Genomic DNA, 144,179 nt, shown 5'->3' with positions numbered 1-144,179 from the left:
AAGATGAATGCCAGCTAACAGAAACAATATTGTTGGTGTGTAACAGATGAACAACTACTGAGGAAATAGGAAGGTGCAATGGTGCAGCAAGTAGAGCTGCAGCCTGCCCCACAGCTCGAGTGACCTGGGCTCAATCCTGATCTTCAGTGCTGTCTGTGTGGAGTTTGCATGTTCTCCCTGTGACCACTGGGTTTTCCCCCAGCTGCTCCAATTTCCTCCCATATCCTGAAGATGTGCAGGTTACTAGGTCAATTGGGCATTGTAAATTACCTTTAGTGTGTAGGTGAGTGGTAGAATCTGTGGAGAGTCAATTGGAATGTGTGGAGAATAAAATAGGATTAGTATTTGTGGGTGCTTGATGGCCAGTGCAATGGGCCGAAGGTCCTGTTTCCATACTGTATGACTCTATAACTCTCCATGAGGATAACTAAGTAGTTACCATTGCCACAAGTTTGAGGTGAATATCCATTTATTGTACCCTGATATTACCCTCCTCTCATCACAGCTCTGCTGTGAGGGGTGGTTGTCTTCTCTGACACCATTTTAAGTATTTTATGAACAGTGTCCAGCAATGTACAGCAGCATCCAACAATGTGCAGCAATGTACAATGTACAATTTTACATGGATAGGAGGGGTTCAGAGGGATATGTGCCAAATGGGACTAGTCTGGTGGGCAGCATGGTCAGCATGGATGAATTGGGCCGAAGGGCCTGTTTCCATGCTTTATTACATTATGACTCTATGTACAGGCTGTTTGCTTCCTCTAACTGCACAGTCATTCCAATTGTAGATTGTAATGTAGTGAAAATCAACGATGATCTGATTTGCTTTGGAGGAGTTTAAAGTCTCAAATGCTGACAACAATCAGAACCTGGGAAGTAAATTTGACTTGATGGTTCCAAGGAGCAGATCAGAGAAGAGATGGGACACATTTTAGAGACATTGAAGTAAGCTGATTCATCAAAAGGGCTTTGAAATCCTGAGGACCTGTGCAATCAATACCCAATGTCTTTCCCAAGATCAGGGTAGTGAAAGATATGCCCAACAGCAGAAGTTATAATTTTAGTTCACATTTTCCATTTAGTGTTGAATACAAACAGAATGCAACAGAATGCAATAGAATATTATGTTGAATGGAATGGTGTGATGGACTTCCCTGTTCCAGCCAAAAGGCAGACAGCCCCCTAACATACAAACCTCCACTTGACACAATAAATCTGCTTTTGAGCCACTCTGATCATGAGTCCTTTCAGACGATTACATTCTCAATTCAAAGGTGTGAAGTAGCATCTCTGCAACACTTTATTAGGATGAATCGCATCAGTTGATTGAATAAATTGTCTAAATATGTTCAGCTCCCTACTTCAGATCATGCACTTTATTATACAACTTCTCAATGTTATGGTTTATGGTTCTGGATTTAAATCAAGATTTAACACTGGAAATGACCACATAAATATTTAGAATGGAAATCCAGTATGTAAACATTTTTTTCCAAAAATATTTCTTCTCCTTTGTATCAACATAGTAGATCAAAGTGTATCTAACACCAACTTGATCATCTTCCATCAGCAGTCGATGTTTCTCCCTTTGTGGATCTTGAGGACATTCTTCTACCTGATTGACTTGCGGTCATAGGTGTCCTTCTGCACTTTTCTATGAGGAATGCTTGGCAGCACATGGTCCATCTGAGAAGAAAGTTCCACAGCACCAAGGCCAGGTTCATGCTTCGTAACCGGGAGACAGCACCTGATTGCATTTGGTGTTTGTATAGCCAAGGTCTACACACAGTTTGATACAGCCACATGCAAAGGTGGCTATCAGAAAGAATCTGAATTGATTCTATCTGTTCATCATCCCCTCCCCATCTGATTCCACCTATCACGTACCAGCCTCTGTCCCACCCCTAGCTCAGACTACGATATAAAGGCCTTCCCTAGGTAACAAATGGATTCTGGTTTTTACATATGTCCGCAAGTCGATTTTGTCCATTAGTTGGAAAATACACAAAAATCACTCGATATGGTAACAATGTCTCCACAATATTGTAATGAATGGCATCAAAAGCACATAAGATGGACAAGAAAAAGCAATTACCTAAAGTGGAGAGAGGAAATAGTTCTGCCATTGATAGGAAGAAATGTATGCACAAACATCAGACTTTTGAAGTTAATCATATAATGGGAGCTCATTTTTAAGTAGGGTTGTCCATAAGTCGAGTGTTCATAATCAGGAATGGCCTGGACCATCAAGCTTTCCTGTTCCCTCTCAATCCTGATGCAGGGTTTCACCCAAAACATGTTTTGCCTCCACAGATGCTGTTTGACCCATTGAGTTCTTTCAGCATTCTGTTTTTAGTTAAGAAAGAAGGCCATGTTCAGTGTATTTCCCCCCTTTCTTTGGAGACGTGTACATCATGGCCCTGTGGATACTACCTGTTCTGGATCTCCAGATAAAATGGAAGATGGCTTGGCTGATGGTCATTGTGCAGGATTGGAGTCACTTCTGCATCATGTAAAGCAACACTGAGAGCGCCTTGCAGGTTCTTCCCTGCAACTGAGAGGAAGCACTGCTCCCACATTCCCAGGATCTCTTTCACCTCGGCTATACATTCCACTCAGTTCTTGCTGCACACACTAGCTATTCACTTTATAGCAAAGTAATTTCTGGTTCTATCCAGTGTGTGGTATTGTCTCTTTCCAATCCACCATTTTAGAAATACCTTCAAGGCAGATGGACAACGCCATTTCCTTTTACAATGTGAGATTAAATTAAAATAAGGTCTGACTGTAGGCAGTATGATGGACATTCTACAGTAATTCTAAATGTACTACATAAGCAAAGTGGCTGATTATCTCTTAGGTTGCCTAATGTAAATTTTAAAGCTGATTTTTGATAATGTACACAAGATGTTTACAGGTTTATATACTCAGCAGAAGCAAAAATCCCCTCTGGAAAGTCTTCTTGTTTACATAACATCTATAAATATTCATAAATATTCATACTTGTTGTTTAAACTATGTTTAAAATTCTTGAAAATGCCATTTCACTTAAACCTTCCACCATTACTATATGAAAATGTTATAAACCAGGACATGATACAAATGGATAACTGTGTTCATTTTTAGTATCTAAATTATTTGTCAAACAACACAAAATTGACAGATGTAATAAACTCAAAGGCAGGGCAGAAGATAGTAAAGTCTGAAAGCATGTACCACTAGGTTTAGGAAAGCTTTTATCCCACTGTTATAAGACAATTGAGCGGTCCTCTAGTATGACAAGATGGACTCTTGACCCCACAATCTACCTTGTTTATGGCCTTTCTCCTTATTGTCTGCCTGCACTGCACTTTCTCTGTCACTGTAACAGCTTATTCTGCACTCTGTTATTGTTTTCCCTTGTGCTATCTCAATACACTGTTGTAATGAAATGATCTGTATGGACAGCATGCAAAAGAAAGTTTTTCGCTGTACTCCAGTACATGTGACAATAATAAACCAATTTACCAATTCACCAATGTATGGCTTACATGTCATAAACTACCTTTAGGACTCACATATCCTTCATGCTATACGCACGGATAGCATCGATATAGTAATCCAAAACAAATGAACTATTATCTTGTAAAATATTCCATTCCTTATATAACAGCTGTAAATACCAACAATCTTCAAGATAGTCTCTGCATTAAAGACAGAGCACTGATGAAAATAATGCACTCTTGGATATTATCCACTAATACCCAATTGTGGCCTTCAAATATGATGGAAGGAACCTCCCAATAGGTGGAAGATCAATCCAACTTCTACCACAACAATTTGAGCAGTGTCAGCTTGTCTAAGAGATTACATTATGGGATCAAAGAAAATGGTTTGGGCCTCTTGCAGGAGCCATGGGTTGGGATGAAGGATCAGGCATGTCACTCAACTAGTCCAGTTAAACAAAAAAAATTCCCTGACACTTTTAGAAATTATAGCACAGAATAACTCTGTCAAAAAGAGGTGGCACAAAAATAATGCCCCAAATGGACTCCTTCCATGACGTATCATTCTATGATGTTCTCTCAGCCCATATTGAATGAGGTGTTTTACCAAGGCTTGATCCACTCACTTGTGTGGATACAAGTGAACCCACAGACAGACATCAAGGTGCAATGGAGCATTCTCCAGTGTCCACACTAATAGTGAAAGCAAAGAAATGGGCAAAGGTTGCACCCCCAATCACAATAATCACTACATTAGGGCGCATGAATGTTTGCATGCATGTGTATAATATGGTTGCTTAATATGTCCCTTGAAGGTGGTCAGATCTAAATTCCTGCACATGTTCTGAGTATTTCTCAAACAACACCACTAAAATCAGATTGCATCAGTCCAGATGAAGGGTCCCAACCCTAAATGTCAACTGTCCATTTCCCCCCACAGATGCTGCCTGACCTGCTGAGTTCCTCCAGCATTTTGTTTGTTGTTCCAGATTCCAGTATCTGCAGTCTCTTGTGTCTCTGTTTTACATCATCGTTGTCACATCAACATTTGGGGGAGCTTGCTGGTAGATTTCTTTACCATAGAACAACACAGCACAACACAGGCCCTTCGGCCCACCATGTTGTGCCAACGTTCAAACCACTCCTAAGACTCTCTAACCCTTTCCTCCCACATATCCCGCTATCTTAAATTCCTCCATATATTTATCTAACAATCTCTTGAACTTGCCCAACATATCAGCCTCCACCACCACCCCAGGCAACGTATTCCATGCACCAACCACTCTCTGGGTGAAAAACCTCCCTCTGACGTACCACCTCACACTTCTCCAGATTGAACTCCATCTGCCACTTGTCAGCCCAGCTCTGCATCCTATCAATATCTCTCTGTAAGCTTCAACAACCCTCCACACTATCCACAGCACTACCGATCTTTGTGTCCTCTGCAAACTTGCTAACCCACCCTTCCACCCCCTCAGCCAAGTCATTAATAAATATCACAAAAAGCAAAGGTCCCAGAACCGAACTCTGTGGGACACCACTAGTCACAGCCCTCCAATCCGAATGCACTCCCTCCACCACAACCCTCTGCTTTCTACAGGCAAGCCAATTCTGAATCCACACGGCCAAGCCTCCCTGGATCCCTTGCCCTCTGACCTTCTGAAGAAGCCTACCATGCGGAACCTTGTCAAACGCCTTACTAAAATCCATGTAGACCACATCTACTGCACTACCCTCATCAATCTTCCTGGTCACCTCCTCAAAGAACCCTAACAGGTTTGTGAGGCATGATCTTCCCTTCACAAATCCATGCTGGCTGTCCCTAATCAGTTCATGATTCTCTAAATGATCATAGATCCTAGCTCTTAGAATCCTTTCTAGCAGCTTACCCACCACAGACGTAAGGCTCACTAGTCTGTAATTCCCTGGACTATCCCTACTACTTTTTTTGAATAAGGGGACAACATTCGCCACCCTCCAATCCTCCGGTACCATCCCCGTGGACAACGAGGACTCAAAGATCCTAACCAACGGTTCAGCAATCTCCTCCCTCGCCTCACGAAGCAGCCTGGGGAATATTCCGTCAGGCCCTGGGGACTTATCTGTCCTAATATTTTCTAACAGCTCCAACACATCCTCTCTCTTGATATCTACATACTCTAGAACATTACCCTTACCAACACTGTCCTCAGCATCATCAAGACCCTTCTTCTTGGTGAATACTGAAGAGAAGTATTCATTGAGAACCTCACCCACTTCCACAGCTTCCAGGCACAGCTTCCCACCTTTGTCTTTAATCGGACATACCTTTACTCTAGCCATCATTCTGCTCTTCATGTATGAGTAAAAAGCCTTGGGATTCTCCTTAACCCTACTCGCCAAAGCCTTTTCATGTCCCCTTCTCGCTTTCCTCAGCCCCTTTTTAAATTCCCTCCTTACTACTCTATATTCCTCATGAGCCCTATCTGATCCTTGCTGCTTACACCTTATGTATGCTGCCTTCTTCTTCCTGACTAGTTGTTCCACCTCTCTCGTCACCCATGGTTCCTTCACCCTGCCATTCCTTCTCTGCCTCACCAGGACAAATTTATCCCTAACATCCTGCAAGAGATCCCTGAACATTGACCACATCTCTATAGTACATTTCCCTTCAAAAATGTCATCCCAATTTACACCCTCAAGTTCTCGCCTTATAGCCTCATAATTCGCCTTTCCCCAATTAAATATCTTTCCATCCTCTTTGCTCCTATCCCTGTCCATGACAATTCTAAAGTTTTATGGAGCAGTGGTCACTGTCCCCCAGATGCTCACCCACCGATAGATCTGTCACCTGACTCGGTTCATTACCTAAAACTAGATCTAATATGGCATTTCCTCTAGTTGGCCTGTCAACATACTGTGACAGGAATCCATCCTGGACACACCTAACAAACTCCGCCCCATCTAAACCTTTGGCACTAAGCAGGTGCCAATCAATATTTGGAAAGTTGGAGTTTCCCACTATAATAACCCTGTTATTTTTGCATCTTTCCAAAATCTGCCTCCCAATCTGCTCCTCAGTATCCCTACTGCTACCGGGGGGCCTATAGAATACTCCCAGTAGAGTAACTGCTCTTTTCTTGTTCCTAACTTCCACCCATATTGACTCTAGAGGGGATCCTTCTATATTATCCACCCTTTCTGCAGCTGTAATAGTGTTCCTGACCAGTATCGCCACCCCTCCTCCTCTTCTCCCCCCCTCCCTATCCCTTTTAAAACACTGAAAACCAGGAATATTCAATAGCCATTCCTGCCCTGAAGTCAGCCATGTCTCTGTGATAGCCACAATATCGTAGTCCCATGTAACTTATCCAAGCTCTCAGTTCATCTCCCTTATTCCTGATGCTTCTTGCATTTAAGCAAATGCACTTTAGCCCATCCACCTTACTACTTTTATAGCCTGTACTCTACCTCCCATTCCTCAAAGCCTCTCTACCTGTTAGATCTGACTTTTCCCCATCCCCTTCTTCCTCTGACCTACTCCTCCGGTTCTCATCACCCTCACAAACTAGTTTGAACCCTCCTGAACCACCCTAGCAAACCTTGCTGCAAGGATATTGGCCCCCCCCCTCAGGTTCAGGTGTAACCCGTCCTCTCTGTACAGGTCGCACCTTCCCCTGAAGAGATCCCAATGATCCAAAAACCTAAAACCTTCCCTCCTGCACCAACTTCTCAGCCACACATTTATTTGCCATCTCCTCCCATTCCTACCTTCACTATCGCGTGGCACTGGCAGCAATCCCGAGATTGCTGAGGTATAACTTCAGAACCTCACCATGAATGGTAACATAAGCTCAGTCTGAATTCAACCCAACTGTGACTTGTCCAAACCCAATCTGAACCCAACCTTACAATAGTCAGTCTGAACCCAGCATGAGTCCAAGGACTTAGAAATGTTTTCATATCTGATCCAACTGGACCTGAACCCTACTCATATCATCATAGCCCATTGAGATCAGGTACCCAGGCTCTAACTAAAGTGCTGAGCCTTCACATATTTGTTTGTAAAGTGCTAGCCTGGCCAAGCCTCAGGATTTAGTACCCAACCAGACCCAGACTCAACACATTTAGTTGGGTCCCATCAGGTGAAGGATGGGTGGCCAGATTTTGCTTGCTGTGCATAAACTGGCTGCCATAATCCTCAAAATGCTCTTCGTGGCAGTAAGGTGCTCTGAATTTATGAAAGGCAAGAAAGAAAAACAAGTTCACTTTTTCTATTTACACCTATGATTGTAATAAATGACCAACTAGATCTATCTACTATAATCCCATTTCCTTTATATTCTTGCCTTTTAAATATTTATCTAATTCTGCCTGAATGGCCACATTTGACAAATTTGCTCTAAGACTCAACTGTGCAAAATTAAAAAGCTTTGTAATTCCCACCTTGATTATCCTTCATTAATAGCCCCAGTCTACTGACAATGATACCGATCTACTTTACCCACTCAAAATCTTTCACAAGGAAGGAAGAGGAGAGTAAGGAGTTTCAGTTTGCATAATAAATTGCAACAGCACAGCTATAAAGCTATCTGATGAATTTTGTTTGTGGTATTCTTTTATTTATTCAGTGTTTTAGTGTTATGCAACTTACAATTTTCAGTGCAGGTAAAACATTGCTATGGCCCACTCTTGCATTTGATTTAGTAAGTGTCATTAAAATAAAATCATCCTTCATGGTTAAACTCTGAACTTGGCACCAGAAATCCCTCTATGTAATTTGTCAAAGTGGACTTCATTTATTGGAAAGCCATATTTCTCATATTTAGAATTAGAAAACACAGCACAGAAATTTAAGAATTAGTTAGCTTTGTTTGATGGTGACATAGTCATGGGCAAGACACTGTCGCACTTAAAATTGCATTCTTTTGTAGATAACTCTACAGATGCAATGGGAAGTGACCCCCCCCCCCCCCCCCACACACACACACACACCATGGATTTATGAGACAGTTTCTGGAGCGGCAGAGGCTGAGGGGAAACCTGATAGAAGTTTATAAAATTATGAGAGGCATAGATAGAGTAGACAGCTGGTATCATTTTCCAAATGTTGAAATATCTAATACTAGAGGGTATTAATTTAACGTGAGAAGGGAAAAGTTCAAAGAAGATGTGTGGGGCAAGTTTTTTTTTAAACGCAGAGAATGGTGGATGCCTGGAATGTGCTGCCGGGTTGGTGGTGGAGGCATAGAGGCGTCTCTGAGGCTCTTAGATAAGCACATGAATATGAGGAGAATGGAGGGATATGGACCATCTGCAGGCAGAAGGGATTAGTTTAATTAGGAGTCATTAGTTTAACTAGTTCGGCACAATATGGTGGGCCAAAGGGCCTGTTCCTGTGCTGTACTGTTCTATGTTCGATATTCTATGTTCCTTATCAGAAATGAAGGGAATATCACAGCATATAGGTAAAATGGAGGTCATATTGCGCTTGCAAGGTAGCCACTGATTGAAGCTGGCATTCTGCCCAGTGAGTTGACAGTAGTTTGGGTGGCACATAAGCTCTGTGCCTGCCACACATGGAGCTCATCAGATGGACTGAAAGAGCCAGCGGGAGTACTTGGCATTTACCAGACTGCCTCCCACTTTTGTTTCTGTGTGCCCAGAGGTTAATCATTTTCCTTCAAAAAAAAAACAAGGACTTAGATTATGTAATTTTGTGCATGTGCAGCTTTCTGAGGACGTGTGTTCCTGGGCAGGGAAGATTGTTAGCCCATCCTTTATTGCCTCCTTGAGAAACGGTGGTAGGCTGCCTCCTTATAAAACCACCAGTCCTTGTGGTGAAGGTGCTCCCAAGGTACAGTTGGCTAGGGAGTTCCAAGATTTAGACCCAATGACAATGATTTATTTTCAAATCAGGACGGTGTGTGATTTGGAGGGGAACCTAGAGGAGATGGAATTCCCACATGACTGAACCTTTTGTCTTTCCCAGAGGAAGAGGTTGCTGATTATCCAGGTCAATAACTGGAAGTGTATTTTGCAGATGGAACACACCTCAGCCAATGTATACCAGTGGTGGAGCGAATGAGCGTCATGTCCTCGTTGACACTTAAACTTTATTTGACATTTCTGAAAAAAAACAGATTATTTTACTCATTATCATATTTCCTATTAACGGGATCATGCTGTGTGCAATTTTATCTGCCATGATTCCTGCATTTTAATGCTGAGGGCAACTCAAAAGGTTGCCTGTAAATGCTTTGGCATGTTCTGATGTCTTGCAGGTGTTGTAGAAGTGCGGACCTTCCTTTCCTCACATCTATGGAAAACACACAGTAATGCATTCAATTCAAAATGCTGTGTTTCTTGAGACATCTCCTGATTCTGGACTACTCCAAATGTTCTGCCATGTTCAAAACTTGCTCAGAAACTCAAGAAACGAACAGACAAGATATTCTCCTCATCACCACCACCAGTTATTGGTATTGGTATTGGTTTATTATTTGTTTTGCATACCAATCGTACAGGTCAATTCATTACACAGTGCAGTTACATTGCTTCCTGATGAGCTTAACTCATTCCATGCGCCTTAATGGTTATTTGTGAATTGTTCATTGGATACAACGAATGCTGTTCGTTGTAGTGGCGTCTCAGGTAGATCGGGTGACGAAGAAGGCATTTGGCATACTGCCCTTCAATGGTTGGGGTACTGAGTATAGGAGTTGGGAAGTTACGTTGTAATTATATAAGATGTTGGTGAGGTCTCACTTGGAGTATTGTGTACAGTTTTGATCACCCTGTTATAGATAGGAAAGGTGTTATTAAACTAGAAAGAGTGCAGAAAAGATTTATCAGGATGTTGCCTGGACTTGGGTCCTGAGTTACAAGGAAAGGTTGTGCAGATTAGGATTTTATTCCTTGGAACATGGGAGATTGAGGGGTGACCTAATGGAGATGTATAAGATCATGAGGGGCATAGACAGGGTGAAAGCACATAGTCTTTTTCCCAGGGAGGGGGGTGATAAAAACAAGAGGGCATAAGTTTAAGATCAGAGGCGAGAGATTTAAAAGGGACATCAGGGGCAGCTTCTTCATGCAAAGGGTGGTGCATATTTGGAATGAGCTGCCAGAAATAGTGGTTGAGGCGGGCATATTAGCAACATTTAAAAGCCATCTAGATAAGTACATGGATAGGAGAGGTGTAGAGGGCTATGGGCCAAACGCAGGCAGATAGGACTAGCTCGCCGGCCAACACAGTTGGCATGGACGTGTTGGGCCAAAGGGTCTGTTTCCATGCTGTAAGACTCTCTGACTCTATACCTTAGGCTGCTGGTTAATCTGTGGACACATTTCATCTTGTAATGTTGAATTCACAAAAAAGATTTTTCTAATTCTATTAATGGAGGAAGTTAGGATGAGAGAAGTACACTATTAGAGTTACAGCTGGCACATGCATTAGACGGTCATAGAATCACAGACTCAAAGTCAAACAGCACAGAAACAGACCCTTTGGCCCATCAAGTCTGTGCTGAACATTAAGTACCGATCTACATTAATTTTACACCACTCTAATCTCTATCTCCAGCCTGGCATATTCTTTAATTAAATAGAATTCCATTATTTATTCTAACTTGAATCTATAATTAAGGAAAGAATGACCGGAAGTTAAAATAAACTTTCGATGATTGAAGAGATACTACCTGGATTTGTCAAGAGTAGGACATCACTTTCAAATTTTATTCTAATTTTTGATATAACAAAGAAAGGGAATTCTTCATGCCTTGTTTAAATGCATTCCAGATGGCATTTTGTAAGGTTCTACAAAAGAGCTGAAACTGAAGCTTATAGAGGTGTTGGTAAGTTATTGATGGCTGGGGGATTTGTTAGATGACAGAAGACACGGTGCAAGTAAAGGGTAGATATCTCTAATAAACCTTATTGCTTTTCTAGTCCAGTTGGAAGGAAGTGAACCAATGTACCCCACAGAAGTGTGTGTTGGGGTAGCAACAATACCCCATATTTCTTACTGGTAAACAATGCAAGTAGAGAGCCAAATATCTCAATTTATAGATAGTATGCATAATTTATGTCAATTTGCTTATGTTAACTTAGATTTGTCCTCGTCTTGTAATATACTCTACTGTGCTGCTGCTGCAAAAAGCTAATTTTCATGACATGTATACCCTGTATATGTATGGTTATGACAATAAACTTGAACTTGAATTTGATGGCAATTAGTGTCATAGCAACTGGTGTAGATGGGAACATAAAAGTTCAAAGAGGCATATACTGGTTACAGTAAAATCCAGTGAAAGATTATTTTCTTGGAATATTTTTGATGGGGCCAAATATGTGATGTGATTCATACCCTGGCGAGATAATCAGTCAGTCTTCCCAAACTCTGGGTTAAAAGATTAGCTGGGGCCACATTCAGCCCACCCTCTTACCCTGGATGTCACATTACATGAGAATGTAACATAACAAACAGGAGCAAGAATAGATCATTCATCTATCAAGCTTAAGTACCATTTCCCTGCCCCTGTCCCCACAGCCCTTCATTCCTTTGATATCTGGTTGCTTGTTTTGTAAGAATCTAATGACTGATCCACCACAGTCCTCTGGGGTACAGAATTCAAAAACCTCACCTCAGATGGAAGAAATTTCTCTTCATCTCTTCAGACTCTTGAACAGACCTTTCATACACTAAAGATGAACTGTTGATCTCCCAATCTACCTCGTTGTAGCCCTTGCACTTTATTTCCCTGAAGTGCACTTTCTCTGTAACTGCAACATGATATTCTGCATTCCGTTTTTCTTTTAACGGCATAATCTGTCGAAGACAAAAGCTTTTCACTGTATCTCGGTATTGTGACAATAATAAACTAATACAATACCAAATGGCCCACCTTTTACTTTGCAGCCATGACTTGCAGTTCTGGACTTCTTTGCCATTTGAAACATCCTCCCCATACCTACTCTAAGTATTTTGTGTTTCAATGAAGTCATCTCTCATTTTTCCAAACTCTAGAGAGGTCTAGCCTACTCAAGCTCTCTTCGTACAACAGATGTTCCATCTCAGGAACCTGCCTGGTGAACCTTTCTTTCCCTCCCTCTAGAGCAAGTATATCCTTCGTTAGGAAAGGAGACCAAAATTGAACACAATAATTCAAGTAGTCGCACTAAAGTTCTGCATCCTTACTACACTATTCAATCCTCCCACAATAAAGACCAATGAACCATTTGCCTTCCTAAATGTCTGCTGCAGCTGTCTGTAAGCTCTCCCTGACATGTGCTTTGTAAATCTAACATCCTTAAAATGGCACTCTTCTGATTACAGACTGCCATCTTGAGGTTTTTCCTCAGTATTTAGAACCATAATGGAATAGCCAAAATATTGGTAAGCCCAGAGCTGCCCCACTAAGAATTGCAAAATAAACAAGTTCGTTTAATGCATTTTAAAGGCAGCAATGAACTGATGTCTGAGAACACTGCCAAAAAACATGGGATCAACTCATCAGAGCAAACTTTGTGGCTCCCCAAACCCATATCTGTTACAGTGTAAAGAAAAAAACTTGGGACAAATATTGATAATGATGAACTCTCTGATAAAAAAGATGGGTCCTTATGAAAGGGAGACTTGCACTAATAAGGCTCCTTTCACATCCAATTCCAATAGATTTTGTACTTTTGAAGTATAGCCTCTGTTATAATGTAAGAAATGGAGCAGCCAATTTGTACTCTGCATGTTCTAAAGCAGAAATACAATAATGCTCAGATAGCCTGAATTCGAGTAACATGGAGTGAAGGATGAGTATTGACTGTGACGCCGGAGAGAACACTCCTGCTTATCTTTAAGTCACCATGGAATCTGAAAGAGTAGTGTCTTGGATTATCATTTCATTTGCAATTCAGCACCTTCAACAGTGCAGGACTCTCATGACAGTGTTTGTATTTATATTTTTGGGCTCACATTTCACTCGAGCCTATAACATTCTGATTCAGAGGTAAGAGTGCCACCACCTGAGCCATATGGGCAGACATTTTAGAGAGCTGTACTAGACCCGAGGAATGAGTGATCACTTAGCATCAAGAATAGTAAATTGTACTTGTGTCGCATGTTTAACTCAGTAAAATCTCCCAAGATGTTTTGCAACAATGTTAGCAAACATTATTTGGCTTCGAGACATCTATTAGGATAGATGACCAAAAGGATGGCCAGGGAGGTAGATTTTAAGAGAAAAAAAATTATAGAAAGCAGCTGTATAAAACTTTGGTTAGGCCACATTTGGAGTATTATGTACAATTCAGTTTGCCACATTACAGAAGGGATGTGGAGACTCTGGAAAGGGCGCAGAACGAGTTCACTGGAATGTTGCCTGGATCAGATTGTATTACCAAAAGGAGAGGTTGGTCAAGCTTGGATTGTTTTTTTCTGGACAGTTGGAGGCTGAGGGGAGACCTGATAGAAGTTTATAAAATTATGATAGGCATAGATAGGGGAGATAGTCAGAGTGGAGACATTTCCCAGAGTGGGAAATGTCAAGGGCATAGCTTTGAGAGGGGGAAAGCTCAAAGGAGATTTATGAGGCAAGTTTTTTTTTTACACAGAGAGTGGTAGGTGCCTGGAACACATTGCTATGGCTGGTGGTAGAAGCAGATACAATGGCAATGTTTAAGAAGTATTTAGATAGACACATGAACAGGCAGGGAATGGAGGGATATAGACCATGTACAGGCAAATGGGATTCCCATCATGGTTGGCAAGGATGTTGTGGGCCAAAGGAACCATTATGTGTTGTACTGTTGTATGTTCTATACTAGGGACGGAATTTCAGAGCTTCAAACAACTAAAACGTCATCACCACTGATAGAACAATGAAAATCAGAGCTATAGAGATGGTCAGAGTTGGAGGTCTCTCTGAGTGTTGTGGGGCTGGAGGTCTGGGTGGGATCCACAGAGAGATCTGAGAACTTTATTGTAATATCAGAAGCCAGCATTGTTAGCAAGCAGGGTTGGGGAAGTCGGGGGAGGTACGGAACTGGGTCATGTGGTGGTGGATAAGAACAAGGATTAAGAGTGAGAAAGGATTGAAAGCATGACCAACCATAGCACCTCAGGATCAGATAAGATAAGATCAGATAAGACAAGATACCTTTATTAGTCACATGTACATCGAAACACACAGTGAAATGCATCTTTTGCGCAGAGTGTTCTGGGGGCAGCCCGCAAGTGTCGCCACGCTTCCGGCGCCAACGTAGCATACCCACAACTTCCTAACCTGTATGTCTTTGGAATGTGGGAGGAAACCGGAGCACCCGGAGGAAACCCACACAGACACGGGGAGAATGTACAAATTCCTTACAGATAGTGGCCGGAGATGTGTGAAAACATTAACATTAGTGATAGAAGCAGCAAGGCTCCCTCTTTGTGACTGCTGCACAGAGTTGCAAACCTGTTTATAAATAGTGCATTTATAACTTTGTTACAGAAAACACTGAGAAGATCTTCCCCTCAACTGTGGGCCAAATACACAAACACATTGCAATTAATTTTACCATCATATTCACTGTTCCATTCACTGTTTCTGACACAGATTTATCCTTCACTTTTTATTCTTTTGGGTCTGTATTAATCCTTTCATGATTCCACTGGATCTTCAGCTCAAGAAACCAAGACTGGAAAATCAATATTGCCTTTTACAAGTTGCTTTACAACAAACCGAATCAAGGTACGTACTTTGTATAACAACATTTCACGTGAAGTTTTGTAATCAGATTTATATCTGTTGTCACATCCCAGACTCAAACTGATGTGGACTCAGTTATCTTCTCCCACAATAGAACATAGAATATAGAACAGGAACATGTCCTCCATACTCTGCATATTCACATACTTATTTAAAAGCCTCTTAAATGCCACAATCGTATCCGCTTCCACCACCACCCCTGTAGCACATTCCAGGCACTTACCACTCTCTGTGAAAAACTTGCCCCTCTCACCTTAAAGCTATGCCCTCTAGTATTTGACATTTCTACCCTGGGAAAAAGATTCTGTCCGCGTACCCTATCTGGCCATCTATCCTAACTCAACAGTTCAGGACCAGCTTCTTCCCCTCCGCCATCAGATTTCTGAATAGTCTATGAACCCATGAACACTACCTCATTATTCCTTTGTTTGCACTGTTTAGTTATTTTTCTAATTTATAGATTTTATGTCTCTGCACTGTACTGCTGCCGCAAAGCAACAAATTATACATCATATGTCAGTGATAATGAATTTGCTTCTGATTCTATGCCTCTCGTAATTATATAAACTCCTATCAGGTCTTCCCTCAGCCTCTGATGCTCCAGAGAAAACAATCCAAGGTTGTCCAACCTCTCCTTATCGCTAAAAGCCCTCCATTCCAAGCAGTATCCTGGTAAATATCTTCTGCACCCTCTTGAAAGCCTCCACATCCTTCCTGTAATGGGGTGACCAGAACTGCGCACAATATGTGCATCATAGCTAACCAATAAAATTGAGCTGTTTGTTGCAGAAAGGATGTGATCACCTCAATCATTAACAATGGCATTTGTGGCAGGGGCAGGAGGGCAAAATACAATATTGGTTCATTTCTGTTTCATAAAATCCTAACCAACATACAATTTTTTATTATAGAGCTTGTTTAATGGTAATGCAGAGTATGGTTTAAATGCTGGAAAACACTGTCAGTGCTTGAAGTGTTAGCAAACTGAACAGGGTCCATCAAAAGAGAAGTGAGTCAAGAGCTTTAGTTGTAATTTACAAGCTAACCCATCTTTTATCTTTTTGCTGATCTTGACAAATTCACTGTGATTCTTTTCTTCTAGATTTCCAGTACTTACAGTATTTTATTCTTGTTTTAATCTGAAATCACCAATCTCATTTAACTCTTATATCGATGAAGGGTGGCATGGTAGTGTAACGGTTAGCATAACTCTATTACAGCACCAGCGGCCTGGGTTCAATTCTGGCCACTGTCTGTAAGCAGTTACTACGTTCTCCCCATGACTGCATGGGATTCCTCTGGGTGCTGCAGTTTCCTCCCACATTCCAAAGACGTACGGGTTAGGAAGTTGTGGGTATGCTACGTTGGCGCCAGAAACGTGGCGACGCTTGCGGGCTGCCCCCAGAACACTCTACGCAAAAGATGCATTTCACTGTGTGTTTCGATGTACATGTGACTCATAAAGATATCTTATCTCTACACTATCATAAACTAGTAGCAGCAGAAATTCGTCTCTGGTCATTGGTGCTAAATGCGTAGGAGAACATCAGCTGCTGGTGGTATTCACCTCAACACATTCAGTCTGATAAAGGAAATGGAACTGAATGCATAGAGATAAATACCAGCAGCTGATACACTTGACTCTGTTTAGTGCTGGCAAATAGACACCTTTCTCCTCTTATCTTACAATATTTACAACTAATGTATTCTGCAGCAATCATCAGTAAAATGCCAGTTTACTGCAGTATATATCAATGATCCATCAGTGTGGGTCACACAAAACTGTGCATTTGACTCATTGGTCAACTCCAATATTGATTTGTCTGTTGATGCATCTACCCTTATTGGTAGATATTTATTTAGCTCTTCCCCCTCAATCTGCATGAATAAAGAAAAAATTTCAAAAACTCATCTTGGGCCCTCCATATGTTGTTTAGTTATTTATTCACTGGATGTGGAACTGCTGGAACTGACAACATTTATTGTCCATCCCCTCATTGTCCCTTGAACTAAGTGGGTTCTTGGGAGATTTCAGAGGACATTTAAGAATCAGTCACATTTCTCGAGTCACATCTGACTCAAACCAGATAAGCACAGTAGATTACCTCTGCTAGAGGGCATTCATGAAAAAGAAATTGGTTTTCATAGACTCATAGAACCATACAGCACAAAAACAGGCCCTTCAGCCTAATTTGTCCATGCCAACCAAGTTGTCGAACTGAGCTAGTCTCATTTGCCTGTGTTTGGCCCACATCCCTCTAAATCTTTCCTGTCCATGTACCTGTCCAAATGTCTTTTAAACATTGTAATTGTCCCGTCTCCACCATTTCCTCTGGCAGCTCATTCCACATACCCACCATCATCTGTGTGAAAAAGTTTCCCTTCAGGTCCCCTTTAAATCTTTTCCCTTTCATCTTAAACCTCTGCCCTCTAGTATTGGACTCCCCCATACTGGGGGAAAGACTTTGGCTGTTCACCTTATCTATGCCCCTCATGATTTTATAAACCTCTATTAGGTCACGTTCAGCATTTCTCTTACTCTCCTTCATACATGCCAAGCAATGACAATTCCAATACGTGAGGTCCTATCAATCTCCTCTTGAGGTCCAATGACATTATTAGCATCACCTTGCCACTGCATCAACATCGTGGGTAAGTACAAGCATGGTGTAGGGGATGGTTACTGTTGATGTGATACTTAACTGGATCAACCCCATAACTGCCATGACTACAAGAGTAGGCCAGAGGTTGGGTAGCCTGTAGTGAGTTACCTTAAAACCTTTTCATCACCATCAAGGAAGGGCAGGCATGGTAGTGTAGCGGTTAGCGTAACGCTTTACAGCGTCAGTGACCCGGGTTCAAATCCAGCCACTGTCTGTAAGGAGTTTGTACATTCTCCCCGTGTCTGCATGGGTTTCCTCCGGGTGCTCCGGTTTCCTCCCACATTTCAAAGACGTACAGGTTAGGAAGTTGTGGGCATGTTATGTTGGCGCCAGAAACATGGCAACACTTGTGGGCTGCTCCCAGAACATCTACGCAAAAAGATGCATTTCACTGTGTTTCAATGTACATGTGACTAATAAAGATATCTTATCTCTTACAAGACAGGAGCATGATAGAACACTCTCTATTTATCTGAATGAGTGCAGTTCCTACTATACTAATTCAAAGAAGTTCACTCATCCCAACTCCACCCCTGCTCCTCTCCCCTACCTGGCACCACCTGCCTGTCATCTTACACTCTTCCTCAGTCCACCAATCACCTTGAGCTCCTGTCTCACCACTCTCTCCCTTTCCCCTCTTTATATAGGCCACCTCGCCTGCCCACTCTGCATCCTGATGCAGGGTCTTGACCTGAAGCATCGACAATTCCTTTCCTCCCACAGATGCTGCTCGACCTTTAGTTTGCTGAGTCCCTCCAGCAGAGTGTTTGTTGCTCCTGATTCCAGCATCTGCAATCTCTTATGTCTCAAATAATTTCCCCACCACTTTCTCAAGGACATCAAGAATTGAGTACTGTCCACAGCTCAAAAAAATGAATGAGGGCAATAATACTTAATTATTGAAATTTAAATTTCTCACCTGGATACTGATCCAGTAACTCAAACACTACATTACCTTATTCCTCATAAATGTGACATTTAAAAAAAAAGCTTCACTCTTGTGTCATGTGAACTCCCCTAAACATTTCAGAACACCTTTGACTACAAGAATCTCCCAAGAACCTCTCCTCAGAGCTTAAAGCTTAGGTTAGCTTCACATTGTGGGACGGTCTTAGAGAGAATGAAGCAAAGATTCTCCTGAATTACACAAGGGCTTAAAGAGTTACAATATGAAAACAAGTTTCATATGATGTATTTTCTTCAATGCGGAAAATTTGGGGAATTATCTGATCACAGTGATAAAAACGTGGAAAGAATTTTGTATGGTGGTTGTCCAGAGAAACTATTTACTCTGGCAATGAAAGCCAATGTGGAACAAAATCTTATAATTAGAGTTTTGCCATTCAGGAGTGGAATCTGGAAGTAATTTTTCACACAGAAATTAGCAGAAATCTGAGATTTTCTCTCCCAAAGTGCTGGTGCTGTGGGAGACTTCAGGACTGAGATAAATATGTTTTGGTTAAATAAGGGTAAGGAGCAAAAGCAGACAAATGGAGGTGTGATGCAGACCGGCCAAGATCGGATTGTGTGCTGGAGGAGGGAAACTATTCCCACCTCCATTCTAAAATACCGACATCTTTTCCAATTATCAGCATTTATATCAAAAAATGCAAACCATTAGGTGGAAATGCAATTCTCAGCTTTGGTATCACTGCAATTTTATTATCAATCTATTGCATGAAACTGTCTATTACATGGAATGAATGTTGGGTTTGATTCTGATTCTGACTGAGTGGTCATTGACAATTCCAGGGATCTATAGTCTTTTCCCACATTGCCTCAGATCAGAAAGGAAAAGAAAAGCTCATTTAGAAGCACATCTTTGCAGTTGTATAGCTGTTGATATCAGCCAAGTCAACCCTGGTTGTACATTTAACTGGGTCTCTGAAACCAGAAGCCAACAGCCAAACTCACTCTGTTTCAGATGCAGTATGCTACACACCAATCACTCCTATACAATAGCTACTTAAGGTGCAAGCTATGTAGCTTAGCTGAAAAAAAAACTTCCATTTTTCTGTTTGTAGAACCACTACACACCTCCAAAATATTCTGAGGTACAGGCAACCAACTTTCAAGGTTTTTAAGACCATATCCTGTTCACTGAGATAATTGACTGATGGGTAATTATTGGCCTGGACAATGAGAAAATTTGCATTCTTGTTGTATCGGGCCAATGGAGTCTTCTACGTAAATTTAAACAGAGGATGGTGGAAATACTCAGCAGGTCAATGACCTTTTATCAGAACTGGGCAAGGCCGGAGATAAAACTAATTAAAGCTGCAGGAAAGGGTGAAGTGTTAAAAAAACAAAAGGCAGGAAATACTAAATGTCAAATGGGATAGTACAAGGGGAAACAGGTAATAATGGGAAAACTAAGAAAGGAAAAGTTTGGTTTAGGGGAGGTTAAATATCCAGCTGAGGATGAGTTAAATTTAAAGGTGAGCTGAAAGATGCCACATCCCACAGCACTGCACTGGAGTGACAATTTAGATGAAGTGGTGAAGTCTCTGTCTTTAATTTACAGCTTACTAACTTACATTCCAAACAAAATTAGCATCTTTATGCAGAATCAAACTAGACATCAATATAATTAACCATTCTATAGAGATAAGGCATTGGTTTAATAGCATAATTTTAATTTAACGCAAGATGCCCTGATACAATAATCAAAAAGCACCTCGCTTCTAAGGAACAAAATTCAATATTGTTCACTTAAATGTCTAGCTGATTAGCACAAGAACAATGAAATGTATTGAGAAATGTAAGACAAGGGCCTGGGTTGACAGATTTCCCTCCTGCAAAACTAAAAAGAGCAGAAGACAGTGCAGAGTCCTACCCCACTGGGATACTGAGGGGCTGGGCCTTGTGTAGTAAGTTTTCAAACTTATCACTGATGGGATGTTTAAGGATGAAATATTGATGGCATGTTAACATGATTTAAATATTGAAAATGTAATTATTTGATCAGTACAGTGAATGAAGTCAATGCAATGTTCTATATTGGCTTAGCCCCCTGCTCTACTCTCTAAACACACATGACTGTGTGGCTAAGCACACCTCCAATACCATAAACAAATTCACCAACAACACCACTGTTGTTGGATGAATCACAGGTGGCGTTGAGTCAGCATACAGGAGCGAGATAGGACCCCTGGTTGAGTGGTGCTCGCTCAACGTCAGTAAAACTAAAGATCTGATTGTTGACTTCAGGAAGGGGAAGGAGGGCAAACGTGCGCCAGTCTATACTGGGGACCAGCTGTGGAGAGAGTCAGCAGCTCTGACTTCCTGAGCTTTAACATCGGATGACCTGTCCTGGGCCCAACACATAGATGCAGTCACAAAAAAGGCATGCCAGTGTGTCTTTCTTTCGTATGCAACATTTTTCATTGCACCTGTACTTGTGCATATGACAATAAATGCAACTTTGACTTTAAATGAATATGACCTTTGACATGTTTATAAAATCATGAGGGGCATAGATAAAGTGAACGGTCACGGTCTTTTTTCTCCATAGTAGGGGAACCTAAAACCAATGGACATAGGCTTAAGGTGAGACGGAAAAGATTTAAAGTGGACCTGAGGGGCAAGCTTTTCACACAAAGGCTGGTGGATATATAGAAGGAGCTACCACAGCAAGTGGTAGAGGCATGTACAATTACAATGTTTGAAAGGTACCTGGATAGGAAAGGTTTATAGGGAATGCAGGCAAATAGTTCTATCTCAGGTAGGCACCTTGGTTGGCATTGATCAGGTGGGTTGAATGCTGTGTAACTCTAATAAAAGTATAGTTTTGGAAAGAAAAAGCGGGACAGTGGAGAGGAAATTGCTGGGGGGGGAGAGGTTTGTCCTGTCTGCATGTGCTGAATGCACATTGAACATTAAGGTAGGTTTGGAAGCAGCGTAGCAGTTGGTCAGCAAGATAGGCCTTTGTATCCAGACAGGGGAGCTTAAATGTGACATGATCACAGCTGGCGATTGTAGGCAGAGACTTATGTTCTGAGCTATTGTCAAATGATGCTGGATTGTATATGTTGGACATCTGTGAATAAAAACAAACATAATTAATGAGAAAATTTACATGCCTGTTAGTTAGAAGCCACCGTGAGTCATTTCTGATAATTAGTATGGGACATTTGTAATTTACATAAATATTGTGAACTTGCATTGCAAAGGTTTCTTAAGGGATATCATAGCAGGAGACAGCTTCCTTTCATTCACCTATTGCTATTAAAGGAGTTCTATTTCATTTTACTGGGGAATTTTGAATGGCTACATTCTTGAACTTCCCAAAGACAGACTGTTGTCAAAACACTGTCATAGATGCGTGAAGTCATGCTTTTTCAACCATTAGTCATTATTTATTGAGGGAAACAAGCATATCCTTTGCCTGATGGCTCACTGAAAATTAATGAATTCTGGCTGACTCACTTTTACCAGTTTTATGATTCCCCCAGCAAAAGGTAAAACTGGCTATTTAGCAATTGGGGAAAGTCAATTCGATCCAATAAATCTTCCTTTTAGATTGACCTCATTTCAATCTTACTCTTTGTTTCATATTCCCAATTGCTTGTCACTTCAGCAACATATTAAATGCTTCTAGAACCAATACATATTGTTCGGTTCCATCGTCTGCCTTAGCAACTTATTCCTCAGGTCTTTGGGATGAAAAATGTCTCAATGTTTCACATGTGTCCCCTGGTATTTTAATGCTTCATTATCTCCAAAATTTATCTTGATGTGCTTTATCAATCGCCTTCAAAATCTTGAAACCTCTAATTCATTTCACATCTATTTCCCTAAAGCATACTTGCTTAACTTTACATCATTACTAGCTTACTGGAAGAATTTTTTTTTTCATTCTTTGGGTAAGGCCAGCATTTATTACCTGTCCATAGATATGTCCTTCAAAAGTTAATGATGGGCTGCCTTCATGAATTGCCGTGTGGTTAATCCACTCACACGTTGCTGCTTGGCGGGAATTATGTTCATTTATCCCTGAATTCCTGGAGTTTGCTCTTTCATGTCCACCCCGAAGTTCAGTATTATGGGGCTTCAACAGAGGAGCATAGTGGTTTTATAACCAAGAGGCGTTAGTTTATGAGCCAAGAACAAGAGTCCAAACTTCATCACAGCAGATGATGGATTTAAATTCAGTTAATGTGGAATTACAATCAGAAGTAGAGACTAAGGAGCTATCAGGTTATAAACCCTACCTGTTTTGTTGCCGTCCTTCAGGGAAAGTGCTACCTTTACATGGTCTGGTTACTCCTGAATTATAGACTTTCCTCCGAATTGTCACTCAAGGGCTATTAATGGCAAATGTTGCCTATACCAAGAATGCCCAAAATTCTATGAATGAATTAAAGGAAGTATCCGCAATACATTTGAACTATACCCACTGTGTGCCTTGGTATTATTTATGGTTAATGGACAGTATTGAAGAGACATGCTTCACAGAGCCACCTAATGGATAGAGCTCAGAACCACCCTGTGACTGCTGACAATCCATGATCAGATAAGAAATGTTGACAGAACAATTTACAGTGACAAATGATGACACCAAATCATTGGCAGTGGAAGTAAGTTGGTGCCTTAAATTTGATTTTCTTATTTTTGCTACTGTTTATTTATCTGACCTTATTACAATTCCAAACATTTATTATAAAATTGGGAAGAGGTTACCCAAGTGAAAGAGAAACTCTTTTTGAGAAATTACTTGGAGCTTTTGGTTCCGTTGATCCTTTTATTCTGAATTCTGTTATTGTTTTACTTTGTACTACCTCAATGCACTGTGTAATGAATTGATCTGTATGAACGGTATGCAAGACAAGCCTTTCACTGTACCTTGGTACGTGTGACAATAATAAACCAACTCCAATTCCAACTTTTGCAGTTGAAGCAACACTTAACCTTTTCAATCCATGCATTTTATATTATGTGACTCAAAATGATCTCCAATCCAGATGAAGGGTCTTGACCTGAAATGTCAACTGTCCATTTCCCTCCACAGAGGCTGCCTGACCTGCTGAGTTCCTCCAGCAGGTTGCTTTTTGTTCCAGGACAGCATGGTGGCTCAGCTAATGTAGCTGCTGCCTCTTAACTCAAGCTCCCTTGGTTCAGTCCTGACCTCCAGTGCTGTCAGTGTAGATTTTACACATTCTCCTTGTGACAGATGGAGTGGACAGTCAGAGACATTTTCCCAGGGCGACATAATTTTAAGGTGATTGGAGGAAGGTATAAGGGGGATGTCAGGGGTAAGCTTTTTACACAGAGAGTGGTAGGAGCATGGAACGCACTGCCAGCAGAGGTTGTGGGGGCAGATACGTTAGGGACATTTAAGAGATTCTTAGACAGACACGAGTGATAGAAAAATGGAGGGCTATGTGGGAGGGAAGGGTTAGCTAGATCCTAGAGCAGGATAAAATGTCGGCACAACATTGTGGGCTGAAGGGCCTGTACTGCGCTGAAGTGTTCTATGCTCTATGTTCTATGTCACTCTCATGAGTTTCCCCATGTGCTCTGACTTTCTTCCACATCACAAGGATATGCTGGTTGGAAGGATAATTGACCACTGTAAATTGCCCCATTATAGATGGATGATGGGACGATTAGGTGGGTGCTAATGGACATGGAAGAGAAATAGGTTAGTGGGAAAAAAGTGTGCGGAATGGGATTGCTCTGTGGACTAGCATTAACTCAATGGGCTGAATGGCATTCTTCTACATTGTAAGGAATATGAAAATATAGGACAGCCAAAGAAATTAGTTGTTCCTTTAAATTCTGATCCTAGACTGAATGAGAGAGTGTTTCTGTTTCTGCTCCTAATGTAGGTCAGGAGGACACATTGGGAAATGGTAAATGCCCATACATGACTTCCAATACATTCATTTTTAATGTAGGAATAATCACAGACTGCAGACAGTTTGGGGGAAATGTATAATCTTGTATTGTTTTCTTCGGGGAGATCGGTTGTGGAACATTTACTTCCTTTTGGACTGATTCAGAGTATAATATTAACATTTGCGTTAAACTCTTATCCATGTACCGTTTACCATCCCTTGCATTGTGGATAATTACTACTGCATGCAAGGGACATTGAAAAAAGTTGCAGCTTTTTTTTAAATGTTCTGCAAAACTGACTTTCTCTCTTGGAGTGGTGAATCATCTAGGTGTGGGACACAGCAATGCGTACACCTCTGTTTGCCATCTAAGAAAAGGCACTTCAGCTCACCACACTGCCTTTCTAAGCAAACATTGTAGAGTGCGTAGGGGGACTGAATCCGTGCCTGAGTAAATGTTCCCTTTAAATGAACCTTCTCATTAACAGAATGACCACTACCTGGAATACCTCACACTGGACTCTGCTCGTGAACTGCCCACTATTTGACATTGACTTATTTATACATGTCTCTTCCAAGAGGGAACCAGCCAAAACGCTGCTTTATACACTCAGGCATGTGTATTGAAAATGAATATTTAACGCCTTTGATCAAAATTCAATGTGTTTCAGTTAAAATTGGTGATATAAGGCAGCCTTATGGCACCAAAGGTGTGTGCATCAGTGCAGAACAGTCCTTCCATTGTGGCAAATCTAATCAGTCTTTACATCATTTGAGGTGTAAGGGGAATTCATTCAAATGGTACAGAAGGCTTCCAGGAGAAAGCACCACTGCTGCTAGACTGTGGCATCTCTATTGATAATATCCCACCAATCAGGGCTCACTCTTACAGGTCTCAATGTGTTCCTTCAGCCGTGCAAGTCAACAGGATGGTGAAGAAGATGTTTAGCATGCTGGCCTTTATCAGTCAGAGCACTGAGTTTAGGAGAAGGGACATTATGTCGCAGTTATATAAGACAATAGTGAGGCCGCACTTTGCGTACTGTGTACAGTTTTGGTCACCCTGTTATAGGAAAGACATTATCAAACTGCAGAGAGTGCAGAAGAAATTTACAAGGATGCTGCCTGGATTGGAGGGCCTGAGATATAGGGAGAGGTTGGCCCCACTGGATCTTTATTCCTTGGAGTGTAGGAGAATGAGGGGTGACTTCGCAGAAGTTTATAAGATCATGAGGGGTGTGGAAAAGGTGGACAGTCATAGTCTTTTCCCCAGGGTTGGGGAGTCTATACCTAGAGAGCACAGATACAAGGTAAGAGGGGAGAGATTTAAAAGGGACCTGAGAGGTAACTTCTTTACACAGAGGGTGGTGAGTGTCTGGAATGAGCTGCCAGAGGAAGTGGTCAAGGTGGATATAATTGCAACATTTAAGAGGCATTTGGATAGGTACATGGAGGGGAGGGGCTTGGAGGGCTTTGGGCCAAATGCGGGCAATTGGGACTAGCAGGGAGGATGCTGCAGTCGGCATTGATCAGTTGGGCTGAAGGGCCTGTTTCCATGCTATATTGCTCTATGACTCTAAGCCTTTTTGTGTGATCTGTCAGGTGTCCAGTCTTCTGAGCATTGCCTCTACTGGCACTCAACACACATGTCCAAACCACCTCCATCTTCCTTCCACTGTTCGGACAACAGGGATTGGATTTCCCCTCCTGTGCAGATTTTGATTTGAGATTTTCCTCTGGTGGAAAATTCTTAACAATTTACAGTGTTGAATTTTGATAAATCAGCATTTCTAATATCCAGCATTCACAGATTTTTTCTTCTGGTAATTACAGATAATTATTCTGCATATTGCTACCCTCTTTAACCTTGCACTCTTTTTCTCATGTAATTTCTCTTGCTTTCAACTCTACCACAAACCATCCATTCTTTCCTCTTTATTCTTTCCTGGAGAACCCTCTCCCCCTTTAACCATGGTATTTGATTAAAACTAGCTGGAATTGTTTCTGTTGAATATCCTTGGTTAACAATAACAGAAGGAAAATTGCTTCCAAACCACCAGTTCCTATTTTTTGAATTACAATTTTGACAAAGTACCCATAAGGGCAGGCACGGTAGTGTAGCAGTTAGTGTAACGCTATTACAGCGCCAGCGACCAGGGTTCATTTCCGGCCGCTGACTGTAAGGAGTTTATACGTTCTCTCTGTGACTGCATGGTTTTCCTCTGGGTGCTCTGGTTTCCTCCCAAATTCCAAAGACGTACAGGTTAGGAAGTTGTGGGCATGTTATGTTGGCGCCGGAAGCGTGGCGACACTTGCGGGCTGCCCCCAGAACACTCTACACAAAAGATGCATTTCACTGTGTGTTTCTATATACATGTGACTGATAAAGATCTTATCTTACCTTATAACTAAATCTTATTCTTTTCAGAAACTTGTTTCCCTGTCTGCTTCCACCATTTTCATTTTTTTTACTTCACTTTTTATCTTGATGTAGGGAACAGAATCCTGGTGGCTGGTTTCTGATTTAGATATGGCAGAATCTTAAACTGGGAATGGATTAAACTTCAGTCTATTAAACAGAACGGCAAGAATCAAATGAATTATTTCGAAAAGCACTGAAAATAAAAGTGGTGCGCATTAATAAAGCAAGACAAGAGAGGGAATGGCACTCTCTGTATCAAAGTGCCATTAATGAGAATCATAGAAACATAATGCACGGAAACTGGCCCTTTGACCCACCAGATTCATACCAACCAACAACCATCCATTTACATTAACTCTGTATTAATCTCATTTTTAAAAATTCTCCCCACATTCCCATCAACTCTCCCCAGATTTCATTGCTCAGCCACAAGCAAGTTTACAGCGGCCAATTAATCTATCCACCTACGTGACTTTGGGATGAGGGAGGAAACTGGAGCATCTGAAGAGATCCACACAGTCACACTGAGAACTTGCGAAATCCACACAGACAGCAACCAGGGTCAAGATTGAAACCGGGTTTCTGATGCTGTGAGACAGCAACTCGACCAGCTGTGCCGCTCTGCCAGCCAAGTCTGTGCCAGATTTTCATATCTACAAAGGTGATTGACATCAGAGTTGACTCAGTGCTACTTCTCTCTCATCTAAGTCAACAATCAGTGGGATTCAAATCCTTATCCAGGAATTTGAGGATGATAGAAAAATAGGGGGCTATGTGGGGGAGAAGGGTTAGATAGATCTTAGAGTAGGACAAAATGTTGGCACAACATTGTGGGCCAAAGGGGCTGTACTGTGTAGTGTTCTATGTTCTATGAAATCCAGGTTAACACTAGAGGACTCTATCCTTCAATTAAGATCACTCTACAGGATTGCTCTGCTGGGAGCTGGCAAGCAGTCAATGGGCCAAATGGCCCCCTTCTGTGTTGTAATAAGTATCTGAGTTGGTGCAATTTGAAAGAAGGATTTCTGTTGACTTTCATATTTCATGTAGTCTCCAAACTGGTTACAATACTTCTCTATCATTGCCTTCTTTCATCTGTTATCTCCTTTTCTCTTTCTTTCTCCCATTATTTCTCTCCACATCCAAATAAGTAACTGATAGGAGGTACATTCCCATCTTTCAGCTCTTGAGTCATCTAGGCATAGAGGGCTAAGGGCCAAGCGCTGGAAGGTGGGATAAATTCGGATGGGTCCCCACTGGTTGGCATGGACTTGGTGGGCCGAGTGGCCTGATTCCATGTTTTATGACTCTGTGAGAGGTAAGGACATGAAGCCATCTAACATATGAGGCAGAAGTTACTTTCCTGACATAATTCATTTCTTATACACACGAAAAAGCAGAAGATTATGTTTTTGCATTGTTTGTAGTGGCTGCACAGTTAAATTATATTGCAGTATATAAATTGACTTGGGATGAGAAGCTGAAGCATTTCTCCATTCATTTCATCAGTATCACCGATTGGAATCTCTTTCTAGTGGCATTGCATCGTCGACCATCAACCTCAGGGGATCCTATTAGAGATCTCATGTCCCTAAATGTGACTTCAGAAGTGCCCAAAGTTTCCTGGCAGAGATAATTAGATTGTAAAAATATAGTTCATTCATTTTCAATGAAGACTTTCTAAATAAAAAGACATTTTTAATTACCTTGGATGGTTGTGGGAGCCACATATCAAAACTAGTCAGTCCCAATGTAGCAACGCAAGGAGTATTATCAATATACAGCCAATGCAGAGTTGGGGAGTAATTGTTCAGAGATGGCCCTCTGCGATGTATTAACTTTAGGCATTGTTTGGCAAATTTCCCATATCTTTATCCTTTGGTTCCTCACACTTCCAAGCAATTTATAAAATTGGATGAATGGAACACTCTTTTCTCTAAGCTGCAATATTCAGTCGTGTCTTTTTGAAACAACTTCATAATTTCATTGTAGCTAACCCATAAATAGAAGATACTTCCTCAAAGATGTGAGAAGTTCACAAAATATGTTTGAATAATAAAGCCTCAGGAGTTACATCAATTTTAGAAGATTCTAATGGGAGTATGATAAATCACTTTGAAATATTTCTAAATCATTAATGACAGGGAATTCGGCCAAAGGAAAATAGGGGCCATCTCCAAGTTATGAGCGCCTGACTTATGGACATCCCTACATTCAGATGAGCTCCCATAATGTTATTAAATTCAGAAGTCCAATGTCTGTTCAGCAGAACTAGTTTCCTCTCTCTCTCTCCCTACTTTTAGTAATTGTTCTTTCTTATCAGTTCATCATAATATTGTGGAGGTCTGATTAAAATATTAAATGATTTCTGTGTATTTTCCAACACGAACAAAATTGTCTGTAAAAATGGAACCTGTTCATTACATGGGGATAGGCTGTAATCAAGTACTGGTAATCTGAGTAATTTCAGACTAAGCATGTTAATATCCCCTCAACATAACAACATAAGAAATAGGAGCAGGAGTCGGCCATCTGGCCCGTCAAGCCTGCTTCGCCATTCAATAAGATCATGGCTGATCTGGCCGCGGACTCAGATCCACCGACCTGCCTTTTCTCCATAACCCTTAATTCCCCTACCATGCAAAATTATCCATATAACCATATCCATATAACCCTCAATGATTAAATGCACTGTAGCAAATCCCCTGTTCAAGCATGTTAAACTTCAGTGAGGATCTTCCGACGTACACCCTGTCTCCGATTTTCACATCTCAAGGTGTGAGCTCGGATCTCGGAGATGAGCTGAAGAATGAGAAGATAAAGGTACGTGCAGTGAGACTCTAATAATCCTCAATCTTATTGTACGGAAAGACCAATGTTGCAGCACCCAGCTCACCTTGTTTTATTTCCTGTGCTCCCTTTAACCTCAGTGAAGTCTCATTCCCACACTCCTTTTACATTCATGGGGGCCCTGTTAACACACTCCATTTAAACTCACTGGGATCCTATTCTCACGCTCCTTGTAAACTTACTGCGGCCCTATTCCCATGCTCTCTTTATACTCACTGGCACCTTGTTTCCCATACTTCCTGGTGGTACTGCCACCTTCTCTGACTCTTAACTCGACCTCTCTCAGTTATTCTGTTATTGTCACTTTATCATTTCTTTTTGCACACAGTGAAATGCATCCTTTGCGTAGAGTGTTCTGGGTGCAGCCCACAAGTGTCGCCACGCTTCCAGCGCCAACATAGCACGCCCACAACTTCCTAACCCGTACGTCTTTTGGAATATGGGAGGAAACCGGAGCACCCGGAGGAAACCCACACAGACACATGGGGAGAACGTACAAACTCCTTACAGACAGCAGCCGGAATTGAACCCGGGTCGCTGGCGCTGTAATAACATTATGCTAGCCTAAAGCAAAAGGTGAATTAAAAGTTTGTTGGAGCGTTGACTGGAGTAACACCCAATAGTCTGGAAAATCTGCCAGTCGAGCACCACCTAGGGTGATGGATTACTGTACAATCCATCCCAATATTTACCTGCTTTAACATACCAGGAAACAATCAGGAGCACAGATCCTGGCTAAAATTCCCAAGATCATGGGAACTAAAGCACATTTCACTCTCTTACCTCAAAAGTGACAGAGGATAAATTTCTGATCAGTATTGCTCCATGCTGAGCACTTGCTGCTTAACCTCCTATTCACAAGGAGTGTGATTAAGAGCTAGTTAAGTGGCCATATCATTTTGCTGTCTCTGAAAGTATTTACTCAGTCAGTGTGGGTGATTGTCAGCAAGGTGGCATGTGTATATCTAAGTAATATTAGCATGTCAAATGGAGGCTTCAACAAGACCTAGGGAGTTAATTATCTCTGATAACTTTGCCAGCTAATTTCCTATTTATATGTACAAAGCTGGAGCTCGTTTTTATTTTCAGTTGTCACAAAGGATTTATCAATCAAATCAACACAAAAATTGGCTTCCAGAACGTCTGCTATCCCCCAGGAGTTTATCTGTTTGAGATCTCTCTCTACCTCGTGACAGCACAGTTGACACAAAACATAATATTCATTGTTTTGAAGAGGACGTTACCTCCCAGGATATATAATGGAAAACCTTCACTATGTTTGCCCCTCTCTTGATGTCTCATCAAAGCTGTCACCATGTCACTGTCTGATGCTTAAATCTCAATACTGGATGGTTACTGACAGCACATGCAAACCACCATCTCTATCACTATCACTGACAATAAAGTGGCACAGTCTCCGCACTCAGGAGTCCAGGCAGTCTCCACAACAAGATCTTGATGACAGCCTCACTGTTGATGGAGCTTTGAGTCCACACATCACTTTTGATCTTGTTTTTATAACTATGGAAATACTTGTATAGTCAATTTTATCAGACACTAGTGCTTTCCCTTGGATATATAAACAAGACAGCTTCTCTCCAGTCAGCACCGATCACAGTGTACCTTCAATTTTCAACAGTTCATCTCTGCAGAACCCTCGTGCTGAAATGGTTGTTTGCCCAAATAAATGCCGGACAATAGAGTTGACTTTTTTGGACAATCTGTGTAAAACAAAAGAGTTATCTTTAAACATGGTGTTTCCTGTTCTTTTCAGGACATCCCAAAACACCTTACAGCCAATGAACTCCTTCTGAAGAATTGTTGCTGTTGTAATGCAGGAAATGCAGCAGCTAATTCGTGCACAGAAAGGTTCCCATAAACCAGATCATCTGTTTTAATCATGTTGAATAAGACATAAACATTAGCGAGGGTACTGGTAAGCACTCTCCTGCTCTTCTTCAAAGTCGTGCCATGGGATAAGAGGGAGCAGATGGGATTTCAGTTTAATACCGCAAACAACAGAAAATGGATACAAAACTTTGACAGACAACAGGATGTCATATGAGTTTTTTTTGTGCTCTGGATGGGACTACTTCCATCTTTTGTAGACACGATTCAGTAATGCAAAGGGGCTTCCATATCACAAATCTTTGTTTTAAACTCTGTTTCCCCACCACTCTCGCCTCTCCTCCATCTCATCATTACCCTTTTGAACCTTCCCATTTTCCTCAATCATCTAAAATCGACATCCTTCAAAAATCTGACTATGCCACCATGTAACCAACAATTCCTAGATCTAACTGGTCAAGCATGGTAGTGTAATGGTTAGTGTAACACTATTACAGCGCCAGCGACCTGGGTTCAACTCCGGCCACTGTCTGTAAGGAGTTTGTACGTTTTCCTCGTGTCTGCGTGGGTTTCCTCCGGGTGCTCCGGTTTCCTCCTACCTTCCAAAGGTGTAAGGGGTAGGAAGTTGTGGGCATGCTATGTTGCCGCCGGAAGCGTGGTGACACTTGCGGGCTGCCCTCAGAACACGCTACGCAGAAGATGCATTTCACTGTGTGTTTCAATGTACATGTGACTAATAAAGAAATCTTATCTTACCTTTTTGCACACCCTTACTAATGTCTTGATCCAAGGCCATTTATCATTCCTTCGCCATGATAAAAATAACAGTAAATCTAAGACTCAATTTATCTGTGTGAGGTAGTGATTCGGTGAAAACGAGAAATGACAATGAAAAGCACCAGTAGCTCTTTTGGTTGAATCTAATGCTTCAGATTTAATATAGCTACTCATTTCAATTCTACATTTTGCTGCCCTTATTGGTAGTAGTCTTTTGGTCATGCTAACTACAAGGGATATCACTTTCTCAACTGACTAACTATCTTCACTCAGATCTCACATATACCCTATTTTGTTTCCCTGATCCCCACTCTGAGCAGATGAGGACAAATTGTGCTATTGGCTTGAATTCCGCAAAGATACCCCAGTAGTTACCTGAGCAACTGTCAACACTGCAGTTTTGGGAGATGCATAATGTGTGAATTTGCCATTGGAGGTACTTATCATGCATGCACTTTCATAGTAGACTGCTCATAGAGTTCAGTAAGGGACACAAATTGTTGGAAATTCTCCAAATTAGGGTGGAAAATCATTCATACTTGAGGACAGATTAGTGACTGGGATTGTATCTCCATAGAAGGACAAAGTACTGTTTTAGTAATTTTTGCTTTTTTAAATCAGTGAGGTAAATTATGTGTTTTAAACAGATTTACCTTTTAAATACTTTAAGTGTTTCTTAATTTGTTGAATTTTGTATATTTTTTTAAAAAATCTAATAGTTTCAATAACTATTGAATATTTCTGAATGACAGAAACATTCATAGTCTTTCACAGCTTTGACACAAGCTAAGCCAAATGGTCAGCTGTCTGAATTTTCCAGAGGTTTTGTGGGTAGGGCTTGTTCTCTAACACTCCCCACCCACATGTTGCCATTTATATCTTGGCAGGATGCGTCAAAGCGTCTCTGTGACAGATGGAGCCCACTTCTGTTGCCAGGGCAACTGTGTGAATTTAGTGCAATCTTCTAGCTGGGACCAATGTGTACATAGTTCAGAGATGTTGAATCCCACTCACTTCAACAAATATGGACAGAGAAAATACTTTTCCAATATTGTTGCTGTTCTATTGTATGAGGCACAGCAGTCATTCTATGCACAGCAAACTCCCGCTCACACTAATGATGGAAATACCAAAAAAGACCTGATTGAAATGTTGCATTGTGAATAGAATTTGGCCAATGCACCAGGAAAACATACCCAGAGTGCTATGGGATCCTTTACATCCATCTGTGAGAGAAGATGGGCCTCAATTTAAATTCTCATTTGAAGGACTTACTGTGAGGCATTTCTTCAATACTGCATTTGAGTTTCTGCTTAGAGACAAAGGGAAGGACGTGACTAAGCTAAAGAGGGTGCAGAAAAGATTCACAAGAATGTTGCCTGGGTTGGAGGGCTTGAGTTAGAGATTAGGTAGGCTACATCATTTTTTTCCCTGGAGCAAAGGAGGCTGAGAAGTATATAAAATAATGAGAAACAAAGAGAGGGTAGATAGCTTGTGTCTGTTTCCCATGGTCGGGGTATCTAAAGCTAGAAGGTATAGGTTAAAAGCAAGGAGGAGGAGGTTTAAAGGTGATCTGAGGGCTAACAACAATTGACAGGTACTTCAATGAGCAAGGCATAGAAGGATATGGAATTAATGCAAGCAAGTGAGATTAGTATAGATAAGCAGGATGGTCGGCATAGACTTGGTGGGCTGAAAGGCCTGTTTCTATGCTGAACAACTCTATGACTCAATGACTAAAGGGGTGCAGACTAATTTAACCTGTAATCTACAGCAACCTTCACTCTGCACAGAACAGGCACACCAAAGATTTGAACCTGCAATATTTGTATTTGTGGAAGATATAATCTCATTACTTGTCCTTATAAATATGCATTTGATAAAACATATACTGACACAATACATTAACAGGAAGGGGCCAAGAGTCTACAACAGGCCAGGTATTACAGAGTGGATCATAGAGGTACATATTATTTTGGTTAGGTTAATATTAATGTGTGAGATTATACTTAGGAACTGAACAATTCCATGGATCGAAATCCTACTGTGTTGGCCTACTAGTTCTGCCAAGAAATGAACCCCATTTGGTTGCACAAGTGTGTTATATAGTTGTATCAGGCCTTGTGAAGGCCATCATAACATTCACATGGCCAACATCAGAATCTCAAAACAGACACTCCATCCCAAGCTGTGTTAGGTGACGAGTTTACCACATGAACAGAGGAAAAGATCTTAAAAATTCAGCACCTCTACCAACTGCTGGGAATCCCTGACCTATGAACACTCAGAGAATTGGAACCGAGAACCTCAATTTCGTGCACGGAGGAGACCCAGAAGCACTGATAAATGTCAGAAGGGACGCACTCCTCCTCAAGCTACTCATCAGCCCAGGTCCCGAAAATCGCCCGCTCCATCCGCAGCAGAATATGTGGGTCTCACATGGGTCTCATCAGTCACCTCAGAATCCATGGAACTAATGTGAAAGCAAGTCAGCCTCAACCGATTAGGAAGAGGGGCGGAGGTCAAGTTTGGGAGCTGTCACCCAAGAAGCTTGGTGAAATGCTACAATGTGTTCTGAAACATATTTCTTGCCTTCTCTTTAAACCCCCAGTCATCTTTAGCTTCAATGTTCATCGCCAGGATTGGCTTCCTGCCCCCCTTTTACAACAATCCATATTTCACTCTCTTCCTCCATTCTCTCTCTCTGCCAGATGCTTTCCATGGTTGTCAGTTCAACAGTCCTCAGCATCATCAGACCCATTCATCTTTTCCTCAAGCCGCTTCTGCCCCATCACTTTTGGTTTCAACCCGAAATGTCGACAATTCCTTTCCCCCCACAGATGCTGCTCGACCCGCTGAGTTCCTCCAGCAGACTGTTTGCTTCTCCAGATATTTATCCAATTCATTTGCATAGGAGTTAACTGATGCTGCTTAAACTGCTTTTGTTAGCCATCTGTCCAACAATCCCTGCTTTGTGAAAGACTAATTTAATGTTTGACATAAGTATAAATCTCACTAAATGTAAGACTTGTCCCAGATTATATTGTGATAAAAGTGAGCCCTCTATCAGTTGCAACATCTTATTTCAGCAGTAATTGTACTATGTGTAATTTTACTGACTCTCCAGTGTTAATTTCTTTTCTGTGAAAACCAGACAGACTTCGTACTGCAGGCAGTAAATACTATGAGGTTCTTGTGTACATCAGTACCTGAATGTTCCTTACCGGTGAGCAAAAATTAATGACAGGTATTCTGCTGCGTATTTTTTCTCATTAATAGCAATATGAAACTTTAACCCTGACCCCACCAATCCCAGGCGACACCTCCAGCAACCCAAAGCATCTCCTCCATCTTCACACCACAAACACTCCCACATGTCCAAAATTCACCGCCACCTCCAGCCCCTTCCCCTAACCCTAACATCCCACAACCCTTGCCAACACCTCGACAAACACTAACCAACACGGCCACAAGCCAAAACCCTCCACAAACCCAATTAACCCCCACCCCCACCTTACATACACGACTACAATACCTGGGACCCCTATCCCACCCTATTAAGATATGGAATAAAGAATAAGGCACAGATCCCAATAAAGGCGAGTGGAGCAGGACCAGATAAATGAAGGCGTGGGCCAGATCAAACTGGCAGGGTCCAGTGAGACTGAATCTCTAGTAACGAAATCAATGAACACAAGAGGGATAATTTTCCCACTGCCTGCTAACTAACAACCTAATCCTAACCCCTTCAATCATTTAGCACAAGATTTTTACTACAAGTGCCAGAAACCCACATTACCACATGCAAAACTGTAACGCAGAATTTGCGAGCATTGAGAATACCTTCTTGCAGAACAGAGACCTCCATTGTCACTTTAACAAGTAAGGATGTTCATAATTTTATTAAAAGTTTCTGTGTTTCTCATAACTTTAAAGGAAAAAAAAAGTTAACAGTGAATTTCAACAAATTTCAGATATTGGTCTCTTGAATGACAGAGAATGCACATTTTTACCACCTTCATCTTAGAGAAAAGTGTTCTAAAAGATGGGTGCTGAGAAGGAGCTGGGAAGAAAGTTTAGGGCCTAAAATATTTCAATTAGCATATTATACGTACATATTATACAATTAGCTCTCAATCGAGAATTTAAAAGTGAATGGTTTGAAGCTGTCTGTGTGAACAGAACAATGAACTTTTGTGGGTAAAAATAGAAGAGGATATGGAGTCCAGGCAGGTGGAAAGGGTTAAAGGTGGAAAGCTTTCTCCTATGTTATCATTGATTGCTAGTGAACAACTTTTACCTTGAGTCCACTTCCAGTCCCTAAGCTGTCTCCTACACTTGGGCCAGGAGCAGACTCTGACACCCCAACCCATACTGGACTTGGAACTGGCCAGAATTATCCATTTTACTTTGTAGAGTCTGCCCTTGTGCAACATGTGATGGAGAATCCTTCGTCAGTGCAAAACCAATTCAGTGCACAATGGGTTCAGTACATTTGTTTCATAGAGCTATACAGCATGAAAATAGGTCTTTTGGTGCAACTTGTCCATGCTGACCAAAATACCTATCTATGCTAATCACACTTGCCTGTATTTGGGATTATACCTCTAAATCTTTCCATTTCATTTACCTGTTCAAATGTCTTCTAAATGTGCAATTGCTCATGCTTCTACCAGCTCCTCTGGCAGCTTGTTCCATATCCCCACCACCCTCTGTATTATTAGCATAGATCTACATTTTTGTCAGCATGGACAAGTTGGGCTAAAGGGCCTGTTTTCATGCTGTATGACTCTATGAATCAATTGCACTGAAGCCACTGTTCCCCTTAGATCTCCTTTAAATCTTTCCCCTCTCCCCTCAAACCTGGTTTTAAACTTCCCTCCTCTGGGAAAAAGACTGACTATCGACCCTGTCTATGCCTCTCATAATTTTATAAACCTCTTATAAGGTCACCACTCAGCCTCTTTCACTCCAGCCTATCCATTCTCTCCTCATAACTCAAGCCCTTCAATTGTGGCAACATCCTTGTGAATCTCTTCTGAACCCCCTCCAGCTTAATCATATCCTTGAATTTCTAAACAGAGAGCCAAGAACCAAAATGTTCATTAGTATTCTATGTTTAAGACTTTAAGATTCAAAACTCCAGGTAGTTGTGTTTCAGAGAGTTTCTTCTTCAATGTAGAAACCTTTCCTAATTAAATAACAGCCCACTCATTCATTGCCACATTAAACCCTCAAGCACCTGGTAAAGTCCACTAAACAATTTATTTTCTAAGCTTCTGCATGCAGTCTTCTCTGTACCAGGACCAGAACTCCTGCTGAAGATATTGTCTGAAGGAAAGTTGGGTGGATTCGGAGAATGTGAACTTCTATTGCTGGAATTTCTGAATGGGACCTTTTGGATTGACGCTGAATGTTGAATTTGTTTGTTAGATTAAACATTCATATTAGCATCAAAATGGAAAACAATAGTCCTTTTTGCTTTATATCATTTATCAGTCAGTGTCTCGATGTAGAAAGTGTCATTGCTCTGGGCCATAAGATCAGGTCTAATTGAGGTCTTGCGTTTTGAGCAAGAATTACATCAACTCCCATTTATGTAGTGGTTTTAATGCAGCAAAAGCTTCCAAGATGTGACAGGGAAGCGTTATCAAACAAAAGCTGATGTCAAGGCACATCAGAACAGATGACTAAAAGTTTAAAGATGATCTGTCTGTCGCCTCCAATTGCAAGCTCAAATGATTCATTTCACTCAACCGCATCGAGACTATTGTTTATATGGCTCCTTCAATGCAGCAGAATGCCTGGGTGACATAAGGCGATAACAGGACAGATGACCAGAAGCTTGGTCAATGACAAAGGTCTAGGAAGCATCTCTAAAGCACAAAGAGAGGTAAAGCTGAGAAGGTTCAGGGAGGGAACTTCAGAGATCTAGGCTACTGGCTTTTGAAGGCAGGATTGCTAATGATAAGCAATCAAAGTTGGAGGGGCTGAAGAAATTCAGAGATTGCATATCTTGAAGGGCTTTAGGGCAGAAGAGATTAAAGAGATGGAGATGGGTGAAACTGAGGACAGATTTGTATATACATGTTGCTTAACCTGGGAGAAATGCAGGTCAGTGAGTGAAGAGGTGATGTCTGGAGATAGGACAGAAGATCAAATTTGAACATAGAACATAGAACAGTACAGCACAGAACAAGCCCTTCAGTGCGCAATGATGTGCTGACATAGCTATTCCCTCCTACCTACAGAATGCCCACATCCCTCTATTTTCCTCTCATTCATGTGCCCATCCAAGCCCTTCTTAAAAGCCCCCAATGAATTTTCCTCCACCATTCTATCAGGCAATGCATTCCAGGCATCCACCACTCTCTGAATAAAAAATGTACCCCTCACATCTGTTCTGATCCTACCCCCCCCCAGCTTAAATGCATGCCCTCTGGTATTGGATCGCTCAATAATGGGAAGAAGATATTGCTTGTCCACCCTATCTATGCCCCTCAGAAATTTGATTTCAAGGTTTCAAATAACAACAACAAGATACGAGAAATAAGAGCAGTAGTAGACCCCCTTTTCCAAGCTCCACCATTCCCGTAGCTCACGGCAGATCTTTTACCTCAGCACTATTTCCTTCACTAATCATACTTTCCTTGATTCCTTTAATATCCAAACCTCTATCATTTTTCTGTCATCAATATACTCAGAGTAGAGCCTCCACAGATTTTTAGGTAGAGAATTCCAAAGATTCACTACCCCCTGTGTGAAGAAATTTCTTGTCAACTCCATGCTGAATGGCTGACTCTTATTTAAAGGCCATACAACATAGAACAGTACAACACAGGAACAGGCCTTTCGTCCCACAATGTCTGTGCTGAACACAATACCAAATTAAACTAAATTCTTTCTGCCTGCACATGATCCACATCCCTCCATTCCCTGCATATCCATATATCTATCAAACAGCCTCTTAAATGCCACTATCATATCTGCATCCACCACCTGCCCTGACAGCCCATTTCAGGCACCCATCACTCTCTGTGTTTACAAAAAACTTGCCCCACACATCTCCTTTAAACGTTCCCCCCCCTCACCTGAAATGCATGACATTTCTACCCTGGGAAAAAGATTCTGACTGTCTATCCTATCTATGGCTCCCATAATTTTATAAACTTCTCTCAGGTATCCCTTCAGCCTCCAGAGAAAACAAACCAAGTTTATGCAACCTCTCCTTGTAGCTCATACACTCTGATCCATGCAGCATCCTGGTGAACCTCTTCTGTACCCTTTCCAAAGTCTCCACATCCTTACTGTAATGGGGCAACCAGAATTACACACAAGACTCCTAGAGTGGCCTAACCAAAGTTTTACATAGCCATAGGACCTGGTTCTTGGAAGTCTAGCTGTGGGAAACATCAATTCTGCATTTACCCTGTTAAAGCATGTGTATTCTAGTTCAAGTTCTGCGAGGTTCAAATCGGTAAATATTGTTTGCTTTTCTTATGATATTCCATGAGATGATATCACAAGGTAGTTCAATTAGGTAGGTCAGTTAATTGACCATTGTAAATTGTCCCTGGTGTGGCAAAATCTGGGGGTAGTCGATGACAATGTGGGTGGAATAAAATGGGAGAAGTATAAATGGGCACTTGATGATTGCCATGGATTAGGTGACCTTAAGGGCTTGTTTCTGTGCTACAAGAAGCCATAAGAAGCTGCAGAGAATAGTGGACTTTGCCCAATACTTCATGGACACATCCCTCCCCACCACTGGTAGTATCTACAGGAGGAGGTAGTATCCACAAGAACGTTGCCTTCTTGTAGTATCTACAAGAAGGCAACATCTATCATTAAAGATCCCCACCATCTGGGCCACGCCATCTTTTCACAGCTACCATCAGGCAGGAGGTACAGAAGCCTGAAGTCCCACACCACCAGGTTCAAGAACAGCTACTTCCCTTTAACAATTCTGTCGACACAACCGTGCAAAACCCTGACCACTATAGTTTAGCAACACTATGTTCACGTTGTTCGCTTTGCACTAAAATGGATTTTTTTTGTTCTAATTGTGTTCTTTCTTGTAAAAATTGCGTATAATTTATGTTCAATTTATGTTTTTCTTGTGAATGCTGCTTATATGATGCTATGTGCCTGTGATGTTGCTGCAAGTATGATTTTCATTGCATCTGTGCACACATGTGCTTGTGCAGATGACAATAAACTCGACTTGATTTGACTTGACTGCAAGACCCTATGACTAAATACTGGGAAGACTCTTTTGTTTTAATAATTATATTATTAATCAATTTGTCTAAGCTGGTAGCAATCACATATTTTAGTTCATTGCCTGAATGTTTGTGTTTATCAAGGAAAGGCAGACAATGCTGATGAACGAAATGATTTTCAAGGTTGGATTAAGCAGCAGCATCAAGCATTCCCTCGATACATAGCATAGTTAATACGAAGCAAATCTCCCTCTGCTCTGCTACAATCTTGTGTTTCAACCTGACTGTAAAACCTTTTGTTGCAACAATGTCATTCCATCATTTTCCACCCTAGAAATTCTGTGGACTATTTACCTGAGGTTTAATGTTGATCGATACCCAATGAGGCATGGTTTTCAGTGATGTCTTTATTCAATTAGAAGTCTACTGCTTCTCCACAGCACTACTGAAAACGTGTCTATTTGACCAAGAATGACTCAGTGTCCTCCGATGTGGGTCTATGGAACTTCCCTTTGGTAATTCTCCTGGAAAGATCTTTGGGATCTTTTACTACCTTAAGTTTGATTTATCAATGCAATGTTGTTGAACTAGCTAATGCCACTCAGACTTATTTCCAGGGATTTACAGCAGAAAAGCTGAGACTAATCCAACACAGCAGTAATGAGGGGGTATACCACGACAGAGATGCCATACTGAAACCCTCCCTTCTCTCTCAAGTGGAAATAAAAACTTGAAAATAAATAATAAACTGCAGACGCTGAAAATCAGAAACAAAAACAGAAAAGGATGGAATAAGTCAACAGGACTGAGAGCATCCATGGAAAGAAAAACAGTAACCATTTCAGGTCTGGGGCCCTTCATTAGAACTGAGAAAAAGAACAACAAGTTAATCCAGGAGAGGGAGAGCAATGCCTGGAATAAAGGAAATTTCTCTGCTATGATGAAATTATATGGCTGTTAAGGGCTCTTAATATGCCCCACAAAACCTGAGTGTTTCCAGAATTTTAAGTTTTCGTTTTCGATGTCGAGTATCGTATCCATGTCCATAGATCCCTTAAGGTTGCCGTGTAGGTTGATAGGGTTGTTAAGAAGGTGTATAGTGTGTTGGCCTTCATTAGTCGGGGTATGGTAGTGTAGCAGTTAACGTAACGCTTTACAGCGCCAGTGACCCGGGTTCAATTCTAGCTGCTGTCTGTAAGGAGTTTGTACATTCTCCCTGTGTCTGCATGGGTTTCCTCTGGGTGCTCCGGTTTCCTCCCACCTTCCAAAGACGTACAGGTTAGGAAATTGTGGGCGTGCTATGTTGGCACCAGAAGCGTGGAGACACTTGCGGGCTGCCCCCAGAAACTACACAAAAGATGCATTTCACTGTGTGTTTCGATGTACATGTGACTAATAAAGAGATCTTATCTTTTCTTATCTTGTCTTATCTTATCTTATTGAGTTCAAGAGCCACGAGGTGATGTTGCAGCTCTATAGGAACTCTGGTTAGACCACACTTGGAGTATTGTGTTCAGTTCTGGTCGCCTCATTATAGGAAGGATGTGGAAGGTTTAAGAGGGTGCAGAGGAGATTCACCAGGATGTTGCCTGGATTGGAGAACATGTCTTATAAGGATAGGTTGAGCGAGCTGGGGCTTTTCTCTTGGGAGAGGAGGAGGATGAGAGGGGACTTGATAGAGGTGCACAAGATGATAAGAAGCATAGATCAAGTGGACAGTCAGAAACTTTTTTCCCAGGGCAACAACGGCTGACACAAGGGGACATAATTTTAAGGTGATTGGAGGAAGGTATAAAGGGGATGTCAGGGGTAAATTTTTTACACAGGGAGTGGTGGGTGCGGGGAACGCACTGCCTGCAGAGGTTGTGGGGGCAGATACATTAGGGACATTTAAGAGACTCTTAGATACATGAATGGTAGAGAAATGGAGGGCTATGTGGGAGGGAAGGGTTAGATAGATCTTAGAGCAGGATAAAATATCGGCACAACATTGTGGGCCGAAGGGCCTGTACTGTGCTGTAGTGTTCTATGTTCTATGTTCTATATGCAGTATTTTTTATTTTCAAGGGGCAGTTAAGCTCCTTTACTTGGCATTGGTCAGACTGCATTTGGAATATTGAGAGCAATTCTGAGCACCATATCTAAGGAAGGACACACTGGCCCTGGAGAGGGTCCAGAGGAGATGATCCACATGAATGATCTCAGGAATGAAAGGCTTAACATACGAGGAATGTTTGATGTGTCTGGGCCTGTACTCGATGGAGTTCAGAAGGATGAAGGGGGTGGGGGGGGGGGGGAGGAGGGAATCTCATTGAAACCTACTGGATACTAAAAGGCCTGGATAGAGTGGGTGGAGAGGATGTTTCCATTAGTAGGAGAGTTCAGGATCCGAGGGCACAGCCTCAGAATAAAGGGATGTCCCTTTACAAGTGAGATGAGGAGGAATTTCTTCAGCCAGAGGGTGGTGAATTCGTTGCCACAGAGGGCTGTGGAGGCCAAGTCATTGGGTGTATTTAAAGCAGAGATTGATTGGTTCTTGATTGGTGAGGAGGTTAAGGGTTATGGGGAGAAGGAGGGAAAATGGGGTTGAAAAAAATCAGCCATGATTGAATGTAGAGCAGACTCGATGGGCTGAATGGCCTAATTCTGCTCCTATATCTTATGATCTTATGGTCTCATTTGTACAATGTGTTGCTAATGTTGGAAAGACTATGTAATGTTATAGACAAGGTTGCAAATGAATAAAAAAGGCAAAAAAAGGGCGAAAGATGTTCCTCTTTCCATAGATGCTGCCTGACCTGCTGAGTATTTCCAGCATTTTCTGTTTTATTACAGGACATAATAACTCGTATGAGATTATTTACAGGGGAAGTCTATCTAGTTTCCTGGCCAATATTTATCCTTCAACAAGCATCACACAATTTAAAAAAATCATATCTTCGTGAGAGCTTACGATGTGTAAAGTGATTTTTTTTTATTTTTTTGATTTTTTTATTTACAACGTGATAACAGGCCCTTCCGGCCAGAGTCCACGCCGCCCATTTTTTTTTAAACCCAAATTAACCTACCCATATGTCTTTGGAATGTGGGAGGAAACCGGAGCACCCGGAGGAAACCCACGCAGACACGGGGAGAACGTACAAACTCCTTACAGACAGCGATGGGAATCGAACCCCGATCGCTGGTGCTGTAATAGTGTCACGCTAACTGCTACACTACCGTGCCATGGTTGTTACATTTCCTACATTGAAACAATGACTTTACTTCAGAGCCACTTCAATGAGTCGAAACATTTGGAGATCCCCTGAAAAGGGATGTCAAAGATGATTCAGAGATGTAAGGATGCACTGGCCCTGGAGAGGGTCCAGAGGAGATTCACAATAATGATCCCAGGAATGAAAGGCTTAAATTACAAGGAATATTTGATGTCTCTGGGCCTGTACTTGACAGAGTTCAGAAGGATGAGGGGGAGGGATGAGGGAATCTCCTTGAAACCTACCGGATACTAAAATGCCTGGATAGAGTGGACATGGAGAAGATGTTTCCATTGGTAGAAGAGTCTAGGAAATGTACTGAAGAGTCTAGGATGTACTGAAATGAATCTCAGTACATCCAGAGATTCATTTCAAAAGTTGGACCTTTGAAACCCATGAGGACACTTCTATCTCGTGGCTCCCAGATGGATTCAAATCCAAATCCTAGAAGTGGAAAGAGTATCTAACATCTCACTGATTCTCAAGAAATAACATTGAATAAGTATGCTGCCTTAATTACTATTCAGAATTCCATAGCATATTAATATTTAGAACAAATTCAAACATATTATTTAAAATGATCAATTTGCTGTTAGTATAGATATATTATTTGACATTGGATTCAAAACAATCATCATCCAAGCTCAAACAGAATGAAAAACCTCCTCTATTGAAATCATATTTGATCTTAACCTCACCTGTGCTTTACTATATTTTTAGCATAACATTCACCTGATATGAGACACCATGCACTTATAAATGTTGTATGGCAGAAAAAAAATTAAGCCATAACCTTTTCTATGAAGGATTTGTTTTAATGGATGCAGCTATATCATATTAATATCATTATTAATTACACAAATTTATTCAACATGATCAAATATTGTTGGGAATTAATGTTACAGAATTCTGAATATTTTATTGCTGACCGTCAAACAATTCATCAGCACACCCTTGCTTTCAGATTAGGAATGGTTTTGAGTAGTATTAAATAAAGTTGATGCAGAACAATAAAATGATGTGGTATCCTTCCAAAGTAACAGTATTAAATCTTCAGTAAAATACACCCAGGAGAAAGAGCTAAGGTCAGTCGAATTTCCCTATGATCAAAGTCAGCATAATTACAAGCTTTTATTGGATAGGTGTTAATTCATTTGAAACCTACCCCTGCTCATTCCGTTTCTTTTTGATTGCTTGGGACAGGCACTCAGTTAATGATTGAGTACATCAGAACAGGATAGCTTTACAGCTTAGTCAATTTAAAATTTAAACTGCTGCCATAGATGCTCCATCTGTGAATCAAAAGGCCAAATCCGGCCACTTCAAACTGTCTGCGAGAACGAGGTTTCATCAATCTCTGTCAGTGCTGAGCCTGGCTGGGTCTGCTTAACCCTTCAGCATTGTAGAGGCAGTCAATGCGCAGACATGTATCACTGCGGCAGCCCAGAGTAAATCATAGTGACCTTTTGAATCCTGCTTTGAAATAAATTAGCAGTGGAGGATGTAAAAAAAAGACACAATGATAATTTTTAGGAAAGAAATTGGCAATATTTACTCCCTTGAATGGCTGATATAAGTTTTCAATAATAGAGTAAAAATTTGAGCTCAAATGCTTTTTTGAGTTAAATCACTTGGTGGAACAACCCACACTGATACCATAGGTGTGTTTCTCCTTCTGATGTAAGAAGCCATTCAGCCCATCTTGCCTATGCTCGTTCTTTTAAAAAGACCATGAGAAATGGAAACAGGTGTAGACCATTCAGCCCCTTGACCCTGCTCTGGCATTCAATATGATCAAGGCTAATCTATCATTCCTCAAGCAATTCCTCATTCCTCAAGTATTGCATGCAATTCTGGTCACCTCACTATAGGAAGGATGTTGAGGGTTTAGAGAGGGTGCAAAGGAGGTTTACCAGGACGCTGCCTGGATTAGAGGGCATGTGCTATCAGGAGAGGCTGACAAACTTGGGCTCTTCTCTCTGGAGCGGCAGAGGCTGAAGGGTGATCTGTTGGAAGTGTATAAGATTATGAGGGCATAGATAGGGTGGACAAGTAATATCTTTTTCCCATTATTGAGAGATCCAATACCAGAGGGCATGCATTTAAGGTGAGAGGGGGTAGGTTCAGAACAGACATGAGGGGTAGGTTTTTTACTGAGAGAGTGGTGGATGCCTGGAATACACTGCCTGATAGGGTAGTGGAGGCAAATTCATTGGAGGCTTTTAAGAGGGGTTTGGATGAACACATGAAAATAGAGGGATATGGGCATTCTGTAGGTAGGAGGGAATAGATATGTCGGCACAACATTGTAGGCCGAAGGGCCTGTTCTGCGCCGTACTGTTCTATGTTCTATGTTCAAAAACAAACCACTGGAGGAACTCAGTGGGTCAGGCATCAGGAGTTCAGGATTTCCTCCAGCAGTTTGTTTTTTGCTCCGGATCCCATCATCTGCAGTCTCTTGTGTCTCCGTCATGCCTCAACTCTACATGTCTCCCCCTTTCCCCATAACCCTTGATTACCTTGCTAATTAGAAATCCATCACAGCCTTAAGTTTACACAAGAAATCTGCCCTTACAGCATCCTGCGACAAGGGGTTTCACAGGCTCCCAAGCCCTTGAGAAGAAATTCTTCCGTAGCTTAGTCTTAAATGAGTGTCCATTAGAAGAACTCTCCCATTAGTATCAACCCCCACCTCACACCCTTTTCCTCTGGCACTGCAATTTTTTTCTTCTTTTCATCTAGATCCAGTTCCCCATGAAATACTACAATTGAATCTGTTTCTACAACCCTAGTGCACTACAGATTGTAGGTTAGTTGAATTAAAATAAACTTCTTTATCTCCATCCCTTGGTAAATTTGCCAAATATCTTAAATCTATGTCTTCTGTTTACTGACCCACACACCAGGGGAAATAGCTTTCCCATATTTACTCGATCAAAGCCTCTCATAATTCTGAGCTCCCCTTTCAAATGTCCCTGCAGTCTTCTCCACTGTAATGAGAGCAATTCCACCTCTCTAATCTCTCTACAGAACTGAAATCAGGCAGTATGACCCACATATAGGGAAACACTCCTGAGCTGAAATTCCTTTGTCTATTTGTGCTGATTAATGAATTTGCATCAAACACTTGTCTGCACTTTTGTTAACCTGTGTGGCATAGCAGAGCTGGTGATTTTGATGAAATAATGCACACAGGAATTCTAATGTAAACACACTAACCAGTGTGCTTAAACGTAAGTGTGCTGGCAAAGAAATTGGTAATTGGTTTATTATTGTCACATGTACCAAGATATGGTGAAAAGCTTTTGTTCACATGCCATCCAGACAGATCATTCATACATAAATACATTGACGTAGTACAAAAAGGAAAAACAGAATGCAGAATATAGTCCTGATGAAGGGTCTCAACCCAAAACATTGACTTTCCATTTCCCTCCACAGATGCTGCCTGACCCACTGAATTCCTCCAGTACTTTGTGTGTTGATGTAGAGTGCTATAGTTGCAGAGAAAATACAATGCAGGTAGACAAATAAACTGCAAGGGCCATGACGAGGTAGATTGAGAAATCAAGATTTTGTCTTCATCATATGAGGGGCCCATTCACTAGTCTTACAGCAACGGGATAGAAGCTGCACTTGAGCCTGGTGGTACGTGTTCTCAAGCTTTTGTCCTTTTGCCTGACGGGAGGGGAGAGAAGAGGCAATGCTGGGGTGAGAGGGCTCCTTGATAATGTTGGCTGCTTTCCCAAGGCAGCGGGAAGTGTAGACAGAGTCAGTGGAGGGGAGGCTGCTTTTCGTGATGGACTGGGCTGTATTTACAACTCTCTGCAGTTTCTTGGAGGTCTTGGGCAGAGTAGTTGCCATATCAAGCTATGGTGCATCCGGATAGGAGGCTTTCTATGGTGCATCTGTAAAAATTGGTCAGGGTCATCGGGGACCTGCCGAATTTCCTTAGGCTTCTGAGGAAATAGAGGTGTTGGTGTGCTTTCTTGGTCAGCACACTTACATTTAAGCTGGATTGTGGCGACTTTTTGTGAGCTGTTCTCAGCAGATCTACTCATTACATTTATTATAAGTTAACTCTTATATCTTATTGATACAGAAGTTTTTTTATTTGCTGATACACATGCTAAGTTTTTCTTCTATCTCGTTCAGACATATCACAAAGGTGATGGTATAAAAAGAATGGAATTAACATACAGTTGTGGGGTTCTTCAGAAGAGTCTGAGTTTAAGTATCTTAGATAACCTGACCAAAGGGTTTCTGACCTAAAACATCGACTCTATTACTCATTCCACAGATGCTGCTTGACCTGCTGAGTGTTTCTCACATTTTTTGTTTTTGTTTCAGATTTCCAGCACCTGCAGTTTTTATTTGTTTTTTCATATACTGAAGCATCTTAGATGTTTCCTCTTTTTAGAAGCTGGCAGAACCATTTTAGCCTTTTTTTTTGTTTTCGTGGTGGAAATACTAATCACTTAAGTTTTCTACTCGATTGAGTTTCCTCTATAGGAGAACTTGTTAGCTGGGACAAACTTCCACCATTGGTCTTGTTGAATGACCCAGGTCTCTTTGTGGCAAATAAGATATATTATGTGCAGTTTTGGGCCCCACATTGAAGGAAGGATGAGCTGGCATTGGGGAGGGTCTAGAGGAGGTTTAGAAGAATGATCCCAAGAATGAAAGGGTTAACGTATGAGGACCACTTGATGGCTCTGTGCCTGCACTCATTGGAGTTTAGAAAGATGATGGGGGGATCTCATTAAAACCTAACGAATTTTGAAAACTCTGGTTAGAGTGGACGTGGAAAGGATGTTTCCAATAGCAGGAGAGTCTAGGACCAGAGGGCACAGCCTCAGAATAGAAGGATATCCCTTTAGAACAGGGATGAAGGGAAATTTCTTTAGCCGGAGGGTGTTGAATCTGTGGAATTCATTGCCACAGATGGCTGTGGAGGCCAAGTCATTGGGTGTATTTAAAGTGGAGGTTTATAGGTTCTTGATTAGTAAGGGTGTCAAAGGTTACGGGGAGAAGGCAGGAGAATGGGGTTGAGAGGGAAAGATAAATCAGCCATGACCGAATGGTGGACCAGACTCAATGGGCCGAATGGCCGAATTCTGCTCCTATGTCTTAAGGTCTTACATAAACCCAGCTCAGAACTGTCAAAAATCTTTGGATATTAAGCAGGGAAATAAACTGGCCCATCCTGATTGTTACCTCTTCCATGCCAGGGACTGCAAAATTGCTTCATACATAATATGGTTTTGAAGTATGAATCAGACAACTAAGATTAAATTGGAAAGGTAGCTGTGAAGTTAATAGTTTTGTTGTTGTGACTCTGGTGGAGAGGTTTGCCTGCCAAGTGAATGCATCAAGACTTCAATCAAGGCCACGTATGCCCAAATTAGCAAGGTGCACCTCCCCAGTTGACGCTCTTTGCCAGCAAGGCAAAGTCCCACATTCATCCTTTATTACTCAAGCTTGAAAACATCCAACTAGCGGCAGCCCAGACAGAGGATGTTTTAAATTATACTGAGGTAATCATCGATTGGTTCTGGTTTTTCCTCAGATTTGAATATTTTTTCCAAACTGATTGAGGATTGAAGAAACATTCTTGCCGGCATTAAGCATTACCAGAAAGTGTCCCCTTTGACTGTGTTTCACTTTGCATCCATAGTTGTGAGCTGTGACCCTTGTCTATGGGTCGGATGGTTGTAAGTTTAACTCCAAAGACTAGCAAATTCAGGCCTGCACACCAGTATCGTGCTGAAGTGCTATCTTTGAGATAAGATATTAAACCAAAGCTCAATCTGCCACCTTATACACTTGTGAACTCCTCAACCCTGGAGGGCTGTGAGTGTCGTGTGCTGGAATATATAAACTGCTGAGATCAACGGATTTTTAGATCTAACGGCAGGAAAGTAGATTACAGATAAAGAAACAGCCAGTATAAAGGGTGACAGAGCAGCCTTGTGAGGCCATGAGCTTCCTCCTGTTTCTGTGGTTACTTTAGAGTCACAGAGTCAGAGATACACAAGGCAGAAACAGGCCCTACAGACCACCGAGTGCATGCTGACAACCAGCCAACCTTTTACACTAATCCTCCATTAATCCCACTTTTTTTTTATTCTCCCCACATTCCCATCAATCTCCCCCAGACTTTACCACTCACTTACACACTAGGGGCAATTTACCGCAGCCAATTTACCTACCAATCCACACATCTGTGAGTCGTGGGAGGAAACCAGAGCATCCAGAGGAAACCCACGGAGTTGTAGGGAGAGCATTCAAACTCCGCGCAGACAGCACCCAAGGTCAGGATTGAACCTGGGTTCCTGGCGCTGTGAGGCGATGGCTCTACCAGCTGTGCCACTCTGCAGGTCCGTACTTAACTCAAGGCTGTCCGAACCAACTTGCACAACCCCAATCACTACTTTAGAACAGCAACATTATGACCACTTTGCACTACAATGGACTATGGTTCTAATTGTCTTCTTTCTTGTATAAGTGCATGTGTAATTTATGTTTAATTTATGTTTTTTTCTCTGAATGTTGTGTATCTGATGCTATGTGCCTGTGATGCTGCCGCAAGTAAGTTTTTCATTGCAGCTGTGCATAGACGTACTTCTGCATATGACAATAATCTCAACTTGACTTTTCTGTAAAGCATGACATCTCTGCCTCCCATATCATCAGCTGCACATTATAAAACTCTGTACTTTCAGCTTAATTTTTCTCTTTGGGCCAGATCGAATTGATATTTAACCTGTTATATTATAGTGAAGGGAAGCACAGGAGATGTTGGATGTCAGATGCAGGCACCCCCGAACTCATGCTGCACCTCTGACTCAGTCCTGGGTGGGTTCCACAGTGCACTGGATGTACTTTGTGTCCAGGCCCTTAGATTTCCTCCAGCCAGGGCTGATACCCCTTACCAGTCCCATTCATCTGAACGGTGAAGTGGGCAGTCACTAAAATGTTAAGAGAAGGTGGGTGGTTGTTATTTTTTTGCACATTGTTTTAATTAATATTAATGTTTAACAAATTTGCATCAGTCAAATAGAACATAGAACATAGAACAAGGAATATGCCCTTTGGCCCGCAATGTCTGTGCCCAACATGATGCCAAATTAAACTAAATCTGCCTGCACATGATCCATATCCCTCCATTCCCTGCATACTCATGTGTCTTTCTAAAAGTCTCTTAACTGCCACTATTGTACCTGCCTTCACTACCACCCCTGACTGCCCGTTCCAGGCACCTGCCCCTCTCCGTGCCCCACACATTTCCTTTAAACTTTCCCCCTCTCACCTTAAATGGTACTTAGTTGGCTATTTTTAATATTTTTAAATATTTGAATACTTTTCAACTGATTCTAAATCATCAGCAACGTTTAGAAACTGCGGAAAAGACCTTCGGCAACACAAACTGTCAGAAAACCATCAGTGCTCTCCAGGGTGGAGGAGGGGCTTTCAGTTTATGTCACTCACTACTCACGGCCTGCTCTGCCTCTGGATTGGCTGTAGCAGTGCGATTGACAGGGGGTGGGAACAGCTCGGCAGCACGTGGTTGGTTGAACCAAGGCCCTGTCATGCTCTCAGATCCTTTGGTTTGAATGAAGAATTACAACATATAGTTAAATATCCTTCCACCTGCACCCAAAGCTCAATCTTGCTAATAGCCTCCTCTCCCTCTTTGATATGTAATGTACGGAATGCCTTCCTCTGTTGTGATTGCCATGTGTAATGATGTTAAAAAAAAGGCGACAGTTTACATTGCTATTGATGCGACTGATGCATCTGAACATGTGAGCAATGTCCCAAGATAAAAACTACATTGATGATTGGCAATTCAGTAATGCTCAGCTATTAATCCAAATTGTGTTGAAGATGTACAGTTTTCTTATGATTTATGATGCTATTAACTGTATCTCATATGAGCAGAACCAAAATAGACCGCTCATGTTGGAAGCTAAAAATGCACCCTGTAACATATTGCAATTTTAATTCAGGAACACAAAAAGATTTGTTGAATATCATAAATGTAGCATTTCTACCAGGGACAGATGGTGCATCTCTTAAGAAACAGGAGGAAGCAGCCTTGCTTATAAGTGAGAAGCTACACCTGTGAACTGCCTGGAATTTGGGCCAGATTTGCATTACAGTGCGGGAGATCCAGAGACAGATCCCAGGTTGCACAGCTGAGCTACAGGTGGAACAGTGGTTTGAAGAAACATCAATACTTTGATTTCATTTAAGCAGTTATGATAAATGTTGACACTTACAATGTTTTGCTTTCTTTTCTGCGAAGTAATTGCATAAATCAAGGAATACAAATGATGCAACAGCACAGCAGGTCAATCAGCATCTGGACAAGAGCTCTTGGTGATCAGATCTACTGATTGAGGGCCTCAGCATCCAGCATTGAAATTTCTCTTACAGTTGTTGGATACCGAACTGGATCCTTTCTGAACTTTCGCCGCTTGCCCCTATCTTCCCTCTAGTATAGAATGAAAGACCTGCATTTATGTAGTGCCTTTCACATCCATTTTAGGATGTCCTAAAGTCTTTTACAGATACTCAAGTACCTTTGAAGTGTGGCCATTGTTGTAACGTAGAGGACAATGAAGCCAATCTGAGCACAGTAAGCCCTCACAAACAACAATGTGATCAAGACCAGTTAATGGCGTAGATATTTGCTCACAGCAGTACAAGCTAAAAGTGAATGTTCATTGGTCACTGTGCATTGTATTCCAGTTCTAAAATTTGGTTAGTTTCATCGACATGAATGGAGCCCAATTTCAGAAGCAGAATACAAACAGCAGCAACAATTAATATGTGTGCATGGCTGGCAAGGACAAATATCTCCCCTGTATTCTGTGTTACTATTACTAAACAATGGTAAGTGTTAACTGGGACCCCAACGAGAAGTGATCTGTTCCATTATAGCATAATGCTATAGGATCTTTTGAGTCTGCTTCGGAGACCAAACTATGCCTCAGTTTAAATGAGTCAGCATGGCGGTCCAGCCAGCAGAGCCACCGCCTCACAGCGCCAGAGACCTGCTTTCATTCTGACTTCAGTGCTGTCTGTGTGGAGTCTGCACATTCTCCCTGTGACTGCGTAGTTTTCCTGCAGGTGCTCTGAGTTCTTGGTAGGTCTGTAGATTAATTGGCCACTGTAAATTGCCCCTCGTGTACAGGTAAGTGGCAGAATCTGGGGGAAACTGATTAGAATGTGGGAAGAATAAAATGGGATTAACGTAGGATTAATGTAAATGGGTGATTGATGGCGCAGACTTGGTGGTACAATTTGCCCTTTTTCATGCTGGATCTCTCTATAACTCTATGACTCTGAATGTTTCATTCAAAGTCCCTTCCAGAGCATCATTCCAGTGGAGTGTCAGCCTTGAGTATTGCATTGAAGTGTCTGGAGCAGCATTTGAACCCACAACCTTCTAACACAACAATAAGTGCTACTGACTGATTTGGGGATGACGTCTAAAATATAAAGTTTAGCCATCGCTCATTCCATTGTTTATGGATGGACACTTCCAGTGTTCAAATGGTCTTCCTCTCCGACTTTAGTGCAGGCACATTAACACAATCACAATGAGCAGGTTAGCAGGGGGAGTGTTCAGAAAAACTTCAACCCTTTGTCCAATTTTTGCCCTATTTCTATTTCTAAACTAAAGCCGCATGATTTGTGGTGTGTGTGCACGTGTGTCTGTGTGTCTCTGTGTCACGTACATGCACATGTGACTAAATTATTACAATCACAAATGATTCATTTCTACAGGAGAGCAGGCAACATGCTAAAATGTTTTACTTCGCAAAATAGTAACAAGGCTTGACAAGGTGAACCTTAAAACAGCTGACAGAATTTAAAAGAGATGCAAAACTGAATTGGATACTAGAGAGAAATGTTTCTCAGGGAAATTTTCCACTGTGGGGATAGAGATACTTGGGGGATGAGTCTTTGTTCCAATAATTTGTTTTCCCATTTTCCCACTGACCTTGAGAAAGGAATTTGAAGTGTGTTGTATAAATTTGCATACTATGCTAAATGGTGTAGTGTAGGAATCAAGCAAGCAGCTATCAAGCAAGCAGCTATGTTTGAAAGTGATCTGGAGAGGATTGGGCAGACTATTGCCAAAATGGCCTTTAATATTACTCGTGTAAACTGGTATGTTATTGAAACGAGTTGGATCAAGTGTAGTTGTGCAGCGGGGGACAAAGCTTGTGAAGAGAGGAACGAGTAAATGAATTTGGAGGTCATAGCTGACCAGTCATTGAAACTGTCTCCACAGTGTGACACACCAATTAATAAGGCAAATAAAATGCTCGGATGTACAGCCAGAAGGATTGAGTCCAGGTCTGAGGAGAATAGAAGTAATCTCAACTCAGTATAATGGAATACAATGTAAGTTTCTGAGCCTTAGGCATTCTTCATTTCATAAAGATTAATCCAGATACTCGCCAGGAATAAGTTTTAACCAACTTTATTCTTGGCAGTACATTATGCTCCAGGCACCAGAATTGGACTGTTTTTCTCAGAGAGCTGCTTCATCGCTCCACCCCACAACAAGAACTTTGAGAGTGTTTGTTGCCGTCATTAATTTTAATTTATTCACAGGGTGGTAAAAAAGGCATTTAGCTTGCTGGCCTTCATCAGTCAGGGCACTGAGTATAGGAATTGGGACAGTATGTTGCAGTTGTACGAATCGTTGGTGAGGCCGCACTTGGAGTACTGTGTATAGTTTTGGTCACCCTGTTATAGGAAGGACGTGGTTAAACTGGAAAGGGTGCAGAAAAGATTTACGAGGATGTTGCCGGGATTAGATGGCATGAGTTACAGGGAGAGGTTGGCCAGGCTAGGACTTTATTTCATGGAACGTAGGAGAATGAGGAGCGACCTTACTGAAGTGTTTAAAATTATGAGAGACATAGATGAGGGGGATGGTAACAGTCTTTTCCCCAGGGTAGGGGAGTCCAAAAGTAAGAGGCATAGATCTAAGGTGAGAGGGGAAAGATTTAAAAGGGACCTGAGAGGCAAGTTTTTCATGCAGAGGGTGGTGAGTATATGGAATGAGCTGTCAGAGGAAGTGGTTGAGGCGGGTACAATAGTGTCATTTAAGAAGCACTTGGATAAGTGCATGGAGGGGAGGGGTTGGAGGGATATGGGCTGAATGCAAGAAATTCGGACTAGCTGAGTGGACAACATGGTCGGCATGGACTCGTTGGGACATTGGTGACAGTGCTGACATTTATTGTCCATCCCTAACTGAACTGAAACAGATAGGTTGTAATGCAATCTTGTTGTTTTATGATTATCATAATCCATATTTAATTCCACATTAATTTGAGCACTTGAATTTAAATTCCCCACTGCTATGGTGGGATTCCAACTCGTGTCTCTGGATCAGTGGTCCAGATCTCTGGATTCCAATCCAGTATACTAAACACTCTGCTGCCTTATCTTCCCTCAGGTGGAGACACTAGGATCTGCACATGTGACAAGCTGAATGGGCTCCTTCTGTGCTTTAACTCCATCCCTATTACTGAAATACAAGGAGTTACCTGTCATTTTAATTATAGATTCTTAGAGTCGTAGAGTCACACGGCACAGAAAAAGGTCCTACAACTCACCTTGGCCATCAAGTACCCACCAACACTAATCCCATTTACCAGCAGGTGGTCCATAGTCTTCTATGTCTTGGTGAGTTAAATGCTAGTCCAAACACTTCTTAAATGTCATGAGACCACCTGCCCCCACTATCTGCATACCAGATTCCAACCACCCTCTGAATGGAAAGAATTCTTCCTCAGATACCCTCCAAACCTCTTACCCCTTACCTTAAATCTATACCCTCTGGTTATATGACTTTCTGCTGTGGGAGGTTTCCCTACTATCTACCCTATTGATGAGTCACAGAGAGGTACAGCACAGAAACAGGCTCTTCAGCCCATTTCATCCATGCTGACATCAAGACCTCATTAACACTAATTCTACACTTACCCCATTTTTTATTGTCCCCATGTTCCCATCAACTCCCCACAGATTTTACCACTCAGCTATATGCAAGAGGCAATTTGTAGCAGCCAATTAATGTATCTACTTGCACTTTTTTCGGAGTGCCCCGAGGAAGCCCACACGGTCGTAGTGAGGATATGCCATCTTCACACAGACAGTACCAGAGGTCAGGATTGAACCCTGGTCGTTGAAGCAGTGAGGCAGCAGCTCTGCCAGCTGTGCCACTGTGCTTCCCAATTCCATCTGCTAGGTTCCCCCCTCCCCCCCCTCACTCATGCTCCTCCATTCCAAGGAAATCAAGCCCAGCCTCTCCTCATAACTGAAACCTTAAACCCCAGGCAACGTGAATTGTTTTTTCCTTCTACCATGTCATTGGTTGCAGAGCTTCACATCAAAATGTGACAAACAAGGGCAGGGGACTGAGCCATTTTATTGGGATTCATAGGGTTAAGGGCTTCTGTCCTCTGTATTTCATCTGTCTCCCTTGGTTCTTCTGTAAGTATGTGCCAGATAATTGCTGCTAATTCTGTTACTCTTCCCCATCCAGATTCTCCCAGGCTAAAACCTTGGTAACTATAATACTCCAATTTAACCTGATTAAATCCAATAAGAAATACAGGAGAGCTGTGTGCAAGGAAGGGGTGAGAACGGCGAGCTGCTTCTCCCCCCACCCCCCCCCCCCACATTCCCTCCCACAACATTTCTGTTCGTGCCTCTGTCTCACAGTTCCAGTGACCTGGGTTTGATCGCAACCTTCGGTGCTGTCAGTGTGGAGTTTTCCTGTTCTCCCTCTAACTGAGTAGGTTTCCTCTGGGTGTTTCTTTTCCCTCCCACACCTCCTCAAAAATCGGATTGGTTGTTAAATTAATTGGCTAGTGTAAATGACCCCCAGTGTGCAGGTGGCTGATGGGGAAATCAGGGGTTTGTCAATGAGCATGGAGAGATTGAGTGACAGGAAAATAAGTGGGGAATGGGATTACACTGGGAGCTGCCATAGACCTGATAGGCTGAATGGTCTCCTTCTCTTTCATAAGGACAAATATGAAAATATCAGAAAAACAAAGTTGCACTTAAGCAGAATCAGGAGAGAAAAATTGCATTAGTTACAAAAATTGGTGGTGTTTGGATAGCGAAGCAAGTCATCTAAGACAACAAGATGATACAGGTCAGCTAGAAAGTTGGGGAAAAATGACAAATGAAATTTAATCCTGACAAGTGCAAGGTGATGCATTTTGGAAAGGCAAGCAAGAGTAGGATGTAGACACTAAATGGCGGGGCCCTAAGGAGCTTTGATGAACAGAGGGAGCTTGGAGTACAAGTCCATAGATCCCTCAAAGTGGCAGCACAGGCGGAAAGGGTGGTGAAGAAGGTATATGGGCTGCTTGCTATCATTAGCTATGGCACAGAAGATAAGAGCTGAGACATCATTGATACAACTTTAGAAGTTTGAGGAGATTTATTAGGTCACCAAAGACTCTTGCAAATTTCTATAGATGAATGGTGGAGAGCATTCTGACTGGTTGCATCACTGCCTGGTATGGAGGCTCCAATGCACAGGATCACAAGAGGCTGTAGGAAGTTGTGGACTCACCCAGCTCCATCATGGGCACAATTCTCCCCACCATCGAGGACATCAAGGGGCAAGCACGGTAGTGTAGTTGTTAGCGTAATGCTATTACAGCGCCAGCGACCCAGGTCCAATGCCAGCCACTGTCTATAAGGAGTTTGTACCTTCTCCCCGTGTCTGCATGGGTTTCCTCCGGGTGCTCCGGTTTCCTCCCACATTACAAAGACGTACGGGTTAGGAAGTTGTGGGCATGCTATGTTGGTGCCGGAAGCGTGGCGACACTTGCGGGCTGCCCACAGAACACTCTACGCAAAAGATGCATTTCACTGTGTGTTTCAATGTACATGTGACTAATAAAGAAATCTTATTATTATTATTATTACTATCATTATTATTATTATAGGAAGGATGTGATTGCACTGGAGTGGAGCAGAGGAGATTCACCAGGGTGTTGCCTAGATTGGAGCACTTCAGTTATGGGGGGAATCTGAACCGGCTATTTGTTTTCCCTGGAATGAAGGAGGCTGAGGAGCGACCTGAGAGAGGTATATAAAGTTACGAGGGGGATAGATAGGAAAGGTGTGAAATTCTTTCTCCCATGGCGTGGATGTCTAAGAAGAGAGCAGAGGTTTAAGGTGAGAGGAATGAGGTTTAGAGGGAATCGGAGGGATCATCTTTTTTACACAGAGTGGCATTGAAGTTTGGACTGTGCTGCTTGAGGAGGTGGTGAAGGCAGAAACTTGTGACATTTAAGAAGCATCCAGACAAGCAGTTGAATTGCCAAGGCATAGAAGGGTACGGACCTAATGCGGGTGAATGGGATTAGTTTAAATAGATACAGTGGGTGGCATTGACTTGGTGCGTTGAAGGGCCTGTTTGTGTGCTGTACGATTCTATGACTATGAATGGATTTGGTAGCAACTGGTCATAAACACTCACACAAACCAGCTAGGTGAAACACCCTGCCTTTGAGCCGCTAATGCTATGCTAGTTAAACTTTGCAGAAGCTCAGGAGGCTGGAGGTGGAAACTCAAAAGACCCCACATCTACTGATTTTAACAAGAATGGTAGAAGGGACACTGATTTGGAGAGAGGGATGTCTGGACGAGAGATGTGATCTAATCAGCCAGAGGATGCCCTCTCACAACAAACAAACAATCTGCTGGAGGAACTCAGTGGGTCGAGTGGGGGGGAAGGAATTGTCAATTCTTTGGGTTGAAACCCTACATCAGTCTGGATGAAGGGTGTCGATCCAAAATATTGACAATTCCTTTCCCCCCACAGATGCTGCTCAGCTCACTGAGTTCCTCCAGCAGATTATTTGTTGCTCCAGATTCCAGTATCTGCAGTCGCTTGTGTCTCCACCCTCTCATATCTATTCAGAAAGCCCTGCTGGAAATTAAATATATATCAGGATCACGGGAAGGGATTGTCCAAAGAAATGCTTTACTGAATGCAGCAGAAGAAATTAGCCTGGGATTAAATTTGCCCCACATGATTGAATAGTATTTAAAGTCTCAGTTGGCTTAGAAGGAACAGGTACCTGGGCCAAGTACCAGAAGGTGACTAGCATCCATCAAACTGTACCCTGGAATTAATCAATGCCCATCAGAGAGTAAACCAGAGAAAGTTGGCCCAAAAAAACCCAAGGAAAGCATTAATCAAGAAACGGATATGCAAGTAAATAATGATTCTTTCAAAGCGGTTAATTTTTAAAAAGTAATGCTCCTGATATTGGACAACTGTCTTTTATCTAATTTATTTATTGACTCTTTGCCCAGTAACAGGCTCTTCTATCTAACAAGAAAACTCCCTGTCACTGTCCCTTGTTTAAAGATACACGCACATTCCATTCAGCATTAATTCAAGCCTGATGTTATGTTACATTTGTTGTTAGTCTCTGTGTATGGGGAAGAATTAGGATATGCATAGTGAGAATAAGAAAAGTGGTAAAGTAAAAGTTAACAATGATTGCATTCAAACGTTTCCTTTTAGTATTTCAATGATTTTGTCCTCTTCTATTTCTCTTTTACTGATATCATTCTGATCCATATGACGCTAAGGTGAACTCTGGTCGACATATCAGTAAATATCAATACTTATTCTGACTCTGTAATGCCAGCCAGCTCCATTCCTCCCTCTTCAAGACTTGAGTACCTCTAGGCTTGACCATTCCATTGATCTCCTGGCAAGGTACCCTTAATTGCCTCTCCATAACCTCAACGTCATCCAAATCTCTGCAGCCTCTCACTCCAAGTCTTGCTAAAGCATCACCCCCATTTTTTTCCGATCCAGCTCCCGCTTAAGCATTGCCTCAGTTTTAAAATTCTCATCCTTGTTTTCAGATCCTTCCCTGATCTCACCCTTCCACATCTCGGTAATCAACTCCAGCCGCATAACTCCTGGGAGACATCCAGATCTCTAACTCTGGCTTCTTGATTATCCTTGAATTTAATTGCTCCACTCTTGGCAATCAACTTCCAAAGCCCTTTGTTATGTTATTTCATCCCTCTCCATCTTTTCTCTGAAATGTCCCCCCCATTCTGGCCTTAACACCAAACTTTTGATCATCAGGCCCAATAGGCTGGATTACCTGGATTAGCCCATTACCAGGATTAGAACATAGAACATAGAAAAACTACAGCACAATTCAGGCCCTTCAGTCCACAAAGCTGTGCCGAACATGTCCCTACCCTAGAAATTACTAGGCTTACCCATAGCCTTCTATTTTTCTCAGCTCCATGTACCTACCAACAGTCTCTTAAAAGACCCTATCGTATCCACCTCCACCACCGTTGCCAGCAGCCCATTCCACGCACTCACCACCCTCTGAGTAAAAAACTCACTCCTGACATCTCCTCTATATCTACTCCCCAGCACCTTAAACCTATGTCCTCTTGTGGCCACCATTTCAGCCCTGGGGAAAAGCCTCTGACTATCTACCCGATCAATACTTCTCATCATCTTATATACCTCTATCAGGTCCCCCCTCATCTTCCATCACTCTAAGGAGAAAAGGCCAAGTTCCCTCAACCTGCTTTCATAAGGCATGCTCCGCATTCCAGGCAGCATCCTTGTAAATCTCCTCTGCACCCTTTCTATGGCTTCCACATCCTTCCTGTAGTGAGGTGACCAGAACTGAACACAGTACTCTAAGTGGGGTCTGACCAGGGACCTATATAGCTGCAATAATACCTCTCGGCTCCTAAATTTAATTCCCCAATTGATGAAGGACAATACACCATATGCCTTCTTAACCACAGAGTCAACCTGCGCAGCCGCTTTGAGTGTCCTACAGACTCAGACCCCAAGATCCCTCTGATCCTCCACACTGCCAAGAGTCCTACCATTAAGACTATATTCTGCCATCATATTTGACCTACAAAAATTAACCACTTCACACTTATCTGAGTTGAACTGCATCTGCCACTTCTCAGCCCAACTTTGCATCCTATCTATGTCCTTCTGTAACCTCTGACAGCCCTCCAAACTATCCACAACACCCCCAACCTTCGAGTCATCTGTAAACTTACTAACCCACCCCTCCACTTCCTCATCCAGGTCATTTATAAAAATCACAAAGAGCAAGGGTCCCAGTACAGATCCCTGAGGTACACCACTGGTCACCGACCTCCACGCAGAATACAACCCTTTAACAACCACTCTTTGCCTTCTGTGGGCCAACCAGTTCTGGATCCACACTGCATTGTCCCCTCGGATCCCATGCCTCCTTACTTTCTCAATAAGCCTTGCATGGGGTACCTTATCAAACGCTTTGCTGAAATCCATATACACTACATCTACTGCTCTTCCTTCATCGATGTGTTTAGTCACATCCTCAAAAAATTCAATCAGGCTCGTAAGGCAGGACCTCCCCTTGACAAAGCCATGCTGACTCTTCCTAATCATTTTATACCTCTCCAAATGTTCATAAATCCTGCCTCTCAGGATCTTCTCCATTAGTTTACCAACCACTGAGGTGAGACTCACCGGTCTATAATTCCCTGGACTATCCCTACTCCCTTTCTTGAATAAGGGAACAACATCCACAACCCTCTAATCGTCCGGAACCTCTCCTGTCTCCATCAACGATGCAAAGATCATCGTCAGAGGCTCCACAATCTCTTCCCTCGCCTCCCACAGCAGCCTGGGGTACATCTCATCCGGTCCCAGAGACTTATCCAACTTGATGTTTTCCAAAGGTTTCAGCACCTCCTCTTTCCTAATATCTACGTGCTCGAGCTTTTCAGCCCACTGCAAGTCCCCACTACAATCCCCCAGATCTTGTTCCATAGTGAATACTATGTAAAGTATTCATTGAGTACCTCCACCATTTCTTCTGGATCCATACACACTTTCCCACTGCTGCACTTGATAGGCCCTATTCTTTTGCATCTTATCCTCTTGCTCTTCACATACTTGTAGAATGCCTTGGGGTTTTCCTTAATCCTGCCCACCAAGGCTTTCTCATGTTCCCTTCTGGCTCTCCTAATCTCCTTCTTAAGCTCCTTCCTATTAGCCTTATACTCTTCCAGATCTCTAACATGACCTAGCTCTCTATACCTTTTGTAGGCTTTTCTTTTCCTTTTAACTAGATTTATTATAGCCTTTGTACACCACGGTTCCTGTATCCTCTTGTGACTCCCCTGACTCATTGGAACACGCCTATGCAAAACTCCACACAAGTGTCCCCTGAATATTTGCCATATTTTTTCCGTACTTTTCCCTGAGAACATCTGTTCCCAATTTAATCTTCCAATTTCCTGTCTGAGAGCCTCATAATTCCCTTTACTCCAAGTAAATGCCTTTCTCGTCTGTCTGTTCCTATCTCTCTCCAGTGCTAACTTAAAGGAGATAGAATTATGATCACTATCACCAAAATGTTTCCCCACTGAGAGATCTGACACCTGACCAGATTCATTTCCCAATACCAAATCAAGCACAGCCTCTCCTCTTGTGGGCCTATCTACATATTGTGTCAAGAATCCTTCCTGAACACAATTAACAAACTCCTCCCCATCTAAACCCCTCACTGTCTGGAGGTGCCAGTTGATGTTTGGAAAATTAAAATCTCCCATCACAATAACTCTGTTATTCTCACACCTTTCTAGGATCTGCTTCCCTATCTGCTCCTCAATATCCCTGTTACTATTTGGCAGCCTATAAAAAACACTCAGTAAAGTTATTGACCCTTTCTTTTTCCTAACCTCCACCCACAGAGATTCCGTAGACAGTCCCTCTACAACGTCCACCTTTTCCACAGCCGTGACACTATCTCTGATCAACAGTGCCACTCCCCCACCTCTTTTACCTCCCTCCCTGTCCTTTCTGAAACATCTAAAACCCTGCACTTATAGCAACCATTCCAGTCCCTGAGCCATCCAAGTCTCCGTAATGGCCACCACATCATAGCTCCAAGTATTGATCCAAGTTCTAAGCTCATTCGCCTTGTTCACAATACTTCTTGCGTTAAAATAAACACATCTCAAATCTGCCTGACCACGTCCCTTCTCTATCACTTGCCTATCGTACCTACTACTAGCTTTCTCTATTTGAGAGCCAAACACCTCTATCCCAGTCTCACCAGTTCGGATCCCACCCCCCAACAATTCTAGTTTAAACTCTCCCCAGTAGCCTTAGCAAACCTCCCCAACAGGATATTGGTCCCCCTGGGATTCAAATGCAACCCGTCCTCTTTGAACAGGTCATAACTGCCCCAAAAGAGGCCCCAATGATCCTGAAATCTGAATCCCTGCTCCTTACTCCAATCCCTCAGCCACACATTTAACCTCCTCCTCATTCTGTTCCTATACCCACTGTCACTTAGCACAAGCAGTAATCTGGAATTTACTACCTTTGAGGTCCTGCTTCTCAACTTCCTTCCTAATTCTCTATAGTCTTTTTTCAGGACCTCATTCCTTTCCCTACCTATGTCGTTGGTACCAATATGTACCACGACCCCTGGCTGTTCTCCCTCCCCCTTCAGGATATCTTGGACGCGATCTGGAACATCCTGGACCCTGGCACCTGGGAGGCAAACTACCTTCCAAATTCCAAGTTTGGATTAGCCCGTTACCTGGATTTAGCCCACTACCTGGATTTAGCCCGTTGCCTGATTTAGCCCATTACGTGGATTTAGCCCATTACCTGGACAGCCCATTAACTGGATTTAGCCCATTACCTGGACAGCCCATTACCTGGATTTAGCCCATTAGCTGGACAAAACCTGTTACCTGGATTTAGTCCATTAACTGGATTTAGCCCATTGTCTGGATTTAGCCCATTACCTGGATTACCCCATTACCTGGATTAGTTTGTTACCTGGACAAAGCCTGTTACCTGGATTTAGACCATTACCTGAACTTAACCCATTATCTGGATTTAGCCCATTGCCTGGATTTAGCCCATTACCTGGATTTAGCCCGTTATCTGGATAAAACCCGTTACCTGGACTCACAGCCCAAAGTACCTGACCTCCTGCCGATGCTTTCCTTTACTGGATGCATAGCTCAGAACGATGCTGCTCGCTGAGTTCCTCCAGCAGATTGTGAGTTGAGCTGATCCTCTGTACTCAAGAGGTTTCCCATGAGGCAGAATGGCTTTTGATCATTTCATAAATGTCTCTGGTCATCAGAGACATTTAAAAATAGTTCAAATAAATGTCATTGATAAAAATATTAACATTCTGAAAAAATAAATGTAATTAAAAACACCATAAAATGATATAACATAATTAACAACATTAAAATAAAGTAAAATTGGTCAGAATGTCACCTGGGCTTCCCTCTTCCCACAGGGAATCTGTGTTTAGATTCATGGAGTGACTGTCGGCATGGAGCCTGCTCTAGCGTAAAGCGAACGTTGGACATTAGGTGTGCTGGCTGCTGACATCCAAGTCGCTTTGAACTGCGCAATGGATGGAAGTCTGAGGTGTACCGAGCCACTACTGGCTGACAGCCGGTTTGATTCCTTGCATGGGTTGCCATCACTTTTTAATGAACACTCCTATGACAGGCATTGAGACTTCTTGCTACATTAAAAGAACTATGTAAATGGAGGATCCTCTTGTGAAACTCTCATCTCTCACCTTGTCCTACCTCAGTAAAGCCCTCCAGCCTCATAACCCTCTCAAATTTCCACACCCCTGCAATTCTGGTCTCTTGCACACCTCTCATTTCAATTGCTCCACAACTGGCCTTTAGCCCTGTCTTCAGCGACCAAGGCTTTTTATCTATACTTACATTGCCTGAACTCAACGCCTCTTTCTCTCCTTGAAGTTGCTCCCTAAAACTTATCTCTAACCAGGCTTTACACCTCCTCTTAATATCCATTCATTGTGGTCCAATGTCACATTTTGTTAAATAACACTCCAGCGAAGCCCTTAGGGGTATTCTTTTTCTGCTTTAGACGAGCCTTATAAATTTAATTTCTTGTTGCACCATCCCTCAGCCAAAATGGTGACTTCCTCCTTACTGTTTCCTTCATTTGATCTTTGGCTCCCTCTGACTGCAGGCCACCAGTGGATTCCCAAGCCTTCAGAATGACAAAGGTCCACATTCAGACCTAAAATAGATATCTCAGGCAGCTGTCCAAACCACGTGTGCAATGTTTAACCAGATGTGCTGCTCTGCCCACTGCTGTGATGAACAGGATACACCACTGGTTGGTTCATCCTGGAAAGGAAGGGAGCGAACTGGCAAGGAAGCCGGAGACTTTTCCTGAAACCAGAAACCACATAAACTTTCCTCAGTGGATTTGGGAAGGATCTAACTTGTCTCACGTAACACGGAGTTCCAGTGACAACTGCTGTGGTCCACAGAGGAAGTAATTATTACTTACTCCATGCTTTTACTGGAACAATTTCCCTTCATTTTATCCAACATTTACTGGCAAAAGCTAACCTATCCCGTCAGCAGCTGATTGACTGTGAGAGTTTAAAATAATCATGTAAATGACAGTTTCATTCACTTTCATATCTGTCCTGGGTGCAATGTCAACAGTAAAAGTGTCTCAGTGCAATGATGCATTGCTGTAGAATGACCTGGCACATCCTGGCACAGCTTTGCAATGCTAATAATGTAATCTCATCCATTTATACCCCTTAAATCCCGAGAGAGGCTGCAAATTGGAAGAGACATCAGGAGAGTCTTAAAGGGCAATTGCAAGCTTGAAGACAGTAGCCTGGAAATTTCCTGGGTTTTGATGGAACTGCTGTATGGATCAACCCGCAAAAGTGTTTAAAGAAACAAAGGACTGCAGATGCTGGAATCTAGCTGAAAAACACAATGATGCTGGAGGAACTCAGCAGGCCAGGCAGCATCCGTGGAGAAAAGCAGGCGGTCAATGTTTCGGGTCAGGACCCTTCTTCAGGATTGAAGATAGGAAAAGGGGAAGCCCAAAATATAGGACGGAAAGCAGAGCAGTGATAGGTGGACAAAAGAGGGGAGGCAGGGTGGGCACAAGTGGTGATAGGTAGATGCAGGTAAGAGATAGTGAGAGGCAGGTGCGAGGGAGGAGGGGAGAGCAGATCCACCGGGGGATGGGTCAAAGGTAAGGAGAGAAAGGGGAAAAAAAGGTGGACAAAACAGATAGGCTAGGAAAGGGAAGAAGAGAAGAAGCATGGGTGGGGGGGGGTGTGGGGAGGGGGGGAGGTGGGGATTACTTAAAGTGGGAGAATTCAATGTTCATGCCGTTAAGCTGCAAGGTTCCAAGACAGAATGCTATCACTACCTCTTACCTGCTTCTACCTATCACCACCTTGTGCCCACCCCGCCTCCCCTCTTTTGTCCACCTATCACTGCTCTGCTTTTCCCTCTTACATATTGGGCTTCCCCTTTTCCTATCTTCAGTCCTGAAGAAGGGTCCTGACCCGAAGCGTTGACTGCCCACTTTTCTCCACGGATGCTGCCTGGCCTGCTGAGTTCCTCCAGTATCATCGTGTTTTTCATCCGCAAAAGTGTTTGGTAGTTTGGGGTTCTCGCCCTCTATCCCACTGTTATTAGATTCTTGAACAGACTTCTCAAACATCAGATGATGAACTCTTGAACTCTTGATCTCCCACTCTACCTCGTCATAGCCCTGACACTTTATTTGTCTCCCTGCACTGCACTTTCCCTGTAACTGTAACACTATATTCTGCATTCTGTTTTGTTTCTACTACTTCGGTGTAATTATGTACACATGATCAGTCTGTATGGCACGTAAAACAAAAGCTTTTCACTGTATCTCTCATTCTCTCTTCTCTCCTCTTCCATCAAGTAGTAGATACAGGAGCCTGAGGGCACGTACCACCAGACTTAAGGACAGCTTCTACCCTACTGTGATAAGACTATTGAACGGTTCTCTTATATGATGAGATGGACTCTGACCTCATGATCTACCTTGTTGTGACCTTGCACCTTATTGCACTGCACTTTCTCTGTAGCTGTGACAGTTTTCTCTGTACTGTTATTGTTTTTACCTGTACTACATCAATGCACCCTGTACTAATTCAATGTAACTGCACTGTGTAATGAATTGACCTGTACGATCGTTATGCAAGACAAGTTTTTCACTGTAGCTCTGTACAAGTGACAGTAATAATACCAATACCAATACATATGACAATAATAAACCAATACTAATGCCAGTGCATGTCCAGATCCTGCTGACTGTGCTCTGCTTGTGTATTCCCAGGGAAGCTCTGTCGCTGGACTCTATGAGGTGTCCAAAGGTGGAGCAGAAACTCGGTGGGGTTCCACAGTACTTCCAGCGGGGAATCTGCTTGTGGAATCAGTGCCACGATCTGAATCCACGAGCCTCTGTATTTGAGGGGGAAAATAGGAAAGTAGAAGGTGAGTCACTTCTTTTCATTTGTTGTGATTTCTTTAAGGTTTTAATTATATTAAAGTATTTTTAAATGTTTTTATCTTCTTATTAAAAAAGAACAGTGTTTAAATGTTCTATTTCATTCAGAACATTCAAAACACCTGATAGCTTTGACAGATGGCAAAGCTGATGGTGGGACATCCATAGATCTCCAGGGAAGATCAGTGGGTGGGACTTATTTTGGCCGACCTGCTTGATGCGATTAAATCGTGCCATGTCTTACCGTTCAGCTCCAGGCTTGGTAGGTGTGAGGCAATGGGGAATGGAGGCAGTGGGTCTGAGAAAACCAAAGCCACCTGGACGTCAGTTACCATGGAGGTAATTTTAACTTGTGATGAGGGCACTTAAATGGGCTTTGTTGGATTAGTCGCCATCTGTACACTAAGCTTCAGAGGATGTGGTACATTATTGGTCAAATTCAAAGTTAGCTGTCTTATGCATTGGATCCTATCAGGTCTAGGGAATAGGTTGACATTCCTATAGGTAGATAACCTATACGTTCTTCATAGGTAGACACCATGGCCAAGAAAACTCACCAGTGCCTCTACTTCCTTAGAAGGCAAAGGAAATTTGGCATGTCCCCATTGACCCAACACCAATTTTTATAGATGCACCATAGAAAGTGTCCTATCCAGATGCATCACAGCTTGGTATGGCAACTGCTCTGCCCCTGGCCACAAGAACCTGCAGAGAGATGTGGACATAGCTCAGCACATCACGGAAACCAGACTCCCCTTCATGGACTCTGTCTACACTTCTCACTGCCTTGGTAAAGCAGCCAGAATAATCAAAGACCCCTCCCATCCTGGACATTCTATCTTCTCCCCTCTCCTATCGAGCAGAAGATACAAAAGCCTGAAAGCACGTACCACCAGGCTCAAGGACAGCTTCTATCCCGTTGTTATAAGATTACTGGTTGGTCTTCTTGTACAATAAGATGGACTCTTGACCTCACAATCTACCTCATTATGACCTTGCATCTTATTGTCTACCTGCACTGCACTTTCTCTTCAACTGTAACACTATATTCTGCATTCTGCTATTGCTTTCCCTTGTACTACCTCAATGCACTGTTGCAATGAAATGATCTGTATGGATAGCATGTAAAACAAAGTTTTTCACTGTATCTTAGTATATGTGACAATAATAAACCAATTTACCAATTTAAATTTATAAATATACATTGCCCATTTTTTTTATTTCGTGATGGCTCATGAACACAATAGACCAGGTGAGTTTTGGAATCGCCTTGTATTTGGTGTTTGGTTTTGGAGATCATGCAAATATTTGTTGGAGATTCGTAAAAACAAAATTACATTACAGCATCAAAGCACGTGAAGATGTGAGATATAGGTTGGGAGACACTTCTCCAGCACAGTGGTTTTCATGTTTTTTGAGGCAGTTCCCAATGACAATAAGGATGGACTCCCAAGGGTCCCTGGCAGTAGTAGCACTTTACTTGAACACCGGTACTTTCTTCCAGTCCTCCACCAATGTCTCCTCAAAGACCCCTGTGAACACACCTAGAAACTTTCCAACAACAAAGAATTCCTCAAGTATCCTCATTTACTTCACCAAAATCGGTGAATTTCATGTGTAAGCATGGATAGCAAGGGTCAGCAGGCTATTTGACAAAGGAAATCACCATAACTAAACCTTTCCTGAGTATGGACTTTCAGCAAGGCAGATAAACCCCAGTGATTTGGAAACAAATAATTTTCTGGAGGAACTCAGCGGGGTCGAGCAGCATCTGTGGGGGGAAAGGAATTGTCAACGTTTTGGGTCGAGACCCGCATTAAGACTGAGAGTGGAGAGGGGAGATAGCCGGTACAAAGATGAGAGGGGGAGTGGTGAGACAGGAGTCCGAGATGATTGGTGGACCGCCGAGGGGTGAGAGATGACAGGCAGGTTGCACTGCGGATGAGAGTGCTGGTGGAGGGAAACTGGTTGAACCTCTGTTGCAGAAAGAAGCAGAGGACTTTAAGACCTTCCTTATGGGGGATGGAGGTGTATAAAGACTGGACATCCATAGTGAAGATAAGGTGGTGGGGGCTGGGGAATCGTAAGTTGTCAAATTGGTGGAGGGCATGCGAGGTGTCCCGGATGTAGGGGAGAAGGGACTGGATAAGGGGAGAAAGAATAATGAGGAGATAAGTTCAGTGAGGCAAGAGCAGGCAACAACAATGGGCCTACCAGGACAGTCCTGGTTGTGAATTTTGGGTAAGAGATCAAAGTGGAAAGTGTGGGGTTGGGACACTATAGGGTTGGAAGCTGTGGAGGAGAGATCTCCAGATGTGACAAGATCTGTGACAGTGCAGGAGATGGTGACCCGGTGTTCATTGCAGGGGTCATCATCCAGGTGTTGGTGTTAAGGAAGTATTTGAGAGCCCTCATCTAGCTTCTGCAAGGTAGAGGTCAGTCTGCCATTGGTTCCCATTGATTTTGAAACACATTGGTCACGGGAAACAGAAGCCAAATAGACCTTTGTGTTCCCAGCCCAGCAGAGAGCTGCAGACTCAAGGATCAAGGTCAGGGATAGTCTAATATGTAAGCAATTGCAATTGATACATCAATTATCAAAATATCAAAATAACAATGAATTAAATGTGATAGAGGGTAAAATTTTTAAATTCCTTATTTTAGTTTTCATTTATATGAAGGAAGTATTTATCTTTGAAAAAAGTACTCAAAATGCTGGTTGTGTCATCAATATAAAAACAAGAAAGGAATTCACTATTGCAAAAAGACATGCTCATTACTGGTAACTGATTGTTAGGGTGAGTTCTATTATGTGGACACAGTGCCCCTAATTAATATATTCATTGACAAAGAGCTGCCAAATCATTAAATGTTCTTGAAAATGATAAAGTGATTTACATAACACAAGAAACATCCACTGTTGGTTTGTAGAGGTTAATATCGGGGAAATAATTAGACTTGCATAATATGTTATGGCGGGCGCATATTAATGCGGGCCATGAGCCAATTAATCATCAGAACATCAATATATAATTTGCATAAAATTATCCTCTTTAAGGAATCCACATTTTGGCTGACATGGTTACCTCATCAATAATGCAAATTTGGACCTAATATTTGGAAATTAGAAGGATGACCCACAGAAATTTGAGCAGTGAGATGTTCAAGAAAAGGGCAAAATCTCTGTGCTTTTAATGCTTCTATTAGTGAGCTACTGCAAACAGCTGGAAACATTCAGCAAAGTGGGTTTAAAAACATTTATCTGAAAAAAAATCACTTTACTTAAGTTTCACAAGCATAAAGAAACAGTCAATTCCCTATTTTTCTTCCAGTTAAACCCTTGTGGCAGGGGACCCAAGGTCACACTGTGAATTTAAATAATCTGTCTGTGTGGGGTGGAAAAAATGTTAGGACAAGTGTCTGCTTAGCTGGGTAACTCCTGGACAGAACCTTGCATTAATGACTACGTGGAGGTTAATTTAGTTTCCTCAGGTTGACTGGCTGGGCAACTCAAGGCCATCTCCCTCAAGCCACAATTAAAAAGAGAAAAGAACTTGCATTTATTTGATGCCTTTCATGACCTGAGGAATCTCAAGGCCTCGTCAGTTTTTCTTTTGGAAGTGTGGTCCCAGTTGTACTGCAAGGGAATGTGGGGGTAAATTTGTTCACAGTGACGTCTCAGAAAGGGGAAGAGGTAGATGACCAAGGGAGCTGGTTCTGCTGCATGGACCCAGAGATAAATATTGGTCAGAGAAAGCAAAATTAATGTATCTAAAGGACGCTGTTTCTTCAAGCTTCAAGGTGTGTCCTGCTCTGCTGAGTGATTGGGGTTACCTGAGCATGAGCTGTCCTCTTGTAATTCTTAATGCGCAGGAGTCCCAGCAGTGACTAGAGGTTTGACTATGTGAGCATCTTGATACTAACCATATCTGGATATTCCATACGGGACAAGTGGATAGCAATCAGGAGCAAGTAGTTTGGGGTGCTGGATCCAATGTGGTGGGCTTGGTTGGAATGAGATGTCGTATCGTTCACCAGAACACGAGAAAACAGAAGCAGGAATGCCCCGCCATTCAATACAAACATGGCCGATCTATGCTGACTTCAATTCCTCTTCTGTGCCAGTGCCCCATAGCCCTCAATTCCTCGATCTTTCAAATAATTACCTATCTCCACCTTAAATACCTCTAATGATCTGGCCTCCACCACCCTCAGAGCAGAGAATTCCAATGATTCACCATCCTCTTGAAAGAAGTAATTTCCACGCACTTCAGTTTTCTGCGGACTTCAGGCTGGACAAACTTGGGGTCTTTTCTCCGGAACAGCGGAGGCTGAGGGGTGATCTGTTGGAAGTGTATAAAATCATGAGAGGCATAGATAAGGTGGACAAGCAATATCTTTTTCCCATTATTGAGCGATCCAATACCAGGCGGCATGCATTTAAGGTGAGAGGGGGTAGGTTCAGAACAGACGTGAGGGGTAGGTTTTTTACTGAGAGAGTGGTGGATGCCTGGAATGCGTTGCCTGATAGGGTGGTGGAGGCAAATTCAGTGGGGGCTTTTAAGAGGTGCTTGGATGGGCACATGAATGAGAGGAAAATAGAGGGATATGGGCATGCTATAGGTAGGAGGGAATAGCTATGTCAGCACAACATTGTGGGCCGAAGCACTGTGCTGTACTGTTCTATGTTTGAAATGACCAGCCCCTTATTTTGCCGCTACATTTACTAGTATTTGACTCCCCCGCTGGTGAAAACATCTCGACATCTACACTATTAGTGCAGTTGGAGGCCATACAGCCCATTAAGTCTGTACTGGTTCTAAGGTCTAAATTTTTCCAATTAGCCCTTCTTCCTTTGGCACTTCCACCATTGATTTCTATCTTTAACGGACAAAAATCCAGTCCCAGCTCTCCAAGATAATTAATGTCAAGAATGAAGTGCAGGGATTCATGGCCCTTTGAGATGATGCCCCTTTAAAAGGCTTGATAAGGAAGATGAATGATAAGGTCAAAGCAGCAGAAAATGGATCACTGGTATAAAAATACATAGCAGCTCCGTGAATGTTAGTACAACATACGTTCCTCTATGCAATAGGTATGGAATGTGGATGCTTGTAAAATAAGTGTGAAATGATGCAGTGCTTTCAGTCACCTATGCAGATGTTGCAATGACAAATGGAATAACAGCTGGCTTAGCATGTGTTGCAAGGTTGTAACACACTCAAGGGGTTTCGATGACGTTGTTCAGGTGGGTCACAAAAGTCACCTGATCCCAGAAAGCCAGGGAACTTGTGCCACAACCAGTTGGTGTGTGTTTTATTATCGTTGAAGACAGTGCTGCAGTCAGATACCTCACTCCCACTGTGACTGCATTGTGTGAGCAGGCGAGGCAGGTATGATCTATCAGTGTGACAGCAGTGACATGGGCAATGTGCATGGGTTTCTAGGTAAGAAGGACACTAACTTAATGATATATGATGTCGAGTCATCCCTGCCTTATTTCAAATTAGTATTTTGCCTGCTTTGTGCAATTGTCAATTTTACAACAGAATACTGATACATTCCAATGCATTAATAAATAGGAGATTAAATTAACCCTTTAAAGGGATAATACTGTCATATTTTGCAATGGTACGGATCGAGTAAAATGACTGTTAAATTCTGTACATTCTCTTCAAAATAATCTCTGCACAGCCTGGGTTATTTATCAATAATTAACTATGGGCGACATCTAGTTATACTTACAGTGACTGGATGACAATCCATCAATGGGCCACCCACACTCTGTCCATCTGCCATAGCAACAGCACAGAAAACAGAAGCTGGGCTCTGAAGCTTAAACTTAGGGTTGTGGCTTGCCGTTATGCACAGCCAGTTTCTGCTCAGGTGTCACCAATGGCTTACTTGGCAGCTATCTTGTCTCTGGATTGCAAAGTTCAAGCCACATTCCAGGGCATTACCCTCTGTAAGTCCAAGTTCAAGTTTATTGTCATAGGCATAAATACATACATACCCAGGGTATAAATACCATGAAATTAGCTTTTAGCAGCAGCACAGTACATTACAACCATGACAAACATAAGTTGACACAAACTTAAATTAACAGAAATTATACATAACTTACATGACAAAACAAACATAATATACAAGATTGTGCAAGATTGAGATAGAGAAAAAGAAGTATAGTCCGAGCAAGTGTTAGGGTTTTTCAGGTCAAGAACGTGATGGCAGTGGGGAAGAAGCTGTTGTTGAACCTTGTGGTGTGGGTCTTCAGGCTCCTGTACCTCCTGCTTGATGGCAGCAATGAGAAGAAGGCATGGCCTGGATGGTGGAGATCCCTGATGATAGATGTCACCTTCCCAAGACATCGCCTCTTGCAGGTGCCCTCGATGACGAGGAGAGCTGTAACCCTGATGGAAGTGGCTGAGTCCACCACTCTCTGTAGCTGCTTGCGTTCCTGTGCACTGGAGATTCCATACCTGGCCGTGATGCAACCAGTCAGAATGTTTTCAACCATACATCTGTAGAAGTTCGTCAGATTCTTCGATGACATGCTGAATCACCTTAAACTTATAAGATCACCTGGTGTGGGGACTTGAACACAGACACATGCTGTACCAAGTTTAACAGTCAGGTACATTGTTAAGCCAACATAAGGGAAGCATTCACATGTGCATCTGGCTAAATTGTTCCACTACAGTTATAACACAGGCATCTATCTGACAATGTGGGAAACTGTTCAGTCAGAAAGCAGGTCAAATCCTACACTCATATCTAGAGCATTTGGACAGTAAAGACACCTACGTTAGACTATTGTTTATTGACTACAGCTCTGCCTTCAATACTATAATTCCAAGGAAACTCATCACCAAAGTCCAAGACCTGGGACTCAACACCTCCCTCTGCAACTGGATCCTTGACTTTCTGACCAATAGACTACAATTAGTGAGGATAGGCAACAACACCTCTGGCACGATTATTCTCAATACTGGTGCCCCACAAGGCTGCGTCCTCAGCCCTCTGCTCTACTCTCTATACACTCATTATTGTATGGCCAGATTCTGCTTTAACTCCATCTACAAGTTTGCAGATGATACCACCATAGCAGGCCGTATCTCAAATAACGATGAGTCAGAGTACAGGAAGGAGATAGAGAGTATAATGATATGGTATCATGACAACAAGCTTTTCCTCAATGTCAGCAAAACAAATGAGCTGGTTATTGACTCCAGGAAAGGGGGAGGTGAACATGTACCTGTCTACATCAATGGTGCTGAGGTCAAGAGGGTTGAGACCTTCAAGTTCCTAGGAGTGAACATCACCAATAGCCTGTCCTGGTCCAACCACGTGGACGCCATGGCCAAGAAAGTTCACCAGTGCATCATCTACTTGCTCAGGAGGCTAAAGAAATTTGGCATGTCCCCTTTGACACTCACCAACTTTTATTGATGCACTATAGAAAGCATCCTATCTGGATGCATCACAGCTTGGTATGGCAACTGCTCTGCCCAGGACTTCAAGAGACTGCAGAGAGTTGTGGACATAGCCCAGCACATCACGGAAACCAGCCTCCCTTCCATGGACTCTCGCTGTCTTGGTGAATCAGCCAGCATAATCAAAGACCCCACCCACCCGGGACATTCTCTCCTCTTTCCCCTTCCATCGTGCAGAAGATACAAGAGCCTGAGGGCACATACCACCAGGCTCAAGAACAGCTTCTATCCCACGGTGATAAGACTATTGAACGGCTCCCTTATACGATGAGATGGACTCTTGACCTCACAATCTACCTTGTACCTTATTGTCCACCTGCAATGCACTTTCCTGCAGTTGTGACACTTTACTCTCTATTCTGTTATTGTACTACCTCACTGCGCTGTGTAATGAAATGATCTGTATGATCGGTATGCAAGACAAATTTTTCACTGTACCTCGGTACAAGTGACAATAATAAACTAATACCAATACAATCAGGTTAATTACCATCCAATCATCAGCAAAGTGATGGAAGGAGTCATCAGCAGTGTACCAAATGGTACTTAGCGATAATCTACTGACTGATGCCCAGTTTGGTTTCACTAAGACCACATGGCTCCAACCTCAGGGACAAAGGGTGGAATTCCAGAAAAGAGTGACGTCCAGTCAGCATTTGATCGAGTGTGGAATTAAGGAGCCCTGGTGAAACAGAAACCAATGGGCAGGAAGATGGAAATCCCCATGGTTGGAGTCATGCCTTGCAAAAGTAAGGTGGTTCTGGTTGTTGGACATCAATGTTCTCAGTCCCAGCACTGCAGGAATTATTCAAAACAGTGTCTGAGGCCCAGCCATCTTCAACTCATCAATGATTGCATCATTAGGTCAGAAATATGGATGTTGTTTGATGACTGCACAACCTTCAATTCCATTCACAACTCCTCAGCAAATGAATAAGTCCACAGATGCACGCATCTAGACCTGGACAATATTCAGGCATGGGCTGAATTGGAATTGGAGTTGGTTTATTATTGTCACATTTACCAAGATACAGATAAGTGGCAAGTAACATTCATACCACACAGGTGTCAGGCAAAGACCATTTCCAACAAGAGAGAAACTACCCTTAACATTCAATGGTATTACAATTATTAAATCTGACGTCATCAACATCCTGGGGCTCACAATTGATTTGAGCCACTGCAGACCAGCCACATAAATACTATGAATACGAGAATTGGTATACAGGAAGGTGGAAATCCCCTTGGTTGGAGTCATGGGTATCCTGCAGCAAGTGATTCCTGACATCCCAAAGGTTTCCCACCCTCCACGCCTGGATGAGTGGAGCTCCATCATTCAAGAAGCTTAACATCACACAAGGACACACAAGACGGTAGAAGCAGGAGCAGGCAATGTGGCCCCTCAAACCTGACCCACCATTCCAAAGGCTGATCTACCCCAGGCCTCAGCTCCTCCGCTGTACCAGATCTCCATTGCCCTCAATTCCCCGATCTTCCAAAGTACCAGGGCCAAGTAACCCCATTCACTTGTTCATTGCCCTATCCACCACCCCACACATATAGTTAGTAGCTGCAATGTGTGTCATCTATAAAAGGCACTGCAGTTACTCACCCAGGCTACTCCAACAATACTTACCAAATTACTTAACCTAAGCAGAAAGAAGGCAAGGGATTCAGACATGTGTAAATACCACCACCACCATCATTCTCTCTTCTCTCCTCTCCCATCAGGCAGAAGATACAGGAGCCTGAGGGCACATACCACCAGGCTCAAGGACAGCTTCTACCCCACAGTGATAAGACTATTGAATGGTTCTCTTATACAATGAGATGGACTCTTGACCTCACAATCTACCTTGTTTGACCTTGCACCTTATTGTCTACCTGCAATACACTTTGCTGTAACTGTGATACTTTATTCTGTATTCTGTTATTGTTTTTACCCTGTACTACCTCAATGCACTGTGTAATGGATTGATCTGTACAAAAGGTGTGCAAGACAAGTTTTTCACTATAGCTCGGTACAAATGACAATAATAAACCAATACCTATACACTATCCTGGCTTTGGAAACACATCATGATTCCTTCATTATCATCACTGAGTCCAAATCCTGGAACACTCTCCTATCAGCATTGTGGGAGAAAGTTCACCAGATGGATGGCAGCAATTCTAGAAAGTGGCTCACTATGACTTTTCAAAGCTCATTATAAATAAGCAATACATACAGGTATTGCCAAAGATGCCTATATCCTGAAAAATGAACAAAGATCAATTGGGTGAACAAAGGGCTAGCACTGGCTTGGTAGAACAATCCTTCTGTGCTGCAGGATTACACAGATGTTTTTTTGTATGTTTAATACAATAGCTGAATAGACTTATTCATCAAAGTATAAAAGATGATTCTGATTAGTGGGAAAAATGTTCAATAGAAGAGCACATAAATATGGATCTTGAACATCAACAAACAACTCATGTCCTTACTTCCTTCCAGCCTCACTGTTATTAATCCCTAACAATCACCTCTGTCACAGCCCAAGTCATTGATACAACCACAAGGGATCTCCTAACGTTTTGGAGGCTGATACTTGTAATTATTAGCTCCCACCAGAATGCAAGTCCACACTTGCATTTCCAATTAGATTGTATGGTCAGTTGGTTGGACAATAAGAGGTTCTGTGTTATAGCATAAAGGGCTATGGATCTTAATGCTGGGAATCCATCACATGCCTACAAAGTGAACATTCCTCCAAGTTATGTTAATCTAAAGTGCCCCTAACATACTTTTGTGGATTAACCCGTTCGATGTCCAACAGTTTGATTGAGGTAATTATGGTCTACTGTGCTCTGAGGTTAGATTTTCTTTCATTAAGTACCTAACCATTTAAGAGACTGGTTAATACCAGTATTATTTATATTAGAAACCATGATAAAGAGATAAAGAAAGAGAGAGGAGCTAAGAGTAGATAAAGCCAGAAAGAGAGAATAAGATAGAAGGACTGAAACGGAAAAAAAGAGAAAAACAGAACGAAGAAACAGAGATAAAGATAATCAGAAGGAAAGACGGATTGGCTTGCAATTATATGAATGATCATTGACTTCAGCATGTCATAAAGCATTTGACAGCACTTTCAAAGCTCAGTCCTTGTTGTGATGTGGGAAAGGTGTGCCCAAACTGTACACAGCAAGCTCCCACAAACAGTAGAGTGATAATGACCAGATTGTGTTCCAGTTACATTGATTGAGGGTTAACTATCGGCGAGGGATCTGAGGATAATTCCCTCACACATCTGGATCTTCAAAACAATGGGAAATCAAGAGGCAGTTTATTTGAACATCTTTCTCGAAACACAGCACCTTCAACTGTGCAGCACTCCCTCAGTACCACACTGGGAAACCAATCTTTTTGTTTATACCCAGCTTATTTTGAGTGGGACTTGAACCCAGGATTTTCTAACTAATAGGCAAGAGACCTCCACATTGAACCAATTTGATGGTACTCTTTAACAATAGAACTATCAGAGAGCTGGAGTGCTGCCGAAAGGAAAAGAAAGGGTGTTTGCAATTCTATTAAATATCAAGGGACAATGGTTAGAGTGTCCCTTGTTGAAATGGTCATTGCCTGTCAGAATATCTTCTTGGTCTTGCAGCATGTAGGTGTGGATGGCTTCATTTGCAGAGGAGTTGCAAATGGAATTCAATACTGTGCAATGATCAGGGAACTGCTTCCTGGATCAGTAATGGAAGGAAGGTCATTGGTGAAGCAGCTGAAGATGGTTGGGCCTCAAACTCCACCCTGGGGAATTCCTGCAGCGATATTCTGGACTCAGGTGATTGACATCCAATCACCACAACCAATTTCCTTTGTGCAAAGGATCTCCAACTACTGGGGTGTTTTCCCTTTTGTGGCTTATTGACCTCAAGTTTACCAGGCTGCCCAGATACCATACTCAGTCAGTTGTTGCCTTGATGCTGAGTGCAGCTGCTCTCAGCCTAAGTCATGCTGGTGAAACCCAGTTGGTGAGTAGGTTATTCCTTCCTGCATTATTTTACAGATGAAAAGACATTCAAATGATTATCACCTTTTTGTACCTAAGATTACCATGAAATGTGCCAGAGATCTTCCAGTGGTTTCCAAACAGACTGGGTCCCAAATGTTTGCTTCCCTGTACGTTTATAACTCTTTTTTTAAGATAAGATGAGATAAGACATCTTTATTAGTCACATATACATCAAAACACACAGTGAAATGCATCTTTTGTGCAGAGTGTTCTGGGGGCAGCCCGCAAGTGTCGCCATGATTCCGGTGCCAACATAGGATGCCCACAACTTCCTAACCCGTACGTCTTTGGAATGTGGGAGGAAACTGGAGCACCCGGAGGAAACCCACGCAGACATGGGGAGATCATACAAACTCCTTACAGACAGTGGCTGGAATTGAACCCGGGTTGCTGGCACTGTAATAACGTTACGCTAACCGCTACACTACCGTGCCTGCCCAAAAACTTGAAGCTCCAAATGGAAGAATTATCAGGAGCACATCTGTGAGAGTTTTTGGAGCCAGTAATCAGATGAAGCAGAGTGGGGCAGGTAGATGAAGAGTTTATCACTGAATCTTATCAGTTGCATTGATAGTTGTCCAATTCAGTTAGCCACTGCAATATCATGTAAGACTCCTCCAACAGAATCCCTCATGGCAGAGATGTCCATTACATTGAAGGACAGGAAGAGCAGGGGTTTGAGAACATTGCCGGCTCCAAGAGTCCATCCAAATTACACAGTATTCTGACTTAGACAAATATTGCCATCGTTTGTCTTTGCTCGGTCAGATTCATTGGACAACACAACTAGGAACATTATGGGGGCGGCACTTTGTTGGTGTAGAACCTTGCATGATCCTGACCAGTTCGAGAAAGCCTGCTGTCACCTTTTCAAGGGTAACTAGTGTTGACCAATTAATAACAGTAGGTTCAGCATTATTGATGTCCTCAAATATTTCATTAACATTGATGCAGGCCCTATGGTAAGCAATAGATAACTTAGTTTCCTTCATAGAACATAGAACTGTACAGCACAGGAACATGCCCATCGGCCCACAATATCTGTGCCGACCATGATGTCAAATTAAACTAATTCCATCTGCCTGCACATCATCCATATCCCTCCATTCCCCACCCGTACACGTGCCTGTCTAAATACATCTTAACCACCACTATCGTGTCTGCTTCCACCACCACCCGTGGAAGAATGTTCCAGGCATCTGTCACTGTCTGTGTAAAAAACTTAACCCCACACATCTCCTCTAAATTTCCCCCTCTCACCTTAAAGCTATGTCCTGTAGTATTTGACATTTCTACCCTGGGAAAAAGGTTCCGACTGTCTACCCTATCTATGCTCCTCATCCTTCTATAAACCTCCATCAGGTCTCCCCTCAGCCTCCAACACTCCAGAGAAAACAATCCAAGTCTGTCCAACCTCTCCTTATAGCTAGTACTCTCTAATCCATGCAACATCCTGGTGAAGCTCTTCTGCACTCTTGTAAAGTCTCCACATCCTTCCTGTAATGGAGCATTCAGAACTGCACACAATACTCTAAAAGTGGCCTAACCAAAGTTTTATGCAACTGCAACATGACTTTCTGATTCTTATGCTCAACATCCCGACTGATGAAGGCAAGCATGCCATATGACTTCTTTACCGCCCTATCTCCCTGTGTTACCACTTTCAGGGAGTCATGGACTAGTCACTCAACAGCAAAGCTTCCTGAAGCATCAGGGAATCTAAGATACACAACTCCTGCATTACTGAATCGGCAGGAGCTAAAACAGGAACCAGCCACCAGATAATCAGGAAACTTGCACAGCATCCCACCCACAGACCATCTAGGAACCTTCTACTGTCTATGGAAGATATAACAGACAGTTATAGTTGTCTCCACAATGCTGTGACGTACTCTCACATTCCCTGCTAAGAACAGCATAAACCAATGGCTTCAAAAATGTTTAGCGATTTGCTGTTATATATTTAACATTACTTTGGGCACAAATTTCTTTTTAATATATGAACTGCCTTTATAATTGTAGGTTAAAAGGAAACCACTAGAAATACTCAGCAGGCGAGGGAGCAACTGTGGTGAGAGAAGGCCAACATTTCAGGTTGGTGTAGCCTGAATTGCTGAGTATTTTCTGTTTTATTTCGGGCTCCCAACATCTGTGGTGTTTTATTTTTGGACTTTTTTTTAATTGCGGGGTTCTGATCAAATACAGAATTAAAGTTGAGCCTGTTGAATATTTGAGATTATTGGGAAGTTTTATGTTCACCTGTGGCTCCTGGCAGAATTTCTAATAACAAGGTTGTACTTCCATATCCTTCTTCATCCTGCCCCTGTCAATGATTAATTCCCCATTCACATTTAACCTTGACTAAATAATATTTGGTCCAATCTTAAATTCATACAAACTGAATAAAAATGAGAAAATGAAAGCACCTCTTCCAGAACTGTGAAGTATATTCATTAAAATAATAAAATGACAGACTTTGGCATTTTTTTTTTGATTTGCACACATCCGGTTGGGTGTTACCTTTATAATGCAGTTGTGAAAACCTTTCCTGATGCATAGCCTCAACCCAAAATGTTGAACCTTCCCTCTGCTTCCACAGATGCTGCCTGACCCTCTGAGATCCCCCAGCAGTTGTTTTTTGCTCCAGATTCCAGCATCTGCAGTCTCTTGTGTCTCCATTTTGAAAACCTTTATTCACTTTCCTTTCTCTCAGAAGTCATGAACTAGTAAGAGGATCCAACAGCTGCTCAGCTGTTCAATATTACATTACTGTGTGTGGGACTTTGCTGTGCACAAATTGTTTCCCACATTCCTAATGTAACTATGCTTCTGTTGTGAGAAATTCACATGGCTGTCACGTGACAGTAACGACACTGACCCCCGCCGACCAGAGGACGGCATTGTTCCTCTGATCGGAAGTGATACTACTGTCAATCAAGGTGTGGCTCCACTCACCCCTCAGGTGTGAGAGTACCTTTTGCATCTGAACCTGCCTGACCAGTATCCTTTGTCTCTGAACCTGCTTGACCATTGGCTGTGCCAGGAACCTTTGTCTTTGACTTCCACACCATTGACTCATTCAAATCATAACAGTGAGGCTCCACCCAGCCCCCTAGCACCATAGAAAGGGCTGTCTCCCCTAGACCTTCCTCTTTTGACGACCCCAGGAGTAGTGAGACAACGCTGCAGAAATCATTGGTAAGAGTGCATCACCACATGGTCAGGGAGTGTTCCACTCAGACTCAGGGAGCGTTAAGGGCCAATGCTTGTGTGGGACGGGCATTGAAGTGTTATATCCTGAAGTTGTACATTATTACCGTGTGCTTGTGTGCGTTAGTGTGTGTGTGTTAGTGTGTGTGTGAGTGTATCTTACCCCAGTTGCGCTTCCCTTCTCGTGTTCGTGGTATCCTGTGCGTGAGTGAGCGTGTGTCTGTTCCCATCCATTCTGTCCCGTGTTTGCCTTTGTGATTAAACTAGTTTTGGTCTACAAAGCTCGAGTCCAGAGTCCTTGATCTTTAAGACAGTTAAAAGAACGATTTCACACAACAGCTTCAGACGTACACTTTCCATCTGGAAAGAGCGCAAAGAAGACTTAAAAGAATGTTGCCACGACTCGATGGCCTGAATTATAAGGTTGGGCATGCTGGGAATTTATTCCTTGGAGGGTAGGAGACTGAGGGGTGAACTTATAGAAGTGTATAAAATCATGAGGGGCATAGATAGGGTGAATGCACACAGTCTTTTTTTCTCAGGGAAAGGGAATCAACAACTAGGGGGAATAGGTATAATGTGAGGGAGAAAGTTTTAAAAGGGACCTGAGGGGCAACTTCTTCACGCAGAGGGTGGTGCGTATATGGAATGAGCTGCCAGAGCAAGTGGTTGAGGCAGGTACAATAACAACATTTAAAGGACATTTGGACAGGTACATGGATAGGAAAGGTTTAGAGGGATATGGGCCAAATGTGGGCAAATTGAACGAGCTTAGATGGGCACTTTGGTCGGCATGGACTAGTTGGACTGAAGGGCCAGTTTCCATTCTGTATAACTCTTTAAGTACTCAGTCCACCATAAAGTGCAATGGGGTGCCTTGACTTGATGAAAAAGGCTGTACAACACTTGTTTTTCCCCAAAGCTCTATCCAAAGCTAACTTCACCATGGAAGCTCTTGGACCAAAAATATATTACAGCAGATGCAGGAAATCTGAGACAAAAAAGGGAAAATGCTAGAAATCCCCAGCAAGTCAGTCAGCAACTGTGGAGAGACATGCAGAGCAATAAGTATCATTGACCTGAAACATGTTATTATGTGGCCTGTTGAAGGTTCTCAGCATCTGATGTTTTAAAACAAGCGTTACTGATTTCCTTTCCCATTCCTTTGTGGGGAGGTGCACGCCAACATTCTTGTTAAAATAAATGTCTTGGGCAGGGGGTGTCACATTCTCTTGTTGGAAACTCACCACACCACAGGCATTTCTGGGCACTGTGTAGATTAGATGCACAGAATGGATGTAAGGAAGAGCACTCAGTAATTTTGACCTCTGCAGCATCAGGTGACCACCACTCACTGCACCAATGCTCCATTGCATCTTCTACACCTGCCGTTTGAATGGTTCTCAGGGGGGAAAATGCTAACAGTGTCAAAATGTGAAGCAAAAATATGATTTCTGTCCACTGGGAACTGAATGACATTGCCTGGACTCACGCTTTGTTGGAAAGGACACATTCATCCCATTAGCCCTGTTGTGGAAAGATTAAAGGACAAATTCAGCAGGGTTGTGCTCACAGAGTGGGTTCTCCAAAATGAGGGAAACAGGCCTGAATACAAGATCTACTGTGCTGAAACTTATACTCCCAACTATGGAGACTCTACCCTGCCAGTGCGACGTAGTTGAATTCCTCCTCATTTTCTAACCCTATCTTAGCCATACCTTTAGCTTAGTTCAACTATATAAGCTTCCTGAAAAATACTTTCAGGTGTTACATCTTTCCAGCTTGGCAAAACCCTAAACACACAATAAAATATCTGAGTAAAATAAGACAAAATGTTTCAAGCATTTTTAGTTTACCTAAAATTGCCAGCTCTTGCTCTGGCCCTCCCCCCCACCATTTTATACTTGCTTCTGCCCTCTCTCTTTCCAGTCCTGATGAAGGGTCTCGACCCGAAACGTCCGCTGTCCGTTTCCCTCCATAGATGCTGCCTGACCTGTGAAGGTCCTCCAGTATTTTGTGTGTTTTCCTGAGCTTTTTGTTGCTTGCTGCTTTAATTCTGCATCCCTCTCCCACTCTGACCCATTTGTCTGTAACCCCCTACAGTGTTCTAACAAGGCGCAGTGCAGTGCAAGCCTGAAGAAGGGCTACTGTTGGAGTCATAGTCATAGAGTCATACAGTACAGAAACAGGACCTTCAGCCCAACTGGTCCATGCCAACCAAGAGTCCCGTCTAAACTCGTCCCATTTGCCCACATTTGGCCCATATCCCTCTAAACCTTTCCTATCCATGTACCTGTCCAAGTACCTTTTAAATGTTGTTACCTGCATCTGCCACTTCCTGTGGCAGCTTGTTCCATATATGGACCACCCTCTGGGTGAAAAAATTGCCCTAAGGTTCCTATTAAATCTCTTCCCTCTCACCCCAAACCTGTGCCCTCTAGTTCTTAATTCACCAAGCCTGGGAAAAAGACTGTGCGCATTGACCCTATCTATGCCGCTCATGATTTTATACACCTCCATAAGATCACCTCTCATTCTCCTGTGCTCCAATGAAAAAAGTCCCAACCTGCTCAACCTCTCTCCATAACTCAGCCCCTCAGGTCCTGGCAACATCCTTGTGAATCTCCTCCGCACTATTTCCAGCTTAATGACAATTTTCCTTTAGCAGGGTGACCAAAACTGAACACAATCTTCCAAATGCGACCTCAGCAACGTTTTGTTGCAGCCTTCCAGATTTAGTACTGAATTTTGCAAATTTCTGGTTGCTCACATTTTCTGTCAGAAAGGTCCAAGTCATCCCCCTCTAATGTTGGCTCAGTTTTTCTCTCTCCATTAGCACTCTGTCCTGCAGTCTTGCATTTTGCAACTTTTACATTCCTTTGTCTCTGTTCTCACTCTCTCACTCTTCTCATTTCACAACTTTAATGAACAAGGAATCACGTTCTCTCTTCCTAACTCCACCTTTAACCCACTGACCAAATAACCTCACTAACAACTTGCCCCCAAGGCATCCCTAACCTCAGAGACATTCCCTTTGTCTGTTCGATCCCTCCCCACCCGCTCTACAACTTAATACCAACTTATTTTCTCACCTTCCCACAGAGTTCTGACAAAAGATCTCGGACTTGAAACATTAATTTTGTTCACAACCTGCCTGTCCGACTGAGTGCTTCCAGCATTTTCTGTTTTTATTTTTAAATTACAAACAATAATATTTCTCCCTCTTTCCTCATCTCTTCTCCCTGCCTGTCCTAAACTAACTGAGGAGTGTGTACCTTCACCAATGTGTCTAGTGCTACCAGGCCACTGACATTGTGGGGCTTTACAATGGAGCCCAGTGTTGCCACTAACCTCCTACCAGTTTTTGTTGGATGGAACATAGGAGTGACTTCCCCTTGTCTCCAACCCTAACCCTGAAGTATTGAGACCAGTTGCTGTAACCCTTCCAACATCTCAGCTAAGATCAGCCAACTGAATATCAGGGAAGCTTTGAATCTGTGTTCCTACTCGTTGGGACTCAGTACTTGACCTTTGTAGTATCACTCTTGTCTCAGAGACAGAGGGTTGTCACTCAAATCAACGACTTGGACATATACTATATGTTTTACACCTCAATGCAGTGCAGAAGAGATGCTGTATTGCCATAGGCACACTCTTTCAGGTGAACTGCTAAAATGAGTCTTGCTTATACTTGCTTTCTTTAATTATATTTGAAGTAGAATTGGGGAGGTCCTCAAGTTTCCAGGCCAATATCCATTTCTCTGTGCACACCACTAAATCAATACCCATTTGTTATTTGGCACTTTTTTCTGGGTGAAAATGTGATTGCAAGCTTGGATGTAAGACACTGGTGACTTCAAATGACTTTATTTATATTTATTAACTTTTGGGAGGTGAATGTTGGATTCAATATTCATCCCTAATTGCCCTTGAACTTACTCGCTCGGCTATTACAGAAGGCCACTGGTAGGTCTGCAGTCTTACAGAGTCCAGATTGGGTAAAGATGTCAGATTTCCTTCCCTGAAGGACATTCATAAACCAGACTTTTCTTTCTATAGAGTCATAGTGCAATTCAGCACAAATACAGGCCCTTTGGCCCAACCAGTCCATGCTGACCACAGTACTCACCCAGCTAGTCCCAATTTCCTGCATTCAGCCCATATCCCTCCAAGCCCCCTTCCTCCATGTACCTATCCAAGTGCTTCTTAAATGATACTTTTGTACCTGCCTCAACCACTCCCTCTGGCAGCTTGTTCCATGCACTCACCACCCTCTGTGTGAAAAAGTTGCCCCTCAGGTCCCTTTTAAATCTTTCCCCTCTCACCCTAAACCTATGCCCTGTAGTTTTGGACTCCCCTACCCTGGGGAAAAGACTGTTACCATCCACCTTATCTATGCCTCTCATAATTTTTAACCCTTTTATAAGGCTTCCCCTCATTTTCCTACATCCCAAGGAATAAAGACTGAGCTCGGCCAACCTCTCCCAAGAACTCAGGTCCTCTAGTCCTGGCAACATCCTCATAACTCTTTTCCGCATTCTTTCCAGTTTAATCACATCTTTCCAATAAAATGACAATCCTGTAGTTTCTTTACTGATATTAGCTGTCCTTGCCTATTGCAGATTTATTTAATCACCTGACTTAAGATTTCCCAGCTTGCATGCTGAGATTTGAAAAGTCTCCAGGTCATAAGTCCACATCTCTGGACAATAGACCAGTGACTTTAACCACTTGCAATACCACATCTGAAGTCACTTGGTGAGCAGTGCTGGCTTGGGAATGGGAAAGGCTCTATGTAAGCTCAAAGTTCTCTGTCACAAATATTGCCTGGAGACTCGTGGCAATGAGCAGTCCCACACATTCTAATCAGAGCTTGACTGTGATTTGTTTCCACAAAAAAATGGTAAACAAGGCAACAATATTTTGTGTTCTGTTGTGGCCAGATCCACCCAGAAAACACACGGCAACCTCTGCATGTTCCAAACAATCAATAGAGCTATTACACAAAAACCAAATCTCAGCTGGCATGTCAGTTCCACTTTGTGTTACTCCTTTTCATTGTACAAGAACAATTATGTTAAAAAAATGGGTCAATAATCATTTTACAGGACTATTGGCTGAATGGAATATTGAGACAAATTTCAGCAATCTATTTGGATTATTCTCCTTTCTTGGGAAGTAAAGATTTACAGCATCACATAAATAACTTTTTAATTCTCATTTCATTTATTTTATTACAGGTCTTTTTCTATCCACTTGCCCTATAATGATTTTCATATTTCTTTTCAGGGACCCGAGCTTTTTCCTGGGAGCCGTCGAGGTTTCCAAGGAAGAGCAGAAGCACCCCTTTCAGGCAGAGGGAAGTTACTGCAACTGCCTTCTTTCTGTGCAGGCTGCAGTTTATCATTCTTCCTTTGCTGAAGGGAAAACTTGAGTGACAAACTTGTTCAATTCTCATTAACATGAGCAGAAGGGTTCAATACAAACTTGTCAGGTTCAGGACTCCCTATTGATTGGTGCAGCAGAGGTCACGCATCAACAGCTGTCCAGACGCCTGGTGATTCAGCTTGAGGAGGACATGTCCTTAGGCATCTCCAGTGGTCAATGGGTGGACGGTGAACACTCCCCCAGTGGCTCTGCAGACAAGTGCACGGCCTTTGTCTCGTGGTCGACAATCTGGACCTATGAATGGATGATCCTGGTGGCTCTATGCCAGCTGATTTGCCAAGGGTATTGGTGAGTTGCCACAATTTACACCAGAATCTTAGAGATGGAGATTGTTCATCAGTTGCATCGAGGGGGTGAGGAATTATCTGCTGACTGTCTCTACGTAGATCCAGATAATGGAGAATTGATCTATATAAAACAGTGGGAAGGAGGGAGGATTAACAGGATAGCGGTAAAAGGAAAGGGCAAAAGGTAGGAGGGAGTGAGACAGATGAAGAGAAAAAGAGGATTGAAATGTGGTTGGGTAGGAAGAACGTGGGTAGTGAGGGAGGGTGGAAAGTAGAGTGAGAGAGCGGGAAGGAGCTGTAATTATTTCTGAACAACCTTACTCAATAAATGAGATTTTCTTGTCCTTATCACAATGTTTCTATTGCAAAGATTGACAACCATATTTCCTTTACTAACACAAGGGCCACACTTCAAAAAGTACTTCACTATTTATAAAGTACATTGGGATATTCTGAAAGAGATGTTTAAGGTACCACTTAGAAGCAAAGCTTTTCTTTTTTTTAATGATTTTCATTAGCCTGGACATCCCGAAGAGAATTACGGACAGTTAAGAAACGTTGAAGAGATTTTTGTTTGAAAATTGAAACTGGAGGGCCTGAGAGGATGTTAATATTTAGAATTGGTCCCCAAGTGTTTGCTAATATTTACAATGGGGTCCCTGAGAGAGAAAGAAACTTTACACGGATTGTCGGCTCTTGGACTGTACTCATTGGCATACAGAAGAATGAGAGGGGACCTCAAAGAAACATTTTGAATGTTGAAATGACTGGACAGAGTAGATGTGGCTAAGCTGTTTTCCTTGGTGGGTGAGTCCAGGACTAGAGGGCACAGTCTTAGAATTAGAGGGTACCCATTTAGAACAGAAATGAGAAGAAATTTCTTTAGCCAGAGGGTTGTGGATTTATGGAATTCGTTGCCACACACAGTTGTGGAGGCCCGATCCTTGGGGGAGTTTAAGGAGGAGATTGATAGATATCTAATTAGTCAAGGTATCAAGGGATATGGGGAAAAGGCCGGGAATTGGGGCTAGATGGGAGAATAGTTTAGCTCATGGTGAAGTAGCGGAGCAGACTCGATGGGCCGAATGGCCTACTTCTACTCCTTTGTCTTGTGATCTTGTGAATCTTTCGGTGTGTGTTAACATCTGGGAAGTTCCTGGGAGCATGGTAATATTTTTAAATAGTTCTACAGTAGTTTAGCATTTGTAGACTATCTCTGGAAGGGTGTCATTATTTGAAGAAGAGCTCCACACAAAGGAATTGGAAAATTATTGCCCCTTGTGCTTTTTTAACTTGACCTGAGGCATTAACTCTTCTTCTCTCTCCACAGATGCTGCTTGACCAGCTGAGTATTTCCAGCATTTAAAAGTGAAGCAGCAGATAACAGAATAATATGATTAATATCACAATGTGGAAGTGGTTCATTAGGCAGGGCAACATTTATGTGCGCTAACAATATTATTTCACCTGAAAATGTTTTGCAAAGTGCAATCCAATATTTATTGCTTCCAAATTCCCCATTAGCCTGACGCATTAATGCTCAGTATTGCCCTGAATGTTCATGTACATTGGCTTGAAATGTAGAAGCAAGTCTTCACAGCACAGTACAGCTTTACCTGCCTTAAGAGAAGATAAGATAACTTTTATTAGTCACATGTACATCGAAACACACAGTGAAATACATCTTTTGTGTAGAGTGTTCTGGGGGCAGCCCACAAGTGTCGCCATGCTTCTGGTGCCAACATAACATGCCCACAACTTCCTAACCCATACGTCTTTTGGAATGTGGGAGGAAACCGGAGCACCCGGTGGAAACCCACGCAGACACGGGGAGAACGTACAAACTCCTTACAGACAGCGGCCGGAATTGAACCCAGGTCGCTGGCGCTGTAAAGGGTTATGCTAACCGCTACACTACTGTGCCTGCCCTACAGGTCCCAGCTCCTGGAGCCTGGCTTTGAGAACCATTTCAGCCAAGTCCTCTCGAAGTTAAAAATTCCCTTTTTGTGATGGCTTCATTTGCCAAGGAGGTCTGGAAAGGGATGTGGTTGTCCTCATTGAGAATCACCCTGAACACTCTAACAGAGGACTCTACTCTGCACGGGCTGTTACCAGAGACACACACTGAGACAAGCATCGACTGCTGCTGGAAGATCATCACCTCAGTGGACGACACTTTGGTCTGCCCAAAGCTTGTTGGTCTTCCAGTGTAGGTAGATGTCTGCAAGCATACACTGCCGACTGGCACATTCCAAGCTGCAGGAATATGTGCAGAGGGACACAATGAAGCTTGGAGAAGCCACTGCAAAAGCTGTGTGTAGAAGGACCACGCTCTCGTGTCTTTCCACTGCTGGACACTGAGGGGCTAGGCCCTATGAGCAGCCCATCAAACACTTCATGCGTGCATTGTTTAAGGAGGAAACTTGAGTGGCATTGATGCATTGTAAGAAAATGAATTGATAGTATGATGAATTGATAGTAGAGAACGATGTGTGCCAGTTGTATTTACTGTGTATATTATGAATAAAGTATATTTTTGAAATAAGATAAGCTATCTTTATTAGTCACATGTACATTGAAACGCACAGTGAAACTCATCTTTTGTGTAAAGTGTTCAGGGGGCAGCCCGCAAGTGTCGCCACGCTTCCAGCGCCAACATAGCGTGCCCACAACTTCCTAACCTGTACATCTTTGGAATATGGGAGGAAACTGGAGCACCCGGAGGAAACCCACGCAGACACAGGGGCTTTTGTGATGACTTTCTCTTGGGATCCCCAAACCAGACCATCCACACCACGAGACTGACACTCCCTCCTCTTATTTTACTGCCCTCCCCCTCCCCTCTTTTTACTAGCTATCTCCCCTCTATTCTTTCAGTCCAGATGAAAAGTCTCGACTCAAAACATTGACTGTCCATTTCCCTCCATAGATGTTGCCCGACCTACTGAGTTCCTAGTGTTTTTGCTCTGCAGTCTCTTATGTCTCCATGAGACTCATCACATCCAAGACAATACTGAGCATTAATATACCAGACTAACGGAGAATCTGGAAGCAAATTGTGAACATTATGTGTGCATTAAATATTGGATCACACTTTAAGGATGAAATAGTATTATTAGCACACGTAAATGTTGCCCTGCCTCATGTACCTCCACGTCCACATTGTGATATTATCAGATTATTTTGTCGTTTGCCCTCTCTCCTCATCTAACATGTTGTTCCCAGCACCCAAAAATTCTGAAAATTTTCAACTCCTCTATTGGTCTACTTTGCAAAACAAAAATTATTCTTCCATTTGGATGCAATTTCCGGTCACAGAAAATGCTTTCCATCCATGGAAACTATCAACATGCCATAAACAAATAGCTTTCAGGTTGACTGTTTCATCCCATAGTTTTGGAATTCCCCCCGTTAACTTATTTGCCTTTCTCTGCACCTTTAAGATGCTCTTTAAAACCTATCCCTTTAACCAGGTTTTAGTCACTGTCTGTGCATCACTTCCTTTGAGATCATGCTGGTTATTCCCCTCTGAAGTACCTCATAGCACATTAGAGGCATGTCATAAGTGAAAGTTGTGATGGTCATTTACCACTTAAAGTCAATGACTGCTTACCTCATGACTTCCATGTAAAAAAACAGAAGTTCAAGCTTAATACAAGCAGCAAGAGAAGTAAAACCTTCTTTATATGAAACTCATTAAGTGAGCAGGAATTAAATCGACGTGGTAAATAACAAATTGGAATTTTTACAGATAATGTTACTTTTGAGAAGATAACCAGATGGTGACAACAGTAATTCTGGCTGCAGTACTTAAATCCCTTTCTCTGTCAACAGGTATAAACAATGGGATAAATCTTCTGCCGTGATCCGCCCAGATCTGATGGCAGATCAGCCTGAACCAAGCAATTCTCGAAGGCTGGCTGAAGCAGAGCTTTCAGTTCAGCAGAGTGCCGGCCGCAGAACACCTGGACTGCTGTGACTCCAAGGGGGGAATGCCAATATCCACAAGTTTCCCAGCTGTCAGGCTGGGAAACCTGCCTGCTGAACCCAAGCCAGCTTAACTCAGGTGAAGTACAGTGCACCCATTGAACCGCATGGGAGAAATGGGCTGCTGGAAGAGAGGCAAACAGATATTTTTATTTGATTTAATTAAGTTAGCTTAAATGTTTTTAAATATTTCAAAGTCTATGTTTGTACTTTTTAATCTTCTGATTTTTTGAAATGTTGTCAATAATTTTGACATTTTTAACATTTTTGTTTTTTAACTGGTCTGCAGTCATTTTGACCGTGAATGTCACAGACAAAGATTCAGCAACAGTAACAGTCATGATAACCAGTGAGCTTGGGGGAGTGGGACCTTAATGGCCATTCTAAAAGTGCAGCCAGCTGTCTGTATTGGGACAGTCCCTCTACTGAACTGAGAGTGGAGTTCCTGTCGGAGGATTGTCCGCAGGACTACACTGGGGGAAGTAACGTGGACTGAGTCCATATGGTCAGCGATCTCAGAGCAACTGTAGATCTACCTCAACATCAATTGAAAAACAAAAAAATTGTAGTAGCAACATACATGGTGCTGGAGAAACTCAACAGGTCAGGCAGAATGTATGGAGGGAAATGGACAGTTGGCGCTTTGAGTTGAGACCTTCATCATAAGTCCAGATGAAGGGTCTTGACCCAAAACGTCAACTGTCCATTTCCCTCCTCAGATGCTGTCTGACCCACTGAGTTCCTCCAATATCATGTGTGTTGCTTCAGATTACAGCATCTGCAGTCTCTCATGTCTCCAAAAAGGTGTTGGGAGTTGTAAATAATAGCAGGAAATGCTGTGGATAAGTCAAAAGGTCTGGCAGCATCTAGAACATAGAACATAAAACATTACAGCACAGTACAGGCCCTTCAGCCCACAATGTTGTGCCGACATTTTATCCTGCTCTAAGATCCATCTAACCCTTCCCTCCCACATAGCCCCCCATTTTTCCATCATTCATGTGTCTATCTAAGAGTCTCTTAAATGTCCCTAATGTATCTGCCCCCACAACCTCTGCCGGCAGCGTGTTCCACGCACCCACCACTCTCTGTGTCTAGAACTTACTCCTGACATCCCCCTTATATCTTCCTCCAATCACCTTAAAATTATGTCCCCTCGAGTTAGCCATTGTCGCCCTGGGAAAATGTCTCTGACTGTCCACTCGATCTATACCTCTTATCATCTTGTACACCTCTATCAAGTCACCTCTCATCCTCCTTCTCTACAAAGAGAAAAGCCCTAGCTCACTCAACCTATCCTCATAAGACATGCTCTCCAATCCAGGCAGCATCCTGGTAAATCTCCTCTGCACCCTCTCTAAAGCTTCCACGTCCTTCCTATAATGAGGCGACCAGAACTGAACACAATACTCCAAGTGCGGTCTGACCAGAGTTATATAGAGCTGCAATATTACCTCGTGGCTCTTGAACTCAATACCCCAACTAACGAAGACCAACACTCCATACGCCTTCTTAACAACCCTATCGACCTGCGTGGTAACCTTGAGGGATCTGTGGATGTGGACCCCAAGATCCCTCTGTTCCTCCACATCTGAGGCAGAGAAACAGAGTTAAAGCTTCAAGTCAATGACTTTTCTTCAGAACTGGAAACATGTTCTGATGAAGTGTCATTGACCTGAAACACTCACTCAGTTTATCTCTCCATCGACTGCTGCCTGAGCTGCTGTGTGTACAAAACATTTTCTGTTTTTGCCTCAGTGTCAATTTGGATTTCAAATAGTCAGAGGATCAGACTGTTTCCCTTTGATCTCACATGGCTCTGAATTCAGCTGACGTTTATACTTGAACTCCTGTGTGGGTGTGAAGTTGGACCATTTTCAGGATGAAACTATCCCTGCAGTTAGAAATTCAGGAATTTATCTTTAAGCACAGAACATACTGTTTTTTCTGTGTCTTTGAGTGCATTCATTGTCTGATCTTGATTGGATAGCAGAGTCATGGGGCATGCCTGTTTCTCAACAATTTAACTTTGTCCCTGATGGTTTCACAAGCAGGCTGTAGCAGAAGTTTTAAAGTTTCAGTATGTAAATGGTTCAAAGGTGTCATCTTGCAAATAAACCTTACCACTTTGGACTGAATAGCTCCATGTCATTTTACATTCTGATGACTTTATAGAGACTCCTAAAGTCAAAAGTGGACAAAGGTGAAAGGGGGCAAAATAGAGGATATGAAGATTATTAAGCTCACAGCATTGAGGTCAACCAGTTCAACTTGTTTATGTCAGTATAAAACTCATTGAAGTGGATTCCAGCAAATGGTTTACTATGGATAAGGGTTCAAAGATCGGAGACCGCCAGTTAACAATGAGTGAGTTTGAAGTATGGAGATAAGTCAGATGGAACTTGTCACCAATTGGTAAGAGAATTGTGGAATGAATAATCAACCAAGGTTATTGAGACAGACAAGTGAACGGGTTCTGGAGATAATTTGTTCTAATTTTAGAGAGAAGGAGAACTGATGAATGTTCAGTTCTGTCTTTCTCTCTCCATTGAAGAAACAATGCAGGGACACACACCTTTCTCCTAAATTATAGCAAACACTGGGACATCAAACAGTCAAGCAATGTGAAGGGTGGGTTTCTTTCCCCAGCACCTGTGTTGGTAGGATGGGGAATGGGGGTGGGGTGGAATGTGAACAAAAACAGTGCAGTGATTGGCATCACAAAGGTCAGAAATCAGCAGAGTGTTTTTTTCCAATTCTGAATGATTCCATGATGATTGGCAAAACTAGTCAATTCTCAGAGAAAGATAATGCATTGAATCTTGTATTCTGTCTCAAACCATGATTTATTTATGGGAGCTTCGATAGCGTTTGAGGTCAGGCAGGAAGATTCTTTGCAACTGGTATGCTCTACATCACCTCCTTTCCAAAAGACAAATTATTGCTTGAAATTTTGGAATCATTGTGGTCATGACAATCATAGAGTAATAGAGTAATACAGCATGGAAACAGGCCCTTCGGCCCAACTGGTCCATGCCGACCCAGACGTATATTCAAGCTAATTCCATTTGCTCACATTTGGCCCATATCCCTCTCAACCTTTCCTATGGATGCACCTGTCCAACAGTCTTTTAAGTGTTGTTATTTTACCTTCCTCAACCACTTCCTCTGCTACCTCATTCCATATACCCACCACTCTGTAAAAAAAGTTGTCCCTCAAGTTCCAAGGTAAATTTTTCCCTTCTCACCTTAAACCTATGCCCTCTAGCTCTTGATTCCCCAATCCTGGGAAAAAGACTGAGCGCATTCACCCTGCCTATGTCTCTCATGACTATATACACCTCTATAAGATCACCTCTCAGTCTCCAACGCTCCAAGGAAGAATGTCCTAGCTTGTCCAACCTCTCTCTATAACTCTGTCCCTCCAGTCCCAGCAACCACCTTGTAAATATTTTCTGCACTTTTTCCATTTTAATAACATCTTTCCAACAGTAGGGTGATGAAAACTGAACACAATATTCCAAGTGCAGCCTTACCAGTGTCTTATACAACTGCAACGTAACTTCCCAACTTCTATTCACAATGCCCTGACTGCTGAAGGCCAGTGTGGCAAAACCTTTCTTCACCACCCTGTCGACCGGTGGTTCCAGTTTCAGCGAACCACGTACCTGAACTCCAAGGTCCTTCTTTCTACAACAAACACCTAAAGGAAAGTGTATTTTGTAAGTTCCTCGAAGTTAGCTAAAGACAGTCTTCAAAAAGGAGACTGAGTGGCTAACAACCCCATTGTGATTTCTGCTCTCCTCTGTCACAATGGTTTCTATCCCCAGATCTGATCTTCCTTTCCTCCAGAGACAATGTTCCGTCCAGGCCCAATATCCCCTCATTCCCACATCTTCTTCACTCTGTCTTCAGTTACTGACCTTCCCTGCTGATTGCCGGGGACCATCCCGAGATTCCTTCCTCTTGGTTAAGGGTCCAGGTGGGAAAATGGAGGAAAGTAGGAGTGATGAGTTTCCTGTTTTAAATTCAGTTTCCCCACCTCCTTCCCATAGGTACAGAGCCCAGAGGCACAACAGTCTTAAGGCAGCAAATAATGTCAAGAATAAAATTAGGTTCGTCCTAAGGTAGGTACTCCAGCTGTCAAGGTAACATGTCTGTGATGTCCAGAAATAATGTGTGTATATTAGGTAGCTGCAGCTCCCGATATTGGGCTGACCACCTCATCAATACATCAAAGAATATTCTGATGCCATTAAAGGAGTCCAAGCTTTAATTAAACCAGCGTATAGTGCTGGCCAAGTTGAAATCTAAAAATAATGTTTGAGTGAGATAGAGACATCAGCCAGGTCAGGTCATTAAACATTTTCCTGGCACCTGTTACTTTCGATAATACATAACGATTTGGAACTTACAGAGATTCAAATGTTTGAACGTGTTTTCATAAATGCATAGGGAGAATGCTAATGGCTGCTGCAATTAGATTGCCTTACAGACTCTCTCCCGATCTCAAATGGTTCAAAGTGTCAGCTTTGCGGAAACCATGGTTTCAAGCATCATTGTTTATGCAGAGTCTTGACTGGTAGCTTCAAAGTGGTGGGACTCATTAATACAGGACTGAGGGTCTGAAGCTTTGACAGGAGTGTCCCTTCCCAGAAGTCATGCCAATTGAGACCCCATTCCACTTTATGTGTGGGCAACAGTGAATCTTTGGCCACATTTTGAGGAAGAACATTCAGTTGTCCTGCTGTGCTGGTCAAAATCAGTCTCTTTACTAATGCCACAAATTAACTAGTTATTGTTATTTGTAGCACCTTCTCACGAATGACATAACTATCTTGCAAACCTACATAACAATGGACTGAAACCTGAGAGGGCATCAGGAGGACATGAATAGAACTGTGTCAATGAGGAGTAGGACCTCAAACCTGGAACTGCTCAATTTTACCTTTCCACCCACCAATCCACAAGACTTTCAGATTTATGGGTTCTCATAACCTTCACTTTCTCACGACAAAATCACAGAAACACACCACTGGTTTCAGAGTGCTTTGGGATATCCTGAAAGGGATGCAAAAAGTCCCACTGAAAAGTAAAACTTCCTTTCTGCAACTGAACTCACCTCATTTGTTGAGTCTGTAAGCCCAATGATGTGGTGGCACAAGAGTTATCAGTTCTTGTGAGTTGGTAGTGTAGCGGTTAGCATAATGTTATTACAACGCCAGCAACCTGGGTTCAATTCTGGCCACTGTCTGTAAGGAGTTTATACATTCTCCCCCTGGCTGTGTGGGTTTCTTCCAGGTGCTCTGGTTTCCTCCCACATTGCAAAGACGTACAGGTTAGGAAGTTGTGGGCATCCTATGTTGACGCCGGAAGCGTGACGACACTTGCGGGCTGCCTCCAGAACATTCTACGCAAAGGTGCATTTCACTGTGTGTTTCAATGTACATGTGACTAATAAAGAAATCTCATCTTATCTTATTTATCTGTCATGCCCACTTCCCACATATAGGCTGCCCTACCTGGACAATCCCCTTGCTTATTCACTTAACACTTGATTACCATTATCTCATCCCAAATGTATCTCTGTAGGCTGTTCGGTATTGTTGCTTAATAAGGAAAATTACAGGGGTAGAGCTACCAACAGAACATCCTTGATGGAAGGCAGCCAACTCCCAACCTGTGAACGCTTGACCTCACAATCTCCCTCGTCATGGCCCTTGCGCCTTATTGTCTCCCTGCACTGCACTTCCTCTGTAACTGTAAGTGTAACAGGATATTCTGCGTTCTGTTGTTGCTTTTCCCTTGTACTCCCTTGATGTACTGATGTTGTGGAATGATATGTATGGAGGGCACGCAAAACAAAGTTTTTCACTGCACCTCGGTACCTGTGACAATAATAAACCAATTACCAATTATCAGAAGTGTAGAAAATCCCAGCAGATTAAGCAGTAGCTGTGGGAATCAGAATCAGATTTACTTTCAATGACATATGACATGAAATTTGTTGTTTTGTGTCTGCAGTACAGTGCAAGAACATAAAATTATCATAAATTATAAAAATAAAGAAATAGTGCAAACAAAAAGGAATAATGAGGTAGTGTTCATGGACCGTTCAGAAATCTGATGGTGGAGGGGAAGAAGCTGTTTCTGAATCATTAAGTGTGGGTCCTCAGGGTCCTGTAACTCCTTGCTGATGATAGTAACAAGAAGAGGGCATGTCCTGGTTGGTGAGGGTCCTTAGTGATGGATGCCACCTTCTTGAGGCACCGCCTCTTGAAGATGTCCTCAATGGTGGGGAGGATTGTGCTCATGATGGAGCTGGCTGAGTCTACAACCCTCTGTAGCCTCTTATGATGCTGTGCATTGGAGCCTCCACACCAGGCGGTGATGCAACCATTCAGAATGCTCTCCACTGTACATCGATAGAAATTTGTAAGAGTCTTTGGTGATAGACTAAACCTCCTCAAACTCTTAATGAAGTAGAACCACTGACGTGCCTTCTTCATGATTGCATCAATGCGTTGGGCCCAGGATAGATCCTCTGAGATGTTGACGCCCAGGAACTTGAAGCTGCTCACCCTTTCTACCGCTGACCCCTCAATGAAGACTGTTATGTGTCCTCCCGACTTACGCTTCCTGAAGTCCTCAATTCCTTGGTCTCAGTGACATTGAGTGCAAGGTTGTTGTTGTGACACCACCCAAACCAGCCGATCTGTCTCACTCCTCTACGCCTCTTCATCACCATCTCAAAATTAGTGCTTCAAGCCAAATATTGAAAGAGAGAGAATAAAAGTTTCTGATGAAGGGTCTTCCACTTGAAACATTAACTCTGTTTCTCATTCCATAGATACTGTCTGACCTGTTGAGTGTTTCTGACATTTTCTGTTTTCATTCCAGATTTTCAGCATCAGCATTTTTTTGGTGTTCCCAAACAAAAATGCATCGAAAAGTACACCACATAGTACACGCACAGTTCTTTGAGGTGCATTAATTTTTATGTGTTCCACGTCATTCATGCTTTTAAAACATGGTGATACCTTGGACTTTAGTCTCTTGTTCTTCCTTGGATTGCTCATTTAAAATAAATCTTATTCCACAAAACAGATGACGAACTGCCCAGATGTAACTGACAGCAGAACAGAACAAAACTGCTGTGTTTACAATGTTTTATCTGAGTGAGTAATTAATTACTTGGTAGTATATGGTGTGCTGTGCAATATCAGCTCTCCTTATTAATTCATGGGTGAGTCCCACCATCAGCAAACTTTTCAAAAATCAGTTACAAACAATGGATTTTTTGAACGATTTTATTTAAAGGGCACTTAGTGCCATTAATGCGCAGGCTGGGCCAATGGAAAGGGCTGTGTATGCTTCATGACTGTTTTGATGATGTTAATAACAGAATTTTGAAACAAAGTCATGCAGAGAAATTCACCCCCATTTGTCTCCGTGGTGTGATTGTACGCTTCCTCTGAAAGTTCGTTCTGTTGGCATCAGGAGAACCCAAAGTACTTCACATCTGATGGAGTACACTTTGCTGTGTAGCCACTCCTGTAATGCTGGCATAACAACAATCAGTTTGTGCACATAAAGATCCCACAAATCACAATGTGTCAACGATAACCTTTTTATTAAGCAATGCTGACCAATGGCTAGATACTGTCCAGAGAACCTGGACTATTCCCCAATAGTGCAAGGAATCTTTCATTCCCTACTAAGAGGAAAGCTTAATGCATCAGCTGAAATCTGGCACTTCTGACAGTGCAGCACCTCTTCAGTACCATGCTGCCATGGTAACCTGGATTTACCATAGGGAGTGAGAATTGAACATATAATCTTTACACTCGGTAATGTGGACCCCACTCACTATTCTGCAATTGACCAGATGCAAGATAAACCTCAATTCCGTACAGTAGTAGCATTACTGCATCGTAGTCACAGGTAAGTTCCATGGAGAGAGAATATATCACAGAAGTATCTCATACAGCATGGAAATAGATTCTTTGGTCATGCCAACTATTATTTTATTCTCCCCACATTCTCATCAACTGCCCCCACATTCTACCATTCACCTACCAGAAAGCAGGATCAAACCCGGGTCACTGGAGCTTGAGACAGCAGCTTTACTATTGCAAGGCCAATATCCTGCAAGACAATTGCCAAGCTTTGAGATCGTCCTTTTATTCTTATCTTTACCCCATTTCATTCCATCTCTGTCATTCATATGATTATTCTTTCTTTATTTCTGTGCGTGCGTGTGCGTGCGTGTGCGTGTGTGTGCGTGTGTCTGTGTGTGTCTGTGTGAGTGAGAGGTGCCCTTTCTTTAGGTTTCTCAAACACCATCTTTATTTTCTAAACTTAAAAATTTAGACACAAGAGACTGCAGATACTGGAATCTGGAGAAACAAACAATCTGCTAGAGGAACTCAGAGAGTCGAGCAGCATCTGTGGGGGACTGAGGAAATGACAAATCCACTCCCCACACAGTTGCTGCTCGACCCGCTGAGTTTCTCCAGCAGATTGTTTGCTATTTTCTAAATTTTCCCTGCTACTTGAAGTCAGGTGTGCTTCAGTGTGTAGCACTCTGGCACTAGTCTGACAGTCAGGTGTCAAGGCTCATTTCTGTACTGTATCCAAAAGAAAGGTTGCAGCTCCAGTGCACTGTTCCACTGTTACAAAGGCAAGCTTTTGGATGAGATGTTCCAGCAAGGTACTGGTATTGGTATTGGTTTATTATTGTCACTTGTACCAAGGTACAGTGAAAAGCTTGTCTTACAAACCGATCGTACAGGTCAATTCATTACACAGTGCAGTTACATTGAGTTAGTACAGAATGCGTTGATGTAGTACAGGTAAAAACAATAACAGTACAGAGTAAAGTGTCACAACTACAGACAAAGTGCAGTGCAATAAGGTGAAAGGTCCCAACAAGGTAGATCGTGAGGTCATAGTCCATCTCATTGTATAAGGGAACCGTTCAACAGTCTTATCACAGTGGGGTAGAAGCTGTCCTTAAGTCTGGTGGTACGTGGCCGCAGGCACCTGTATCTTTTACTTCAGTCTGCTTGCAGCTGCCTGTCCTGTTTTTAATAGGACTGCAGTCAGCATCCCTGGTCAGTGTTTATCCCTCATCCAACAACAGTAAAACAATTTACCTGATCATTACCATTGCTGCATGTGGGAGTTTGCTCTACTCAAATTGAATGCTATGTTTCCTATATTACAACTGTGACTGCATTTGTCTGTGAAGAATATTGGGACATCCCAAGGTTATGAAAGGTGCTATGGAAATGCAATACTTTAAATTTTATTTCTTTAATTTCCTCCAGGATTATACAGATTTTAAAATTTACCTTCCACATCTCCAAATCACCATAGCTTGAGTTCCCTCATTTACACTCACATGCTTTCTAACCATGGCAGTATTAACCCTTCTGAAGGTAAAGATGCAATCGATAACAATTTTCAATTGCAACACAGTTTGCCACCTAGATATTTAGTGCTGACAGGAACAATAAGGCACAAGTCAGCAGTTGTAACGTAGCCTCAAGGTATGACGAAACTCTTGACCCAAAATGTTGACAATTCCTTTCCCTCCACAGAGTCTGCCTGACCTGATGAATTCCTCCAGCAGATTGTCTGTTGCTTCAGATTCCAGCATCTGCAGTCTCTTGTGTCTCCAATGTTACTTCAGAGTTGCATGTGAGATCTGTGTGTGTAAGAACGAATATGACGTTTGTGTGTATCTGTGAAATCTGTGAGAGTGTGTGTGTGTGTGTGTGTGTGTGTTTGATGTGAGCCAGTGAGAGAGAGGGAAATCCTTTATGAAGTGATGGTCAATACCTTAACTACACAGTGCCTTGAGGCAATGCTGTTGCAGCTACAGGAGATGTGACCACACCTGAGCCTTCATTTCTCTCCAATCTCTTGCAACCATTTAGAGGAATCAACTAACAGAAACCAGTCTCCTTTCTGCAGAGGGAGGGGAAAATATTAATTAGGTTACTACACAAACTATCTGGTGCTCAACCAAGATTGGATTTGGTTGTAGCATGAAGGAAATGACCCTACTTCTTCTGAGAGAAGCCAATTTAGACCCGACCACTTGGCAGAGACAGTAAAGGAAGAGTCCAGAGATAAAGTAGGCTTGGCTCAAAATTGCTTTTGAACATTCTTCATTGCTTCCAAGTGCTTAAGAGAGGGCTTGTTGATATTAATATCTCCCAGTAGGGTTGGATTTATTAAGCATTTACTGAACTCAATCAGGTTTGAACACCCGTTCAGCCAAACGACTATTCAGCAACAATTCAATGCATCAATTCTGGAAATGTTGCTGCTTCAAGTGCTTCTGAAACAATGTCCTACTCTTTCAGGTTCAATTCGCAGAGAAGATTACCTTGCTACTATCTGTCATTTCTCCCAATCTATGTTGGACTTGGCCAATAGAACACATTGCTCTGCTTGCATTCTCTTCCACTGTTCTACACTCCCTTCCTCTGTGAACTGAAAAACTTCCTTTTGGATTTTTCCATGTTGGAATTTATATTTATTCCATTTATTTAGTCAATTGATTTCAGCAGCAAGTGTTGTAGGGCACTGACAAATTCAAGTTAACATCAAATACAAAGTACCTTGGGATAGTTTGCGACCTTAAAGCGTAATATGTCAACAAGGAGTTGCTGATGCTCTGACTGGAGCAGATCTGTGGCCCCTTGAGCCAATGTCACTAATCAATATCATGGCTGATCTCTCACATCAGTTCTGCTTTTCCATCCTGTTCTCATATCTGTCAATGTGTCCTAAAATCTATTGATTTCAGCTTTGGCTATCCTCAACAACTGTCTATAGTCTTCTGGTGTTTTTAAAGATTCACAACCCTATGTGGAAAGGAATGTCTTCTCATCTCAGTCCGGAAGAGCCAACCCCTTAACCTGAGACAATAATTGATAGACTCTCCGTCTTGGACTAAGCCTTTTTGGATATTTCTTGCAAAATAGCAGCAAAGGGCCAAAAGGTTGGATTATTCTAGGATTCTAAACTGAAGAGTGTCTGTCAGATTTTCTGCATTTGATTGCCAGATTGAAGAATGTTTTGCATTTAACATATGAGGAGTGTTTGATGTCTCTGGGCCTATACCCGATTGACTTCAGAAGGATGAGGAGAGATCTCATTGAAACCTATTGGATACTAAAGGGCCTGGATAGAGTTAATGTGGAGAGGATGTTTCCATTAGTGGGAGAGTCTAGGATCTGAGGGCACAGCCTCAGAATAAAGGGATGTCCTTTAAAACTGAGATGAGGAGGAATTTCTTCAGCCGGAAGGCAGTAAATCTGTGGCATTTGTTGCCACAGAAGGGTGTGCAGGCCAAGTCATTGAATGTACTAAAGACAGAGATTGATTAGTTTGTGATTGGTAAGGGGGTTAAGAGTTATGGGAACAAGGTGGGAGAATGGGGTTGAAAAACAAATTAGCCATGGTTCAATGGCGGGTAGACTCAATGGGCCAAATGGCCTAATTCTGCTCCTATACCTTATGTTATTATGGTTTAAATCAGCATCTGATTTTTATGATCAATTCTCCACTTAACACATTTGTTCTCTTGCACAATGTACATCTAATTATGGGTTTGAAGTCTCTTCTGGCTGAGGTAGGTATTCAGGGTGTGGGGAGAGATAGCATTAAAACACTTGTCAGATCTATTCTGTATCCACATTCTGGGTAATCCATACTTAATAAACAAACTTAGAAAAGGAAATAAGCTGGTTCTGTCTCAGTATCTCTTTCTCTCCAAAATACTGGAAAATTGTTGATAATTCAAACTAACAAAAGCACTTCACCAATTTAAAAAAAAGCTGACATTTTTGGGACAATATTCCTTACTGTGGCTTTCTGCACAGAGGCAAACAGTTTCTGGAATTTTCCATGCGCTAAACATTGTTGCAACAACACAGAGAGCAACTAATCATATGACGTAATCCTTAAAAGCACAACCTTAAAACAGTGATGATTGTTCCCAACTGATCTTACATATGCCAAATACATTACAGGTTCCTTCGCCAAAAGCATATCAGTATGATTGAAACTGTGATGCACAGACCTTTGCTGTCAATGGGCTCTGAACTCTCCCTACAAAGTAAAATACTTGCAGGATTATAACCCTTCGCCAGTCTAAGGATCTGCTGAGTATTTAAGCATATCTATAGAAAGCATCCTATATGGGTGCATCATGGCTTGGTATGGCAACTGCTCTGCCCAGTACCACAAGAAACTGCAGAGAGTTGTGGACACAACCCAGTGCATCACGGAAACCAGCCTCCCCTCCATAGACTCTGTCTATACCTCTCACTGCCTTGGTGAAGCAGCCAGCATAATCAAAGACCCCACCCAGCTGGGTCATTCTCTCTTCTCTCCTCTCCCATCAGGCAGAAGATACAGGAGCCTGAGGGCACATTCCACCAGGCTCAAGACTAGCTTCTATCCCACTGTGATAAGACGGTTCCCTTATACGTTGAGATGGACTCTTGACCTCACAATTTACCTTGTTATGACCTTGCACCTTATTGTCTACCTGCAATGCACTTCCCTGCAGCTGTGACACTTTACTCTGTATTCTGCTATTGTTTTTTTTACCTGTACTACCTCAATGCACTCTGTACTAACTCAATGTATCTGCACTGTGTAATGAATTGATCTATACGAACAGTATGCAAGACAAGTTTCTTACTGTACCTTGGTACAAGTGACAATAATAAACCAATACATCTTCAGAATTGCCTGGGCTTATACTGTTACATTTGCTGCACTAAGGACAAAGCTATGAACTGGGTTTAGTGCCAGAGTGAATTTCAAACCTGACTGGACACAAACTGCTTAGAAAGAATATAAGATAAGATAAGATAAAGATATCTTTATTAGTCACATGTAGATTGAAACACACAGTAAAATGCATCTTTTACGTAGAGTGTTCTGAGGGCAGCCCACAAGTGCCGCCATGCTTCCAGTGCCAACATAGCATACCCACAATGTCCTAACCCGTACGTCTTTGGAATGTGGGAGGAAACCAGAGCACCCGGAGGAACCCCACGCAGACACGGGGAGAACGTACAAACTCCTTACAGACAGTGGCTGGAATTGAACCCGGGTCATTGGCACTGTAGTAGCGTTACACTAACCGGTACACTACCTTGGCGTAACACATTGAAGTTGGTGATATTTCCAACAGGGCACTGGTCCCCTAACACATTCCCCTCCAAACAGTCAGTTCCCCTGAAGTCAATGGATTAATTATTATGAAGATTTCACCCTAGCGCCCAAAAAGCATGAGTGACTTCTGATAGAGGCTGAACCTCCATCAGAAGTCCACTTTCTTCCCTAATCCCCAAATCCTTTGATTCCCTCAACATACAAGAAACTGTTCACCTCAGTATCCAATATGTTCAATGACAGAGCACCCACTGCTTGCTGAGTAGAGAATTTCAAAGATTCACAATTGTACAGGCAAGAAATTTTTCTTCAGCCTGGGCATAAATGAGCAGCCCCGTATCTGGTGAAAATGGCTCTGGAAAAGGCATTGGATTAGAATGTCTTAGAGTTATGGGAGGAAACAAGCCCGCTGCCCAGACTTTCCATTCCTCAGTCATTGTCTGCCTACATGTAACTTCTGAAATGCAGATACTGGCTCCCCCAGCACTGCACGTCAGAAGGGATCTGTGAGATCCTTTGGGTCCCAGCCAGTCTTACACTGAGGACCTTCCTCCAAAATGCCCTACTAGTAAAAGGCATTTAAAAACTATTCGTGTAAACTTAAATAATCTAAAAAAGACTATTTTTAACAATATATACATAATTGTAATTAAAACACATTAACATACTGACACATAAATAAAACCAATAAAATATAAGTCAAATATTTACCTGGACTTTCCACAAGGTGGTTTTGTGAATGGGATCAAAAGTCAACCTTCCTTGGCATTAAGCTGAAAGCTGGATGTGAAGTCCATTCAGACCATCTTTTCAGGTCTGGTGCGATATTGATCCAGTGAGTCCAGGAGCTAAGCACAGCAACATCAGATCTCCATCTCATCTTTGAGCATGGGTGGGCAGAAGTCTAAGCTATACTCAATGGACATACAGGGACTTAAGATGGAGTGTCTGAGCAATGCGCCGGATCAAGGACAATCCAGCTTCACAGGTTTTTGGGAGCCAATCTCTCTGGATAAAGGAGCTGTCTGTTTATAACCAAATTGTGAGGAAATCTCTTCCCACAGTTGGTTGTGATCCCCTGGAATTCTGTACCTCAGAAAGCAGTAGATGCTTCGTTGTTGAGTTTGTCGAAGGCTAGGACCAACAGATTCCTGTGCATTGTGGAAATCAAAAGAGTTGGGGATTGGGCAGGAGAGTGGACTTGAGATGGAAGGTTCAGCCATGAGATGTGCTAATCCATGAACCATTGATCTCTATCTCTGGCCTCTTATGTGAGCATTACCTTTTAACAGGTAACAAACACCTATTAACTGGCTATCAAATGTTGCCCATAGCACTCACTGAAGGGTCTCAATGAGTGGAGAAGCCCATTATTGCTTTACAATGAAAACACCAATCTTCATAAATGAAACCTTGACCAAAAAAGAACTGTGGAATGAAATATTGCTTTCAAGTTACAATTACAGCATGTTTAAACATGAAAAATGATGTTTTAATCTGCTTGTGTTAATAAGTTTAAAACCTCATGGTAAGTACTATTCATTTGAGATGCTATTAGTATGCATAATTATGCTAATTAAGTTGCAATTAAGCATCAATCCTACGGAGAGCTTTTCCACTTTAATTTAATACAGGTTGGTTGACAACATCACTTAAGCTTTATTTTTGGTGAAGATTACAGGTCTCGGGTGGATATGAAATAAGTTGTGGTATTCAGTGAAGACTTAACTGTAGAATGAGGGGAGTTGGCAGGTATCCAGAATTACTTCGATTTCAGTTGAACTTTAAAGCTGCTGCTCAGGCCATTAATTACTGACAAAATGAACAGTTAGCATGCATTGTTCAAATGTGTAAAATGTAAATTAGAAAACTTGTTAGCAAAGATATTATATTACTCTCCTTGGATGCCTGGGATTGCTCTCACTTCTACATTTAGTGATCCATCCTATGAACCTTAGTAGATGCTCTGTTACTGTCTGTGACATTTACTCATTTCTCCCTGGACCCAGTTCCATTGTCAGTACCCATTTCTTCTCAGTGCCCGTTGGAAAGTGGTAAAGTGACAGCTTTTTTGAATGGATGTAGATTTTATTGTTATTTCTTCTTCTTCTGTGGTTTTAGAAATTAGTCAGGAGTTATGGTCATCGTTGGTGAGTAGGCTTGCCAAGGTTTCATTGCATAGTTATAAAAGTAACTTACTATGCACCAACCTCTGAAATAATCTTTAGAGCCATTGAGTGAGCCATAGACTCATATAGCTCCGAGACAGGACCTTTGGCCTATTGAAGCCACATTGACCATCAAACACCAATTTGCACTGGTCTCATCGTACTGTTCCCACATTCCTGTCAACTCCTGCCAGATTCTACCAGTCACCTACACACTAGGGGCCTTACATGGTGGCCAATTAACCCACACGTCTTTGGGACATGGGAGGAAACTGGAGCTCCTGAGGGAAACCCACGCAGTCACAGGGAGAATGTTCAAACTCCACGCAGAAAGCACTGGAGGTGAGGATTGAGCCAGGGTCTCTGGAGTTATGAAACAGCACGTCTACTGGCTGTGCCATTGTGCTGACCTTGCAGTCTCCATGTTGCTTCAAACTTTACTCATAAAGTTATGCTGATAACAGGTTTTTCAGTAACCCCTTCCATTCATTGAAGAAAGGGCTCCGGATGTTGGTCAGTAGAGGGCTTTTCCATCGCCAGCCATGCAGCCAATAACCTAGTGTTTGTGTATAAACAATAAAAAAAGTTCCAAGTTCTGATGACTTACAGAAGAAAATTTGACAACCTGAACTACACAGGGAGATGTTAGAACAAATGATGAAAAGTGTTCGATAAGATAAGATAAGATATCTTTATTTGTCACATGTACATCGAAATGCAGTGAAATGCACCTTTTGCGTAGAATGTTCTGGGGCAGCCCGCAAGTGTCGCCACGCTTCCAGCGCCAACATAGCATGCCCACAACTTCCTAACCCGTATGTCTTTGGAATGTGGGAGGAAACTGGAGCACCCGGAGGAAACCCACGCAGACACGGGGAGAACGTGCAAACTCCTTACAGGTAGTGGCCGGAATTGAACCGGGGTCACTGGCGCTGTAATAGCATTACGCTAACCGCTACACTACCGCGCCTGCCCTAAAGATATTCGAAGACAGGAAGCTTCATCTTATGAGAAGGAATTGGAGAGGAGGAGGGTGTCAAGGAGGGAATTCCAGAACGTAGGGTCAATGAAACGGAAAGTAAGACTTACAATGATGGAGTGATCAATGTAGGGAGTGGACAAAAGGCCCAAACTGAAGGATTCAGAACATCTTAGAGGTTCGAGGGCTGAAAAGGTTTCAGGAGCTGAGAGGAGATGTGAGACAATGGAAGGATATAAATAGGGGAATTTTATTCTTGTTGCTGTGGGATAAACTTGGCAGAGGGCAGAATATAGGCAGCAAAGTTTCATCTGAACTGCAACATAATAAAGAGTGGTGGTCATCCAAGAGAGAGCCAGAATAATCCAGTGAGAAAATCACTGAAGGGACAAGTGAGGAGAGGTGGAGAAGTCATAGGCAATGTTACAGAGCTCGGAGGGAGTTACAGTGGAGGAGACACAATGAAAAAGACTGTAAACTGGTTCAAGCTGAAACAGTGACCTGGGAGGGGAGAGGAGGAGCATCAGTAGAGGGGAGTTTGTAAAGAAGAATCTTCTGTAACCAAAGAGTGGTGAAGATATGGAACTGGTAGCACATGGGGTGGCTGAAGGTGGTATAGGTGACGTTAACAAGAGGCTGGACAAGTGCATGAGGGAGAAGAGTTATGTTGACAGATTGAGATGAGGAAAATGGAGGGTTTGACTGGAATATAAATGCCAGCATAGACTAGATGAACCGAATGACAAGTTTACTTGCAATATTCCCTGTATAATCCCAAGTGGCAGAGGTCAAAGTTGGCATATCTGCAGATGTGAAGTGAAAGGAAATTACTGATTTTTAGACAAGATCCTCATGGTATGTGTAAGGTTTATACTATTCTAGGTATCATATCATTGCAAATTGAGTAAGAAACTGCATTATTCGACATAAGCATGTACTAGTGTATATGTGTATCGTATATGTATTGTATACTAACACACTTTCACTCAGAAAGTACATGGTATAAAGCTGGAAGAACGAACATGTTGTTGAGCCATAGTTATCGGTCAGGTAGTCATAGAATCATAGAGTCACTCAGCATGGAAACAGACCCTTTGACCCACTGTGTCTGTGCCAGCAATCAAGTACTGGTCTACAATAACTCCATTCCTATACTCAGCCCTTGGCCTTCTAAGGAATGGTTGTTTCAAGTGCTCATATAAATACTTCTTAAATGTTATGAGAGTACCTGCCTCCACCACCCCTTCAGGTAGTGTGTTCTAGGTGGAGAAATTCTTTCTCAAATCCCCTTTAAATCTCCCACCCCTTACTATAAAGCAACACTCTTTGGTCATAGACATCCCTATAATGGGGAAAAAGTCCTCACTATCTCACTGTCACACTTTCTACTCTATCTTCATCCTTCATAATTTTATATACCTTAATCAAGTGCCCCCTCAGCCTCCTCCCTTCCGAAGAAAACAAACCCAACCTATCTAGTCTCCCTTCAGAACTAAAGTACTCCATCCCAAGCAACATGAATTTCCTCTGTACCCTCTCACATCCTTCCCATAGTGTGGAGACCAGAATTGCATGTGGTACGCCAGCTGTGGCCTAAGTAATGTTTTAAATAGTTGAACCCTAATTCACCTGAAGTTAAGTATCCTGGAGGCTTCTTGCTCGCCTTAGCTACCTGCGCTCTGCCTTCAGAAATCTTTGGACAAATATGCCACAGTCTCTCTGTTTATCAGCACTTCTAAAGTTCCCACCATTCATTGTGTATATCCTAGCTTTAAAAGCCCTTTCAAGATGGAACTACCCACATTTTTCAGGATTAGAGTCCATTGCCATTTCTTGACTGTCTCATCAAAAGATCAATATTGGAGACACAAGAGACTGTGGATGCTGTAATCCGGAGCAAAAAACAAACTCTGGAGGGATGCAGCAGGAATCCTGATGCAGGAGTTTGACCTGAAATGTCGACCATCCCCCTGCCTCCACAGAGGCTGTCTGACCCATTGGGTTCCTCCAGCAGTTTGCTTTTTGTTGCAAATAATCAATAGTGTTTGTAGTTGAAGACTACACTCCTGATTATCCTCAACAGCAGCAATCTTCTTGGCATCTGCAAATTACTTGTCACACCTCTTCCATTCATACACAGCTTGTAATAACAAACAGTAAGGGTTCCAGTGCCAAACCTGAGGTACACCACTGACCATAGTTTCCCAACCGCAAAAACAACTCTTCACCATTATTCTTCATCACCAAAGCAATTTTAGATCCAATTTGTCAATTGTCCTGAATTCCAAGGTCTCTTTCCTTTGTTTTACTGAAGTCCCTGTTGACTACATCATCTACCCTACCCTCACTGTCATTCCTAGTCACCTCCTGGAAAAGTTTAATTACATTTTTTAGATGTAACCACCCAACAACAAAGGCATGCTGACTACCCAGAATCAATCCTTGCCTCCCCACAGGCAGATTAATCCTATCCCTCAGATGTTTCCCAAAAACTTCCCTCACTCTTATGTTAGACTCATCAGCCTGTAGTTACCTGGAACAAAGGTTCTGTTCCTCTAGTCATCTGGCACCTCTTCTGTGGCCAAAGAGGATCCGAAAATTTCTGCCAGAGCCCCAGTAATTACCTCCCTTGCTTCTTCATAGCAGCCTGGGATATATTTTATCAGGCTATAGAGATTTATCCACCTTTAAGCCTGCTGAGATATCAATACCTCCTTTCTGAGGCTAATTTGTTCTAGCCTGAATTATTCCTCCCTGAATTCTTCAGCTGCAAAGTCTAACTAACAAGAAACATTCAGAAAAGAAAAATGTAACAGAAGGGTTTTAAGGAGCCATGCAAGAAGTGAGTTATGTGTGAAAATTAATCCCACCTTTGCAAGTAATTCATGAGTTAGTTATGAGACAACAGGTAGATAAGGAAAGAGGTGAGGGTGACTCCTGGAATGATATGTGGGTGTGGAAAGGGTGCCTTTGCTGGTTTTGAACAGATTGGAACCAGAAAAGTTTTTCGCAGCAACCTACGCAATGCATGAAAAGTATTGGAGAAAGATTGTGTGCTTAACTTATGTGCAAAGCTATAGACAGATCAAGAAGGCTCAATCCTCATGGAGAGATTGTGACTTTCCCAAGAACATTTTGGCCGTGTGAGAAAGCTGATATGAGTCATTCAAACAGAAGTGACAATGTACCGAAGGACTTTGGAGAGGAGAGGTGGAAGTCAGTAGATTGAAAATGTTGAGAGGTCTCTTTGGGAGAGGAGCAAAGAGAAAAAGAAATGAAAACTTGAAATTTAAATAGTTGGGCAAGAAAACTTCTGCAAAATCTTTAGGCATGCATCTATCAGTAAGCTAATTAAAAGTCTAAATTGCTAACTGTGCTTGGTTAAAGACATAGACTGAGTGTGAACATTTTTCTTTATCGTCCCCTAATTGATGCAAGTGGTCAATAATCCCCAACAAGTAAATTAAAGAGCCAAAAGATTAAAGACCATTGACCATTGAAGATACAAAGTACAGGGTGTGCCCAAGGGCACTATAAAGGAAGCATTGACTGTGAGCTCTAAAACTAACCATTACCCCATGGTTCACGGTACTCAGAATATTTAATCATTTTCTTGCTATTTGACCTTGGGCTTTAGTCATAAAACTGATCATTTGTAAAAGCCCGTGGCCAATTGCTAGGTCTCAAAACTGTAGTCGGTATTTATTTAATACTCCAGCAGATCTCTTGACAAATAGCTCATGAAACCTATGATGAAACATTGTTTTACTGTAACAGCAATGTTATGGAGCTCACAGTATTATTCTACTGCTAAAGAAGTTGGAGATGATCTTATCAGATCATATTCATCGAAAGAGACTCAAGTTGAATGTCATTTAGAGTTTAACAGTGTAAGGTATCAGCTATGGCTGAAGGGTTACCTCTCTGATTGTGAGTTCAAGTCTTACAGCAGGGGCTTGAACACAATGACATGGGTTAACACTCCAGTGCCACACCGTTGGAGGTGCTCACTTTTAGGTAAGACATTTAGCTGAGATTCTGCCTACTCTCTAAAATGGATGTAAAATATTCCATGGCCCTAGTCGACAGAAGCATAGGTCTTTGTGCAAGAAAAGACTGATCCATCAAACAAGGCACAAATCAAAGGTCATTTAGAATTTAGTAAGCTAACATGTGGGGGTCAATGCTTCTGAGTTAAAGGCTGTGGATTCAAGCCCCACTTCAATGAGTTGATGCATTACTGACCGGGCTTGCTGGCCTAGCTAGTGACCTATACTAATCAGGAATATCCCATGATTATTTCTTGTTCTCTCCCACATAAATGATAACCAGTTTCTTTTGATTTCTAAGTGACTTAGCTGGTTACACCCAGAGGTAGGAGATTGGGGTTGTTCTGTCTTGTGGGAGATATTGTCCTTCACATGAGCTGTGTTAGCTTGTCCTTCCAGTGGTGTTAGGATCGGCAGTGGCACTATTTGAAGGGCAGAAACATCTGTTGGTTGTTCACCAAGACTTCCTCCTCAACCAGTACCATCCAAAGAGTAACTGATTTATGGGCAATACAGGAAAATGTAGATACTAGGATCTTAGCGAAAAACAAGCTGCTCGAGGAACACAGTGGGTCAAGCAGCATCTGTAGATACAAAGGCTGGGAGGTGCCTGGTGGAGACAACAAAGGACTGCAGGTAGTGGAATCTGATGAGAAATGAAGGTGATGGGGGATTGAGTGGGTCTGCTGAGGGCTATATTAATCATACAGTGCCATTCATCCTACATGAAGTTCTGGGACATTTTTGAGAGACATACAGTATGAGCTCCTTCTTTCAGTCTCAAAACATATCCTAAAATCTCAGCTTCAATTTTTAAAGTATTGGTTGAGACAGACATACAGGCATTGTGGTACAGTGGTTACAGTGATACAGAGATGGGACACCTGGTTGAGTGATGCTCCAACAACAACCTCTAGCTCAATGTCAGTGAAACTAAAGAATTGATTGTTGACTTCAGGAAGGGGAAGGAAGGCAAAGATGCACCAGTAAGCATTGGTGAATCAGTGGTGGAGAGAGTCAGCAACTTTAAATTCCTGGGTATTAACATATTGGATGATCTGTCTTGGACGTAATCACGAGGAAGGCGCACCAGCATCTGTACTCTCTTAGAAGATTAAGGAGGTTCAATTTGTCACCGAACTCTTCAAAAAACTTCTGCAGATGTACTTATGAAAGTGTTCTGACTTCATCACAGTCTGGTATAGATATAAAATCAAAAGAAAGGAAGGACATTGGGTCAGAAGAAGTGGAATCCTTATGGGTGGAGCTAAGAAATAGCAAGGGTAAAAGGACAATAATAGCAGATATATATAGGCCCCCTAACAGCAGTCAGGATGTGGACTATAAGTTGCAGTTAGAAATAGAAAAAGCATGTCAGAGTGACAACGTTAAGATAATTATGGGGGATTTTAACATGAAGGTGGATTGGGAAATCCAGCAAGGCAGTGGAGCTCAGGAGAGTGAGTTTGTGGAATGTCTACGGGACGGCTTTTTGGAGAAACTTGTTGATGAGCCCACCAGGGGGTTGGCTGTTTTGGATTGGGTGCTGTGTAACGAACTGGAGGTGATCAGGAAACTAAAGGTAAAGGAAGCATTAGGAACTAGTGATCACAATATGATTGAGTTCAGTTTCAAATTTGAGAAAGAGAAGCTGATAACTGATGCATCGATATTTCAGTGGAACAAAGGAAATTACAGTGGCATGAGAGAGGAGCTGACCCAAATTGATTGGAAGAGTAAGCTAGCTGGAGGGATGGCAGAGCAGAAATGGATAGAATTTCTACAAGAAATAAGGAAAATGCAGGATAGATATATTCCAAGAAAAAAGAAGGTTTTGAATGGAAAAAAGGCACAAATGTGGATAACGAGAGAGGTTAAGGCTAAAATAAGAGCAAAAGGGAGGGCATACAAGGAAGCAAGAATTAGTGGGAAAACAGAAGACTGGGAAACTTTTAAAAACCTGCAGAAAGAAACTAAGAAGGTCATTAGGAAAGAAAAGATGAATTATGAAAGGAAGTTGGCAGATAACATTCGAAAGGATACTAAGAGTTTTTTTAAATATATGAAGAGTAAAAGAGAGACACGGGTTGATATAGGACCAATCGATAACGGTGCGGGAGAAATTATAATGGATGATAAAGAGATGGCAGAGGAATTAAATGAGTATTTTGCATCGGTCTTCACTGTGGAGGACATCAGCAATGTACCAGATAGTCAGGGGTCTCAACGAATGGAACTGAGTTCAGTTAAGATTACTAGAGAGAAGGTGCTAGGAAAGCTAAATGGACTAAAGACAGATAAGTCTCCCGGACCGGATGAAGTGCATCCCCGGGTTCTGAAGGAGGTGGCTTTAGAGATTGTGGAAGCACTGGTGATAATTTTCCAGGAATCGATAGACTCCGGCATGGTTCCAGAGGACTGGAAGGTCGCAAATGTAGTTCCGCTGTATAAGAAAGGTGGGAGGCAGCATAAAGGAAATTACAGACCTATTAGTCTGACATAAGTGGTGGGAAGGTTATTAGAATCGATCCTCAAGGATGAGGTTATGGAATACCTAGAGGTGCAAGGCAAGATAGGTCCAAGCCAGTAGTCAAAGCGGATGTGGATTAGCAGACTGGACAGATTTAACTTCCAAAGATCAAAATATCAAACAAAGAGTCATTCAAGTCCTTTGCCTGAGTGCTGAGACTCAGGAAGTCACCAATATTGACTCCCGAGACTAAAGTCTATCAAGCTTGCAAACTGCTGGGGCACCACAGTGGCACAGCTAGTAGAGCTGCTGCCTTGCAGCTTCAGTGACCCAGGTTCGATCCCGACCTCTGGCACTGTCTGTGCAAAGTTGGCACATTCTCCCTGCGAACATGTGAGCACTTCCTGTGAGCTCTGGTTTCCAACCACATCCAAAGATGTGCGGGCTGGTAGGTTAATTGGAGACTGTAAATTGTCCCTCATGTGCGGATGAGTGACAGAATTTGGGAGAGAATTGTTGGCAATGGAGGGAGAATAAAATGAGTTAGGGTTGAATTAAGGGTGGCACGGTTGCATAGCAGTCAGCGTGACACTATTACAGTGCCAGCGACCTGGGTTCAATTCCGGCCGCTGTCTGTAAGGAGTCTGTACGTTCTCCCCACATCTGAGTGGGTTTCCTCCAGGTGCTCCAGTTTCCTCTCGTATTCCAAAGACGTACGTGCAAAGACGTACGTGTTAGGAAGTTGTGGGCACGCTATGTTGGCGCCGGAAGCGTGGCGACACCTGCAGGCTGCCCCCAGAACACTCTATGCAAAAGATGCATTTCACTGTGTGTTTTTATGTACATGTGACTAACAAAGACATCTTATCTTATCTTATCTTATCTTATCAGTGAGAATATGGGCACCATTTTGTATCTTTCTATGACCCAATGATAGAAGAATTAGAGAATGGATGAGGAAAAGTGTTTGGACTGTGTGACCTCTCGTATCACCTAAGAAAATCAGAAAGGAATTTTCCAGGACACGTTTTGCCTCATTAACTCTTTGGTTATCTCTTTCATGTCTCTTCTAATCATTTTATACAGCAAGGGTGGGAAGATAAGGGAATTTATGCCAACAATACTCCATCCATCACATGGAATCATGGCATCAGCATATTCCAAAACTTTTTACAGCCGATGAAGTACTGTTGAAATTTTTCACTGTTGCAACATAGGTGCCATGGCAGCACATATGTGCACAGCACACTCCACCTGCACCAAAATGATAATAACCATATAGTGCACCTTTTAACGATGTTATTTTCAACTGTTCATTAGGGTGCTGCTAAGCAACTTGAGTAAGGCTACAAACACAATGTCAAATGAAAAGAAACATGAAAGATTGTTCTGCATCTGGAAGAAAGCCTGTCGGAAGCAAATGATTAATAAAACAGAGAGTGAGTGTTGCTTTTGTGCAGTATCCCAATGTGAAACCGTGCAGTCACATTAATCAAGTGCTTCACTGAAGTCAGCTTGTGTAAGAATTGTGAGTTTGCCTATCACTTCAATGTGTCTTTATATCTTATTTTACCTAACGTATTGCAATAAAACAAATTTTAAGGCCCTGAATTTACACTGGGCATGATTTGCTCATTTGAATCTTTTATAAGGAAGGTATTGTATAGTCATGGATAGTCAGGTAGTAGAAAACAGGTTCTTCAGCCCAAAATATGAAGTACTTTCTATACCAATCTCATTTACCAGCACTTGGTCCACAGCACTCGGACCCTTGGTAATTCAAGTGCTCATCTAAATTCTTCTTAAACAGTGTGAGAGTATTCACCTTCACCACCCCTTCAGGTAAAGTGTTCCAAATTGACTTCTTGACCTCACAATCAACCTCGTTATGACCTTGCACCTTATTGTCGACCTGCACTGCTCTTTCTCTGTAGCTGTTACAATTCATTCTGCATTCTGTTATTGCTTTACCTTGTACTACCTCAATGCACTGTGTAATGAATTGATCTGTATGGACAGTATGCAAGACAAGTTTTTCACTGTACCTCGGTACATGTGTCAAATAAACCAATTCCAGTTCCAAATTCTAACCAACATCTGGGTGATAAAATTCCACTTCACATCCCCTCTAAATCACTCACCACTCATCCAGAGCCTATCCCTTCTAGTTCTCGACATCTATTTCAATAAAGGCATTATTCCAATTTATTTAAATAGGTCAACAGTATGAACTGCTGATGTGACAGAAGTAGCTTGTTGGGCGTTGAGAACAACAACAATGACCAGAGACATCCTCTGAGGAACCAGAGGGTTAATATACACTTTCATCAACTACTATCAACACTTTTAAATGCTCAGAGCTCTGTCCCGGTACAGCTCCTCAGGACAAGTGAAGTGGAACGTCCTGGATGAGGAAATAATTGCAGCATTCTTTTTAATTATAGGAACATATTCTTCCCAAAATCATAAAAACACAGGGAGCTGCAATTTAGTTTTTCACTGCCTCACAGTCAAGTGTTTGGCTTAATTGGCTTAAAGTAAGTGCAGTAAGTGACAATCACACTATTTTGGTTAGCTTTTGTTTTCAAATACTAAGATGTAAAATAGTAGTGCCTAGCTATCTCTGACTGCCTTGGTGTGCAATACCTTGGGTAAGGTTCACCATGATCTCCACACTATAATTGTTTATTTATTAAAGGGATGCGGACTGTCCTGGCCAGGCCACCATTAACCACCCATCTGCCCATTAAGTAAATCTGTAGGTATCAAAAATCTATACTCACTAATGGTAACAATAGAACAATCAGTTGGCCATTACAGCCATTTCCTTTACTAATGGTTTAGAGGGAAGGGAATCTGCCATCCTTATCTGGTCTGGTCCATGTGCACTCTTGGCCAATGTGGTTGTGTCAGAGAGTCAAAGAGTCGTGGAGCACAGATATGGATCCTTTGGCCCACCACGGCCATGCTTTTTGCCCATTCACACTAATCCAATTTGCCCGTATCAAGACTATATCTTTCCATGCCTTGCCTACTTACGTATCTGCCTCAATGCCTCTTGATCTTAGTAATTGTGTCAATTGACGCTACCTCCTTAGCTCAGAGTCAATAAAGGATGGACAATAAACACCAACGTTGTTAATGACATTCAAATCGTATGATTGAGAAAATAATAATAAACTAACATTTTTGCTCGGCAGTTTCTGTGGATGGTTACGATTCAACCACTGGATATCGATGAGAACCTTCTGTGAAGGATATTGGTTCTTTAATGATTTGGAAGTTTCACATTCATTACCACCACTAACTTTTCATTCAAATTCATTTAATTACTTTGATTTCTGCATTTATTGGGGCAGGATTTGAAGTCAACCAACAGCTGCTCTTCTAGTAGCTTGACCATTATGCAATTGCATTTCCTACATTCCAACAATAATTGCACTTTAAAAGTCTTCTTCTTGGGCAGTCCCTCGGGGTCAAGGATGACCTGCTTCCACTCCACTTCTGTGGGTTCTGAGATGACTTCTGTGTCCAATGTGGGAACCATAGAATCTTCCACATACAGGGCAGGATGTGCCTGATGGGAAGGGCAAGTGCATAGTTGGTGAGGTCATGTACTTTTTCTTCCATTTAGTCTGGGCTCCTGTGTGTTGCAAAACATGGACTCAAGGTTCTCAAGCCCAGGCACGAATGGTAGTGTGGCGGTTAGCGTAACACTTCACAGGGCCAGCGACCCGGGTCCAATTCTGGCCGCTGTCTGTAAGGAGTTTGTATGTTCTCCCCGTGTCTCCGTGGGTTTCCTCTGGGTGCATCAGTTTCCTCCCACATTCCAAAGACGTATGGGTTAGGAAGTTGTGGGCATGCTATGTTGGCACCAGAAGCGTGGTGACACTTGAGGGCTGCCCCCAGAACACTCTATACAAAAGATGCATTTCACTGTGTGTTTCGATGTACATGCGACTAATAAAGATATTTTATCTTATCTACTCCTTCTCCACTTTCAATGGTCATGGACTCAGTGGAGATGTTGCATTTTCTCAAGGAGCCTTTGAGAACCTCCTTGAATCTTTTCTATTGTCCACCCAACAATCCCTTTCTATGACATAGCTCAAAAACGATGCCTCTTTGGGGAGTCTGCATGCAAACAATATTTTGAAAGTGCTGCATGGGCTGTAAATTACTTTGGGATGTCCCAAAGTGTGAATGACTTCCTGTCAATGACTGAGACCAGGGTTTGGGTGAATGAAGAGGAAGCAATCAATGGGTAAATGAGTAGATGGAGATGGAGGTGGAGAACTGCCACTCATTTCACCAGCTGAGATTTCTAGGTCTGGACAAGTGGTATTGATTTAGAAATAATAACTGCAGGGGAATGTAGAAACAGTGATCACTTTCTAATTATGAATCATGATTTGTTTTTTTGTTAACAACAGCAGTAAGAAATGTTATAGCAGCAGCCATCACTTGGAGTCTTTCAGCAATTTTGTGTTATTAACATTTCTATTGATTTTACAGAGTGCGGAACAGGACAGAAATAACATACAATTAATTTTCGGGATGGACTATAATTGATGACCTTATCAGCAACAACCACATCCTGTGAAGTATAAAAACGTGAAAGACAATTTTGCAATGATTTTGCAATTTTATAAACATTAAGGAATTTTGAGCTAAATGATATCCTCTACCGAGAATAATAAGAAGCAAATTAATAGAAGTCATAAAGACAGAAGCAAAATACTGCAGGTGTTGGAAATTTGATACCTATTGGCATAGATAGGGTAGAAAGCCAGTCTTTCCTATGGTAGGGGAGTCTGAAACTAAAGGGCATGGGTTTATGGTGAGAGGGAAGAGGTTTAAAGGAGATCAGAGGGGTAAATTCTTCACACAAAGAGTAGTTGGTGACTGGAATGAGCTGCCAGAGGAGGTGGTGGAGGCGGGAACAGTAACAACATTGAAGAAGCTTCTTGACAGGTGAATAAGCAGGGCACGGAGGGATATGGAATAAATGCAAGAAAATGGGATTATTATAGATAACCACAATGGCGACATGGATGCAGTGGGACAAAGGACCTGTTTCTATTCTATGCAACTCTATGTTGCTATACAAATAAAACATGTTAGGAATAATCAATAGGAACCATCTGTTCTGATTAAGGTCTTAAACCTTAATTTTATTTCTCTGCCCAGTGATGGTGTCTGACCTGTTGAGTATTTCCAACTTTCTACATTTATATGTTTGTTAATTAAGTTTGTGGAAGGGTTCAATTGGATAAACATAGAGAAAGTGTTTCCCTTAAATATAAAGCTCACAGTTGCCTTCACTTTCTGAGGTAGGGTTCCAATGGTTTGAGTTGCTGTGATTTAAGTTCAGTTTGGTTATCACAGAATCATAGAATGATTACAGCACAGAAGGAGGCCATTTGGCCCATCATATCTGCTTTGACTCTCTACCAGAGCAACTGACTAGTTCTACCATTTCCCCCCTTCTTTTTGCTTTCATTTATTTTGCAATATTCTTTCATAAAATATCATAAAACTGATGATGATTTTGATAAATTGATAGTACAGTGTTTCTCATTATGGTTGATGCTGTGGGGTGGTTCTTATTTAAATATTAATATTAAATTGTTCAGTTCCTTTGAATTTTTCTTTGAAGAGATAACTAAAGAGATAATTCATCTCATCACAAAACAAATTGCATCCATGTTATTCAAAGCCTGCTGATACCAAATTAATGAAAACAAAATAATATTTGCAAATGTTATGTGATTGTGTGCAATGTGATTAGTCCTATGAGCAGTATCACCTGATGGAAATCACCAGGAAGTAGTCAAAGCCAACTTGACGTACCCACTCAAGCCCTGAATCTGCCAAGAGCTAGAAGACAATTGAAAACATTGAACAAGTTTCTCTCAATGTAGAAACAGTCCTTTTGATTACATGCACACACAACTAAATTTCATGTCAAGGAATAGAGGTTGGCTTCCAATATGGATGAGGCCAGACTGGAGTTATCAGGAAGGGAATTATGATGTGAAAAGTGAAAGAATGTAACAGCCAGCAATCTGCTAAATCATATCATTTCACGTTGGTCATATTGCCAGAATGAAGAGATATTTAATTTAAAATAAAGCATTAAAAATGCTGGAAAGGTTCAACGGGTCAGGCAGCAGCTGTGAAGAGAGAAAGAGCTTTGGTACTTGAGGTTGATGACAGGGAATACGGGGAACAGTTACAGGTGAGCAGTATTTTAGATGCAGAGAGAGGTGGAAGAGAACAAAAGTGAGGAGGAAGTATAGATGATCTGGTCAGTTAGGCAAAGTAGCAAATAGAATTTAATCCAGAGACGGGAGGTAACACACTTGGAGAGCTGTGAGGGAACATGAAATAGAGTCATACAGCATGGAAACTTGCCCCTCAAGTCTGCACTGACCATCAAGCACTCATCTGTACACTAATCCTACCCTAACCCATTTTATTCTCCTCACATACCCAACAACTTCGCCACAGATTCTACCACTCACTTACACATTAGAGGCAACTTAACAGCGGCCAATTAACCTACCAACCTGCATGTTGTTAGGTTGCGGGAGGAAACCAGAGCACTGGTGAGAAACTCAATGCGGCCACACGAAGAATGTTTAAACAGACAGTACCCAAGGTTGAACCCGGATCAAGGGAGCTGTGAGACAGCAACTTTATTGGCCGCACTGCTGTGCTGCCCCAAATATTGAATGTTGTGAAGGAGCAAAGGGATGTTAGAGTATATGAATGTGATTAGTATCTGAAGAGATATACTTCAGCAATGAATCATTTTGCAGACTCATGCAAATTTCAGCAGAAGAATAAAGTGTTAATCATTACACTATTTTTGTGGGTCAACTAACCTGAATACTTTATCATTTTTTATTTTATTCCTTCAATATTTGTGGGTGTTACTGGTATGTTTGGTCTTTGTTTACTGACTGTATTTGACTGCCCTATAGAAGGTGTTGTTCACCCACAAGCCTTATAAAGTGGAATAGTTGAGACCAAGTGATTTCTTTCCCTCTCAGGTGTTTGTAAATCAGACAAATGTTTTTACTGAACTAGCTTCATTTTCATTCCAAATGTATTTAATTTACTGTATCTGGAATTCCTTGCTGCAAATTGAACTTTAACATGTCCCCAGATTGCTCCAGCCCTTCTCTCCACCTTTTTATACTGGCTATCTACCCTTTTTCTTTCCAATCCTGATGAAGGGTCTCAACCTGAAACCTCGACTGTCTATTTTCCCCCACAGATGCTGCCTGACCTGCTGAGTTCCTCCAGCTCCTTTGTGTGTTGCTCCAGATTCCAGCATCTGCAGTCCCTTGTGTCTTTTGGATCAGTCTGGAATCCAGACTCCAGTACAGTGACATTTATTCCACCACTTCCTTCAAAGCATCCAAGTACAGATTTGGATGGGATTAAACCTGTGCCCTCTGGTTTTAGACTCTTCTGCCATGAGGATAAGTTTCTTATAATCAACGCTATCTATGCCTTTCATAATTTAGTGCAATCTCCTCAGGTTCCCCCTTAGCTTCCTCTGCTCCAAGGAAAACAAACCTCCCCTTCCAGTCTCTCCTCATAACATTCCATCTCATCTATCCAGTCACTTAACGTGAGAGAGCAAAATTGATCTCAATAAATGAAGGGGAGAGATTAAAATCAGTGAGCACTGTTAACCAACTACTACTAACAGGTCAGGTCACCCACTATAGGTTGAACATGTGAGCTAGCGATTAATGGTGCTCATCTTCTTTTCATGCACGACCTGTTGCTGACCCATTCCTGGATCATTCCAGTTTTCCGGCCTTGCAGCATTCCACAAATTCCAATTGTCAGCCCAACAGTAAACACTCACCAACAGCACACAGATTCGGTAGTGACACAGCTTGCAAAAGGAAAGGCTTTGTGATGCTTTGCAAGACGGGGAAGGGAGTATTATCCTTGGTTATCACTGCAGACAAAGCATGAAGATGATTTGCAAAAGAATCTAAAGTGGCCCAAGCTAAAACAGCTTTACACCGTAGGTGATTAGGGTCTGGAACGCACTGCCAGGGAGAGTCATGGAGACAAATTCAATTGTGGTATTTAAGAGATAAGTACTTGAAAGAAAGTCTTCTGCCTATCACCTCTCCTCACCTGGATCCACCTATCACATGTCAGCTCTTGCCCCACTCCTTCCCCTCACCTTTTTGTATCAGCTACCTCCCCTCTATCTTTCCATCCAGATGAAGGATCTCTATTAAGGCCAGCAGTGGTGGGAGTACAAGGGAAGTGAGATGAGTGGGCTTGCTTTTGTGTAGGGCTAGTACAAATTCAATGGTCCAAATGGCCTACTTCTGTGCTGGAACTATTCTGTGATTCTGATTATCCTCCCATTTTTCATTTAATGGGATTAGCTTCAATTGCTTTATTAAGGCCAAGATGGGTAAGAGGAAGCAACTGGCCTCCAGTGCCTTAAATTTCCATGGATGGATCTGTTGCATCTACCAATCACCCCTCCTCTCCTGGATCTACTTATCACCTGCCAGCTCTTGCTTCACCCTTTCCCTCCACCACTGGCTATCTCCACTCCCTCTCTCAGTCCAGATGAACTGTCCATTTCCCTCCATAGATGCTGCCTGACCCATTGAGTTCCTCCAGCATCTGCAGTATCTTGTGTCTCTATAAGGCATAGAAAGATATGTCCTAATGCAGGCAAATGGAATTAGTGCACATGGGCAAAAGGATTAGCATGGATATGGTGGGCCAAAGAGCCCATCTCTGTGCTGTACAACCAACTCTATGTTTCTATGACTTCCAATCATGGAAACAGAGACAGCAGCAGTTTTCATTGTGAACCTAACCATACCTTTTGCCTCCACACTCTGGCCTAAAAGGCTCTTCTCTTTCCTTGCATGTTTTATACTTACAAAACACTCTTTGCTTTCCCAATTTGTCTTTTAATTTCACCCATACACTTGTTCCATTCACCTCTACTTCCTCAGGAGGCTAAAGAAATCTGGCATGTCCCCCTTGACACTCACCAACTTTTATCAATATACCATAGAAAGCATCCTATCTGGATACATCATGGCTTGGTACGGCAACTGCTCTGCCCGTGACCACAAGAAACCACAGAGAGTTGTGGACACAGCTCAGCACATCACGGAAACCAGCCTCCCCTCCATGGACTCTGTCTGTAAGAAGTCTCAGTAAAGCAGCCAGCATAATCAAAGACCCCACCCACCCGGGACATTCTCTCTTCTTCCCTCTCCCATCTGGCAGAAGATACAAAAGCCTGAAAGCACGTACCACCAGACTCAAGGACAGCTTCTATTCCACTGTTATAAGACTATTGAACAGTTTCCTAGTATAATAAGATGGACTCTTGACCTCACACTCTACCTCGTTATGACCTTGCACCTTATCATCTACCTGCACTGCACTTTTTCTGTAGCCGTGAGACTTTACTCTGCATTCTGTATTGTTTTACCTTGTACTACCTCAGTGCACTGTGTAATGAATTGATCTGTATGAACGGTATACAAGACACGTTTTTCACTGTACCCCAGTACAAGTGACAATAATAAACCAATTCCAATTCAAATAGGCTTCTTCTTTATGCACCTGCATCCACAAAGTCTGATAATAGAGAAGATCAGGTCTGTCATTGTTGGGACTATCCCAAACTTTATGTTGAGGAGTGCAATTTGCTGGTGCATGACCATTTACCACATGGTTTTCACAGAGCGAAGTCTTGATCTGGTGGTAAGACAGGGGCGGAGAGAGACAATATAACAATGGTGGAGTCGGGTGGTTATTGTGATGGAACAAAGCTCAACTTAGAGTCCGATATACCATGAAGTCTCCATGCAGGCTCAGTTTCAGGCAGACCACAGGGAGGGTATGGAGCCAATATCTGGGAAGTGACCTTAAGCTTCCCAATGGAACATAGAACACTGTGTAGTAGTATTCAATGGTGCACGTGTCCTTAATTTCTAATATAGCCACAGAGTTATGTTAGTATGCTGATCAAGTGAATGTAAATCCCATTCTCCCTTTCTTTGTAAGCTCCTCCTTGATTCTATACACCTCCAATATAACTGTACTTCCCCCATTCAGACCTTGTGATCTTCCCTGAGTTTAACCACTGCCAGCCTAGCATCAGAATTCCTTCCCTGGATGTCTCTTCCTCTCCATCACTCCCTGATACTATATGCACTCTAAAACCTCTCTTTTTGGTTTTTGGTTTTGGGTTTGGTCTATTATTATTGTCACATGTACTGAAATACAGAGAAAAACTTTGTTTTGCATGCCATCCATACCGATCATTTCGAAATATAAGTACCATCGAGTAAGTACAAAGGGAAAAGCAATAAAAGAACTGTGTTACAGTTACAGAAAAAGTGCAGCGCAGGCAGACAATAAGGTGCAAGAGCCATGAAGAGGTAGATTGTGAGGTCAAGAGTTCATCTTTATCACACAAGAGGTCCTTTCAAGATTCTTTTAACAGCAGGATAGAAGCTGTCCTTGAGCCTGTTCTCAAGTTTTTGTATCCTCTGCCCAATGGGAGAGGGGAAGAAAGAATGACCGGGGTGGGAGGGGTCCTTGATTATGTTGGCTGCTTTCTCGAGACAGCAGGAAGTGTAGACAGAGTCAATGGAGAGGAGGCTGGTTTTTGTGTTGGACTGAGCTGTGTCTAAAACTCTGCAATTTCTTGCAGTCTTGGGCAAAGCAGTTGTCATACCAAGCTGTAATGCACCCAGATAGGATGCTTTCTATGGGACATCTATAAAAATTGGTGAGGGTCAACGGGGACTTGCCGAATTTCCTCAGCCTTCTGAGGAAATAACATTTAGCTACGCACACTAAAATCTCCTTATGTGGCATGGTATTAATTCTTGTTGGATGGCAGCCCTGTGAAGCAGCTTGGGCCATTTAGTTCATTAAGGGTGCTAAACAAATGATAGTTATTGCTGTTAATACGGTGAGCTGTTACACAAGGTTGAAATCTAGATCAGAGCCTAAGAATTTTTTCAGGCTGTTCAAAGCAGGGAGGGTGTTGTGGAGGTAAAGTAGTTTAGGGAGAACATTTCAGAGGTCAATGGCACATAGATAATAAGAAATGAGCAGTAATCTGCTTGAGAAAAGGGTAACGTGCATGCAGGGACATATGGTTCAGAAGATTGCTCAGATAGCATAGGGTCAATTCATAATTTAACTGACATCTTCAATGGTGTAAGTGTCCTTAATTTCTAATTTAGCCACAGAGGTATGTTGATTAAGTGAATGTAATTTCCATTCTCTTTTGTCTTTGTGCATGAACAATAATTAAATGCAATAAAATTCTTTGTAGTATTCCCTTTATGTTTAACTGTCTTTTCTGCTATATTAAAATGCATAGATGGTACAATATTAGAAGCGTCACAAAGGCCTAATACCTATCCCAGGTCAGTGCTTATTGTTAGCATTAGTCAACTCCCTGTGCAAATTAAAACTAATCTGATTTTATTTTTAAAGTTCAAGAATGACAGTGATTCACCCTTTGTGATGTAAATTCCTCATCATGGGATGTTTGTCACAGCAAACGTTATATTCATATTTTTACACCTGTATGCTGATATCAGCACATAGTGGAGGCTAATGTACAAATATCAAGCACAATCATGCACAATCATGTGGAGTTTCCATGCATAATTGGCCCAGATGGTCATTATCATTAAATAGGAAATTAGACTTTGGAAGCTTTTGGGTCCAATCTAACCATTACAGGTTAATGTGGAAGCTTATTAGTTTCGAACTATTAAAGGTTATTGTGAAGGCTTAATGAAATTCAAGTATTACAGGTTACCATAGAAGGGTACACTACAAAGAGAAGCCATTCAGCCCATTGTGTCTATTCTAGCTGTATGAAAAATATGATCCATTTAATCCAGCTATCTTGCTCTTTCCCAACAATCCCGCAATTTTGCAACTGACCAATTCCACTTTGAACGTTACTCTTGATTCTATCTACAACACCCCCTCAGGCACTGTACTCCAGATCATAACTAGCTGAGCAACAACACTCCTCCTCATTTTCTGCTTCTTTTGGTGTTGAACTTTCAATCTGGTTAAAAATACCCTGAGGAACTTGAACTGCTTTCCAGCATCTGCAGTTTTTTAGCTTTTCAGATCCTGGGAACTTTCTTGTAATTTACTCAATCAAAACTCTTCACAAGTGAGAGCTATGACAAACTAGAGGGAAAGTTTAAGTTTATTAAAATCCAAACATTACAAGTTAATATGAGAGTTTTGTTAGGAAGTGACTGATATTGTCACTTAGCACATTAAACATGGTCACAGGCATATTTGGTCTATCAATAGTTGGGATATTTATGAACTCAGAGAGTCAGCCCTCAGCATTAATTTTGGGGTCTGGGTTCTCTGTCCTCAGAAGTTTCAGACCATCCATGTGAATTACTTTGTCCCAGCGAAGGTGTTTGAACATTCAGAGGTGTTTCCCACTGTGGATATGTATCTCAAAGGAAGCATTGTCACACTTAAAATACTGAAGTAAACAATGTCATTGTAACTATTGAAATTGTATTGAATCATCTGCTGTTACCTTTGATCCTCAGGGTATAAAAATTGTGGTGTACTTTGAGTTTGGGAGACTCTATTGAGAGGGTCTTCAGGAGAATGTCTGCTTGTCGTGATGAATAAAGACTTTTACATCACCAGCTTCAGTGTGTCTCTGGTAACTAAGTTCACAGGTACAACAATATTTCAGTCACAAATGGCCAACCCATTTAGTCATGCTCCCTTACTCTATTCAGATGAGAGAACTTCTCAATATCTACCCTACCAATCCCTCTCAATCGGAAAGAATGGAACATGACGGTGAAGGCTCTGTCAGCGATGACAGGCTAAAGGGACAGAAGGTTCCACAGAATGATAAACTTGGTGAGTAGATGGCACAAACTGGCATGTAGGGATGGGGTGCATTGCAGAGAGAGAGCGGTGCTAAGCACATGCAGTTCCTTGTAATGAAGTCCTCCAAAGAGGCATTAGAACATAGAACAGTACAGCACAGAACAGGCCCTTCAGCCCACAATGTTGTGCCGACATAGCTAATCCCTCCTACCTACAGAATGCCCATATCCCTCCATATACCTCCCATTCATGTGCCCATCCAAGCCCTTCTTGAAAGCACCAATGAATTTGCCTCCACCACCCTATCAGGCAACACATTCCAGGCATCCATCACTCTCTCACGTAAAAATCATACCCCTCACGTCTGTTCTGAACATACCCCCTCTCACCTTAAATACATGCCCTCTGGTATAGGATCGCTCAATAATGGGAAAAAGATATTGCTTGTCCACCCTATCTATGCCCCTCATAATTTTATAGACTTCCAACAGATCACCCCTCAGCCTCCACCGCTCCAGAGAAAAGAGCCCAATTTGTCCAGCCTCTCCTGATAGCACATGCCCTCTAATCCAGGCAGCACCCTAGTAAACCTCCTCTACACCCTCTCTAAAGACTCGACATCCTTCCTATAGTGAGGTGACCAGAACTGCACGTAATACTCCAAATGCGGCCTAACCAGAATTCTATAGAGATGCATTAATGAGGTAAATATTAGCATCCAGATCAGTATCCCAGCTAAGGTAGCAAAGGTGAATGAGTGAGCTTGGAACCAACAAGTATACAACTGGTTTAATAAAGATGACTTGCATTTGTCTTCCACGGTACCTTATGACCAATTAGGAAGGAAACTTTTTTAAGATAAGATCTTTGTTAGTCACATGCACATCGAAACACACAGTGAAATACATCTTTTGCATAGTGATTTTGGGGGGCAGCCCGCAAGTGTCGCCATGCTTCTGGTGCCAACGTAGCATGCCCACAACTTCCTAACCTGTACGTCTTTGGAATGTGGGAGGAAACCGGAGCACCTTATCAAATGGCAGCATGCATTAGAGAGAAAAGAATGAACAAAGGGTGGACCCTTGAGGGTTTGAAGAAGTATTGTTACTTCTTCAAACCCTCAAGGCAGTAAAAGATCGCATCACTCAAAAGGCATTGGATATTAATGGACAGGGAGGAGTGGAATTAAGTGAAGGCATTCTCACTAAGCTAGAGTTAGAGAGAGAAGTAACATGGAAATAGGCTCTCCAACCCACCAAGTGTGTACGACCAACACTGCTCACTCACACTAATCCTACATGCTCATCAACTCCTACTCCCCAAGACTCCTCAGTGACAGATGGAGAAATCTACAGAGGCCAATTAACCTACCACCCTGCAGGTCTTTGGGATGTACGAGAAGACTGGAGCACCCGGAGGAAACCCACATTAGTTGCAGGGACAACATGCAAATGCCATACAGAGAGCAGCCAAGGTCAGCATTGAGCCTGTGTCTCTGGCACTGTGAGGGAGAGGCTCTACTAATTAATCTACAGACAAGAGGCATTCAAGCACAATGATTCAGACAAGCATGATGATGTTATAGCCTGCAGAGATATCATCAATGGTTCAATCCTGACCTCTGGTGCTGACTGCATGGAGTTTAAATGTTCTCCCTGTAACCATGTGGGTTTTGGCCAGGCACCGGTTTCCTCCCACATCCCAAAGACGTCCTGGTAGATTAATGGGCTACTGGAAAATTATTCCTTATGTAGGTGGGTGGCAAAAAAAAACTATCAAAGGGAAAATAAGTTGCAGAACTACAGAGCGATAAGTGGAGGAATGGAACTAACAGGGATCAAAAAGCTGGAGCTGCTGGAAATCTGAAATCAGAACAACAACTGCTGGAAGGACTCAGCGAGTCAGGGAACCTCTGTGCAAACAGAAACTGTTAACCTTTCAAATCATAGAATTATACAGCATGGAAACAGGTCCTTCAGCCCAACTGGTTCATGCCGACCAAGATTCCCATCTAAGCTAGTCCCATCTGCCCACATTTGGCCCATATCCCTCCAAACCTTTCCTATCCATGTATCTGTCCAAGTACCTTTTAAATGTTGTTAACATTTAATACATTAACATATCTGCTCAACCACTTCCTCTGGCAGCTCCTTCTATTTACTAACCACCCTCTGGGTGAAAAAGTTGCCCCTCAGGTTCCTATTAAATCTCTCCCCTCTCACCTTAAACCTGTGCCCTCTAGTTCTTGATTCCCCAACCCTGGGAAAAAGACTGTGCGCATTCACCCCGTCTATGCTCCTGATAATTTTATACACCTCTATAAGATCACCCACCGAGGTCCAGGACTCTTGTCAGAATGGAGAAAGAGAGTTATTATGGAACTGATGGGATTGGTCTGTTGCAGCCAGCATGCACCTAATGAGCTGAATGGCCTCTTTCTGTAGCATAATAATAAGTCATTGATGGTCCTGTGGATATTGTCTGTGGCAGCATTCGGGTGTACTTCAGGACAGAGTGGAAACCTTGCCAGCAAGGTTCAAGCATTTGAGAGAACACATTCAGTATATTTGGACAATATGTGGAGACCAGTGACAATACAGCAACAGAGATCATGTAGCTTTGTGTATATGGCCTGATTCTGCTGTTCAGGTTGACATGAATTGTTGATCCCTCCCTCCAATAAAGTACCAATGGAAATGGATTCTTGCTTCTCATCAAGAAAACCGGAGTCGCCAGAAGGAAAATACTTCAGCTGTTGGAAATCTGAAATAAAAGCCCATTAGAGTGAGAACTTTTTCCAGTTGCAGGGAAAAGTGAAAAGTTATTACCCTGAAACATAACTCTCTTTCTCTCTCCAAAGACAGTGAAGGAATTGCCATGTTAATTGGCAGAGGAGTGCAGAGCAATAGAAGGCAAACCACTGCAGGTACTTTGTTCTCTCCTCAGAGACTTATGCACGGAATTATTTGATGGGTTTTGATTAACTCAGCTTTGTGACTGAACCAATGTCCTCATAGATATGAACTAAATGCTGCCTCATAATGTGGGAAGCCTCCTTAGGTCTTCCTCCTGGCATTCTGAGGAGTGGAGAGAAGGTCGTGCTCCACAGTAGTAAATGGAAATGGCAGACCGTGTCAATCAGGAACACTCTCACCCAGTTCCTTGATTCTGTTTGCCCGTATAAACTTGGATTTTGCTGGATGTACATTTGGTTTTTCCTACATTGCAACATTTCTTGGCTTCTATGTATTAGGGTTGGGGTTAATCCGAATTCATGGCTTTTGATAAGGTGCCAGATAAGTACAAGTTGTCTCTTTCTTTGGCCTTAGGTTTTCTCTGTGCCATACATGGTAAAATGCATTTAGACTCTGACAGTCTGCAAAGGAAAAGGGAGAAAATGTAAGGACGTGACCTCTATGAGCATGATCTGTGTCCGTGCATTGCAGAGAACTTACCTATTAACAGGTAACCAAGTGCTGAGATGCCCAAATTCTCCCCTCATTGTCAATGAACCAAACCACAGAGAGACCTTTTAAAGCTTTTACTAAAAGAGACTGCTTTTCATTATTAGTTCACTCACCAATACAGCATCTCAGAATCACAGGGCTTGTGAGATTAGCCAAGGTGAAGTGGCTATTGACCAGAGTATGAACAGACTGTTGATTTTTTTTTAGTTCTGCAAATTGAACAAATCTGGTTCTTGCCTGACATAACTCCTTTTGGAAAGATGATGGGGGAGGTGGAAGGTTTATAAGCACCAGGTTTAACAAACTACACTTTCTAAGCCCTTGTTAATTATTTTTCTCCTCCTGTGAACATTGATCACATACACTGAGAAAATACTTTGGCTATGGCTGCTGTTCTCCTTTCAATCTACTCCCTTAGAGGAAACTAGAGGCTTATTGAGATCAAAATTCAGTCAAAACAGGGATGTAGTGTATTCAGAGTTCTTTCTTCTAGGCTTTGAGGAGCTTTATTAATGTGCTTTTTGAGGTTTCCTGTCATCATTGAGGAAACTAACCCACAATCTATCAAAAACCATGACCTTTACACAGCCAAGGTCATTCAGTGCGATCTTTAACAGAGCTAGATGTAGCAAATCTCAGCTATTAATTATAAGCAGCAGATTTTTCTTCCAAAGGCTTCATTTTTTTGTGTGTACTGAGAGGTCAGGTGGATGACCCCAGAAGTATATTAGTGAGACATAGGCTAGACAGGACGAGTGGCAACATCTAGTCACTCTTTCCTTCTTATGGAAAACTGATTATTAATCAGAATGATGATTTGAAAGCTGACTGATAAGGTTTGGTCTTCGAGCACAACAAACTTGTTTTGTGCAATTCCAAGACTTAATGTTACATGGCAGCAGGTCACAAGATAGAGGGAGACCAGAAACGCAGATACAGGTTTCTTAATAACAAAACAAATTAATTTAAAGGGGCACATTATCATATAAAGTGGTTAGGGTTGTGTTCTTGATTGCTTTGATAATGTCTGCTTTAGAATTTGAAAATCAAAAAGTCATTTTATATCTGCATTAAAACTAGTCACCCAGTCTCTTATTCTCAATTATTTTCTTAAAGCACTGGAAATGGAGTAACTCCTTCCCTTTATCCCCCTGCTTTCATCAATGCTTTCTTTCAGCTGGTTTTCAAAATTTCTTTGATGAAGTGGACATCGGTAACAAGAGCAGCAATTGTTACTCTTTCTTCATTGCCTCTTGAGCTAAACAGCTCGGTGGGCCATTTTTTAATATAAGAGTCAAGCACATTGTTGTGGGGTTGAAGTTACATAAAGTCCAGTCTGGGTAAGGATGGCAAATTTTCTTGCCTGTAGTGAACTGGTTGAACTATTACACCAATGTAGTTTTTTCTGACACTTTTGACAATTTTTTGATAATTCCGGGTTTACTTCATTACTTGGGATTAAATTCTCCAACAATCGTGGGGTGGGACTTGAATACACCTCACTGGATAAATTTCCAGGATAATTAGCTCTGTAACATGAATGCTATGTTGATAGACTCCCCATTCCACATTAAAACGTGGTGTTAAAAGTTCTTATCTATTCTCTGCCCCTAATGGCAGTGAAAAGCAGAAGCACACCCATATCTTTACACTGCTTGAGAAATGGTGCCATTGCATAATAAACGAATGACTGGACAAGTAATCCAGAAATTTTGGCAAATAACATAGAGGCAGTGGATTTAGCTGCAGAATGCATTAAATTAAGTGTCTCACCAGTGAAGGTAACAGGTTATCATTTCACACCCAACTGTTTCACTGATGTCTTTCAGAGAAAAGCCTTGAGTATCCTTCCTTGGTCTAGCCTATTTGTGACTCCAGATCCACAGTCATAGGCTGACTCTTTATTGGTCTCTAAAATGGCCTAATGAGCTAATCAGTTAAAGATGCAATTAAGAATGGCAAAGAGAAATACCAGCCCGACCTGCAAACCCACAAGTCCCAACCCCTGTCCTAGACCAATCACAGAGAATGTACAAGAAAATGTGAATTTAATGGAACAATGTCTTATTAAGGTAGTAGGAAGCAGATGAGTGACCTATCCTGGATTGTATTCTTTTCCTGTTTAAGCATAGTAATTATGGTAGAACTGGGTGGCTTGCTAAATTGGTAAATTGGTTTATTATTGTCACATGCACCAATGTACAGTGAAAAACTTTGTTTTGCATGCCGTCCATACAGAGCATTCCATCACATCAGTACATCAAGGTGGTACAAGGGAAAAGCAATAACAGAATGCAGAATATAGTGTTACAATTACACCATTTAAAAGAGCATTTTGGTGTCAAGAATATCTTGCTAGGAGGATGACAGAGATGAATTGAAGAGCTTGCTTTACCTTTACCTTTCTGATGAATTGACAGTTGCTTTTCCCTTCACGAAATAGGGTTTTACTGACATTAGGACATGGGAAACTATTCCGCAAGTGACTTTTCACAGGGGCATGGTCCATTGAATGTTAATCATGTCTCACCAAGCCCTCACAGAGAACTAGGAAGCTATCACATCTCTTTGATACTGAAAATCATGCTGACCTGTCTCTAAGGAATGTTTCATTATTAAAGGTAGATATTTTATTTGAAAGCCACTGATAGAACTACAATTTTATATTAATGGATGGAATAGATCTTGTAAACAGTGAGGTTGTTAAGTGGTGATTTCTTTGGTGAAGTAGGGACAAAGGTTCTTAATGATCCCAAACAAATTGCATTAATATAGCCGTTTTACTCTCCTGAAATATCACAGGAATCTTCACAAGACTGTTATCATGTAAATGTTGATATCTAGCCTGTAGTATAAGTAAATATGTTGATGGTGTCATTGATGATGCCATTGTCATGTGTGCTGTATTGACTAAATAAATTGCCACACCTTGTTTAAGCTTCTGAGTCTATTTCCATGGTCCATGTCTCTGTCTCTTGCTGCCTTGGTGAAACATCCAGCATAATCCAAGACCCCATCCACCCGGGTCATTCTCCCTTCTCCCTTCTCCCATCAGGCAGAAGATACAGGAGCCTGAGGGCACATACCACCAGGCTCAAGGACAGCTTCTATCCCACTGTGATGAGACTATTGAACGGTTCCCTTATGCGATGAGATGGACTCTTGACCTCACAATCTACCTTGTTTGACCTTGCACCTTATTGTCTACCTACAATGCATCTCCCTGTAGCTGAGACACTTTACTCTGTACTCTGTTATTGTTTTTACCTGTACTACCTCAAGTCACTCTGTACTAATTCAATGTATCTGCACTGTGTAATGAATTGATCTGTACAAACAGTATGCAAGACAAGTTTTTCACAGCAACTCAATACAAGTGACAAAAATATACCAATACCAATACCATGTACTATGTGACTGTAAATTTCCTGGAGCACATCTCAATATGGTTTCACCAGGAGCCAGACTTAAAGCCAGGGGTGTTTTCAGGACAAGTGATTAAATGCTTGGAATCCAAAGATGTGAAGATTTGGGAGGTATTAATCTTCTCGAGGACTTTGAAGAGGAAAGAAGGGCTGGAGGTTGGCTGCTGGTTTTATTGGCCACCCACAGTTATACTGTTTCATTTTTGTAGCCCAGATGTAGTTAACAAGCTGAAGCAATGAAGAAGAACAATGGAAGAAACAGAGTCCTTATACTATTAGAGGATGTTTGTAAGAGACTGACAGTTCAAAGTCTCTGTCTAGTATCTGGAAGGTTAGAGTAGGCATTGTGACTAATTTTGCATAGATTGAAGCTGCTTGTAACCCATTGATTTTTGTTCCCTACCTAAACAACATTCAGTGTTTATATAGAGTCTGGCTGAGATGATTATTGATTGATCATACTGGAGTGGAAACACAAAGGGCATGAAACAAACAAGTACAATTGCCCCTTTATAAACAAGAGTTGCAAGAGATCAATCTAAATTGGGAGGGTCCTCGTCTGTGGGACTAGTTTAAACCAGTTACTTTTTAATGTCTGTATTATTGTTAACAGAACCGAGTTGGGAATAAGGTTAGAAAAACACAATTATAGAAGCTTCCTCCTGCTAGCCATCTAAAGGACAAAGTGATAGGATCAGGCTGCTGCTAATTGGCTTTCCTTCCAAGGTGACGTTTTACCTCAATGGAATGCTCAACTAGCAGAGAATTTACAGCCTGGAACAGGCACTTGGCCAACCCTCAGTACCACTGCCTATTTACCATGAAACACATTCAATCCCATTTCACCTCACTTCTAAAGGCAGTTGAAGCCAAGTGACTCTCCTAATGGCAAATTCCATGCACCACCTGACAAATGTTTTAATGGTTTGGGGCCTGAGTCTGGGAAAGCACAAAATGGAATTGGAATTGGTTTACTATTGTCACATGTACCGAGGTACAGTGAAAAACCTGTCTTGCATACCGTTCATACAGATCAATTCATTGCACAGTGCATTGAGGTAGTACAAGGGAAAACAATAACAGAATGCAGAATAAAGATTTACAGTTTCAGAGAAAGTGCAGTGCAGGTAGACAATAAGGTGCAAGGTCATAATGAAGTAGATTGTGAAGTCAAGAGTCCATCTTATCATACTAGGGAACCGTTCAATAGTCTCATAAGTGCTGTAATACATCCGACTGATAACAGCTTCATTAGTAACTGGTTTATTATTGTTACATAGAACGTATAACAGTACAGACCAGTATGGACCCTTCAGCCTACGATGTTGTGCCAACCTATATAAACCAACTCCATGATCAGTCTAACCCTTCCCTCCTACATAGCCCATAACCCTCCGTTTTTCTTACATCCATCTGCCTATCTAAGAGTCTTTTAAATGCCCCTATTGTAGCAGCCTCTACCACTACCCCTGGCAGTGCATTGCAGGCACTCACCACTCTTTGTGTAAAAAAAATCGACCTCTGACATCTCCCCTAAACTTTCCTCCTCTGGTATTGACCATTACTGGCATGGGAAAAAGGTGCTGGCTGTCCACTCTATTTATGCCCTTCATATTCTTATACACCTCTATCAATTCACCTCTCATTCTCCATTGCTCTAAAGAGAAAAGCCCTAACTCACTCAGCCTTTTCTCATAAGACATGATCTCTAATCCAGGCAACATCCTGGTAAATCTCCTCTGAACCCTCTCTAAAGCTTCCACATCCTTCCTATAGTGAGGCGACCAGAACTGAACACAATACTCAAAGTGTAGTCTGACCAGAGTTTTATTCCCTCATAGCTCTTGAACTCAATCCCCTGACTAACGAAGGCCAGCACACCATATGCCTTCTTAACCACCCAATCAACTTCCACGGTAACTTTGAGGGATCTATGGACTTGGACCCCAAGATCCCTCTGATCCTCCACACTGTTAAGAATCATGCCATTAACCTTGAACTCCACCTTCAAGTTTGATCTTCCAAAGTGCATGACTTCACACTTTTCCAGACTGAACTCCATCTACCATTTGTCCGCCCAACTCTGCATCCTATCTATATCCCGTTGTAACCTACAACAATCTTCTACGCTATCCACAAAACTTCCAAACCTTGTGTCATCTGCAAACTTACTAACCAACCCCTCCACTTCCTCATCCATGTCATTTATAAAAATCACAAACAGCAGGGTTCCCAGAACAGATCCGTGTGGAACACCACTAGTCACCATCCTCCAGGCAGCATATGCTCCATCTACTACCACCCTCTGTCTTCTGTGAGGAAGCCAATTCTGAATCCACACAGCCAAGCTTCCATGGATCCCATGCCTTATGACTTTCTGGAAGAGCCTACCATGGGGAACTTTGTCAAACACCTTACCAAAGTCCATGTACTGAGACACAGGTAAAAACTTCTGTTTGTGTGCCATCCAGGCAGATCATTCCATACATAAGTACATTGAGGTAGTACAAAAGGAAATCAAAACAGAATGCAATATATAATGTTACAGCTACAGAGAAAGTGCAGTTCGGGTAGACAAATAAAGTGCACATGTCATGACAAGGTAGACTGAGAGATCAAGAATTCATCTTTATCGTATAAGAGGTCTGTTGAAGAGGTTTATAACAGTGGGATATAAACTGCCCTTGAGCCTGGTGGTACGTGTTCTCAAGCTTTTGTATCTTCTGCCTGATGGGAGAGGGGAGAAGGGAGAATGTCCCGGGTGGGTGGGGTTTTGATTGTGCTGGCTGCTTTACCAAGGCAGTGTGAAGTATAGACAGAGTCCATGGAGGGGAGGCTGGTTTCCATGATTTGCTGAGCTGTGTCCACAACTCTGCAGTTTCTTCCGGTCTTGGACAGAATAGTTGCCATACCAAGCTGTGATGCATCCAGATAGGATGATTTCTATGCTGCATCTGTAAAAATTGGTGTGGGTCATTGCAGACATGTCGAATTTACTCTCTGGTCCAAAGTTGTGAAATTGCCCCCTCATGCCCCATTGAAAAGAAGATATTTTTATAGGTAAGGAGCTTAACATTGTCAATGCTATTGCAGGAGCCACCATAGAATTTCCCAATTAAGAAAAATACCCTCATGCCAGGGTATAAATGTCAAATACTAGAGGACATGCATTTAAGGTGAGAGGGAGAAAGTTTAAAGGAGATGTGTGGGGCAAATATTTTACACAGAGAGAGGCAGATGCCTGGCATGGCCTGCTGGGGTAATGGCGGAAGCAGACATAATCGTGGTGATTAAGAGGCTTTTAGATTGATATCTGACTGTGCAGAGAATGGAAGGATATGGATTATGTGCAGGCAAAAGAGATTTAGTTTAATTTGGCATTGTGTTCGACATAGACATCGTGGGCCAAGGGGCCTGTTGCTGGGCTGAACTGTTCTCTGATCTAACTGAGATTAAACTGACGGGTCTGTAGTTACGGGTTTGATCCCCACAAATATTTTTGAACAGGGGTGCCCCACTTGCAATTTTCTGGTCCTAAGGCACCACCCATGTTTCTACAGTTGTCTGGTAGATTATAACCAGGGCCTCTATAGTTTCCTCTCCTACTTCCCTCAGCAATTTGCTGTTGATCCAAAATGCATCCCACCTCTCTAGCACCTCTTCTGTATCAGTTTTTAGTCCATGAAGAACCTCAATTACATCTTCCTTTGTTGAGACTCCAGTAGCTGAGACCACAACCTGGAAATCTCTGGCAACTTTAAATAAAAGAATGCTTATATTCCTCAAAAATATACAATGCAGAAAAGTATAATCACTGGTCTTCATTGGATATAACCATTCTCGCCCTGGAATGGGAAAACACTCCAGTGACTGGAGTCATACCTCACACAAAGGAAGATGAGGATCCATCATCCAACCCCAAGAACATTGCTGTAGGAGTTCCTCAGGACAGTGTCTTAGGCTGAACCATCTTCAGCAACTTTGTCTATGACCTTCTCCACATCATAAGGTCAGAAATAAAGATGTCTGCTGATGATCCCATGATGTTGAATTCCTTCCATAACTCAGGCAATGAAGCAGTCTGTCCCTGTGTGCACAGAAACCTATTATGTTATGGTGGAGGCTTCTAAGTGCTAAGTAACATTGGGCCACACAAATGCCAACCAATCAAAGTGAGTTCAACCACCTCCCTTTGACATTCACTTACTATTACCGAATCCCTACTAATTAATATCCTGAGCATCACTATTGACTCGAAACTTGAGTGAACCAGCTAAATAAAAACCGTGGCCGAAACATTCTGCAGCAAGTGATTCATCTCTTGACTTGCCAAAGTCTGTCCAATGTCTACAAAGCATGACAGAAACATGGTGAAATACTTTACCTTTGCAGGGATAAGTGCAGCTCAAACAATATTCAAGAAGATCAATCCTTGGTTCATTGCCATGCCATGCACTGCCCTGAATATTCACTTACCCCACCTCCAGTGGCCACAGTTTGCATTGGCTAGAAAATGTACTGCAACAACCCACCAAGGTCTATTTCAATAACTCCTCAAAAACATTAATTACCTAGAAGGATAAGGGCAAGAGATATGTGAGAACATTGCCTCAGAGGGTTCCCCTCCAAGTTGCACAGCCTCCTAACTTAGAAGTATATTGTTATTCATCTTTAAAGAACCCTGGAGGATGTGGCAATAAACTAATCTGAATCACTTTACAAGATCCTGGTACTTCCCATCCAAAAGCACAGTAGGAGGACCTTCAGAAGGACGGTTTTAGAAGGCTCCTCTTCAAGGACAGTTAATGGCTGGCAATAAATTCTGGCCTTGCCAGCAAAGCCCACATCCTATGAAAAAAAAGGAATGTCATCAATGTGTTATACTTGTATCTGATACATTGAGACTAAAATGGCAGCAGATCAACCACAGTTCCCACTCTCTGTCACAATATGTAAAGGTGTACTGACCACACACAAATCATTAGTTACACTGCACATCATAGTGTGATATCCTGACAATATTCACTGAGAGTAAATGTTTTGTTTGACTTCACTTATGAATTTGTCAAATCAATGTCCATTCACTTGGGTTAAGATAAAACCCATGCTTGGCTTAACTGTGTGTCTTAAGGGAGCAAATGAGCAAGACAATAATCATTGGTGGAAAGAGAGAGTTTGCATTTACCTAGCACCTTTCACTTCTTCAGGGATTGTTCCTGAAATGTGATTGCAATAGCTAACATGCACGCAGCAAAGTCCAACAAACAGAATATGAGATAATTGACCAGATAATCAATTGCTTACACTCATAAACAAGAACATAAACAACCATCGCCTATTTTTGGTCTGCTTGGTTTACTGTGAAAAGTATCAAGTCGTTTGTGGGAGATAAAATTCAATTGATTAAACTGCAGCAACTAAAAAATAAAGAGCTGTGTCACACATCATTAGCCAAAAGAATGTCTTGCCTCAATAACTGAGCAAGTGGAAAGAAAAATTACCAGTAATTCAATTAAAAACACAGCTGTGACCTGGAACTGGCAATGTGGGTTGATGATTATCTGTAAATGTGTTTAAGGCCAGTTAGAATAAACAAGTGACCTTTAAACTCTCGCTAAGCAGATGCTCTGCAGATTACATTCCTTCCGAAGAAAACCAACAGCTGTTTTGACCGACTTTCAGTGTCAAAACAAAAAGTATTAAGGAGCTTTTTTTTCTCTGCTTCCTCCACGTTGGTGATATCGTGAACACATTTGGGAAGATTTCTGAAGTTTGTTACTCCAAATAGTAAGTTTTCCCAAACCAGAATTGTGGCCCTTTAGCTCCTTGCGTGGGTACCCAAGCACACATAATTGCAATTGTTTTTCTGGAGATATATGATGTTTAAGTAATAAATGACAGCCAAGAGCAAAGAACAGCCAAACGTATGTTTTCTCACACCAATGGAATTTAGATGTGCTGAAGGCTCTTGGCAGTGACATTTTCCTTAACGAGATTGGGTGGCAAAGGTTTACAGGGAATTCTCAGGGATCTGCAGAAGTGGAGTGGGGTGGGAGATCCCATGTGGGAACTGTGCATTACTTCAGCACAATACAGACTTCTAATTTCTTAAGGCCTTGAAGAATGAGCTACAGGAGAGAATTACCTGTGAGACATAGAAAGAACATCTTTCTTCTCCAGTGTCAAAGCCAAACTTACGACATTTACCACACAAGTGGCTTGCAAGCAAAGCTGTCCTTGGCAGAAAATTGTCAGGAGAATAGCTTTGTCCACTGATCCATGTAAAATGAGTGGCTGCTGGGTGGGTTTGATGGTGGCTTTTGATCTTTGGTATGTAAGTCCAAATCCAGCACACAGTGATGGATTGTGGACTTTGTCTGGCTGGGTGAAAACTGCAGGGGAGAACTTCATCCTTGGTTAATAGCACTAAATGCACAATAAAGCAGTGGTTGCTATGGCAATTGAGGTCATTGCATCCAAATTTCAGAAGTAGAGTACTCTGTGCAACCATTAACGTATTGCACATTTGAGGCGAGCAAGTAAGGATGAATTCATACGGCATATCTCCAATTAATCACCTCACTCACTCAGAAATGTTTCTGAAATTATTTTCACACATGCAGTGGGATTGAAGTGCTGAATTGTTTGCAGCACAGAAGGAGGCCATTTAGGCTGTCATGTCTGCATTGTGCAATCCAATCAGCCCCAATCCCCCATTCTTTCTGTGTGGCCATATGTCATTCCCAACAAATACCTATTTCCCTTCTGAAAGCCCTGAGTGATTCTATTTCCATCAGCCTCACAGACAGAGATTTCCAGATTACAACCACTCGCTGTGCAAAAACGTTTTTCCTTGTATCCCTTCTGCAGCTTTGGCCTTTAATTCTGGCTGCCCTGATTCTTCCACTAATGGGTACAGCTTGCTTTCTGCAGTCATGATCCTGCACACCCTCAACACATCTCAGCCTTCTTTTCATCAAGGGGAGGAACCCTAGCTTGTTTGTCTTGTCAATCTGAGGTTGTAGCTGAAATCCCTTGCCCTGAAGTCATTTGATCACAGAGGGGAACAGCACAGAAACAGGCTTTGTGGCCTACCACATCCATGCTGACTTTTTGGCCATCTTCCACTTGCCCCTATCAGATCCAAATCCTTCAATGCCTTGCCTATTAAGGTGCCCGCCTTAAACACAGTGATTGTATCTGACTTCACCACCTCCTCTGGCAGTGAGTTCCAGATATCACTGTTAAAAACTTTCCCTGTCAATTCCCCATTAGAAGTTCTTCCTCTCACTTTAAACCAATGCCCTGTTGTTTTTGATACCTCTGCTATGGGAAAAATACTCTGCTTATCCACACTGACTGTGCCAAGTGTTGGCAAGGACGTCCTTTCCCTGTATCTGGTTGTACCTAACCCAGGAACAATGGCTCAAGGTACAAACATACAACTTAGAAGCAGGAGTAGGCCACTCGGCCCATCAAACCTGTTCTATCATTCAGTAAAGTGATGGCTCAACTAACTAACTCTGCTTTAAAAATATTCAGAGACTCTCCATCGATCTCCCTTTAAAGAGTTCCAGAAACTCATTACCCTGAGAAAGAAAAAAACTTATCTCCACCTTAATTGGGAAATCCCTTATTTTTAAACAATGACACTTAGTTCCAGATTGTCCCAGGGGAGGAAACATCCTCTCCACATCCGCCCTGTCAGGATCCTTCAAGATCTCACATGCTTCAATCAAGTCCCTTCTCACTGTTCTGAGCCCCAGTGGATAGAAGTTTGCACTCAATTTCTTCAAGGCCTTGTCCCTCCCTATCTCCATCGGCCCAACAACTTCCTGATCTATGTGTTTTTCCTAGGTGGGACTTCTTGGTGCATCTTAGATTCTCACCATCTTTGGCTATGATCTTTCCACCTACCGAAGCTGTAATTTTTGGAATATCCAATCTCTCTCCCCTCCTGGAATATGATCCTCAAACCTTTGATATTTTGATCATGCATGTAATTAACTCTCCCAATCTGGCTCAGTGCCAAATTCAGTCTGATAACATTGCACTGAAGTGAGGTGGAGTAGTTAACTACATTAAAGACATCTGAAATGGAAATTAGCAACAATAGCCTCACACTGTCAAGTGCAAAAAGATAACTCGTCCTTTTGTATCAAAATTCTTAACAATTTGTTTTCATATTTTCTGATCTTCTCAAAGAAGGCCTAGAAGAGGGCTTTTTTTTAAGGACATTCAAATATTCATTCACATAATTTAATTATCTGGATGAAGCTATTGTTAAGGAAGAAATAGTGAGATACCTGAGTAGAAGTGGTTCCATCAGGCAGACACAGCATACATTCAGGAAGGGCAGGTCCTGTTTGATAAACTTACTGGAGTTCTTTGAGGATACAATGAGTGTAGTGAATAGAGGGGAACAGCTGGATGCTATGCACTTGGGTTTCCAGAAGGTGTTCGATAAGGTGCCGCAAAAATGACTTATCTATAAGATAAGGACACATGCAATTAGGGGTAATGTATTAACATGGTTAGAGGATTGGTTAACTAATGGCAGGCAGAGAGTTGGGATAAATGGGTGTTTTCTCTGGTTGGCAATCAGTGGTGAGGGGGTGCCGCAGGGGTCCGTGTTGGGCCCGCAACTGTCCATGATATACATTAACGATTTGGAAGAGGGGACCGAGTGTAGCATGTCTAAGTTTGCTGATGACACTAAATGGAATGGAAAAACAAATTGTGTAGAGGATGCAGTGAGTCTGCAGAGTGATATAGATAGGTTAAATGAGTGGGCAGGGATCTGGCAGATGGAGTGCAATGTTGGTACATGCGAGGTCATCCACTTTGGAAGGAAAAATAGAAGATCAAATTATTATCTAAATGGTGAAAGATTGCAGCATGCTGTTGTGCAGAGGGACTTGGGAGTGCTTGTGTATGAATTGCAGAAGGTTGGTTTGCAGGTGCAACAAGTTATCAAGAAGGCAAATGGAATGTTGGCCTTCATTGCTAGAGGGATTGAATTTAAGAACAGGGAGGTTATGCTGCAACTGTACAGGGTACTGGTGAGGCTGCACCTGGAGTACTGAGTGCAGTTCTGATCTCCTTGCTTGAGGAAAGATATACTGGCTTTGGAAGTGGTGCAGAGGAGGTTCACCAGGTTGATTCTGGAGATGAGGGGGTTAGCCTATGAGGAGATATTGAGTTGCCTGGGACTATACTCAGTGGAATTCAGAAGAATCAGAACATCTTATAGAAACATATAAAATTATGAAAGGAATAGACAGGGTAGAGGCAAGAAGGTTGTTTCTACTGGTAGGTGAGACTAGAACTAGGGGACATAACCTCAAAATTTGAGGGAGTAGAGTTAGGATAGAGATGAAGAGGAACTGCTTTTCCCAGAGACTATTGAATCTCTAGAATTCTCTGCCCAGGGAAGCAGTAGAGGCTACCTCATTAAATATATTTAA

The sequence above is a fragment of the Pristis pectinata genome, chromosome 13, assembly GCF_009764475.1.
Source record: "Pristis pectinata isolate sPriPec2 chromosome 13, sPriPec2.1.pri, whole genome shotgun sequence".
Lineage (NCBI taxonomy): Eukaryota > Metazoa > Chordata > Chondrichthyes > Rhinopristiformes > Pristidae > Pristis > Pristis pectinata.
Note: the sequence above shows the minus strand (reverse complement) of the source record.